At 45.6% G+C, this 105,282-nt stretch overlaps 3 protein-coding genes and 1 long non-coding RNA gene across 5 annotated transcripts; 2 read left to right on the forward strand and 2 right to left on the reverse strand.

Moving 5' to 3' along the window:
- Window positions 1–633: 633 nt before the first annotated feature.
- On the reverse strand, window positions 634–4,167 carry LOC307215158. The gene is made up of 2 exons (XR_013838332.1): window positions 3,108–4,167; window positions 634–2,398 (listed from the first exon to the last, which is right to left on the reverse strand). It is a non-coding gene; the product is annotated as an uncharacterized lncRNA (long non-coding RNA).
- A 166-nt stretch (window positions 4,168–4,333) lies between these two features.
- PCF11 (PCF11 cleavage and polyadenylation factor subunit) lies at window positions 4,334–27,292 on the forward strand. Of its 2 annotated transcripts, none has more exons than XM_079973284.1 (16): window positions 4,334–5,021; window positions 9,417–9,542; window positions 11,225–11,413; window positions 11,719–11,928; window positions 13,373–14,430; window positions 14,968–15,157; window positions 15,245–15,695; window positions 15,937–17,654; window positions 18,656–18,779; window positions 20,005–20,124; window positions 22,071–22,185; window positions 22,909–23,092; window positions 24,771–24,926; window positions 25,536–25,628; window positions 26,317–26,352; window positions 26,776–27,292. In XM_079973284.1, exons 1-16 carry the CDS (start codon window positions 4,782–4,784, stop codon window positions 26,992–26,994), a joined length of 5,229 nt encoding a protein of 1,742 aa, XP_079829410.1. In that variant the 5' UTR covers window positions 4,334–4,781; the 3' UTR covers window positions 26,995–27,292. The 2 variants fall into 2 exon arrangements, with proteins under 2 accessions (XP_079829410.1, XP_079829411.1); XM_079973285.1 differs by having other exon boundaries at window positions 18,656–18,764.
- A 3,379-nt stretch (window positions 27,293–30,671) lies between these two features.
- ANKRD42 (ankyrin repeat domain 42) lies at window positions 30,672–52,844 on the forward strand. Its single transcript, XM_079973842.1, has 12 exons — window positions 30,672–30,815; window positions 32,210–32,376; window positions 33,021–33,128; window positions 34,847–34,966; window positions 36,171–36,306; window positions 38,047–38,247; window positions 42,709–42,834; window positions 43,521–43,626; window positions 44,262–44,431; window positions 44,503–44,629; window positions 47,791–47,938; window positions 49,655–52,844. Exons 1-12 carry the CDS (start codon window positions 30,791–30,793, stop codon window positions 49,802–49,804), a joined length of 1,584 nt encoding a protein of 527 aa, XP_079829968.1. The 5' UTR covers window positions 30,672–30,790; the 3' UTR covers window positions 49,805–52,844.
- On the reverse strand, window positions 51,644–65,440 carry CCDC90B (coiled-coil domain containing 90B). Its single transcript, XM_079974173.1, has 9 exons — window positions 65,288–65,440; window positions 62,727–62,846; window positions 62,166–62,269; window positions 58,987–59,088; window positions 56,066–56,107; window positions 55,897–55,968; window positions 55,736–55,789; window positions 54,350–54,464; window positions 51,644–53,168 (listed from the first exon to the last, which is right to left on the reverse strand). Exons 1-9 carry the CDS (start codon window positions 65,358–65,360, stop codon window positions 53,113–53,115), a joined length of 738 nt encoding a protein of 245 aa, XP_079830299.1. The 5' UTR covers window positions 65,361–65,440; the 3' UTR covers window positions 51,644–53,112.
- Window positions 65,441–105,282: the final 39,842 nt, after the last annotated feature.

Raw genomic sequence — 105,282 nt, forward strand, 5'->3', positions numbered from 1 at the left:
AAAGAAGTGAATGCTCCAGGACTTTTTTTTTGGGGGGGGGGGAGCACGCAGGGAGAGTCCTTGAACAAGTGACCTTAAGTGAGCTTCCCATCAATCTCTGCACCCTGAGAGGCCCACATCATCCTGCACCATTCCCACTCTCCAACTTGCTTTGTCTCTTCCTCTGTGCCCAATCCATTCAGCCCCCCCAAAAGAGAGAACAGTCCCCTTTTTGTTCCTGTTTCTTGGGGAAGGTGAATAGGGGCAAGAGGAGACAGCAGCAGGACAAGGGGGTACCTGGGATTCACAGTGGGCTCCTTGCTGAGGATGCCAAGTGATGCCAACCCATAACGTGGGTCTTGCCCATATCCCGGAAGAGGTGATGCTTACAGGTAGAGGTACTCTTGGGGCCATGAGCCCCGTCTTCATTCTCCTGCAAACGTCCAAGTTCACTGCTCTGCAGTGTCTCAGCAAAGAAAGACTCACCCTCCCACAACATCCTCCTCTTCGCCCCTCCTTTTTTTCCTCCCCCCTCTCCAAATAAAGAAAGTCCCCCCCCCCCCGACTTCCCTCAGCTCCTCTCTCTGGTTTCTCAGCACATGTTATTCTCTGCATATTATAAAATTGTAAAGATCCTTCATTAATCTATCAATAAAAAGTTTGTGTATGTTTATTCAAAACCTGCCAAGGAGTCCAGTTCATTTTGTTGTTTCTTTAAGTACTTTGCAAAAGGTTCCCATTCTTCTTTAAAGTCACAGTTGTCCTTATCACGTAGTTTGTGTGTCAATTCCGCCAATTCCGCATAGTCCATCAGTTTTTCTTGCCACAGTTCTTTGGTTGGGATTTCCTCATTCTTCCATCCTTGTGCTATTAAGATTCTTGCCGCCATTGTCGAATTCCAAACAGCCTGTCTCATGCCCCAAACAAGCCTGATGCCCTCACGCCCAGAGGAGACGATACAGTGGTACCTCAGGTTACAGACGCTTCAGGTTACAGACTCTTCAGGTTACAGACTCCGCTAACCCAGAAATAGTACCTTGGGTTAAGAACTTTGCTTCAGGATGAGAACAGAAATCGCGTGGTGGTGGCGCGACGACAGTGGAAGGCCCCATTAGCTAAAGTGGCACCTCAGGTTAAGAACAGTTTTAGGTTAAGAACAGACCTCTGGAACGAATTAAGTTCTTAACCAGAGGTACCACTGTACTGTCATGTCGCCAATGTTAAATGTCAGATTCAACCGCCAGGCTGGTTGGCCCGTTGCCTGATCTGCGTGGGGTTACACTGTTTCTGAAAGAGTAGGTCCTCAGTCTGAGAGTGCTCCTGGATTAGGCTTTGTCAGCAATATTGATAATTTTCAGCGTATTAGCCACTTGCCACATAGAGAGACTCCAAATGACATGCCATTCTTTTCAGAGCATAGGACAGCTTCCGCAAGTGTGATGATTTGTGGCTTCACACTGCCACTTCCCCTTCTTCTCCTCTCCCTGCGTGCCTCCTAAATCTGTTCGTTTGGGCATTGGTAACTTCCAGATTGGATTGTTGCAATACGTTCTGTGTGGGATTTCTCTTGTAATTCCTCCAGAAGGTGTAGTCAGTGCATCATGATTGCTGACAGGACAGGAGTGAGATGCTGCCAGCATGTTACACCTTTGCTGAATGATCTGCACTGGCTCCTGACTTCCTACCTGGCCAAGTTCAAGGTGTTGCTTTTAGTAGCTTAGGACCAATTTACCTGAGGGATCACCTTGCTCAACTCCTTCAAGATGTGGAACTTGCACTCTTGCATGCATCATATTTCCTGTGTTCTGAAATTCCCAGATTATTGACATTAGTTAATTGTGCTATTTCTGCTACCTGCTAAAATGATTTTTTTTAAGCCTCCCAACAAGTTGTATATACTGTACATGTGTCCCCTCCCCAATTTTTTGAATACGGACCATTGTTTCAAATCGCTTTATGTACACCTCTTAGGAATTACATTTAAGTGGTTTATAAATTCTTCTAAATAAATAAAATGCTGGTAGTGTCTGGTGTAGGTTTTCTGCCCCTTTTGAAAATGGTGGCCAGGGTTATTTACAAAGGGAGTGGGTTAGAGAAGAAACTGCAGCTAGAATAAATACATTGGATATAATAAACAGCCACATTAAGGCCAGTTTGGAGGCAAGGTGGGTGGTGAACCAAGATAGGGTCTTATCAGTGGTGACCCTTTGTGAAATGCCTCCTGACAGAGGTTTGTGCGGTGCTCACTTCATTATATTTTCAGCTCCTGGTGAAGACCTCTTGGTTTGCCCACATTTTTGGATTCAGTTTTAATAAAACGCTTTGCACTTGACTCACATTTTAGTATCTAAGTTTACTGTTCTGCTATTATATTGCTGTCGTATTGCTTGTTTTTGATCTTCCAGTTTTGTGAGTCACTCTGGGAAGAAGAGCAGAAGGAAAATACACAAAATAAAAATCAACAAAATATATATATATATATTTTCTACCTCTCCAGTCACATTGTCATGGTTCTTCTCACTAACCACCCTTGCGCACTGAAAGAACTTCCTCCCATCCACCAGCCAGATATTTGCCCTGCACACATACCAACATGTAAAAATTGGGGTTTGGCTTTCACTCCTCAACTCCCTATGGGACTCCAAGTCCCCTATGTCCATGATCGGTCAGAGAAAATGGATGGAGGCAGGATCCAGTAAAAAGCAAGGTTAGTAATACAACTACAGTAAGGTTAGCACAGTGGTACCTCGGGTTAAGTACTTAATCTGTTCTTAACCTGAAGCTGTTCTTAACCTAAACCACTTTAGGCAAGAACCACTTTAGCTAATGGGGCCTCCCGCTGCCGCCGCACCACCAGAGCACGATTTCTTTTCTCATCCTGAAGCAAAGTTCTTAACCCGAGGTACTATTTCTGGGTTAGCAGAGTCTGTAACCTGAAGCGTCTGTAACCTGAAGTGTATGTAATGTAACCTGAGGTACCACTGTATTTAGATACAAGTGCATTTATGAATATTTATTATATATTTGAGACCTTAGAATTATTATAACACAACATATAAACAAGATATTTTACACATTTGGAGGCAGTTCTGGATATGACCCCCTAAAAACAAACAAACCAAGCACACTTTCAATGCCTGAGGGACTTCAGTTGACGTCCTCCATCAAACACACACATTATAAAAACGGAGGTGGCCTAACTGGAGTGCTGAGGGAGTGGGGAAGAATGATAAAGACGGATTGTAAATATGGATTGTGAAACTGTTTGCCCATTTAAAAAAAGCACAATGTATATTATACATTATAAAATAAATATTATATAAATGGTTAAGGACTGTAAGTGTATGGCATTGAAAAAAGTGGAACACATCCACCTTTAACCACACAATAGAAATGACCCTGTTTTTCCCCACACAACTTCAAGATGGGTCCCGTGTGGGTTTTCATCGTGTCTGGGAAAGGTCATTAGTTTGTTTTGGTTGAATTTTAAATAAAGATTGGTCTGCCTAGCTAGACGTATTCCTGGAGGTTTCATCACATGCCATGCCAGAGAGACGAAACCGCTTGTCCTTAGGGGAAAATGAAATGTATTTGTATATCACATTACCAGGACATATGAATGTCAACGGTAAGATGGCAGTATTAATCTAATTCAGAAATCAATATTCCGTGAAATAATTTGGACTTTATGGAAAGCCTACTTGGGCCTATTTGAAATTACTTTAATTCACTGGTTTTACATTTGTATGTGTAATGAATTTACATTGGCTATCAGCAAAAGGCATCCAAAATATTAAGCAGCATTGACAAAACCTCAGCAAATGCTAGTAACGGTCCCTAGTGTGGTGTTTTCTATACAGTAGTGCGGAATGTAGCCGTGTGACTTTTAGGTAGGCCCCAAAAGGCCTTCATTCCCATAGCAACAGTTGAGCAACCGAACGGACCAATAGGAAACGAGGTCTCCTGCGCGGCCTTTGACCAAACAAGTTTAAGGGACGCCGAGCGGGAGGGGTGAGCGAACCCCTCGACATGCAGACGGAGAAGAACAAACCATTCCCAACGTCACACTACTACGAGGAGGCGGGGGCTGTATTCGGAAGGCCCAACCAGACGTCAAAAGAGATAAAGAGAGGCGGGACCGCCGCGCCCTCAGCGAATCCGCGGCGCGCGTGGAGAGCCGGGCCAATCGCGTCTCCCCTGGACGCCGCTCAATCAAGCGGCGAGCCGAGGGAGGCGGGGCCCAATCAGAAGAGAGAGTCCCTCCTGCTCCAATCAGGATCAGGCTCGGGAGTCAGCGGCGGCCAATGGCGGCTCGGACAGCGAACAAAAGGCGCTTCCCCGGCGCTTTTGCCCGCCCCCGCCCCCCTCCGGCGCAGTTTTTCGCATGACGCAACGGTTGGAGCCGGAGGAAGAAGGCGTTCGCGAGCCGCGGGAGCCGCCGCCATTTTGTGCGTGCGTTTGTGAGGCGAAGCGGGTGGGCTGAGAGAAAAATAGACCGAGGAAAGCGGTTTGGCGGAGGAAAACGGCGGCGGCCTGCGGAGCTTCCTGCTTGACGAGGACGCGGCGGCGCGGAGGATGAGCCAGAAGAGGCCGGCAAGGGAGTAGCAGCGGGCACCGGCGACATCGACAGCCGCAGGGGCGGGAGAGAGAGGCGCTTAGTGTGTGTGTGAGGGGGGGGGAAAAGAAAAAGCAAAGAAAGAGTGAGGGGGTCGGCCTGTGTTCCCCCCTTCCTTTTTCTCTTCTCCGGAGGGGCTCGGCCGTTCCCCCCGCGCGGCCTCTGGCGTGTGGGGGACGAGAGAATAATGTCGGGCGGCGGCGGCTCCAGTAGCAGCAGCTCCAGCAGCAGCTCCAGCGCGGCCTCGGAAGGGCCCGTGGGCGGCGGCGGCGGCAGCGGGGAAGACGCCTGCCGCGACTACCAGTCTTCGCTCGAGGACCTGACCTTCAACAGCAAGCCGCACATCAACATGCTGACCATCCTGGCCGAGGAGAACGTGCAACACGCCAAGGACATCGTCTCGCTGATCGAGGCGCAAGTCGCCAAGGTTTTTATACACTCTACGCCGAATACGCTCTCTCTACCTACCCCCCACCCCCTCTACCTACCTAGCTACTTAACCTACCCGCCCAGGCTCCTGCCATAGCTCTAGGGACAGATCTCAGCAAAAAACCCAAAACCCCCCACCCCGCAAACAAACACACCGCCATATTATTTTTCTAGACCTCGTGTGTGTGTGTGTGTGTCGTGTGTATGAGAGGAAAGAGTTCAGGGATTTCCCCCCCTGGGGTTAGTGGCGAGATTGGGAAAGGGAAAGGCATACTAGGGATCAGGCCTAGCAAGGAAAAGCAGTGGGGGAGGGGGGTTGGGTATGTTGCGGGAGGGGAAGGAAGGCAACGGCCTTTGGCGGTTGAGGGGGGTACAGCCAACCTTAATAGTATTATTTATTATACCTTAGAAAAGGAAAGGTCAGAAGAAGGGTTGTTTTGCTTTTTGCGGGAGGGTGAGTTTATTTACTCACGCGCATTTTAAGAGCATATGACGATCCCGTGGTGTTTACTTTAGCCCAAGTACCTCCTTCGAAAAGAGGCTGCAGTAAATAAATCGGCTCGAAATTTTTTACAAATAAAAAAGCCAGTAGAAAAAGCTGCATGTTAGAAAGTCGGGGCGGAGAGGGGGAAAACCCACGCCAGTGTAGGCTAAAAGCAGGTGAACTTGTCAGGCGTAGGTCTTGGGGGTTGGGTTATGGTGGGGAGAGCTCTTGATCTAGTCGGATCGGGGGAGCTGCAGGGAAGTGCGTGGGGTAACAAGAAGGTGGCTTTGGGATTAGGAACAGTATAGGCATTTTGAAATTGTGGCAAGGGGAATCCCTCCCAGCTTTGGGAATAAAGATGAGGCATGGGTTTTGAGGAAGGCAGCATTAGAGAGGTAGGAAAAGATCTAGGTGGAGCTGGATTGAAACAGAAGGAAATATTAGCTGAACTTAAAGAGGAATATTGATAAATGGGGGCATAGGGATGTGAAAAGACAGTGAAGCATAAGGTATAGCCTCCTTTGGAATATGGGGAAATGAAATAGTCAGGTGTGGGGGGGGGGAGTGCCAGCTGTTTATTGGCAGTAGCAGAGAGTGCAAGGAAATTTGGAAGAGCACAGTGAATTTGAATGTAAGGCCTGATTCCCATCCCTATCCACCTCAAGCAATTCAGGAAATGTTTGTTGGGTTTCACAAGCATGCATAAACGAGGCGTACAACATGGCGGCCTGGCAGTGACTGTGCAGCAATAGCAGTGCTTTGCCATGCAGTTTGTGCCTCCACAAGTAACATGTTTCAATCTTAGTTCAAGTTAGCTGTACCATAATATTTTGTCATTTTTCTTAATCGTTTAGCAGTAATCAGGCTAAAGGCGATAAGGCTTTACTGTCAAGGATTCCTTTATATCACATAAGCCCCCTTTATTTTTTTCTGTGAAATAGAAGATGTTGGGGTGCTCCTGAATTGCTCTGAGTAATAGAGGTGTACCAAATTAGAAGGATGCATGTGCCTGTGTGTATGATCCACTCCTTGTTAGAGCAGCCCATTCATTAAGGCAGGGAAACAAGTGTTCCACCCTGTCTGAAGGAACCGCAGCTGTCTGTACAATCCCAACATGGCGCCGGTGAGGCATATGATACAAAAAGAAAGAGTAGACTCCGAATCCAGTCATTTTCTGATAGAGGTCAGCTGGCTACATGTGGTTTAGGTTTTATAACACCTTTTCCCTGGGGGGGGGCTTTCAAACCTTATTTTAAATAGCGATAGAGTAACATCCCTATTCCAGTTAATAATCAGTTATTGCTCATCTTCCTCTCCCTCCCACCTCCCTTGGCTTCTTCTAGGTTACTGGGCTTTTTAATTGCTAATTTAATCAGGGGTTTAAGATGATTTAAAAGTAAAGTAAAATTTAAAGGTCTAATAGGGAAGGCTGTTTAAAATGTAGGTTGGTTAACTACATCATATTCTCCAGACACTTTCCAGAGTGGGGTGAGGGTGGTTACATACCCCTTAAGTGTATTTAAAGATATCTACAACCTGTGCTTCTAATTAGATTTGCCTAGCTGTCATTAGTGGCCAGGATGAAACAAGAGATTTGAGTTCTCTGAAAACCACTTTTGAAGGAAAGTGTTGTCTGGGGACAGTTTCTATTTAGTGTAAACCAGAGTGGTTTTTATTACATTTCTAAATAAATGACTTTGAAATGTGTGACTGGTATTCCTAAAATGTAAATAAAATGTATGAAATATGTATTTGTCTTTTTATTTACCGGGTGTAGTGCAGAATCTGTTTCCAAGTGTTAAATTATTCTACGGCCTGGGTACAATGGAGTTATGAGGAAGGCTCAACCTTTGGTGAAGTCCATCAAAAATACACAGACCCACACATTATCAACACTCATTTATGACGTTTGAAGGAGTGCAGCAAGCATTCTGTTGCAAACTCTGGGCATGGTTTCACTGCAGATAGGCTTGAGGTTAATTTACCTTCAGTTTCTTAGTGGTTTGTGTTGCCTTCCTGCCTTCTGAAATTGCTGGATAATCTCTAACTTGGGTTTGTCTCTACTTGAGGGGTGGACCTCCAACATCCCACTGCACTTTCTTTTAGAGACTAATGGGGAAGTATGGTAACTGGTATGGAAGTATGGTTCGCAAAAGTGGCATTCAATTCGTTAAAAGGTGGGGGTTGCTTCCTAATTCCTAAAACCAGATCCTGTTACAGGCTTGCTGCCTTATTTCACTATAGCTTCACATGTTGTTTTCACACCACGTGTGAGCATATGATGACATATTATACAGATGCAGCAGTTTTGCTGTTCATATTTAAAGATGGAAAATAGAACATAACTTTTGGGAATAAGAACTTTAAAGTCAGCTGTGTTTCCTTGCCAGCTGTCCTTGGAAGTCTGAGGATAACACATACGGGGTTTAAAAAAGGATACAGGTGTCCCATGTGCTTTCCCAAGCCCTATTGTAGCGTGTAAAATCAGATAGCCCAGTTTTCATTTCCAAGCTGTTGGGGAGTAATCCTTACATGCCCTGTATGCCTTGTCTGGTGGTCTTGTGTTTCATATGAAGGCATACTTCCCTCCATTATTATTTTGTCACTATATGTAATTTGGTAGAGGCCCCACCTGGTTGAAGACTTACTGGTATAATTCTCCCTTGAAGCAAATTTCAGATGAAATGGTTTGCATATCTTTGTGCATAAAAAACTCAAAGCCACACATTTTAAGGGTGCAGATAAATCAAGGGTGGTTCAGGTTTTCTCACAATTTAAAAAATAAGTTGCCAGAGTTTTCTGCAAATTTCTTCACAATTTAGTGGGGAAAATACTAGTTTTAAGGACAGTCAAGGACAATATCATTTGGACAATGGAATTTTTACAGTTATTGCAGACCCTGTGAGTTGCCAGATGTTAAACTGCACAGAAATACTAGCTTTTTTTTCTTAAGAGTTGTTGGGTGGTAAATGGGAATTAGGTTACCCCTGTTGAAACAGAAGACAGTTAATAAGCAATTATCCTTCCCAACAAGTCTTTATAAATACACGTTGATGCTTTCTGGAAGCTTGCTGCCATTTCCTGATATGGATGAGACATTAACATTCATTTTGAACAGAACTTGAGAAGGCTTCCATTTTCTTTGGACATGCAGCCACAACGGCACACAGTTTGCGCTGCACGGACTTGGGGCCCGTCTTATGTATGGCGAAAAAATCCAACTTGGCTCCTTGGGCATTGAAGAGTGTCCAGACTTGAAGACTGTCTTCCGTGCCAGTCTTTGGTTCCAGTTATAATCCCGACTATTCAACACCATAGCTTCATTATGGATTTATACTCTTCTTTTTCTTGCTCGGGTTGGATGGTTTGAATATAGCTTTGAGAGCATCTGAGTCGAATTGCTTCAACTGGTCAGACTTGGTGACATAGCATTTTTTCTGGATTGCAGCAAAGTAATTATTCCAAATATGGCTCACTCAGACATCGGTATTCACCACTGGTCCATGCGCTTGGAATCCCCCCTCTTTATGGGACTTGCAAATCTTTTAAGTTAATCCATGTCCTTCCTTCTAGAGATCCCAGCAGAAGGTAGTGTGTGTTTAAATAGAGTATAGTATGGTTGGTTTGGATACCCCTAACCATAACATGGGCCAGTTCTTTCTGCCATTGCAGAGGTTGAGTATTCCCCTCCTCTTAAAGAAAAACACTCTACCAAATAGAGCTAAACTCTTTTTTTTGGGGGGGGGGGGCGGTGTTGAGCTTGTTAGCTTATGAAAACAACCTTTTACATAATAATTGTTCCAAAAAAAAGATAAGGTGGGTTGGGGAATGGTAACTTCTAAATTAAAAGAGAAATCAACATGTTTTTGTTATAACTAAAAGTCTCAAGTTTTCTTCTTATTACTCCAGGCTCCTTCTAATGAGAAACTTCCTGTTATGTACCTTATGGACTCCATTGTCAAGAATGTTGGGAGAGAATATCTTGCTGCGTTTACTAAAAACCTAGTTGCAACATTTGTTAATGTGTTTGAAAAGGTATATATACATATATATGTGCTTTTATAATCGTTTTCAAATTTGTTGCTGTATAAATAAATAACTTGACACTCAGTCTTGGGTTTTCTTGGGTACTAAGTGCAAAGAATGCAGTAGGACCTTTCATATTTAGACTATTCACACTCCAGTTATATTAAGAAAACAAGGTTTTAAAAAAGTGTAGCAGTACATAGTTGGAAATGTGTAGAGCATATCCAGAGTGAGAAGGCCTGTATTAGAAAACTGTTTGATCTTTAGCTGTGCCATTTATTACAATGCTGAACTTTTCATGCATAAGATATTTTAGCCTTGCAGAGAAATCAGTGACCTTGTGTGTGTTTGCATACACTCTTAACACTTCTCATTTTGATTATACAATAAGTTATGTTTTCATTCATTTATAGTAGTGTATGCAAACATTTGATACTTAAATGGAACCTGCCTGCCAAGAATTCTGAAAGTTTATATTTTGATAATGAGCACCTTTCATTATCTGATTCCCAACTTTTTCACTTCTGCAGTCTTTTTATGTTTCACTTTAATTTCTGAGCAATTGCTTGTGGCTGGGATTTCTCAAACTGGGTTGGCCAGAGGATTGGGGTGATTTAAAAATAAATAAATACAGAATGCATATTTATAATTTTTATGTGAACAGTTTTACATAAATCATTAAAGGAAATAAGAATATGCCACTTGAATTAATTAGCGTTCCCCAGTGCTGTTTAATAAAGGGTTGGAATTGCTCAAAACAATTGGATTAGTGCTTACTTCCCTTTATCAAGTTTTGTTTAATCTTAAATCTCTTAATGATATTAATAAAAATTGAGACAAACCCTTGTGAGCCTGTTTAAGCCATACATACTTTCTGACTGGTAGTATGGAGCTTTAGCTGGAGAAGAAATATATTTTGAGACAAGATTGAGCTATTTAACAGCCTAATCTTAGGCATTTTTGCTCAGTATATCTCAGCTTCAGGATTTGCTTGGGAGTAAGTGCATAAGATTGTAGTATCAATGCAGTAGTCACTGAATTGCCTGTATTGGGTTTATATCTTTACCAGGAATAGTAGATGCAGTATGAAAACATTGGGAAATGAAAATTATCTGCATATTATGATATTGAACTTGTTCTGTGAACTGCCTTGATGGTTGAGTTGGGATAATATAAAATGTAAAAATAAAAAGATACCATGGCTGTGTCTATAACACATGAGGGTTTACTGTTTTCAAATGTATATGGTACTGTGCAAATCACAATATGTTGGACCTGGGGGCAAGTACATCACGGTACTGGCAGAAGCTGACTTCTATGTCGACAAAATACTCCAATGAGGGTCAAGGAACCCTGCTGAATGGGATAGGCTGTGCACAGGGGATTGAAGAAATATGGAGAAGCCCACCTCATTCAGCGTGATTCCCTAACCCATAGCATTTTAGGGAAATCGGCTGCTGCTAGTTCTGTTATGTGTGCTTATCTCTTAATCCATCCCGTTACATGGAGGCCCACAGTCCATCGTTCAGCTGTGTGCACCTGATTTCTACTAATTTCAGTGGCACTTCAGTACACACAAATGAGCAGGAGTACAGCTTTAGGAGTACAGTATCTGGTGTTGAGTTGTAGAAAGAAGCATAACAAATGTTTTATTAACTTAACAAGCCATAGAATTGTTCTGTTCTTCTTAGGTGGATGAAAATACTAGGAAAAGTTTATTTAAATTGCGTTCCACGTGGGATGAAATTTTCCCTTTGAAGAAACTCTATGCCCTTGATGTCCGGGTGAATTCAGTAGACCCTGCTTGGCCAATTAAACCACTACCCCCTAATGTGAATACTTCTAGCATCCATGTGAATCCTAAGTTTTTAAATAAATCGGTAAGTTTCGACAACTAAATGCTGCTTTAAATTATGTTTATATGAGTTTGTGTTCAGGCCTTTGAATTTCGCATGCTTTGAGGTGACAAGAAAGGACTGGTAGTTATGGTAGGGATTGTACTTTCAAAACATAAATGAGGTGAAAGCATTAAACTTATGTTAAAAGTCTGACATTGCTTATGCATTCTAATTTAAATGTACAAAAATGAAGAATTTAAAAAAATGGAACATTTTTAGCTTTGAGTTAACTGCTGGTTGCTTTGCCCCACAAATAAGAATCGTGTTCTTTACCATTTTCTTGGTAGCCTGAGGAACCACCTGCACCTAGCCCTGCAGTCTGTCCTCCTCCTGTGTCCTGTTCTGCTGTGTCCTCTACTCCAGTTGTTCCTGAAATACAAAAGAATTTGACTCAAGAGCAGCTAATAAGACAACAGCTACTAGCAAAACAAAAACAGTTGTTAGAACTTCAACAGAAAAAATTAGAACTGGAACTAGAGCAGACTAAAGCACAGCTGGTGAGTAGGATAGAAATGACTGCTGTAGCATGTCGGCAAGCAAAGCAAAACATGACCAGTGTTTGTCACTAGCCCATTTCAGTTGTCTTTATTTGGTGGAGCCTTTGTTAAGACTATTAAATTTGATTGATCTGTGGGGCAAGCCGCAATACAGATTGTAACCTTTCTTTCATACGCTCAACAAGTTAATAAAAATAGGAATAGGTTTTTCTACCATGTTTTGAGGTTATTAATTTGGACACATGGTTTAGCGCCCTCCACAAAATTCACATCAGTCCCAGCCAGCGTAGCCAATGGCAAGGGAGGCTGAGAGTTGTAGTGTAGCAACACCTTCATGGAATCATAAGGGTTGGAAGGTACCCAAGGGTCATCTAGTCCAACCCCCTGAAATTCAGGAATCTCAGTTAAAGCATCCATGACAGATAGCCATTCAACCTTGAGGGTACAATGTTTACTACCTCTAGTTATCATGGTAAAACCTATATGTTGCACTTGTATAGCAAATTCCACACCCCTGGCTGTTGCTTAGTAGAACCCAGGGCTTGAGATTGGGACCATCACATTGTGAGTTTTCTTCCATGCACGTGAAAGGCATTGACATCAAATACATGACCAAGGGAGAGGTTTGATACCCCACAGGTATTTATTACCGTAGCAAGTGTCACGTATAGTCTAGCTCACAAGTAACCACAAAGGGTTTTCTTCCGGAATCAATTTGTGTGTGGTGTCATATTTTGTGATGTCTTAATCTTTCATGGTTTGCTTGCGGTGTAAACCTGCAGCCCTCCAGATGTTGGACTCCAAGTCTCATCAGCCTCAAGCCAGCATGGCCAATGCTCAGGAATGGTAGGAGTTGTAGTCTCAGTATCTGGAGGGCCACATGTTCCCTGCCATCCGTGTTTTGAAGACAGGATTGCAAAGCATGTTCTAATGTCGTCAAAAGGTTTCTATACTATGTTTTTGTCGGCTACAGAAATACCGTTTATGCCCTTTAAGTATAATTTATCAAAAAAATAAAATGGTTTAAAAATAGTATATTGGAAATACTGCATAATTTTCCATCATCTTATAAGGCAATGAACGTTTATTGACATACCTTGTAATTATTGACCTTCAGTGAAGGAACCTAAAATTCCCTTACAATCTGAGTTGGGAAATGATTAGTATATTCTTTGACACATTCACAGACATCATGAGTATTCCAAGAAAATTCTAAAATAGAGAGGCTTATCCAAAAAGCTAGTAACTTATATGCCTTTTATTGCAAGTTCTCTTTTCTAATATGTAGGTGCATTCTTATATATAATTAGAACTCAAGAATTAGTCCATACTTTCAAACCTATTCTTGGATTTTTATGCTGTACAGTAGGTAAGAGAAACACTTAAGGTTTTTTAAGTGCTAGTGTTGTAAATACCTGCTTCTTTTTATTACCTTTTGTTTCAGGCGGTTTCTCTTAGTGGTCAGCAAAGTGGATCCAGCTTGAGTCAAGCATCTGTGAAGCCACATGTTCCACAACCATCTCACATGCCAGTTAAAGCTCCTCATCAAGTTTGTCTGCCGCCTGAAAAAAGCCGTCTCTCTCCACTCCATGATGTCAAAACGGCCAACAGAGATCCTCGTCTTAATAGAACAAGTCAACATTCTTCCCATTCTAAAGATCAAAGTCATAGGAAAGATTTTACAGTTAGTCCAGTCAATCAGGCTGATCCAAAGGTCAGCAAAACACTACAGGCTGAAAAACAAAGTACATCAAAGCAAGAAAGACAAAAACAGAATGAGAAATCTCAAAAGAAAGAGTTTGATCAATTTGATTCAAAACTGAAGTCTCCATCTCCCTTGCAGAACAAGCTGCTTCATGCTAAAGATACTAGAAACCAAGAAAGTGAGAACACCAGGGTATCTGAAATAAGCAAGAGAGATCCAAGATTGAAAAAACATCTTCTAGAGAAACCAGATGGTAAAGATGATGATCTGAAAGAAAAGAGGAGATGCATGGAGAGAAAAGACAAAGAAGAGCATAGACCAGTCAGTGGTAGAACCAAAATAATTAATGGCATTGTCCAAAAGCAAGATCCCAATACGGAAGAGTCAGAGAAACAGGTTGGAAAGCTAGGAAGGTCGGGTACCAGGAAAAGGTCACGTTCCCCTAGATCTCGGTCACCATCTTCCCATTCTCCAAAACGAAGAGACAGGAGGTCACCCAAAAGACGGCTCAGAAGTCTCTCTCCTGGATCTAAAACTACAAAGTCTCGTGTGTCGGGACCAAAGCAATCCCACGCAGAGGACTTTGGGCAGGGAATACGGGAAGAAAGGAGCTCTAACAAAAGGAAGCAGGAAGTGAGAGATTCAAGGAGGCCGAAGAAAACTCATGAAGACCGACCGCAGGAAGGAATGAACTTGCATTCTTCAAAAGCAAACTCGGAACCTAAGGAGAATGTGGAGAACTGGTCAAGTTCCAAGTCAAATAAAAGGTGGAAATCTGGTTGGCAAGAAAATAAAAAGTAAGTTGACATTTATGAGGCAAATTTAATTTGCTATCGTAGGTATAGATCTGAAGTTACTGCCATAGAATAACCATGTTGGTATGATGGTAAATGGGACGCGGGTGGCGCTGTGGGTAAAACCTCAGTGCCTAGGACTTACTGATTGCATGGTCGGCGGTTTGAATCCCCACGGCGGGGTGAGCTCCCGTCTTTTGGTCCCAACTCCTGCCCACCTAGCAGTTTGAAATCACCCTTAAGTGCAAATAGATAAATAGGTACCGCTTTATAGCAGGAAGGTAACGGCGTTTCCATGTGCTGGCTTGCCAGCTGCAGCTTCGTCACGCTGGCGACGTGACCCGGAAGTGTCTTCGGACGGCACCTGTCACGGCCTCTTGAGCGAGATGAGCATGCAACCCTAGAGTCGGACACGACTGGCCCGTACGGGCAGGGGTACCTTTACCTTTATGATGCTAAAGCAAAAGTGAAATAGTTGTTTTTATCACACTATGTTGGGAGATTGTGTCAAGTTAACATTCTTGCTTCTGTGGATTTCAGCCCCCAGCCAACTGAAGAACACCAAGGACTTTCTAAATCACCTCATCAGAGGCACAGGGACACCTGGGCAACCAGTAGTAAAGGAGTTACATCACCTCGCACACCAAAGCAACATAGATTAAGTGTGGATGCGAATTTGCAGATTCCAAAAGAACTGGACTTGGCAAACAAGAGAGAGTTACTTAAGAAGGTAACATGTATTAACTTTTTATAGATTCACATATTCTTTCCTAACAGCCTTCCAAATTTAACTCTTTAACGTTTTCTCCTGTCACAGGCTAATGAACAACTGTCATCTGGAGAAATAACGCAAGATGAGTTTCTTGTTCTGTGCCATCAGATTCGCCAAATTATCCAGTATCAGGAAGGAAAACACAGGTGCAATGTTTGGGATAGTCCCACAGGTGAAAAGGGAATTTCGAAAAAGAAGCCCCTGTTGTCTGATGCGGATTTAATATATCATGAGCATAAAGCTAAGCTAAAAAGAACGCAAGTTCAGCATTCATTTCCGAGACTCAACATGATGGATCCTGAAGATATTTTACTTGAGAGACACTTGAATGAGACATATCTTACTGGAATGGATTGCGAACAAACAAAAAGCAAATCGGGGAGTCAATTCAGTGAAAGATCAAGGCGGCATTCCCCTGTTGGTAGTAACAGACCATATTCTGAAAATTCACCTCATGACAGCCGGAGAAGACACGATGAGTCCAACTCCTCCAAAGGTACAAGGAGCTTTGGGGAAAATACCTCCATTATCTGTATTATGGTTAGGGAAAATCAAGAAACTGTAAATATTTTCTTGGTTATCAGTAGAAGTGCAGCAAAAATATACTGGAGTTTTCAGGTTTGATAATTTTGGGGAAATACTTCTCACAGTGCTGTAGATTTGCTTTGTATACTACGCTTTCTATACTATACTACTGCCTTCAGGCAGTAACAGTGCTGTTTTGTTTTGTTTTAAAGGTATTCGAGATGAGCGGAGGTCTCCGTTCAATGAACATTATAAGAGAGCAAGATACGAAGAACCAGAGAAGCAATTTACTGAGAATACAGGATCACGATTTGGGGTTTCGGATGGAAAGCAAAGATTTAGTTCACTGATGGAGGAAAGATCTCATTTTGAGGGCTCCCCTAGACATCCTGGAACAAGGGCAGGTGGAGATGGACAAGGAACTCACTTTGAAGGGCTGGCTAATGCAAGTTCTAGAATTGAAGGACCACAACCACAGACTAATTTAAGGTTTGAGGGGTCCCTAGGCCAGCCAGCATCTCAGTTTGACGGGCCCCCAGGACAATCTGGAGGAAAAAGTTCTCTGTTCGATGGACCAGCACAGATGGGTGGTGGTCCCTTGAGGTTTGAAGGGCCCTCAGGGCAAGTTGGTGCAGGGACTGCTATACAGTTTGAGAATCCTATGGGACAGCCAGGGGGAGCATTGAGATTTGAGGGGCCCGCAGGCCAGTCAATGAGTGGTATAAGATTTGAAGGGAACCATGGTCAGCCCCCAGGTGGGATAAGGTTTGAAGGACCTCATGGTCAGCCATCTGCTGGGATTAGGTTTGAGGGACCACATGGTCAGTCATCTGGGATCAGGTTCGAGGGACCACACGATCAGCCTTCAGGTACTATGAGGTTTGATGGCCAGCCTTCTGGTGGAATGAGGTTTGAAGGTCCACATGGCCAACCTTCAAGTGGGATAAGGTTTGAAGGGCCTCATGACCGTCCTGTGGGGCCTCATGGTCCCCCAGGAGGTGGAATGAGGTTTGAAGGCCCCCATGGCCAACCTATGGGGCCTCATGGTCAGCCAGCGGCTGGCATGCGATTTGAAGGACCTCATATGCAGCCAATGGGACCTCTTGGCCAGCCAGGAGGCAATTTGCGCTTTGAAGGTCCACATGGACAGCCTATGGGTCCGCATGGGCAGCCAGCAAGATTTGAAGGTCCTCATGGACAGCCTATGGGGCCACATGGGCAGCCTTTAGGGCCACATGGTCAACCAGGTGTTGGTCCCAGATTTGAGGGGCCTCATGGTCAGTCTGGGATTGGTCCCAGGTTTGAGGGGCCTTCAGGCCAGGCTGGAGGTGGACTTAGGTTTGAAGGACCTATTAACCAAACAGGGCCAAGGTTTGATGGCTGTCATTCAAGATTTGATGGTCAACCTGGTCAGCCATCACTTATGCAAAGACTGGATGGATTACATGTGCAACCTGGTCCAAGGTTTGAAATGGGCCCTGCTCAGCAGACACAACCTCGGTTTGATGGTCCTCCGGGTCAGCAGATACCCCCAAGATTTGATGCACCAATACCTCAACGGTTTGAAGATCCTAAACACCAGCAGGCAACACGATTTGATATTCCTCTTGGTCATCAAGGTCAAAGAATGGAAAATGTAGCTAATCATCCTGCCTCAAGACTCGAAACACCACCTTATGGACAAACTGGCCCTTACAATGAACCTCCCAATCAGCCACCCTATAATGCACCATCACAAGGAATGCAATTCCAGAGAACTGAGCAAATATTTGATAACCCGCAAGGACCAAACTTCAATGGGCCACCTGGTTCTGGAGCACAGAACTTTCCTAACACTATTAACAGGGCGCCTGGACCTTACTATGATGACAAGAATCTTCAGTATGGAAACTTCAGTGGTATGACGGGAAATGTTCAGCAGCCTCAGCAGGTAAGGGGCTTTCTAGACTTAAATTGATGATATACTTGTTCATATATAATCATATGCTTGTTCTTTTCTGCATTCTCAGTAACAGGAGAGTGTCTCGTGTATATGTGTGTGTAGATATAGATATTTGTTCATGGCAGGTAGGGCTAAGTTAGGGTTGCCATATTTTAGAGGGTGAAAATGTGGACTCAAAAGTTGGGGGGGGGGAGTTGAGTTTTTGTTGTTTTTGGCCAAAGTTATTGAGAGAGAGAGTGTGTGTGTGTAAGGGGGGAAATCAAATAATGATAGTCAAATTAGTTATTATTACATGTATATCTTAGGTTTCCTCTAAGGAGCTATGGGTGACATAATCCCCCTTGCCATTTTATCCTCACAAGCAACTCTTGCCTGACACTTAGGCTCAGCTTAACTTAAGTCGCCCAGTGATCTTCATAGCAGACTGGGAATTTGAATCATGGTCTCCCATGCCCTAGTCCAACACGCTTAAGCACCAGCGTGCTTAAGATAGCTCTTGGAATCTGAGGTGCTTCTTGGAAGCACAACGGAAGCCAATATTTTGCTAACGTATTTAACAATATGTATATAATAACATATACAATATATGCATATAATAGAATATACCACTTAATAGAAAAACCTGTTAAATGGTTTACATAAAAGAGTACAAAGTTTTAATTAAAAATACAGATCAAATCAAACTTTAAAAATAAGTAGATGTACTAAAATTTACCAAATAAAGATAAAATGAGCAGTTTTGAAAGAAATACGTAATATTAATATAGATGGAGCACTTTGTCCCAGAAAGTGGGTTGATTTAATCTGGTTTTAGTATTAATGCTTAAAGTTTTATTTTTATACTGTTCACTTCATTGATATTTTACTTCTGTAAAATAGAGTCGTGCTGTGTTGTAACTGAATGCAAAACCAAACACCATTCAGTGATTTGGTATTTAACAGTGCAATAGCTGAATATTCTGACTAAAACAGCATTTGCCTCTTGGCAGGTTCCTGTTATGTCGGTAGCATCTACTCAACCTGTACCTTACAATCCAGGGCAGCCTCTCTTAGCAGCTCATGCACAAAATCCTGGAAGCTTTGTCCAAAATCAACCAGGTCAGTATTTAAAGGGTGAGTTGTTCTTTTTTGTCCTTTTACTAAAACATTTATCAGCTACCAACGAGGCAGCTGTGGAGAACCTTTGACATTCCAGATGTTCCTGAGCTACAGCTCTCATCATTCCTGACCATTGGCCATGCTTGCCGGGGCTAATGAATGCTGTAGTCCACCAATATATGGAGAGCCAAATAAAGGAGATTTTGCATCAATCCTGAACAAACCTCAGATTTGCCAGGGCTACTTCCCTATTTACTATAACCCCAAAGTTACTCAACTGGAGCCATGTCAAAATAATGGTTGGAGTTGAGGGGGGACCAGGTGCAGAACAGTTGCCACTTGGTTAGGGAATGTTATCTACTGTATCTCATGAGCTATATCCTGAAATAATGGATATGTAAGCAAAAATCCTCATCTGCACTCCAACAGCATAATTTAGCAAGAAAAGAACTCTTTTAATTGTTGCTATAAAACAACAATTTGACGCGGGTGGCGCTGTGGTCTAAACCACTGAGCCTAGGACTTGCCGATCAGAAGGTCAGCTGTTCAAATCCCCGTGACGGGGTGAGCTCCTGTTGCTCGTTCCCAGCTCCTGCCCATCTAGCAGTTTGAAAGCACGTCAAAAGTGCAAGTACAGTGGTGCCTCGCAAGACGAAAATAATCGGTTCCGCGAGTCTCTTCGTCTAGCGTTTTTTTCGTCTTGCGAAGCATCCCTATTAGCGGATTAGTGCTATTAGCGGCTTAGCGGCTTAGAAAAAGGGGGGGGGGAGGGAAAAAACTCGCAAGATGTTTTCGTCTTGCGAAGCAAGCCCATCGGGAAATTCGTCTTGCGAAGCGCCTCGAAAAACGGAAAACCCTTTCGTCTAACGAGGCATTCGTCTTGTGGGGCACCACTGTAGATAAATAGGTACTGCTCTGGCGGGAAGGTAAACGGCGTTTCCATGCACTGCCACATGACCCAGAAGCTGTCTGCGGACAAACGCCAGCTCCTCAGCCTCTAGAGCGAGATGAGCACCACAATCCCAGAGTTGTCCATGACTGGACCTAACGGTCAGGGTAGAGAACTGTATAGAGAACTGTGAGCAGGATAGAAGCAACTGAAATTGAAAATGAGCTTTAGAATAAAGGAAGAGTGAAGATAAGGAAAGGGAATGTAAAATGTTTTGGACTGTGAACCATATGATCTTGTTTAAGTCTTAGAGCTATTTGAAAGTAGTGTCATTTTTTGTCCCATTTTTAGGGAACGCTCCGCTTTCCTATCCTGATAATCATCTTGGACAACTTGATGTAAATGAATTATTCTCAAAACTACTTTCTACAGGGATTCTCAAAGTTTTACAGACTGATTCAACTTCAGCTCGTAAGTATAACTTTTACCTTTTTGTTCTGTGAGGAATAGTTAAAATGTTAAAGGCTGTTATGACAGAAGCTGGTATGTATGATACATATGTTTTGTCTAAGCATCTTGCAACAGTTAATGGGTTTAATAGCAGCTGCTGTTCAAAATCAGCAGTATTGACCTCCTCCTTTGCTACTTAGAACTGGCTAGATTGAGAAATAGATCCAGTGTATCCTGTTTTAAAGGCATATACCGTATTTTTCGCTCTATAACACGCACCTGACCATAACACGCACATCGTTTTTAGAGGAGGAAAACAAGGGAAAAAACATTCTGAATGAAACAGTGGGTGTATCATTTTTGTGCTTCATGCTGTGGCCACAGACATGTGATCTGATGGTGAATTTGGGGTGACCCAATGCAAAAATCCTGAGAATCCCTGTGGATCCATGCTTTGTAACCACGTTTTTGCACCATTGCAGCCCCAGGCAACAGTGGGTGCGTGATTTTTGGGGGGCAGACTGTAGCCATGGACATGCTATGTACTCTGATGGTGAATTTGGGCTGACCCAATGCAAAGATCCTGAGGATCCATGTGGATCCATGTTTTGTAACCACGTTTTTGCACCATTGCAGCCCCAGGCAACAGTGGGTGCGTGATTTTGGGGGGGGGGGAGGCAGGCTGTAGCCATGGACATGCTATGTGATCTGATGGTGAATTTGGGCTGACCCAATGCAAAGATCCTGAGGATCCATGTGGATCCATGCTTTTTAACCAAATTTTACGTGGGGAGGGAAGGAAAAACACAGAAGGGACAAAGAGCAGGAGAGGGGTGTGCAGAGAAGCAGCTGGCTAAGAATGCAGGAGAGGGGTATAACGGGAGGGAGGAAAGGAAGGCAAAAGTTTTCCCTCACCTACCCACCCAAGCCAGCCAGCTCTCTCTCTCTCTCTCTCCCTCCTGCATGTTTTCACTCTGCTTTCCCCTCTGCTTGCCTGGAGGGGAGGGGCTTTCCCTGCTCTTTGTTCCGTTTGAGCAAACACAGCAAGGAAACAGAGGTGGGTGGGCAGTAAGACCCTGAGGCAGAATGCAGGAAAGCAGCCGCTTCCTCTTTTCAGGTTTCCCTTCTAGGAGACGCGCGATTTGATTTTTGCCTGCTTTTTTTTGCCTCCCCTCACACCATTTGGCTCCAGGGACCACACATTCGCTCAATAACACGCACAGACATTTCCCCTTCCTTTTTAGGAGAAAAAATCTGCGTGTTATAGAAGGAAAAATACGGTAATTGGGAATAGCTTTTGTGTTTTGCTTTTTAAAGTCAAGATACAAAGTTGGAGGAATTGAAAGAAGTTTGCCACGTGTGTTACTAATAAAAATAATAATTTATTTGTACCCCGCACATCTGACTGGGTTGTGCCAGCCACTCTGGGCAGCTTCCAGCATATATAAATACATAGTAAAACATTAAACCTTGAAAAGCTTTCCTGCCTTCAGATGTTTCCTAGATTTTATATAATTACTCATCTCTTTAACATCTGATGGGAAGGCATTCCACAGGGTGGGCGCCACTACTGAGAAGGCTCTCCCTGATTCCCTGTAGCTTCACTACTTGCAGTGTGGGAACCGCCAGAAGGCCCTCGGAGCTGGACCTCAGTGTCCGGGCTGAATGATGGAGGTGGAGACTCTGAACCTTGCTATAATACAGGGATGGGGAACCTCTGACTTGCGGGTCTGGTTCGGCCTGCCAGACCATTTCATCCCGGCCTCCCTCCTTGGCACCTGACGTCAGCTGATTGCTGTTTTCTGTGGAGCACTTTGCACGTCCCCCTCACCTGTTAACAATACAGTAATCACTAGGGACAGAGGAGTACTGTCGTGTTTTAGACCTGCCTGCTTTAATTTGACAATGATGCAGTTTTGAAAGGACACGCTTTGGCCCAGTACTGACAACGTACCTCATTTGTTTAGAAGTCAGTGAAGTTTCTGCCCAACCAGCTCCAGAGGAGGATGAGGAGGATCAAGACCAGACTGAGGATCAAGATGTCCCAGACCTAACTAACTTCGTTATAGAAGAACTAAAACAGTAAGTACATTTGTTGGGGCGGGTGGGTAACACAGAATGTACCTAGGCATGTCATGTTGACTTAAGTAAGCCATTGAACAGTTTTAGATCAAACTGTTGATCTAACTTGAATTTAACTGTGAAAGTCAAGTAATTGCTGTTTTAAGGACAGTGAGAGTGCTATATTTATGTGTGTGATAAGTATTAAATATCACTTTGGTATGTCAAGCATATTAAAGAATTCAGAATTAACCACTGATAGTATCTTGGGATTTCTAGGTCTCTGATCTAGATAAAAAGGTTTCAAGGTTTATTGTGGGCCTTTTTAAAGTTGTGTGGCAGCGTCTTGATTCCCAATGCAGTTCCACATACTGAAAGTGCTGGCTGGCTTTCTCCTGACACATTTATTTTCTCATTCATGGACGTGCATAACCTGCCTTATTTTCATGAGCTCCCTGCCCCAGCTAAATGAACAAGACCTCTTAATTCTTGAATGGGAAAGGTGTCCCAAGTTTTTTCTTAACTTAGGCGGCAGAGTTATAGTCCTCCTGCTCTAGAGCCTGTTCCTTGGTGTGCAAGTTACTGATTGGTGCTTGTTAAATTACAATTTTTTTCGCAATCTTCCAACTTGAAACGTGTTTTGTCTTGTATTTGCTTAACAGAATTATTTGAAGCTTGCATGACTTTTTCTCCATAAACTAATTGCCATAATCTGCTGCTAACTAGTTTCCGACTTGTTTCCAGGCGATACGATAGCATTATAAACCGGCTCTATACTGGCATTCAGTGTTACTCTTGTGGAATGAGGTTCACAACTTCACAGACAGATGTATATGCAGACCATTTGGATTGGCACTATCGTCAGAACCGCACGGAAAAGGATGTCAGCCGGAAAGTTACTCACAGAAGATGGTACTACAGCTTAACGGTAAGTGGCGGCTCAGTCTGTTTCACCTCAGGGTAGAGAATTAATGTTAAATTTATTGCCTGCCCTGTTCCAAAGGATTCAGGTGCATAACAGTAAAACAAACTACCAAGATAATATGCACTTAAAACAGCATGAGCCTTCAAACGCCATCTTAAATTCCTTCTCTGCTTCTGAAAGCTCAGCTTTCTGGAGGCACCGAGTTCCATTTAGGCAGTGCCTCTGCCTCGAAATGTCACCAGATCCCTCGCAGATTGTAGTTTCGATCCTTTTTATAAACCTTCCCCTCTTAGATCCTTGAGGGCACCTACTTCCTGTTTTATAGTAGTTGGCTGCCTGTGTTCTGCCTCTGTGGCTTCCTGCTTGGCTTCACACTTTTCTCCCTATATTGGCTAGTGTGGGAGCAGCGTCACAAGTTTGCCCTCTGGTGGTCAGATGTCACAGTGTCTGCTTCTTAAAATGTCGTGTTTGCAGATGAGTTTTCAGGAACCTCTTTGCACTCGCAGGGGTTAAATATTAAAACAAAACAAAAAATGAAAATCTGAGATTCCTGTGACTAAGGAAATAGTCATACAGAGATAAATATTCTTCCCTTGCATGCCTGAATTAATTGTGCACAGGTGTTGTACTACTGGTAGACTTTGGCTTAAACAAACATGAGTGGGTGGATTCCGACATCTGTGCTGCACGTGAGATTTATGAAAAGCTTGTCACAGATGTGTTACTAGGTGAATGGTACACACCCTTCAAGCTTAGTGTATTTTTTTTTTTTAATATTTTATTTAGGATTTTCTTGTTTTACAGAAGTGTAATGCCTCGTATTTTTTTTCCCCCCATGTAACATTTTTACAAATCTGTTTCATTTGTTGAGGCATTGGGGGGAGAAGAAAAAAAAAAAGGGAAAAAGAAAGGGGGTGGAGGGAGGGAAGATGGATGGGGGTGGGGTCAGGTGGTGGTGTTTCTATTATGCTTAATGTATGTAGAGTTTGGTGTCAGCGTTGTTTGTGTTGTTCACTTGTGTTCCTTTGGTGGTGAGAGAGTTTGGGGTTGGCCTAGGGTGTGATTGGCTGTGGTGATCTTTGTTTTTGTGTGTGAGTGGGGTGGGTGGGTGTTTTGGATCAGGTTAGCCATATTGATTTGTATGCTGTTGGTGGATTATTGTCATTGTCTTGTTGGGCTGTGTATTTGATAAAGGGGAGCCATATCGGGGTGAAGGTGTCTTCTTCTGTTTGTCCCCGTGTCAGTTTCAGTTTATTAGTTAATTTTTCCAGTAGGGCTGTTTCCCATACTATTTGGTACCATTGGTCCATGCTTACTCCTGACAGGTCTCTCCAGTGTCTGGTTATGGTGTTTCTGGCTGCTGAAAGTAGGTGGGTTATGAGTTCTTTGTGGTGTAAATGGGCGTTGTTGTCTTGGAAGACAAGCTTAGCGTATTGCTCAAGAAGCTCTAACGGATTGAGGATTTTTTAAATGGTGATGGATTAGTGGTTTTTTGTTTTCTTACAAGAGTAAGGATTCGGAAGACTGTGCCCTATATGCTGTGATCCTGATCCTAAGAAACAGAACCAGAGAGGATAATTAAAGATTTGTGCAGAACTGTATTGTGGAAAGTTGCGTGAGCAGAGTAAAAGATAGAACTCGTAGGATCTTAAATTGGCTTTGTCAATATTTTTTTCTTTAGGACTGGATAGAGTTCGAAGAAATAGCTGATTTAGAGGAACGTGCAAAGAGCCAGTTCTTTGAGAAAGTGCATGAAGAAGTTGTGTTGAAAACACAAGAAGCTGCTAAGGAGAAGGAGTTTCAGAGTGTCCCTGCCGGCCCAGCTGGAGCAGATGAGGTAAGCTGTCCTCAGTAAACTTGCTTCTTGAGACTGGCTTGACTCTGTAGAAATTCTTACTTTTGTTCCTAACTATATTTCCAACATTCTTCACTAGATAAAGATATGAAGCGTGCAAGTGTATTTTATTTTTAAAAAATCTACTGCGGAAGATAAATCTTTCTTTGTAGATGCAGGTTTATGGTAAGAAGGATGAGTTGACAGCAAAGCTCTATAAGCGAAATGTGAATTCACCCAAACTTCCTGATTCTCTCTCTCTCTCTCTCTCTCTCTCTCTCTCTCTCTCTCTCTCCCTCCCTCCCTCCCTCCCCCCCTCCCCCCTCCTGTTCTTGAGAATCCCTTTTAAAACACTCCTATTTATTCCTCTTAAGGAATTTGGTTGTAGCAGTAATTTCAAAAGCATGGCCACTATGGGTTGATACCACTTCATACATTTAAAGAGCAGAATTTCGCAGTCTTAATATATTGCTAATAGCAGGACCCAGAATTGTTGCAATTATACTGTACCTACCTTTTATTTGTCATAACTTCTCCGGTGAACTGAGAGTAAAAGGACAAGTGCACTGTTTATGTAAATACTGCTCTTTTAACTGCTTTCCTATATTTCAGAGCTGTGAAATCTGCCAGGAGCAATTTGAGCAATATTGGGATGAGGAAGAGGAGGAGTGGCACCTAAAAAATGCCATTCGAGTAGACGAGAAGGTAATGTTGAATATATATTTGGTGGCAGCACAGAGGAAAAACATTGACTTTGATTACCAGGTTTTGGCTAAATAATCTTTTGTTTTGTGACTTAATGAGTTTATTAAAGCGTAAGCTTTTGTGCATCCGATTAAATGGACTAGTCCACTAAGCTTATGCCACAATAAATTTGTTAGTCTTTCATGTGCCCAAGACACACTCTTGCTTTTGCTGCAACAAACTAACATAGCTGCCCCTCTAGAAATGGTTAAATGACTGCACTTTTAAAGCAAGCTGTGCCAAACACAGTAAAATACAGTGGTACCTCAGGTTACGAACTTAATTCATTCCGGAAATCCGTTCTTAACTCTAGGCGTGCATTCCCTACATAGGCCTCTTGCGGCCCAGAAGCGGATTGCATTTGTATCCTGGGGCAAAGTTCACAACCTGGAACACCTGCTTCCAGGTTTGTGGAGTTCATAACCCGAAACATTTGTAAGCAGGACTGTTCATAACTCGAGGTACCACTGTATTAGCAAATGGAGGCCGAAGACTTCAGTATGTGCAGAAGAACTATAGAGTTTTGTGTACAGTGAATTTAGTGAAATTTGTGATTGTATGAAAAAGAAAGTTGCATTTGCTTTGCAGTGTATTCTTCTATGCCTTTTAAAGTATGTAGATATTAAGATTGATTGTCTTCTCTCTCCAGATATACCATCCGTCATGCTACGAAGATTATCAAAATGTAAGTGCATTATTTTCTGTCGGTTTATGTATCAGATCTGCTAAATGTGTTGGTTAGGTTAGTCTATAGATTGAAAAAAATAGAATGTTGTGTTTTAAATGTGCTGTAAAGCACATTCATTCATGTAAAGAGGAGGATATTCAGACATGCATCATTATTTCCAAAGTGTGGCAAATAATAAACCAGCTCTTCAAAATAATATTACTTAAAAATAACAATAACAATGAATCTGGGTTTGATGGCTTTAGGTTGCTTTTTAAAAACTTTGCCTTCTTGCTTAAGTTAGATGTATCATCGCAAAAAGCATGCCTATTGTGGAAGCAACATTTTACACCTGCCACTTTCAAATCACATTTTAAAAGTTACCATTGAAATGTTTTGGTAGTGCAAATTAACGTATATGGTGTTAATTTTTACTTACAGACCTCGTCATTTGATTCAACGCCATCTCCTAGCAAGACACCTGTAGAGAACCCGCTAAATATTATGTTGAATATTGTTAAGCAAGAAGTACAGGACTCCTGTAACAGTCCCAAGGTAAAAGAAGAGCCTGAGGATACACCTGCTGATGATTGTATGGAGGGGAGCTCACCCACATTGGCCGAAATTAAAACAGAGCCTGAAAAGGTTGAGTCAGTTTAAACTAATTTTTTTCTATTCCAGGGAAGAGCTGCTGTGTTCTAGCTGACTCTAGAAGGCAAATAATTTTTATATGAATAAAGTGTTCACTTGGGGCAGGGCCCCAGCTGCTTATTTGGTTAATAAATACATTTTTGTATTTGAATTTCTTATTGCCTGCACAGTGTCAGGTGTCTATTGTGTGGAAGTTCTGTAGAAGACATACAAAATTTAACAGGAATAGACTGTATATGTAAGGAAAATTGTATGATTTTTTCATTTGTGGAAATGTAAATTATAAATAAAAGATATTTTTGCTATCTATGGAGTGTAATGTTTATGCACACCATCCAATAATAATAAAAGTATTTCGGTTTCGAACGTGTTTTAGATGGAATCGAACTTGGGCTTCATTGTAAGCCTTGTGCTTAATTAAATTGACTTTTCAGTGGAAATTGGAGATGTGTTTTCTTCTTTCTTTTTTCTTGGTGTTGGAAGAAAGTTTGTTAAGGAGAAAACTGCTGTTCCAGAGGATGTTCCTGCAAACGTTGGATTGCTTTTCTTAACCTGCATTCACATCCATATGTTTAAAATGAAAGCTTAGGAAGGATACATAACAAAATAACGTTCTTTACTTCGGACACGTGCCAAGATTTCACAGCAAAACCCAGGGTCAGCTTGGGAGCAAAAAAAAGATTCCAATTTTCCTAATTTTTTTAAGTCATCAAATATACAAGTGCGTAGTACAAACCAAACCAATTTTCTTTGGATTTTACAGAGGGGAAAAAAAATTAATGTACGATTGCTCGGTTGCAACATGGTTAACATTTTTTGTTGGTTTATAACTTGGGTCTAGATAGTAAAGAATTGCCATGAGATGTTAATATTTATTTCGTGTAATAAATTAGAATGAAGCATATACCGTTGTGAATCTCTTTATTTCATGGGTTCCTTTGGGACAGATTGTAAACGTATGTTCACTGAATGTGAACAGGTGTGTGCCAAATTCACTGGATGTATTTTAACCTCCACTGTTTTGAACATAGAAACGCTTCCAAGTTTCAAAGCCTCAAGGCCAACAACATGATGTAAAAGCTCCAGGAAGTCAGGAACTCCTGTCTCTTTTTGGAAGTAGCCTAGGGGAGATGGGGAAGAATTTGATTGGTACATTGTTGCTGAAGGAAAGGGACGTACAGTTTCAGTCACATAACTTGCCTTTTTACTTTGCAAGATTTTCTTAGCTTTGACTTGTCCCAGTGACTGAAGAAATTAAATTCCCACTGCTTTATGCAGATAGTTCAGTTCTGCTGTGTTGTCAGTTTAAAAACCCCAGGAATGGGCAAAGCCAGTCAGTGCTTTGTGAAAGCACCTTTGAATGCAGCTGTTTCAGATAGCCACTAATTCAGGGGTCAGCAACCTTTTTCAGCTGTGGGCCAGTCCATCGTCCCTCAGACCATGTGGTGGGCTGGACTATATTTTTTTTGGAGGAAAATGAAGGAATTCCTATGCCCCACAAATACCCCAGAGATGCATTTTAAATAAAAACACACATTCTACTCATGTAAAAACACCAGGCATACGCCACAAATAACCCAGAGATGCATTTTAAATAAAAGGGCACATTCTACTCATGTAAAAACACGCTGATTCCCGGACCGTCCATGGGCCGGATTGAGAAGGCAATTGGGCCGCATCCGGCCCACAGGCCTTAGGTTGCCTACCCCTGCACTAAATCTTGCAGTGCTCTAGACTGGTTAAATTCAATTCACTAAGGAGATGTACTGGAATAATCTAGGAGTTTAGATCTTTAAACATTTCTGGCACCACTGCATATAAAAATGGCAATGGGCAGCCACCATGCTAAAAAAGGCATGTTCTCCCCACACACAGCTGGACTGTCAACCTTCAGAGGGAAAATTGGGAAGCGAGATAAAACACATCGCACAAGGATCGGAGGAAATCTCAACAGGGACCCACTGAAATCAGATTAAGTCTTCTCCAAGATCCCCACAAGTTCTTGCTGACAGACTTTGCCAAGGATGAATGATAATGGCTTTTGTTTTTTTCTTCTCAAGCCAAGCCACAATTCTGCAATGTAAACAGCCGAATCCTGTTTCCTGAACACGCCTTGCTCAGAAGCTTCCCTCGTAAAAGCCAAAATTGGTTCCTGGTTTTATTTTATTTACATATAAAAGTGTTTTCATGCTGCTATATGGTGAAAACATCAGGGTGGTATATAAAAATAAAAATAAAATTACAGATAATCATGAAGGTGACTAGTTAATCAAAAACAGCTAAACTGCAAAGTCCTGTTGGCATAAAAAAGATCTTTAAGGGGCTCCTGAAAGTCAAAAGCAAAGGATGGCAGCTGGATCTCTGCTGAAAGTGTCCCAACGGCATGAACCAGCGACACTAAATGCCTGACTTCCGGCTGAGGCGAGTAGGGCCTCTGTAAGACTGCTAACAGCGCTCCTCTTAAAGTTTCTTGGACCCAAGTTGTTGAGAATACATGCATGCTACTTTATATTCTTAGCATACATGGGGAAGAAGCAGGCTCAGTAGAGCATGAGATTTTTAATCTTGGGGTGGCGAGTTCGAGTCCTACGCTGGGCAAAAGATTCTTGCATTGTAGGGGATTGGACTGATGACCTTCCAACTCTACAATTCTATGATGCTACAAGTGGGGTTCTGCCATTGGCCTTGGGCAACTGACAACCCCCTCTCAGGTTTAAGTTTTCGCCAAGTCTTGACTCTTGTGTGTTGGAGGTGCCCATCACAGCAATAAGGACTAGGAACCTATTTATTTTAAAAAACTGGACTTGTTTGGGGTCAAATCAGCCATGAACCCTAGGCAGAGCACTCACTCTCACAGGCTTATTTTGAAAATCAAATGGGTGGGGGGAGGAGAGAAAGGTGGGGATGTGAATAAATAAAACGGGGTGTTATTTGCAGTACCAACAGCGTTTTCAATCTCAGAGTTGGGAATGAAGTAATGGAAATAAGCAGAAAAAGACAATATGGGGGGAAAATCATATAAACAACAATTCTGTGGGAGGACAGCAAGCAAAACTACACGTTTTGTTTTGGCCTGGGCTGAAAGGTGTCTTTGAACCGTGATAAAGCCACTTATTCTTCCGGATAGAGGATAGGGGAGGAGTTGTGTGAGTGTGCGTTTATGACGCTGACAACATTTGCAAGAACAATTATCTGACTGAAACAAAGCAAAACTAATCGACTTCAGAGGGCCCCCTGAATTTTGGCACAGGTGCAAAAAAACCGCAACCCACCTGCGCATAGCTGTCAACTTTCAGATTTGAAAATAAGGGATCGGCAGCCTCAAAAATAAGGGATCAGCAGCCTCACTTGTCCCGGGGACAGTCGACGGGATATCTAACAATCTGGAATAGCAGCGGGAAACAGCACTGGAATAAGGGAATTTCCCACAAAAAAAGGGAAGGTTGACAGCTATGCACTAAGGACTGATGGAGAAAGGAAGCGCCGTACAGGTGAACCACCTGTGATCATTTTGGCTTTTCCCTGTAGGGGTTGAGGCTTGACTAGAGAAACCTATGCTTTTGCTTTGCCTGAGGCTTAGCTGGTGCCAACTGATTCCCTTTCTCGCTCCCCACATCTTCACACACACACACCCACACCCCACAGCTCCCCTGAGCCCAGGCAGCAGGCCGAGGGAGCATCGCAGGAAGTGTACACTGTCTCCATGGCAACGCTCCTGCAGCAGCAACCGCATAGGAGCCAGAAAGAGGAGGAAGAAGGAGGCTGAGATAACAGGGCTGGGGGGCTCTGCCCTGAACAAAGCACCATGCCTGATGAGGATACCCCAGCGGGTGAGACCTGCCTTGTCTTCCTATATTTTGGGGTGTGGGTATGGGTGGGCAACAACCCCAAAATATCTCCTCCTCCTCCTCCTCCTGTTTTCCTACTCTGTAGAGGGCTACCCCCTTTTGGTTTCCAAAAGAAATTCCACCTCCTTCTGTCAAGCTCCTCTGAGCATATTCAGAGTGCGTTTCTCCCTCTGTGGATCGATTGGTTCACTATGTCTCCCCCCCCCCTTTAAAACAAACAAACCCTGCTATTAATTACTGCTTTGTTGGTTCCCTTACGGTAGGTTGTATACAATGTTCTTCCTACTCAGAGGAGGCCCATTGAAGTTAGCCGTGTCCATTAATTTCAGTGCTGAGAAGGACAAACCCTGGACCCACGCCTTACTTTTCTTATTGTCTTTGTTAAGTGACCCTAGATGCTGAAGGGCAGTGGAGAAATTCATGAACAAAATAAAAAATAAGTATGTGAGTCAATAATAATGATTTTTTTTTTTAATGGGCTATTGGACAAAGTGTGCCAATGGATCTCCAGAACCTGCGCCTTCCAGCAGGAAACTATGTGTGCCTTGAGCATGTACAGAGTGTATCCCAGTGGGACATACACTTTCCTTTAAATTCTCTAGCATTAGAAAGAAGAAAGAAATCCAGGAAACAACAAAAACACTGTTCTCGTCTTCACTGCAATTCCGCACCACTGATATGGACTCTCCGCTGGTGGAGTCTCCCTCCTTGTAGGTTTTTAAGCAGAGGTTGTATGGTCGTCTGCCATGCATGCTTTAGTTGAGATTCCTGCATTGCGGGGGGTTGGGATAGATAACCCTCAGGGTTCCAACTCTATGATGCTATGATTTTATATCCTTAGTTGTAGGTCCGACTACTGCTACTACTACTTAAAATAATAATAATAATAATAATAATAATAATAATAATAATAATAATAATAATATATTTATACCCAGCCCACCTGGCTGAGTTTCCCCAGCTCCCAATCGAGTGCTAAAAACAATACAGCATTAAATATTAAAAATTTCCCTAAACAGGGCTGCCTTCAGATGTCTTTTAAAAATAAGATAGTTGCTTATTTCCTTGACATCTGCTGGGAGGGCGTTCCACAGGGCGGGCGCCACTACCGAGAAGGCCCTCTGTCTGGTTCCCTGTAACCTCACTTCTCGCAATGAGGGAATAGCCAGAAGGTCCTCGGCGCTGGATCTCAGTGTCTATATCAATATCAGTCACCACCACCACTTCCATGAATTCTGGTGATGGATTGAGTCAAAGGAAAGTTGGGCATTCGTCATGGCTTGACAACGGCCGCCGCTGAATTTTGCCCCATTCTACTGTCTCCCCCCCCCCAACTGTGCTACTTAGTGAGTAGGGGGTCTGTTGCTCTTCTCCAGAAGCTCCGAAGAAGAAGCCCAGGTTCAAGAGCATTCATGATGCAGTCAGAGCTGGGAACGTAGAACAACTTCAGGAGATGGTGAAATGTGGAACGAGCATTAATGAAGTGGATCCGGTCTACAATTTTACACCCTTGCATTGGGCGGCCCATTCTGGGAGCTTGGAGGTAAGAGATTGTCCCAGATTGCTGTGAAGGGAAGAAGGGATATCATTATGCAGTCTCTATTGACCCTACTAAATGTCTGAGAAAACAACAATGAGACCTATGGCTTTGCCAGGGTAAAGACTGAGTCTGTGTACACATTGTGCCTTTAAGGTAAAAGGTCAAGGACCCCTGGATGGTTAAGTCCAGTCAAAGGCGACTATGGGGTTGCGGCGCTCATCTCGTTTTCAGGCCGAGGGAGCCGGCGTTTGTCCACAGACAGCTTTCTGGGTCATGTGGCCAGCATGACTAAACCGCTTCTGGCACAACAGGACACTGTGGCGGAAACCAGAGCGCATAGAAACGCCATTTACCGCAGCGGTACCTATTTATCTTCTTGCACTGGCGTGCTTTCGAACTGCTAGGTTGGCAGGAGCTGGGACAGAGCAATGGGCGCTCACTTCATCACGGGGATTTGAATGGCCGACCTTCTGATTGGCAAGCACAAGAGGCTCAGTGGTTTAGACCACAGCACCACCCGCTTCCCTTTAACGCACATTCAGAGCACATTATTTCCTCAAGGAATTCTGGACACTGTAGTTTAGCCCTTTGCATAGTTACAATGCCCAGCATCCCTTACAAGGGTTGCAAATCTGTTGTCCTTGCAGTGCTTTCAGTGGCTGCTCTGGAATGGAGCTGATAAGACGGCGGTGACAGGCAGAGGCTGGACAGCGGCTCACCTTGCTGCCATCAAAGGTCAGGATGCCTGTATGCAGGTAAGTGTCTTTGTTCACTCATGATTTAGGGTGGATTCAGACAAGGGGGTTTATAAACCCCTTCTCGTTTCACATTTGCCATTGTTGTAAGCTCTGGGGTTTTGGTCTCGGGTGGGTGGATAGAGAGAAACACATCTCCCTTTCTCAAAATATAAGGCTGTGACGATGGATAGCAGAAGATTCGAGGTAGATTAAAGAGAGGATGGCTTCACACAATTCACAAATGGAATTGCCTGCCATAGGATGTGGTGGTGGCCACTAGATTTGATGGCTTTGTAAGTGGATTCGATTGGGAGTGGGGAATCTCAGGACCAAATGTGGCCCCCCAAGTCTGTCTATCTGGCCCTTGGTACTCTCCCTAGCCTATGGTTACCAGACATCCCCGTTTCCTGGGGACAGTCCCCGGATTTACAAATCTGTCCCCGGACAAAATCCGTCCCCGGAATGACCCCACATTTCATTTAATGTCCCCGGATTTATATTTTAAGTGTTGTAGATTTATTAGTTGGGAATGAATGGTGCGTGATTGGTTCAGCAGCACAAGACACTTCATATGGGGACTTCTGGCGAGGCAAAATGGCGGATGCCATGGCAGTGAGCAGCTCCTGAAGCCAGCCAGAGCCAACTGTGCTACCAGGCTGGCTCCAGGCTGCTGAGACTGCTGCTGCCGCTGCCACTGCTGAGGGGGAACCGGGGACGCCTGCCGCATCGACTGGGGGAACCGCTGCCCCCAGTGACCCAAATCGAGCCAGGAGTGGGAGCACCCAGCCACCCAGCCGACTGCCCAGCTGTGCTCCAGAGCTGACACAGGGGGAAGGAGGAGAGGAGGAGAAGGAAGAGAGAGAAAGAGGAAGGAGAAAAAAGAGGAGAGCCCCAACCTTGCCGTGCCACTGAGGACAAGAGGTAGGAGAGCACCGGGAGGGCAAGGACACGTGGCTGAGCCCAGACCCGACCTGAGCCTACTCCACAGCGGCTAGCGCTCCAAGAGAGCAGGTCAGGGCCCAGAGGAAGGCTGTGCGACAGAACAGAATTTGGAAAATTAATTATCAAAAAAAGAAAAGAAAAGAAAAATATATACAGCTACCTATCTTGCTATCTTATGTTGTAAAATGGACAAAGTATAAGAAAATAAGAAGCACTATGCTGGATCAGGCAGGGACGTGGGTGGCGCTGTGGGTTAAACTACAGAGCCTAGGACTCTAGGCTCTAGGTCAGCAGTTCGAATCCCCGTGACGGGGTGAGCTCCTGTTGCTCACTCCCTGCTCCTGCCAACCTAGCAGTTCAAAAGCACATCAAAGTGCAAGTAGATAAATAGGTACCGCTCCGATGGGAAGGTAAACGGCGTTTCCATGCGCTGCTCTGGTTCGCCAGAAGCGGCTTAGTCATGCTGGCCACATGACCCGGAAGCTGGACGCCGGCTCCCTTGGCCAATAAAGTGAGGTGAGCACCGCAACCCCAGAGTTGGCCACAACTGGACCTAATGGTCAGGGGTCCCTTTACCTTTACTTTATGCTGGATCAGGCCAATGGCCCATCTAGTCCAGCAACTCGTTCTCAGAGTGGCTGATTGGATGCTTATGGGAAGCCCACAAGAGGGGTATTCTTTGGTTACTACTGTATAACATCAAAGTGTCTCTACTAAATGCTATAATTTAGGTTAAGGAATTTGTGTTTCAGGATCAAATTTGAGCCTAGGAACTTTGCTTTGTGTATTCACAGTCCCTTCTTCTTCATGGAGTAGATCTTGGAACTCAAGATGACCGAGGCTGCACTCCCGCCCATCTGGCAGCGACCCACGGGCAGTCATACACTTTGCAAACGATTCTGCGGAGCGGAGTAGTAAGAAAAACGCTCGCCTTGCCCTTCCCCCGCTCCTCTCCTGAGGATTGGCATGCTTCTATTTCCATTGACTCATTTATGCCTTTCTAGCATGCCCTTTCTCTAAATGGATCTCAAAGCACCCGAAAAGGTCAATGCTTTCCCCCAAGTTATCTTCAAAACAACCCTGTGAGGTAGATTAGGCTGAGAGATCATGACTGGCCAAAGGCCACTAGTTGGTCTTCATGGGAGAGAGCCAAAGTCAACATGATGCTAAACATGCCATGTCAAATGCCATGGTTGTTTAAAACATTTTAATAGCCACCAAACGGGAGACCTGATTGTCACTCAAGGAGAGGAAAGAGTTAAGTGTTCTGCCTGCTACTGTGGCCCCAATGAAAATAATCTCGTCTTGGGGCTAAAAGGTGCTACTGGAAATTTTTGCTGGGACCTTGGAAGGTGGAGGTGAAGAGGAGGAAAGGGTTAAGCCTGCTTTATCTAACTTGCAGTCCTGGTGAAAATCCTGCCCCTCCTTTGTGATTAATAATAACATACCCTCCAACATCTAAACGGTCAAATTCAGGACACAGTCTTCCAAGAAGCCATCTTCCCATTTTTTTCTTGCAAGAGAACGGCGGCCATTTTGGATGCTGTGATCTCACACAATTTCACGCTGTGGTTTCCCCTTGGAAAAAAGTGCTTTTTCAAGCACAGCATCCAAAAATCTGCATTTTGGGGTGCCACTTAAGATTGCTGCCTTGTAGAAAGCGCTTTTTTGGGTGGGTGTGTGGGGCATCGCAGCATGAAATTGGGACGTCTTGCTTTGGGACTTCCTGAAGGCATTTGGTTGGCCAATATGAGAAGAGGGCTAGTGGCCTGCATAGTAATTTTAGGCACATCTAGCAAGCCTTTTTTTAGGGGGCTTTTTGTCCGATCTAGCAGGACTCTTTTATGGTCTCATGCTCTGACCTCATGGGGGAATGGGCTGTAACTAGCTCCACTCTGCTACAATATTATGGGAAACTCAATGGTTTGGGGTCTGCAGTGGCCTGACCCCCATTTTGGGGGCAGGCCTTCCTCCGGAGGCTTAGATGTCAGGCTGAAATTTCCCATTTCTGGGAATGGTGGCATCTTCCATGCCCAGTTCTTTGAGGTCTACCAGCATCCACTTCCCCAACTTAAAATCTGGAGATTTAACAAATCTGCTTTTCCTCTTTGAAACCAGGACGTCAATGTTTCTGACAGGCACGATTGGAAGCCAATTCACAAGGCTGCTTTTCACGGCCGGCTGGGCTGCGTCCAGCTTCTTCTTAGATGGGGAGCTACTTTAGATGATGTGGACAACAATGGAAATCTTCCAGGTACAGAAAGGGGGGGAGGGAGATGATCATTGTAATGGACTGGGGAATAATGATAAGAGGGGAATCTCTTTGTTACAGAGAGACAGATAGTGAGAATAACCTGGGTCAGTGATGGTGGAAAGTGCAATGTTTCTATGTATACTTTTTGCAAAATTTGGGTCATATCCAATGCTGCCCCTCCACTTGTGCAGCAGAATTCCATTTGGGTAATAATATTTCTCCTTCTCTTCTCAACAACCCACAACAATTCATTTTGTTGTTGTTTGCATCCATCAGTCTCAAGAGACAATGGAGTGCCCTTCTGGGGGTGGTCAAACTGCTGCATTAGCAGTACTGAAGTGATCTCCCCGGGGCAACAAGCCTGGCCAGTGTGTAGGGAGGTCATGGGCTGCCCAGATGACAAGAATCCCATTTCAGCCTTGCTGATGTGGTCCAAAGGAAAGCAGATCCAGATATTTGGCATCAGCTGGGATGCAGGAGTTGCTGGAAGGAGGCATACAAGGTTAAAAATTGGCTGCTGTTTCTTTAATGCCTAAAAAAGCTGGGTCAGCATGAGTCTGCACCGGGTTGTGTATATAGAGTGAGAAATGTTAGTTTGGTTTTGGGGTTGGTTGGTTGTTTAGTGAAAGCTGGTAGTGTTGATGTGTGTGCAGTTGGTCAGTCACTTTTGCAGAAAGACTTTTAAGAATAAAAGCAGAAAGTACTCTGCAAGGATACTTTTCTCGTGGACTCTTTTATGCTGACAAGGGTCCGAGGACCAGGCTGAGGCAACAAAGGGCGGTCAGAACCTTTTTTTGCTTTTTACAAGCACTGACACTAACCAACCGTCTTAGGGACTTGGCTCCGGATTTGTGCAGGGTTTGACCCTTAGCCTTTTCTTTTCCTGAAGATACCCCACCCCACAAGGCAGCAGAGGTTTAGGATCAGTTTTCCTTCTCCTAGATGGACTCCCTTCCCAGGTTGATGAGCATCACCTGCCCCTCATTTCTGCTTGTGCAGAAACTGGCATCATAACCGTAGAACCTACTATTGGTCTTGTAAACTCAACCCACCAGAGCCTATCTTTGCATGCAGGGGAATCCCCTAACTCCCCGAGTGTTTGAGACCCATCGGCTACCCTCACCTGGTTTAGCCGGCCAATCAGAGCCGTTTCCTGGGGTGTGGTTATTGTCGCATGCTGATAGCATCTAGGGGCCACAGGTGAGATCTGAGTGCAGGGTGGGGACCAAAGGTGGACAAACTACCCCAGAAGGGGATGTGTCCCCCCCACCAGGGTACTATCCTTCCTCTAACACCCCATACACCCCATTCAATTTATAGGTGGATGTTATTGCTGCCACTGGGAAAAATCCCATAAATTGTATCCAGGTGCTGGAGAAGAAATTTTCTGTTTGAATATTGTTAGTTTGCTGGTGTGTGGGACAAACTACACATAAAGTTAAATGCATTTTTGCATCTAATCTGCAGAACTCTGCACCAATATGTTCTTCACTCTACTTTCCACTGAGTAACAGTGCTAATTGTAGTTTTAACTGTCACAGTGGTGGGTTGTTTTTTTTTTTGGTTTGTGTTTAAAGAGAACGTTTAACGCTGCTATTTAGTTGACTGCATTTTATTTAAAAAATCTGTGAGTTTTTAACTTGTAAAGCACCTTGAGAAGCCTCGCTGCCTAGAAAAGCAGTACAAAAGAAGTCTTTTTATGTAAAAACATATTAACAGTCAAAACAATCTTCCTAACAGTTCACCTGGCGGCAATGGAGGGTCACTTGCATTGCTTCAAGTTCCTGGTGAGCAAGATGCCCACACTCCTCCATGCCTTGAAAGCCAGAAACGACCACGGGGACACCCCAGGAGACCTGGCAGAGAGGTTCTACAAGGACAGCATGGTCAACTACATTAACGATCTGGAGAAACAGAAAGGCGAATTGCAAAAGGGGGACTGTGAGTACCTGGTTGCGAGGGATGGGCCATAGCTCAGTGGTGGAGCATTTGCCTTGCATGGACAAGGTCCCAGGTTCAATCCCTGGCAGCCAACACACACACACACACTTTAGATAATAATAATAATATAATAATTTATTATTTATACCCCACCCATCTGGCTGGGCCTCCCCAGCCACTCTGGGTGGCTTCCATAAAAACCAAAAATACAGTAAAATATCACACGTTAAAAACTTCCCTGAACAGGGCTGCCTTCAGATGTCTTCTGAATGTCAGGTAGTTGTTTATCGCTTTGACATCTGCTGGAAGGGCGTTCCACAGGGCGGGGGCCACTACCGAGAAGGCCCTCTGCCTGGTTCCCTGTAGCTTTGCTTCTCGCAATGAGGGAACCGCCAGAAGGCCCTCGGCGCTGGACCTCAGCGTCCGGGCAGAATGATGGGGGTGGAGACGCTCCTTCAGGTATACTGGACCGAGGCCGTTTAGGGCTTTAAAGGTCAGCACCAACACATAATAATTATATGTAAGGTCATAAGACAGCACAGCAGAGGTTGTATTTTCTGAGAATCCTCCGGAAAAACAATCTCTCAAAGGACCTGTTGATGGCATTTTACCATTGCACTGTGGAGAGCGTATTCACTTATGGTCTGTGTGTGTGGTTTGGGAGCTGCACGGCCAGGGAAAAAACAATGCTATCCAGGGTTGTAAAGACTGCAGAGAGAATAATTGGGTGCACCCTTCCCACCTTAGATCAAATCTATGCTGCCAGGTGCCATAAGAAAGCGGCAGAGATAGCGCAGGATAGTGCGCACCCCGGAAATGATCTCTTTCAGCTTCTGCCTTCTGGGAGAAGGTATAGGGTTATAAAGGCCAGGACTAGCCGCCTGAGAAATAGTTTCTACGCAAATGCAATTCTGGGTCTAAACGCAGCATAAGGGGTTTCTAAAGTATAAAGGTAAAGGTAAAGGTACCCCTGCCCGTACGGGCCAGTCTTGACAGACTCTGGGGTTGTGCGCCCATCTCACTTAAGAGGCCAGGGGCCAGCGCTGTCCGGAGACACTTCCGGGTCACGTGGCCAGCGTGACATCGCTGCTCTGGCGAGCCAGAGCCGCACACGGAAACGCCGTTTACCTTCCCGCTGGTAAGCGGTCCCTATTTATCTACTTGCACCCGGAGGTGCTTTCGAACTGCTAGGTTGGCAGGCGCTGGGACCGAGCAGTGGGAGCGCACCCCGCCGCAGGGATTCGAACCGCTGACCTTTCGATCGGCAAGTCCTAGGCGCTGAGGCTTTAACCCACAGCGCCACCTGCGTCCACCTGTGTATTTTAAAAAACCTGTGCCACCTGTGTATTTTAAAATGGAGTTTCAGAGTTTTTAGGAGTTTTTGAATGTTTTATGTAGTTTTTATGAAGTGTTATGTAGTTTTATGTAGTCTTGTAGTAGTTTTATGTAGTTTTATGTCGTTTTCCAATTTCATTGTTCTGCATGGGACAATGACAATAAAGATATCGTATATCGTATATCGTATAATAGCGACAGTAAAAACCTGTCACTGAAATTACTAATCACAGAAGGCCTCCCTAGAAGAAAGGTCTTACACCATGATGGAAGATCATCAAGGAAGGGGCAAGGGCCAGAATTCCAGAATCTGGTAATGGACACTGAAAAGTCTCTCTTTCTGGTCCCAGTCCACCAGTCCACCATGAGGTTTTTAAAATTACAGTGGTACCTTGGGTTAAGAACTTAATTCGTTCTGGAGGTCTGTTCTTAACCTGAAACTGTCCTTAACCTGAGGTACCACTTTAGCTAATGGGGCCTCCCGCTGTCGCCGAGCGATTTCTGTTCTTATCCTGAAGCAAAGTTCTTAACCCGAGGTACTATTTCTGGGTTAGTGGAGTCTGTAACCTGAAGCGTCTGTAACCTGAGGTACCACTGTGTTATTTTCAGGCCTATTTTATTGATACAGTCGTACCTTGGATCCCAAACGCCTTGCAACTCGAATGTTTTGGCTCCCGAACACCACAAACCCAGAAGTGGGTGTTCTGGTTTGCAAACGTTCTTTGGAACCCGAACGTACGGCAAGGCTTCCCCGGCTTCCGATTGTGTGCAGGAAGCTTCTGCAGCCAATCAGAAGCCACGCCTTGGTTATTAAACATTTTTGGAAGTCGAACGGACTTCCAGAAGGGATTCCGCTCGACAACCAAGGTACAACTGTACTTATCAATACAATAGCCAATACAAAGTATTTTTAAAAAATACTACACTAAAATAAAACAAATACTTTAAAAATCTAATCTAAAAAGGAGCAGGAACAAAGAGAGGGCGAAAGGAAAAAGGAAAAGAAATGGGGGGAAAGAGAAAGAAAAGAAAAGAAAAAAGGGGAAAGGATAAAAAGGCTTCCGGTTCTCTGTCTGTCAGCTAAAAATAGTATCCACACATTAACTATTCTATTTTCTATAAGCCAATCTTTTTTCAGTCTCACAAGTTCATCTTCTATTTCACGTAAAAGGTCCATTTGAAGTTTCTAATCCTTAATAAATATCAACAATGATTTTTTCTCTTAAACACGTTAACTTGGCCCTCTCCGCTAATAATTTTTATCAACCATTCCTTCCATGCACTTGGAAGAGAAAAGAGGGTTAGCTGAAAGCCCTGAGAAGGGATCCTCGAGACTGTTGGCTCTTGCTATGAATCATCTTCCTCAATTGGTCTTAAGAACCAGAAGTGCCCTGAGTGCAGCCCAGGGCTGGTTCACGACATTTTGCCACCTGAGGCAAATCAGAAAATTGTAGTTTGTTAAGGGTGCTTCAGCAAGAGGTGGCAGGAAAGAAGGGCCCTTTCTACCCATGGAGATGAGGAGGCTCTGTTACGATATGGATGCAATGCAGCTGCAAAGTGCTAGCTTGAAAAGTAAACATGATGGGAATGTTGGGACTGCCCGTGTGAATCAGAGGGACAGTCAATTCACAGTGCGAAGCACCGGAATTAGCTCAGAGTGTAATATGAGCTCTTCCGTTTATTCCTGTCCAGGAAGTGTTTGTCACTGGACTGCTGGAGCTTGAAGAGAGCAGTCATGTTTTTTGTAATGCTGCAAAGACAGAAATAAAGGCATGTAAATACGTTTCTGTCTATCTCTTTCCCCTGCCCAGGGGGGGCAGGAAAGAGGGGTGTGTTCTTCTCACGCTGAGAAGGATTGCCTATTGCGACCTAGCCTGGATCTTGCTGGGGAATGCAGCCAGGGAGGTCAACAGGGAATCATGCCGGGTGCCTGGGAGAGTTGCCAGTTTCTCCTGATATGGGCTTGATTCTCGACAGGCTCTCCCATAAGCTCGGCCATGCTGTGATTCCATGGGACTAAGCTTGAATACTAGGCTCGGAATTTGTCTTGAAAGGAGTTTAAAGGAGAAGGATGTTTCTAGTATTTATGCAAAGATGCACTTGGAAGTGGGTGAGTGATGCTCTTGAAGACACAAGCTGGGTTGCTTATCCATTGAACAGGAGGACAAGCCTTCAATGTCCTTCAGTGACTCCCAGTGATTAGCAAATTGAGAATAAATTGAAGTGAAAACTGTTGATTACGTTCTGCAAAATAAGAGGAAGTATGCAACAAGGTTTCATGCTGGGATGTGGCAATACAGTCTCCTCTGAGACTGCTCTGTGTTTGCATTGAGGGTGATTGAATATTAAGAACATAAGAAAGACCTGATAATGTGGGCCAAAGAAAGCCTTCAAACAGGACCTGAGTTCAACAGGAACTCTCCCTACTTTTTGATTTCTGGCAAGTGGGATCCAGATGCACACTACCTCTGACAATGGAGGTAAAGGTAAAGGTAAAGGGACCCCTCACTATTAGGTCCAGTCGTGGCCGACTCTGGGGTTGCGGCACTCATCTTGCTTTATTGGCTGAGGGAGCCGGCGTACAGCTTCCGGGTCATGTGACCAGCATGACTAAGCTGCTTCTGGCGAACCAGAGCAGCGCACAGAAACGCCATTTACCTTCCCGCTGGAGCAGTACCTATTTATCTACTGGCACTTTGACATGCTTTTGAACTGCTAGGTTGGTAGGAGCAGGGACCGAGCAACGGGAGCTCACCCCGTCACGGGGATTCGAACCGCCGACCTTCTGATCGGCAAGTCCTAGGCTCTGTGGTTTAACCCACAGTGCCACCCGGTCCCAACGATGGAGGTAGAATATAGCAGTTGTGACTAGCAGCCATTGATTCAGATGCTATTCTAAGCCATATTCAACTTGGAGGCATGATTAAATCACACCTTCCCAGTGCAAACTGATCAACTTGCCTAAGTTGCACAGATCAGAAAATCCAGCCTTTCATGGACTGCCCGGGCTCCATCACTCTCGGTTGAAATGTTTGGCTTTCTGGAACTCCTTTTCCCAACCTAGTGGAGCTCTTAAACTGCTATTCGGAGGGCTACTACAGCTCCTTCTGTTGTCTCTCTGCATAGATTTAGCATTTCCAGGCCACGATGCTGCTTTCAGAGGGGACGTGGACACATTAAGAACATTGCTGGAAAACCGTATCATCACTGTTAATGAGAGGGACGATCAGGGATCCACACTCTTGCACAAAGGTTAGTGAGCGTCATGTTTTCATATTGCTGTTCTCTTCCTACCGAAATCATTCACTCCTGTTTTCAAAGTGGCTGCATTTTTGCCCTTCTTGCATTTAATTTCCCTCTATTCCCACTGGCTCGCATCCTTCCATGTGTATTGAATGCTTGCCAGTATAGGAGAATGCTTCATGCATCTGGTGACAGGGGCTTGTGGTCTACAAAAAGCTTAAAGGTAAAGGGGACCCCTGACCATTAGGTCCAGTCATGGCCGACTCTGGGGTTGTGGTGCTCACCTTGCTTTATTGGCTGAGGGAGCCGGCGTACAGCTTCTGGGTCATGTGGCCAGCATGACTAAGTCGCTTCTGGCGAACCAGAGCAGCGCACAGAAACGCTGTTTACCTTCCCACCTATTTATCTACTTGCACTTTGACATGCTTTTGAACTGCTAGGTTGGCAGGAGCAGGGACCGAGCAACGGGAGCTCACCTCGTCGTGGGGATTCGAACCGCCGACCTTCTGATCGGCAAGCCCTAGGCTCTGTGGTTTAGCCCACAGCTCCACCCGCATCCCTAAAAAGCTTACGATGTAGTAAATTCAAAGTGCCACAACATTCTTTGTCGCTTTGCTGCCACGCAGACGAACATGGCTGCACCCAATGGAAATGGCCGCCTTTGACGTTTTATTTCCTTCTCTTTCACCCTGTAGCTGCTGGACAAGGTCATTTGCATGTCCTGGAGTGGCTGATCAACAGGGAAGCGGACTGCAACATCCCCAACGACGCCGGAGAGACACCCAAAGACGTTGCCAAGAGGTGTCCGTTTATAACACTTGGCTGGGGATTCTCTTGGGATTTCTCCTGGCTAATCTGGACTAAATCTCACTGGGCTTCAGTTCGGGCCAAAGCGCCAGGGTTGATTTAACTTTGCCACATTGAAGATCCAGTTTGCAAAGCTCTGCTGGGAGACATATTCTAGGGGAGCTTGTACACCTTTGGTCCCCACCCTCCACTCAGCTCTCAATTGTGGCTCCTAGAAGCTGTCAGCACGCGACATGCCTGGCATCTTGAGCTAAGGCTGGGAAAGTTATGTGAGTCACTGCCAGCCAGTGTAGGCTGTGCTGTGCAGCCAGAAGAACCAAGGGTCTAAACCCTTTATGATCCTCCAATCCTCCAATCAATTAACTGCGCGACTCTGGTGGGAGGATGTTCTCCAAGTGGTGAACTCTCCTTTGTTGGAGGTTTTTGAACAGAGTTTGGGTGGCCACCTGTGATTCCTGCTTTGCAGGGAGCTGGACCACATGACCCCTGGGGTCATCACTGCAATTCTGTGATTCTAAGTGGGAGCTGCCGCTAAACTGGAGGCAGCACAAATTGCCATCGGTGGCGGAAACCCCGGTTGTTGTCTTACGTTCCCCAATGAGCTCCTAACGGGAATCTGAACTGCCTAGGTTTGCCCAGCTGGCCACTGTGGAGTACCTAAGGCAAAAGATGGGGAACGACTCTGATGAGGAGATTGACGTCGACGACCCACGGTTCTTTGAAAGTCATGGCGTGGAAGGGAGCACCGACAGCAAGAGCGACGTGTATAGCAAGAAACAGGACCGAGCAGATAGTCGTGGTGAGTTGTGGGCCCTCCTCTCTCTGTTTAGGGGGAAGAAAGGGCTAAGGACGTTCTGTGATCTCTTGCAGAAAGAGCCTATCAGAAAATGGAAGAGCTGAAGAATCTCCTGGAAATCGCCACCAGCGATTACAAGCAGCTGGGGGGGATCACCCCCGAGGAGAGGCAGATCAAGATTAAAGAGAGGCAGCTTCTCAGGTAAGAGCTTTGCAACACGGCCTGTGGTTTTCGTGAAACTCTGGTTTTCATGAAACTCTCGGGGTTCACAGTGCTGAGGGAAGGAGGTTGTGGCGTTTGCCCTCCTAGGTGTGTGACATCATACTGGGTTCATAGGGAAAGGGTTAACTAGTTATAAAATGATTATCTAATGAGAACCCAAGGGGCAGAGTTAACTGTGTATAAGGTTTAAGCACAGAGGTTTTTTAGGGAGTTAGAGTTGTTGAGAAGACAGTCTGGAGTTAGAAGAGAGAGAGAAGATAAGTCGGTGGGCTGGGGTAGTCTGGTGTGAGAGAATTTGTTAAGAGGAGTCAGTCAAACAGCTGAGATAATCAGTCAGAAGGTATTAGGAAGGTATAGGCCAGTAAAGAAACTAAAGTTAATATACTGACAGGAATATTGTCTGAGAAACCCTAAACTTGTTAATGTTTGTAAAATAAACTTTTTTTTTTTGAAACAAAATAAAAAATTCCTTCCAGTAGCACCTTAAAGACCAACTAAGTTAGTTCTTGGTATGAGCTTTCGTGTGCATGCACACTTCTTCAGATACTTCTTCAGATACTTTTAACAACTGACTGGACTCAGTGTTGTGCCAGAGAGTAACTGGTTGGTGGTAGCGGGGAAGCGAGCACAGTGGTGGCACAGGGATCAATAGACTGTTAAACGTCCAGGGATCCTGTGTGATCGCCACAGTGGTGCTGTAACAACTCCCCCACCCTGTAAAATTTATGCACTTCTTGATTGTTTTAAAAAAGAAGACACCCGAACGCCATTTACACAAATATAAGACAATAAAATCAAGGAGGGGGGGAAATGCAGCTGTATTTTAAAACATGCAAAAGTTAAAATACTAAAGCTGGTTAAAATCAACTCGACTTTCTAAGCACCTGGGTAGCCTTGTCTAAACAAGAATGTTTTCAGTAGGAACTGAGAATAGTATAGCGAAGGCGCCTGCTTGATCTCAATAGGCAGGGAGTTCCAAAGTTAAGGTGCTGCTGCACAAAACGATGAAGGTCTTGCAAAAGCAGAGTGGGTACTGAGCACTCAAGTTGGCACATGTATCAATGGCTCGTGTGGCTTCACCACCATCTATTTATATGGACGCGGGTGGAGCTGTGGGTTAAACCACAGAGCCTAGGGCTTGCTGATCAGTAGGTCGGCGGTTCAAATCCCCATGACGTGGTGAGCTCCCGTTGCTTGGTCCTTGCTCCTGCCAACCTAGCAGTTCGAAAGCACGTCAAAGTGTAAGTAGATAAATAGGTGCTGCTCCGGCGGGAAGGTAAACGGCATTTCTGTGCACTGCTCTGGTTCGCCAGAAGCGGCTTAGTCCTGTTGGCCACATGATCCGGACGCTGTACGCCGGCTCCCTCGGCCAGTAAAGCGAGATGAGCGCCGCAACCCCAGAGTCGGTCGCGACTGGACTTAATGGTCAAGGTCCTTTTCCACAAAATGGTGCCCAAAGTGCCTCTCAACATTCATAAGGAATGACAATATATAACTCAAAAACAAATGAGAAACAATAACCAGTATGTTGGCATTTCTGGGCATGAATGTGTGTGTTGGAGGAACGGGACTTTGGAGAGATGGCAGTGCTGAAAGGCCCGGTTTGGTAGATTGCAGGTATTCGTTTGCCCTGTCCCTTGTCCAAAGAAATTTTAAGATCTTGCTTAAAACTTTGTTGCTTTGCTGCCCTCTGCTGGCTGTTGTGCATAGGAGACCAGCCACACACAACACTCGCTTGATAAGCTGCCAAGGCTTTGTTGGACGACCAAAAGTGGGTTTAATTTGGTTCGTATGGCCAAAGGTCTTTGCCACATAGATTGCTGCGTGTCTTCTGCAGCCAGGACAGTGGCTTATAGGTGTCATTTCGGGTTTTTTGATACCATGCCAGGGGTCACCAACCTTTTTAGTTCCCGGGGAATGTTTGGATTCACGAGTGTGTGCGTAGGTGCCACATAAAGGTAAAGGTAAAGGTACCCCTGCCCGTACGGGCCAGTCTTGACAGACTCTGGGGTTGTGCGCCCATCTCACTTAAGAGGCCAGGGGCCAGCGCTGTCCGGAGACACTTCCGGGTCACGTGGCCAGCGTGACATCGCTGCTCTGGCGAGCCAGAGCCGCACACGGAAACGCCCCGCTGGTAAGCGGTCCCTATTTATCTACTTGCACCCGGAGGTGCTTTCGAACTGCTAGGTTGGCAGGCGCTGGGACCGAGCAGCGGGAGCGCACCCCGCCGCAGGGATTCGAACCGCCGACCTTTCGATCGGCAAGCCCTAAGGCGCTGAGGCTTTAACCCACATACTCTGGTCCTATTTCACTGGCCTGCTTTGGATCAGAATCCTACCCCAAGCGTCAGAAAGAGTGTGTATGTATGCATGCATTGTGCACCAGTGGTGGCTGGTGCCCATTGGAACTGGCAAAGCGGAAGGCGGGGAACCCAAATGGCAGATGGAGTCAGTGCCAATGACAGGCTGAGCCAACCAATCCTGGTTTTGTCCCCATCCTTCTCTTCCTCGCTTTGTTCTACATGGATAGGCAGTGCTACCCTACGGACTGGTTGTAAGCCGTAAAGAGGCAGATGGGGGCTGGGCTGAGGGCAGGCTGGTGGGGCAGTGCCCTGCTTGCCCTAACAGATCAACCTCCAACGATGTGCACAAACAGGATCCAGTGGGATCAATCTGAGCCTTGAAAAGGCCATAGAGCTGAAAGAGGAAGTGGGAAAGAGCGCCAGTCTTCTGACTTCCTCCTCCAGCTCTATGTACTTTTCAAGAAAGAGAAAAGAAAACCACCTGCATCAACTCATGACCAAGGGGAAAATGAGAGAGGTGGAGCTAAGAGACTTCAGAGGACCAGGGAAGACTTCAAGGGCACCATCGGGCACAATCTTGGCAGCCCTTATGCTTCTCAGTGGGTGGAGTAGAAGTAGACTTTATTAGGGTGTTTAAAAATTACATTTATATACCACCTTTTCCTGGTGTACATGGTTTTTCTCTCCCTCCCCATTGCACCCTCACAACAAGCCTGTGATGTAGTTTGGCTAAGAGATGGTGATTGGTTCAAGGTCACCCAGTGAGCTTCCGGGCTGAGTGGGGATTCGAACCCTGCTCTCCAGTGCCCCTTCCAACGCTACAATCCTATGATTCCAGGACCATTGGTGATCTGCAGGAGCAGCTGGAGTACGAGCGGCTACGACGGGAGAAGCTGGAGGCAGAGCTGGATCAGTGCCGGGAAGAGATCGGGAAACTCACAGAGCAGCAGGAGAAACCCCAGATCCCCACACCCGCTATCACAGCAGTGAGTCTCCTTGTGTTGCTCACAATTTCTTCGGATAATGCAAAGCAAGGACAGCGGAAGCAGATGCTGCAGCCCTAAACACTCAAACAGTGGACCGTTGACGGCTGACGCCTGTCCTGCACCAAACGTCCGACGTGGTTTCTGCATGAGTGCAAGAAGCTCCTGCAGCCAATCGGAAGCCGCGCCTTGGTTATCCAATGTTTTTGGAAGTCGAACGGACTTCCGGAATGGATTACGTTTGAGAACCAAGGTACAACTCTACAGTGGTACCTCAGTTTTTAATAATAATAATAATTTATTATTTATACCCTGCCCATCTGGCTGAGTCTCCCCAGCTACTCTGGGCAGCTCCCAATCAAGTGTTAAAAACAGTACATCATTAAATATTAAAAACTTCCCTAAACAGGGGCGCCTTCAGATGTCTTTTAAAGATAGGATAGCTGCTTATTTCCTTCACATCTGAAGGGAGGGTGTTCCACAGAGTGGGCGCCACTACCGAGAAGGCCCTCTGTCTGGTTCCCTGTAACCTCACTTCTTGCAATGAGGGAACCGCCAGAAGGCCCTCAGTGCTGGATCTCAGTGTCCGGGCTGAACGATGGGGGTGGAGACGTTCCTTCAGGTATACAGGACTGAGGCCGTTTAGGGCTTTAAAAGTCAGCACCAACACTTTGAATTGTGCTCGGAAACATACTGGGAGCCACAACACAATCCATTCTGGAAGACCAGTCGACTTCTGAATTGTTTGAAAACTGAAAACTCAATATGGAAAACTCAAACAGGAGGCAGCCTAGGAAGTTAGGCTTCCGAGGCATGTTTAAAAACCGAAGCATTTACTTCTGGGTTTTCAGTGTTCAAAAAGCAAAGAGATGGAGATGTCTGAAAACTGAGGTACCACTGTATTTATCCTGGGTGATAGAAGGGTGAGGAACCTGTGGGTCACATTAATATGCGGTTGGTCTTCACGCCTTATCGACCACAGCCAGCAAGGCCAGGGATGGCAGGAGTTGTGACTCTGTGGGTGTAGCCGGACTAGATTCCCCATCCCTGCCTAGGACTTTCACAGTAGCTGATGGCATACGGCAGTGGTGCTATCTTTCTGTGTGCAGGGAGCCTTTAATCTGTTCCACCATGCCCAGTCCCTTGCAGATCACTTCCCGATCCACAGCCTGAAGCTGCAGAGGTCAAGAAGTGCTTCCACACTTGACAACGCCAGATGTGACAAACCGGCACACCAAAGAAATATTAGAGAAGCAAGTGGCTATTGCTCCCCTGGAAGCTACATACATAAAGGAGGCTTCAATTGCACTATTGTTTACATCCCTAGTTCAATACCAAACGTTGGCCTGCTTCGCCCATGAAAATAAGCCACAGTTAATAAACCATAGAATGGCTTGACTTTTTTGCTGCTCTCGTGGTTCTGGAGCTTTTGGGTGGTGCCTGGTCCTTAACCACAGTTAAGGAGGAAGTCCAAGTTACCAGGTAACGCTAAGCTATAGTTTATGTTAACAAAGGCTTATAAGCCAACCTTGGTCAATGAACTACCTTTACCCATAAGCGGAGCTGCTGGGCCAGGTTCACCCGTAGTGCAAAGCCATGCTTTAGTAAACCATGGTTTAGTATTATGTGCAAACTAGGCAAACCGCTGTGCTTTCCTGATGTTTAAGACCTTCCATTCCCCCCTCTTCGGGGTTAACACTTTCAACGTTGCTTCTGCAGGGGGATGGTGATCTGAGCAAAGTGCACTCCGACTGTGATAAAGCAGCCCCCGACACCAGTAGAGCAGCCCCTGAAGTCGCAAAGGAGAAAAAGAAATTGAAGAAAAAGCCCTTCTGCAGCTCCAGCGGAGTGTTTGTGAGACTGTACTAACAGGAGAGCAAAGGGTCTTCCCGTTCCCGGCCTCTTGCTGGAATGAGAGGGGAAAGGGTTCGGCTGAAAAATTCAGGTGCTGCCAGAATGAAAGCGCCCTGGTTATCAGTGCTCTATCTAGGCTCTCAGCTACCCAAAGCAAATGCACCTCCTTCACTGAACTGAAAATATATTCTCCATCAATTCATCTGGTACAAATGCCAGTTTTCATATAAGCTTAGAGCAGGGATGAAAACCCCCATGCCCATCCACAAGTTTTGGACTCCAATTCCCCATTTGCCCTCCCCAAACATCCCAGTTGGGGTGATGGGAGTTGTAGTCCAACAATATCTGGAGGGGCACAGGTCTCCCCAGCCACTAGCCTAGAGGCATGTGGTAGCAGGCAGGTTGCCATTACAGGAGAAGACCCTACTGAGATGTATTGCTAATTAAGAGACATTAGCACTTCATTAAACCCTCTCTCTCTTTATATGTATGTGTGTGTGTGTATATAATATCCACCTTATTTCTCAGCCAAGATTCCTAAAGTGGCTCACAACCACAGAAAGCGGTTCAGTGTTATGCACAGTAATAACATGCACAATAAAGCCAGCTAAACAGACTGAGATCATTAAGAAATGTACCCATCACATCCTGCAATTGCTGGAATTCCAGAAAACTGTTATTAATGCTAGCCTATTGCTGAATAAAGCAGTCATTGCCAGTGGTAAATGTTTGAATTGCAGTTCAACAAGATAGCCTGCAAAGACTCTATGCCCCCACAAGAGAGCCCCCAAAATGTAGGCAGCTCTTTTGAACCATTGTATCAGAGATGGGGAACCTGGATGTTGATGGACTCCCAGTGTGGTGTAGTGGTTAAGAGCGGTGGACTCGTAATCTGGTGAACTGGGTTCGCGTCTCCGCTCCTCCACATGCAGCTGCTGGGTGACCTTGGGCTAGTCACACTTCTCTGAAGTCTCTCAGCCCCACTCACCTCACAGAGTGTTTGTTGTGGGGGAGGAAGGGAAAGGAGAATGTTAGCTGCTTCGAGACTCCTTCGGGTAGTGATAAAGCGGGATATCAAATCCAAACTCTTCTCTTCATCATCCTCCCAGAACATTGGCCATGCTGGCTGGTGCTGATGGGAGTTGGAGTCCAGCAACAGCCAATGAATGTGACAAGGGTGCTAAGCCTCAGGCTCCCTTCCACACCTTGCACACACTCAAGCCCATGCTTGCACTGTAGACACACACTTACACCATGCCTTACATTGGGATGGGGGACCTGTGGCCCTCCAGATGTTCCTGGACTCCAGTTCCCATCAGCCCCAGCCAGCATGGTCAATAGACGGGGTGGGGTGGGGTGGATGGGGAGTTGCAGTCCAGCAAGAACTGGAGGGCTACATGGATCTCAGCCTCACCTGAAGCTCTTGCACAAAGCTGTGTGTGTGTAGCCCACTTCTGAGTACGCATTGGTGTGGCCTAGGATGATAATTCAACCGCAGTATTAGGAAAGAATAGGATTCCTCCCCCAAAACACAAGAGCTGCAGTTAGAAGCTCCCATATGCCTCACCAAAGCTGCTATTTGCATTGCACCAACTTTTGACTTACAGTTATGCATGCACCAGCCCACACCAGCAGAAAAGGACTTTAAGAAATAACTGCAAAATGCAAGCATTCAAGTGCTGGCAGAATTCTAGCCAGGAAGTGATCCCAGCTGTGGTCTCTTGAGAGCACCACAAACCCAAACTCAATAAATTTGAGGTGTTTAACACCAAAAGCACAACAAGGTTTCAAGCATTCCGTAGGGGGAAATGCAGCCTGAGAGTGTTTTATAGAGCTAAAAAACGCAATAGCCAATTTCTTGCAGTTGAGTATGCATTTAATTTTTCTGTTATTTAGAAGAAAAAGTAAAGCTCTATACAGGCCTGCTCCTCCGACATCCAAAATGAGAAACTGAAAGCTAGGCTTTGGGAAGGAGGTGGGAAGACTCTAGCTGCCTGTCAGAGTCCTTGAGCCAATGGGAAGCCAGCCAGCGGCACGGAAGGCAGTCCCAGCTCTGCTCCGCACAGGTTCAGCGCAGTGCACGGGAGCCGACCGAGAGGGCGGCAGGGGTCCATGGGTCGGTTAAACAACCCCCATGGGCTGCTTGTGGCCCATGGACCTTAGGTTGCCGACCCCTGGCCCAGTGCCTCACTTACTTGGCTTTGGGAAGGCAGTGCAAGGCGTGGAGGGAGCATCAAATGTTGGAAGCTGAAGCGGCACAGGCTTTAGTGAGCAGGAAGAGGCTGTGGCAGAGAGCAGTCCGGGCTCAGAGGCCGAAGCAGAGGTTGGAGAGGACTGGGGCCAGGAGGCAGAGATGAGGCAGGCTGCTGAAGAATCCAGGGGGTTTTCCCCTCCTGCTATGACCAGATCCCCTCTCCCCTGGTCTCCAGAACACACAGAGAAATGAAAAGAGGAGATTTGTTGTGCGCAGATGCCATTTCCAGTTGCTTGGGAAAAAACCCAGGAGCGAAGAGGACATAGGCAGCTGTGGGGACCTTTAGTCCTCAGAAGTGCCTCATTGAGTTGCTACTGGGAAGAGTTGCTAGCATTACTAGGCCTGTGCTGTTTTGGTTTCTTTGAATGAAGAGTTAACTTCACACCACACCAATATTTTTGCTGACCTGCCCCGACTCCAGCTCCTGACAGTAGGTTCCCCATCATATTGGGTTGTAAGATTATTTCTCTACTGCTCAGGGCAAGAGGAACTAGCGGGATCCACCTCATAGGAACACAGAAAGCTATACCTACTGAGTCAGACTGTTTGGGCCCCATAGCCCAATACTGTCCGCACTGACCGGCAGTGGCTGTTCAAAGTTACAGGCAGGGAGCTTTTTCCAGCCCTAACTGGAGATGTTGATGATTGAACCTGGAACCTTCTGCATGCAAGGCGGAATCTCTACCGCTGAGCTATAGTCCTTCCACCTGGGAGGGTGTCAGAAAAACATACAGAATGATGACAATGGGCATAGCAATCTCTCCATCGAATAAGCGTCTTCTTTTTTGGTTTTCTTTTTTTTTTAAAAAATGTTCTACCCATAGATCTTTTGGCTTTGAGTATGTGGGAGCACCAAACCAGCCTTGAGAGATGCAAACTAGGTCAGGTTTTGCTCAGACTGCTGTGCCTGTAGAAAACACTCCCCCCCCACCCTGGTTATGTGTTTAAAAACCAATACCCAACACAAAAGGCTTTGAAAGAGTCTGCTGGAGCAGTGTCAGCCAAGCATGGTGTCGATTCAAATCAGAAAAGCGCTTGTTCTGTCCCTTGTTCCCGGAGGCTGGCTTTTTCATTTCCAGAATCGGTAGAATCCCAGGGCGATGGCAAGACAAGTGAATACAGAGGCTGTAAATAAATACAAAAAGCCACACACAGAGAGAAAGAAAAGAATAAGTTTGTGCCGAGCATCTCGAAAGGGTTTTAAGCTACGCACAAGTTGCTGTTTTTTGCTACTCACCAAAATATTACAGCGGAGCCTCCGTTTTTGAACATACAGTGGTACCTCAGGTTAAGAACTTAATTCGTTCTGGAGGTCTGTTCTTAACCTGAGGTACCACTTTAGCTAATGGGGCCTCCCGCCGCCGCCACTGCGTGATTTCTGTTCTCATCCTGAGGTAAAGTTCTTAACCTGAGGTACTACTTTCAGGTTAGTGGAGTCTGTAACCAGAAGTGTCTGTAACCCAAGGTACCACTGTAATCCATTCCGGAAGACCGTTCGACTTCTGAAATGTTTGAAAACCAAAGCATGCATTTCCGGAAGCATTTACTTATGGAAAACTCAATACGGAAGCTACATGGCACGTTCAACTTCTGAAAAGCATTCGAAAACCGAAGCAGTTACTTCTGGGATTTTGGCGTTAGAAAGCCGAAACGTTCAGCTTCTGAGACGTTCAAAAACTGAGGTTCATCTGTAAATGGTTCATAGTCTGACTCCTCACAACATCTCCTATTAATTAATTGATTAACTGAATGTAAACACCGCTTAAAACTTTAAAAAGGAATCTAGAAACCTCCATAGTGATTTAAGCAGAGGCTCCAAGTGGCTACAGGTAGCTGGCTGGCTTCCTGGAAAGCAGAATAATAGAATCATGGAACTGCAGAGCTGGAAGGGACATGCAAGGGCCATTTAGTTCAACCCCCTGCAATGTAGGACTCACAGTTAAGTGCTTTCACTGCACAAACACCAACAAGAAAAGCAACTCCATTTACAAAAAACAATTAAAAGAACATTTTGTATGTTAAAAGCAATTTCAAACCCAATAGAGACCGCGACGAAGATCTCCACCTAAAAGATCTTCAGTGGGTGCCCAAAAGGCAGCAGAGAAGGTCTGATGTGTAATGGGAGGCAGCTCCAAAGGCAGGGGCCACCACAAGAAAGGCCCGGTTCCTACATCATGCAAGATGGGCCTCCTGAGAAGGTAACTGTGTTGGGCTGGGTGCATAAGGTTGAAACAAGGCTTTAAGCATCCTGGCTTTATACGTTTTACTCTTCTGGAACATGATTTTTCAACAGCCCAGCCACATACCTGCCAAATAACGTATCGTTTCTAGCTTGTTCGATTCCATGAGTGTTTTCAGGGCTGCGATCTCGGCATCGATTTTATTGCTGACTTCCGTAACGGAGCTGTTGGTGCTCGAATCCTAGAAAGGAACAAGGCAAGTGATGCTTTTCATTGGAGATAAGGCCAAAGAGAGAGAGAGAGAGACAGAGCCTTTTCAGTGTTGGCCCCATTTGTACAATTCCTTCCCCTGCGAAACCCGCCTGGTGCCAACATTTGTTATCCTTTTCGGGCCAAGCAAAAAAACCACTTTTATCTTTTAAATATATTAAAAAAACAAAACAAAAATATGGCAGGCCTTTACCCTTCTGGGCTGTTCTCGCCCTGGTGCAAACTGCCCTCCTGCAACTGCTTTCAGAAAATAAAAAGTTGTCTCAGGAGCTCCAAAAATGCAGCTGCACCAGGGCCAGGGCCTTTTCAGTGATGGCTCTGACTTGGTGGAATGCTCTGTCCCATGAGACTAGGGCCCTTCAGGATTTAACCTCCTTCTGTCGGGCCTGTAAGACAGAGCTATTCCACCTGGCCTTTAATTTGAATTCAGCCTGATCTTTTATTTCCCTTCCCCTCCCCTTTTATGAAGATCACCCACTCTGAGACCCCACAGCTAATTCTCCCCAGGCCTCCTCGCTGGCCTAAGTTAGAACCAATTCAGCCAGCTAGCCCTGGGGATTATCTAATGCTTGATTTTTGAATTTTATTGTTATTCATATTTTTATACTGTATTTTATGCTGCTTTTATAATTAAGTGTTTTAAATTTGTTGTTAGCCACCCTGAGCCTGGTTTTTGAACTGGGAAGGGCAGGTTATAAATAAAAAATTATTATTATTATTATTATTATTATTATTATTATTATTATTATTATTATTATTGGTGTAAGGCAGGGAGGTTGGGTCGGAAGTAGGTGGTACCCAACTTCTGTCTCCCCCCACATCCTCCTCTCTGCTGAGTTCTTCAAGGGCGACACTGAGACTTAAGGTGGAGGAAACCGACAGTGAGGACCACCCTCTGGGCTGGATGTGAGTAAGAAAGCAGGAAAGTGGGTCCTGGGTGTGGGCACACTGAGATGGGTGGGGCAGTGGTTTCTTTGTCCTAATGGTCCAGCCTTCACTGGCTCCAAGGTAACACACAGGCTGGTTTTTAGAGGGCTCAGTGAATGGTCTGCAAGCTTTTGATGCTGGAATTATGCTGAGGTGGCTCAGATCAATGTCTGGATGGGAGACCTCTGGAAACCTGAGAGCTTTCAATGGAAGGCACAATTTAAGTGTGTGTACACACACACACACACACACAGAGAGAGAGAGAGAGAGAGAGAGAGAGAGAGAGAGAGAGAGAGAGACCCCTCAAAGACTTGCCTTTTTATGAAACTCTGTTGTGGCTTCCATGAGCTTTTTCTCCTGATCTGTGAACTGGAACGTTTTAAAAAGAAAAAGAGCAATATATGAAATTGTCAATTCTCAGAAAAGCTGGAGCCAAGAAGGAAGGGAGGGGTGCAATAATGAAAATAACTGCCCACCATGTCGGTCACTCTGCTTCGCTCCAAGTTTATGTCCAGCTTGTTTTCAGCTCGGATATGGCTGGTTTCATTCTTAAAAGGAAAGACACCAAAAAGTAGCCTTAAAAAGAAGTTGTCCTCAGAAATGGCATATTATCCTCCCTCCCACTCCGGAAGCTTGCCCACTTACCATTAGCTGCTGTTTAACTTGATCCAATTCAATCTTCATTTTCTGGGTATCAAGAAAGATTGGGGTGGAGGGAGGGAGAAGAAAACATCCCGGGTCAGCAGATGCTTAATTAAGAAAAATGAAAAGTAAAATTCTTATAGCAATGGGGTGTGTGTGAGAAGATCTGGCAACAACTTTCCATGTTGCGTGGAAGACATCAAATTATGAAAGCATAAAGGCAAAACTCATAAGCGATTCATTGGAATTAACTCCCATGACAGTGTATATATAGGATGGCTGGCTTCTTGTGACGGTAAGAATATGGGGTAGCATCCAAAGGGTAAAACTGATTTAGAGAAGGGTTTGATTAAAACACCAGAAAATGACGAACCATGCATCTTATTAAAGGTAAAGGGACCCCTGACCATTAGGTCCAGTCGTGACCGACTCTGGGGTTGTGGTGCTCATCTCGCTTTACTGGCCGAGGGAGCTTCCAGATCATGTGTCCAGCATGACTGAGCCGCTTCTGGCGAACCAGAGCAGCACATGGAAACGCCGTTTACCTTCCCGCTGGAGCGGTACCTATTTATCTACTTGCACTTTGATGTGCTTTCAAACTGCTATGTTGGCAGGAGCTGGGACCAAGAAACGCGAGCTCACCCCGTCACTGGGATTCAAACCGCCGACCTTTTGATCGGCAAGCCCTAGGCTCTGTGGTTTAACCTGGAACACCATAAAAGCATAAGACCAGTCCCTTCACCAAGAAGAGTGTAACTTGCAAAAGGATCTGTAAAACTGTCACTGCAAAAGGTGAGCTTGCATTTTATACCACCTCTTTTGCTATACAGGAACCCCCAATTTAACTTGTGCACATTCAGCTTTATGTGTACGGCAAAAACCCCCAAAACCTTAACCAATTTAAAAGAGTCGGAAAGTAGGTGGAGTTCCTGGAAAAATGACTTTGGCAATCCCACCCGCCATTGAACCTAATGAGTTTCGACCAGTGGATTTCAACCAGTGTGCCGTGGCAACCTAGGGTGCCGCGGGCAACACTGGCCTCTGTCCCTCTTTCCTTCCCTCCCTCCCTCCTCTGATGCCCTCTCATGTCTCTGCCTCCCAAAGGCCTGCATGGCTGTTTGTTGCACCAGCCCTGGTTACAAGCTGTCCAGGCAAATGGTGCCTCTGGGGCTGGCCAGGGGGTGCTGGTTGCCAGTCCGCCAGCCCTTGCTGTTGGGAATGGACAACAAAAGGCCCCTGTGGGGCAGTGTGAAGAGGCACCTCTCTTTGGTGAAGAGGCCTCGGTCCTGTATACCTGAAGGTGCATCTCCACCCCCATCGTTCAGGCCGGACAGTGAGATCCAGCGCCGAGGGCCTTCTGGCGGTTCCCTCATTGCGTGAAGTGAGGTTACAGGGAACCAGACAGAGGGCCTTCTCGGTAGTGGCACCCACCCTGTGAAACGCCCTCCCTTCAGATGTGAAGCAAATAAGCAGCTACCGTATTTTTCGCTCTATAAGACGCACCAGACCATAAGACGCACCTAGTTTTGGGAGAAGGAAAACAAGAAAAAAAATATTCTGAACCTCAGAAGCCAGAACAGCAAGAGGGATCGCTGTGCGGCGAAAGCAGCGATCCCTCTTGCTGTTCTGGCTTCTGGGATAGCTGCGCAGCCTGCATTCACTCTATAAGACGCACACACATTTCCCCTTACTTTTTAGGAGGGAAAAAGTGAGTCTTATAGAGCAAAAAATACGGTATCTTATCTTTAAAAGACATCTGAAGGCAGCCCTCTTTAGGGAAGTTTTTCATATTTAATGCTGTATTGCTTTTAACACTTGACTGGGAGCCGCCCAGAGTGGCTGGGGAAACAGCCAGATGGGCGGGGTATTAATTAATTAATTTATTATTATTATTATTAGGGGAGGGGGGAGGGCAGCTCAGGGAGGGTGTCCGAAAAAGGGTGAGAGGCTGCCAGCTCTGCAGGCAAGGGGGCACCACAGGGGGCACCAAAGAAAGAATGTAGTTGGCCCAGAGATGGAAGAAGACAACAAAAGAAGAACAGCAGACGAAACTGATGGAGTATACAGAGATGGCGAAACTGACGGGGAAGATCCGAAAGCAGGAAGATCAAGTATTTTTTAAAGACTGGAGTAATTTTATTTAGAAGACCATTGTAAACAGTTAAAATCATGGGTAGGGATGTAATGACACTTGTAATGTGGTATTCATGATGGTAACTATGGATAGACAACAGATGGATAATGGTAAAAGATGCAGAAAATATAATCTTAAATATAGAACCCATGGAGGGAGGGAAGGAGGTCCAAAGGTTCAAAAGAAGCTTTTATTTTAATGTTTGAAATGGTTAAAGTTAAGATGTATAAAATTGTGAAAAACCAATAAAAATTTATAAAAGAAAAAAAGAGAATGTAGTTGGTCAAGGGAGCCATGGACTCAGAAAGGTTGAAACCCTCTGGGTTTTGACTATACTCAATTTTGGGTTTAGGCACGACCCCCAGAATGTACCATATTTTTTGCTCTGTAAGACTCACTTTTTCCCTCCTAAAAAGTAAGGCGAAATGTGTGTGCGTGTTATGGAGCAAATGCAGGCTGCGCAGCTATCACAGAAGCCAGAACAGCAAGAGGGATTGCTGCTTTCACTGCGCAGTGATCCCTCTTGTTCTGGCTTCTGAGATTCAGAATTTTTTTTTCTTGTTTTCCTCCTTCAAAAACTAGGTGCATCTTGTGGAATGGTGCGACTTATAGAGCGAAAAATACGGTAAGTTGTGGGCTCCCCATATAATTTGTGATTTCTGAAGAACTAAATGTTGCTACTAAAACACAACAAGGCCAATCGCTGCATTTTCTTTGCAGATGAGCAGCCTTAAGTAAATGAAGAGAAAGGAAGGCTGACAGAATAAATTGGTTTATTGGAGGAAATTACCTCATTCTCTGCTCTCAAGTTGGCAAACTCACTCTTCTCAAGAATGACCATGTCTTTTCGGATGGAGTCGAGATGAGCCATTAACTGCTGCAGAGTTATTTCCTAAATAGGAAAAAAAGACCCACACAGATGCCCCAAGGCTTTTTGAAACACTTCCAATTCTTTTCGTAGAAAATTAAATTTTATTTCAGGGGTAGGGATCTTTGGCCCAGAGTTTTCTCGGCAAAGATCACTCATTAACTCGGTTTATAACTTTGGGGGTGGGCAGCCTGCATTTCCGTTTGAGGCCAGGGCTTTGTTGTGCTACAACTCCCATCACCCTCCATGAGCATTAAAAGCATGATGTGAGTTGTAGTCCAACAACCTCTGGAAGGCATCCCATTGGCTACCCCTGCTGTAAGACAATATGGAGCTTGAGGGACCATTGGTCTGACTTGGGGACATGGCGGCTTCCCACATTCCTATGAAATTACCCCGGAAACTGGGAAACCCTTCAAAAGATGTTGCCAAGGTGACGTTTGGAGCTATGCGCTGAAAGTATGCACTGAAAGCGGGACTTTAAATCTCAGGCCTAGACTAAAAGGGTAAAGGGACCCCTGACCATTAGGTCCAGTCGTGGCCGACATGTTGTTGTGGCACTCATCTCGCTTTATTGGCCGAGGGAGCCAGCGTACAGCTTCCGGGTCATGTGGCCATCATGACGAAGCCACTTCTGGCAAACCAGAGCAGCGCACGGAAACACCATTTACAGTGGTGCCCCGCAAGACGAATGCCTCGCAAGATGGAAAACCCGCTAGGCGAAAGGGTTTTCCGTTTTGGAGGTGCTTCGCAAAACAAATTTCCTATGGGCTTGCTTTGCAAGACGAAAATGTCTTGCGAGTTCCTGCGGGTTTTTTTTCCATTCCCCCCCCCTTTTTCTAAGCCGCTAAGCCGCTTATCAGCTGATCCGCTAAGCCACTTAACAGCTGATCCACTAAGCCGCTTATCAGCTGATCCGCTAAGCCACTTAACAGCTGATCCGCTAAGCCGCTTATCAGCTGATCAGCTAAGCCGCTAAGCCGCTTATCAGTTGATCCGCTAAGCCCCTAAGCCGCTAATAGCGCTAAGCCGCTAATGGGCTTGCTTCACAAGACGAAAAAACCGCAAGATGAAGAGACTCGCGGAACGGATTCTTTTCGTCTTGCGAGGCACCACTGTACCTTCCCGCCGGAGTGGTACCTATTTATCTACTTGCACTTTTGACGTGCTTTCGAACTGCTAGGTTGGCAGGAGCAGGGACCGAGCAACAGGAGCTCACCCTGTCGCGGGGATTTGAACCACCGACCTTCTGATCGGCAAGTCCTAGGCTTTGTGGTTTAACCCACAGCGCCACCCGCCTCCCTCAGGCCTAGACTACTGGGTGTCAAAAGGCAGGTCGCAGAATGATACACAGCACCACTCCACTTGAAGGGAGAAGGAAAGTCTAGGTCAGTCACGCCACACATGTAAAGCACCATGATACTACTTTGAACAGTCATGGCTTCCCCCAGAGAATTCTGGGAGCTGTAGTTTGTTAAGGGTGCTGAGAGTTGCTAGCAGACCCCTATTCCTCTCAGATCTACGATTCCCAGAGCGGTTTAACAATCAATCCCTCTTCACAGGGAGCTCTGGGAACTGTAGCTCTGTGAGGGGGAACAGGGTGTCTCCTAACAACCCTCAGCATCCTTGCAAACTACAACTCCCAGAATTATTTTGGGGAAGCCATGACGGCTTTAATGCATAGTTTGAATGTAGCTTGGTCAATTCAAGCAAGTATTCCTACTTACTTTGTTTGTTTTATATATAAAAAAGAAAAAGCACAGCAAGGCCTCACTGTCAGCTTTCTACCTTCGCTGCTCAAATTCCCCTCAGACCCTTATTCCTCTCAGAGCTACAGTTCTCAGAGCGGTTGAACAATCAATCCATCTTCACAGGAAGCTCTGGGAACTGTAGCTAAGAGGGAACAGGGTGTTTCCTAACAACTCTCAGCATCCTTGCAAACTACAGCTCCCAGAATTATTTCAAAGAAGCCATGACAGCTTAAATGCTATGACCGCTTTAGCTTTATAGTGTGAATGTGGCCTTCTCAATTCTAGCAAATATTCCATTTCCCCCCCCTAAGGAAAAGCACAGAGAAGTCTCACTGTTGGCTTTGGGCCTTTGCTCCTCAAATAACAACAACAATTCCAAAACGAGTACGGCATTCCTTTTTCTGTCATGAATTTTTAAAAATCCTGGTAAAAGCTTGTTAGAACTGCAACCTTGCAGGGCTTCCTAGTTTGGGTTGAGAAATAAATTCATGTTTGTGGAACAACAATGTTTTAGAATTCACGCCTGGTTCAGGGCTCTTGCGAAGTTTCCTCCAAAACTGTTGCTGTGTCAGAACCCAGTAAGGCACGTTCACTTAGGAGTAGTTTGCAAACAAACAGAAAAGCGTTTGCAAACAAAAAGGAAACTTCCAGATCCTTCTACCATGTATGTATTTGGACAGATCCTAGGAAGCTTTTCTTTAAGTGTGCCCAGTGCATCAGCGAAATCTGAACAATAAAGGGGCAACGCTGATCTGTTTCTTTTATAACCCCTATTATTATACTGGGAAGAAGGCAAGATTTCCAGAAACTATATTTTATTCATATCTATATCTATATCCAAGGACGTGGGTGGCGCTGTGGGTTAAACCACAGAGCCTAGGACTTGCCGATCAGAAGGTCGGTGGTTTAAATCCCCGCGACGGGGTGAGCTCCCATTGCTCGGTCCCTGCTCCTGCCAACCTAGCAGTTCGAAAGCACGTCAAAGTGTAAGTAGATCAATAGGTACCGCTCCGGCAGGAAGGTAAACGGTGTTTCCGTGCGCTGCTCTGGTTCACTAGAAGCGGCTTAGTCATGCTGGCCACATGACCCGGAAGCTGTATGCCGGCTCCCTCGGCCCATAAAGCAAGATGAGCGCTGCAACCCCAGAGTCGGCCATGGTCAGGGGTCCTGTTACCTTTACATCTATATATATTGCAAGTGGCTTGGAGAGTGATGATGACAAGGGAGAGGGACTTCTCTGTTGCAGCTCCCTGTTTGCAGAACGCCTTTTCCCTGGCAAGGTCTGCCTGCAGAGTCTTCCTGACATCTTCTCAGTGCCAGGACAGGGAATGGGCAAAGACCTCTTCTCACCTGCTGAGCCTGGGTCACCATATCTTTGTAGACTGTATCCAAGCTGAGAGTGGACAAAGACGTTAACGCCGCCACAATGGTTTCGGCCTGCTCTTTCCCAAACCCTGCAAGGGTAGATAAAAGCACAACATGTAAAAGAAGGACGTTACCTAAAGGAAAGGTTGGGGAATCAGTGGTCCTCTGGGCATTGTACTACATCTCTCATCTGACCATGGGCCATGTGGGCTTGAAGGCTTCCCAGAAGAAAATGTGCCCCCCCCCCAGGCTGCAAAAGGGTCCCCCATCTCAGCTCTAGATCAAATATTCCTGCCTTCAGATAAACCTGGGGTAGAGGCAAAACCTGACTTCCATGCTGGAGCCCTTGGCTCAGTTTCAACTGAGAAGTTTGTACCAATTCAGGCTGCAGAAAAGGAGCAGCTGGTGAAACCAATTGCTGCTTCATGCACAAAAGATCCCTGCACACAGAAAGCTAGACATTCAGGGAAACTGACTTGAGGAATCCTTGTAGGTTTAAGCACCATTGTTCAATTGCACTGTTGTTCGATCACGCCCTTTGCTCACCGTGTGCCTCTAGATCACGCACTAGATTATGGGTGTCAAAAGTGAGTTTTCTTTGCTCCAGTGGTGTTATTTCGACTCTTCTCATGTCGTATGACTTCACTGCAGCAGTGGCAGCAAAACCTGAATAGAACAAGGAGTTTTAAACCTCTGCTTATATTTCCAAACACTTTAAGAGCATTGCACGGTACCCATAAAAAAAGCCCAGTGGTGCAATCTTACACGCATTGCCTTGAAAGCAAGTCCTACTGTGTTCGGTAGGACTTACCGTATTTTTCGCTCTATAAGACGCACCAGACCACAAGACACACCTAGTTTTTGGAGGAGGAAAAGAAGAAGAAAAAATATTCTGAATCTCAGAAGCTAGAACAGCAAGAGGGATCGCTACGCAGTGAAAGCAGCAATCCCTCTTGCTGTTTTGGCTTCTGGGATAGCTGCGCAGCTTGCATTCGCTCCATAAGACGCACACACATTTCCCCTTACTTTTTAGGAGGGAAAAAGTGAGTTTTATACAGTGGTGCCTCGCAAGACGAAAAGAATCCGTTCCGCGATTCTCTTCGTCTAGCGGTTTTTCCGTCTTGCGAAGCAAGCCCATTGACAGCTTAGTGGATTAGCGCTATTAGCGGCTTAGCGGCTTTTAGCGGCTTATCAGCTTAGCAGATAAGCGGATAAGCGGCTTAGAAAAAGGGGGGAAAAGGGGGGGGAAGTCGGAAAAACTCGCAAGACATTTCATCTTGCGAAGCAAGGCCATAGGGAAATTCGTTTTGCGAAGCACCTCCAAAACGGAAAACCTTTTCGTCTAGCGGGTTTTTCGTCTTGCGAGGCATTCGTCTTGCGGGGCACCACTGTAGAGCAAAAAATACGATACTTCCCAAACAGCATCTATAACATAACATGCCAGCTTAAATCTTTTCAGCCCCAGGAATTTTCCAAGCACACACACCAAAGCATCCATTCCAGCATCCTTTTTAAAAAAAGGTCAGTATACTTTATCCCAAACTTCCCCAAATTTCTGAGAGCTGCCTACAAATTGGAGGCCACCTTGCTTTCAGCATTCAAAGCAGCCAAACTTTTAAGGGCAGGAAGTAGTACAATTTTCCAGCAGTTAATTAGCGGGTGAGGCAGCAATACAGGAACCTGCCTTATGCAACGTCAGGCCACTGGCCCATTTAGCTCAGTATTCCTAGAATCAGAATTGGAAAGGAACCCCAAGGTCCTCTAGTCCAACCCTTGCAATGCAGGAATCTTAACATGCATTTCCCCGTCCAATTTGAAACCATACCGGACCCTGCTTAGCTTTGCAAATGTGCTAGCAGTTTTACTGCTGTACCACACTACTGCCTCTCCTCCATATCAGTCCCAACAGCCCCAGCAGGCACTGTAATTCTACAAAGGTGTGCCTCTCCAGAAAGAGGGATGTCAGCTATTGCCTACACCGACTGGTAGGGCTTCAGACGTGTGTCTTTGCCAGACTTAGTTGGAGATGTCGGGGACTGAACCTTCTGCAATCAAACGACGTTGCTCTACCGGTGAGCCTATGTCTCCTTCCCTACAGTATACTTTGTACTGGAGATTATTTGCCCACCTCGCATAGTATGGTCTATGCCACAGGTAGGCAAACTAAGGCCCGGGGGCCAGATCCGGCCCAATCACCTTCTAAATCCGACCTGCAGACGGTCTGGGAATCAGCATGTTTTTACATGAGTAGATGTGTCCTTTTTTAAAAAAAAATGCATCTCTGGGTTATTTGTGGGGCCTGCCTGGTGTTTTTACATGAGTAGAATGTGTGCTTTTATTTAAAATGCATCTCTGGGTTATTTGTGGGGCATAGGAATTTGTTCATTCCCTCCCCCCCAAATATAGTCCGGCCCCCCACAAGGTCTGAGAGACAGTGGACCGGCCCCCTGCTGAAAAAGTTTGCTGACCTCTGGTCTATGCAGTCATGGCTCATGGGGTCAGGGCCAGAGGTAGCGGCCTCTGGATAAATACTGAGCAAGATGGTAGTGATGTGGGGAGTCCTGGGTCGGCGTCAGCTGACCTGCAGCTGCATAGCACTTCAGCCAAGCCCCTGCCCCAAGCAGCTTACAATATAATATTAGACACAGCACAGCAAAATGGAGAAGGAAACAGCGGTGGGGTAGTATTATTATTTTTTAAATTAGTAAAACGCCCATCAACCGCAGATCTCAGGGGTGGTTCACAGCATAAAAATACAAGACAAACCACATATAAAACACGATAAAAGCAAATGTGCAAGGCACACACGTTTCCAAATTAAAGGGAAGGGTCATAGCTCATTTGCTTTGCATGAAGAATACCCCTTTCTGAGATCCTGGGGAGCAGCTGCCAGCCAGTGTAGGCAACACTGAACTACATGGCCTGACTCTGTGCAAGGCAGCTCCCTGTGCTCCTATCGCCTCTTTTCCTTTTTATTTTTTAGGACAGCACTTCAAAAACACAACGACTTGAGGGTGCGCTGTTGAAAAACGGATCGTGGGAACAGGACGCAGGGCAACACTCAGAAACAAGCCCGACTGGATCCCCTGGGTCTTACTCCCAAATACCTCTCTGCGGTGCCGAGGATCCATTGCTCCACCGGACCAGGAGCCTCGCACCTCGCCCTCTAAAGCCCAACATTTTCCTCGCGTCTCCGCGCACGACTCTTGGAAAGAGAAGCCGCACTGGGGATTCCCACTTCCGGCCTGGAGCCCAACGGGTTGCTGGGAAATGTAGTTTTTTCTCCTCAGTTGTTCCTCCTCCTGCTGCCTCAAAGTCTTCTGGGAAATGTATGCAGCGCGGTTAAACCAGGGGCGTGGAAAGCCACTTGCAGAGCAGAGTGAATGAACCAATGAACGAGGGCACTGTCTTTCTTTTCTTTTTAACCGCAGACTTTCTATTGCAGTGCCCGTCAATCGTAGAATCATAACAAATAAGCAAAGTAGAACAACAAGGTCACATTTGGGGACATGGGCATAGCCAGGGTTTTTGTTAGAGGGGGCAGAACCCCAAATTTGTATTGATTTTTACTGATTTAGGGGGGCAGCTGCCTCCTCTGCCCCCCCACCTTGGCTACGCCCATAGCTATACATGGGTGTAGCCAGGATTTATGTTGGGCTGGGGGCAGGACACCCTGTCATCATCCCCTGCCTGGCTCTGTCAAGCAAATTCGGGATGTCTCAACTTTCAAATTACTTTCTTTTGACCCCAAGTGCTCAGAAAATCTCCAGTCCTTTGGAAACTAGGAAGTTAGATTTTAAAAATCAAGATCAGGGTGTGCAAGTATATAGCAAGTATATTTTGCAAAATGACAAAGAAAACGGTTTTTTGCATCTTTTTTTAAAAAAATCTAAACTAAAAGAAGTGTTCTTGGATTTGCTGAAAACCTTTTCAGCACGGCCTTTTCAATCTCCTCCTTTGTTTCCCAATGCAGTTAGATAGAGCGACTCACTTAGGAGGAAAGGTTGCTGCATTTGTTTAGAAAAGGGAAGTAAGAGGTGCCGTAACAGGAGTTATGCATTGGCAAGGAGAACATGGAAAGCGAAAAGGTTTTTCTCCCTATTCTCTAACATTAGGGCTCAGGGATATCTAGCAAAGCAGAATGTTGGAAGATTCAGGACAGACAAAAAGAAACAAATGGCTAAACTGGAATTTGCTCCCACAAGAGGTAGCGAAGTCCACCAACTTGGAGGGCTTTAAAAGAGGATCAAGGCCATAATTTATGCCTGTGGCCATCAGAGGGCAGCAGTCTACCGCAAAAACCTGACAAATGCATGCGACAAATATTAGCCTTTTAGATTTGTCAAGACACTGGGCAGGAGGCAGCACACAACCTAGTATCTAAAGGTTTGTCTCCTCACCCATCTATTTTTACAATTATAGGAATAACGCTCTGTTTCCTTCTCTGCCCTGTATCCACCTAACCTTGGTAGGAGCTGTTATTCAACACAAGGATTGTTGTTGACAGCCTTCCTGAGAGACAATGGAGTGTGCCACTGGGGAGACGACGAGAATCACAGCACCTGCTGTGGCTGCAGAAACTGGTAACTCTTAACTGCTGCCTCCAGCATTGTTTTTGCTGTCTTAGGAGCACCAGAAGTGGCCTCCCTGGGTTGCAGGCCTGGGCAAGTGTGTATGGAGGTTCTGGGATTCCCAGATGGCCTGGCTATTGTAACCCAAAGGAAAGCAGAGCAAAACGTTTGGCACCAGCTTGGCTGCAGGAGTCGCTGGAAAGAAGGGTACAAGGCATCATCCAACCGTCTTAGGGATTTCGCTCCAGATCTTAGCCTTTTCTTCTACCGAAGATATTCTGCAAGGCAGCAGAGGTTTAGGATGGGGTGCCTTCTCAGGTGGACGAGCCCCATTCTGTAGCCACATCCTCTGTGCCATGTATAATTTTTTTAAACTTCTGTGATGTCATCTCTTGCTCACCTTTTCTATTAAGTTGTGGGTGAACATATCAGACGACACAGCGATTCTTCAGACAGTTCTTGTTTATTCACAGGCCAGAACAGAACTGAGCTGAAAGGTTCAGCCAGTCTGCTTATATAGAGCTCCACTACCACGCAACAGTAACAACTTTCTGTAACTATCCAATCACTGAACGTCACTTTCAATTCCTTATTTGCATACGTAGACCTGAGTGAAAACTATCTACAGTATCCCCCTGCTGGCCCAGGGTGAGAACTTCAGTACATAACATTTTCTCTAAACGAGGAAGTCCCAAACGCTGCAAACTTTCTTTGTAGGTAAGTTTGGGGGAACTCTGAGCTTTACAGAAGAATAAGCACCCCCCCCAACCAACCAACCCATAACCATGTTTTTATAGGTGCTGTAAGCCGCCCAGAGTGGCTAGGGAAACCCAGACGGAACAATTACAGACGGAAAACCTTAAGGCAGCTGGGCTGAGCATGCTCAGTGACTATAGAATACTGAGTGAACGCTGAGAGAGGAGAAGGGAGTAATGAGAGAGTAATGAGAAGAGGTGGAGTGAAATGGGGTATCCTGGAAAAGATTACGACTGGCTGGAACTCGGAAGTGGAGCAGGCTATGCTGCAACTTTTTTTTGCAGGATCCAACTTGCCCTGTCAAAATGGCCGCAGCTGTTTGGTTTCTTGCAGATGGGAAGAGTACTGAGTGGCCTAAAAAGTTGCTAGAAAATTTCGAACAGAGAGCCAGAGAAGATTTCCTTCACCTCCCTCTACCTACTGCTTTAACGCAACTGCTAAAACGGCCTTGGAAACCCAGGGACGCCATGAATTTTAATGCAAGCTGCAGCCATCTCTGCGCTTCCCTGCCCCCACCCCCAGCCCCTATGCTATGCACTGCAGAAACAGCTTGCTGGCTGTTACTTTCACAGATTTTTCTTTGCCTGAATAGATTATAACAGGATTAAGAACTCCTCCACCCCTCCCCTCCTGCAAACCGGTCAACTATTTATGAGCTTGAAATGCAGAGAATAGATTTCCTTACAAGTTCACGCAAACGCCTCTCAAAAATTTAATTTGACAAATCTCAGGGGCCTGGGGGGAGAGAGGCGCAATTTGCCATTAAAACTGACAGAGAGGGATGCTCTGGAATGGAGCGAACGGCAAGGGAGGCGCATTCTCGCTTGGAACATTTCCTGGTCATGCCGCTATCTTCTGATGGTCTCTCCTGTTATCCATGTGCTGCATTTGTTATTATTGGTTACACTTTTATCCCAGCTTTTCTTTCAAGGAGCCCAAGGTAGCACACGTGGTTCTCCACATCCCCGTTCTATCCGGACAACAACCCTGGGAGGTAGGCTAGGCTGAGAGACAGTAGGTGGGCCTTAGTTCATTCAGTGAGAATCCAGGTTTTGGTCCAATGCTGTAACCCATGGGTAGGCAAACTAAGGCCCGGGTGCGGCCCAATCGCCTTCTAAATCTGGCCCGCGGACCGTCCGGGAATCAGCTTGTTTTTACATGAGTAGAATGTGTCCTTTTATTTAAAATGCATCTCTGGGTTATTTGTGGGGCCTGCCTGGTGTTTTTACATGAGCAGAATGTGTGCTTTTATTTAAAATGCACCTCTGGATTATTTGTGGAGCATTGGAATTCGTTCTATTTTTTCCCCCTCCAAAATATATTCCGGCCCCCCCACAAGGTCTGAGGGACAGTGGACCAGCCCCCTGCTGAAAAAGTTTGCTGACCCCTGCTCTAACTGAGGCATCTAATCATAAGCCTGCATTTTTATCAAGCTTATATTTTGATCAGGGCCTGTATCTTAAAATGAGCTTAAAGATTTTCAAATGTTCATGCCAGGCAGAAGACCAGCTGCCTAAGAACCTTGGCAAGATGTTTTTCCTCCTAGACAAGGGGGCCCCCTGATTTATAGCAGAAAACAATTCTCAAAGTCGTAAAAAGGGAATTACAGGCTGAGAGCGAGGACACTGACCCTACATATTACAGAAGATAAAAAAGCAGAGATAAACATAATTAAGAGTGGGTAAATAGTAAAATAAAACCATGTGCCTCCCATTAAACTTGAGCCATATTTTCCTAAGGTTCAAAGGACAAGAGCAATGGAAAAGCATCTAGCTGGCAGAAAGGAAGAGAATATTTTGGGAAGTCTTTTTCTAAAGTTGTTTCTTTCTTAAACTGAGATCCTTTTAAGATTTCTTTTCCTTTTAAAAGGTTATTTATGTTATGTATTAAATATATTGGCTTAAATGTAATTATGCAAAGGAATTAGAAGCTAAGAAATGTTAAATCCTTATGCTAGATTCTTATTTCATATAGTTGGAAGAGATCACAGGGGCCATCAGCCACCAGCCCAGCCCGCCTTGCCAAGCAGGAAACATCATTAGAGCAAATATGGTTGTCAGGCCTTTGTTTAAAAGACCTTCAAGAGAAGGAGATCTTTCAATAATGATGTGAACTCAAGATCCTTGACATCTGTTTAAGATAAAAATTTAAGATTAAACCATTTGTTTTGGAGGGCAATAGGGCGAGGTGAGCTGGTAATTAAGGTTCCTTGTTGAGACACATGTAAGATATATTACTACTTATTTGTCATTTATAGATAGAAGAATATATAGCTTTTTGTTTCCCATAAAAGGACAAGAGGAAATGGGTGTATCTTTTGTGATTGGTTCTAGCAAACAGCCAATAGGAATTTCAACCAGGCTGATTGGACAGAGGCAGCCACAGGAGGAGCAAGGGGGCTGGATTAAGGAAATATAAGTGCTGGCCAGAATGGCAGGAGGCCAGGCCAGAGCTTGGTAACCATATACCACTGTGCCTCATATTTATTTGTCTGACAAATAAATTATTATTTTAATTTCTCTATTGCTGCGTTGAATATTTCATTCCAGCTAAGCGTTAACCACAAGCAGGGTGCTACATAACCACTACACCACACCAGCACAGTGCTTTTCAAACTTCCTGTGCAAACCTGCGTTTTACCTACCCTTCTTATTTGCTTCCCAATCGTGGTGAGAGGGTGACTGTCATGAGCTGGCCAGGAGTCAGCTTCACCTGCTGAGCAGCAGCCTGAAGGAGCAGAAGATGAACTGACTCCACCTGCTGCTGATCAGCCTTCTTGCTCTTGATGAGAACCAGCTGGCTCCAGCTTTCTTAAACAGGGTTTCCAGCCTCAGGAAGTTGCTGTAAACAGCATTCATCATTCCTGAGCATACAGTACTGCATCTTGTTTCTGGTGGCACTGGACCCTTGGCTTTCTTGACCCCCGGATTGTCTGACTACGTGAACTGAGATACTCCTGGCCTTAGCACTGGACCGGACTGGAGCATATATATATATGGACTCTGCCTCCAGGTAAGTACCCCCCCCCCCCGAGACCTGGCTGGTTGTCTGGCTTCTCCCTCCACTGAGCTCCGCTGTGGCTGGCAGCACAGGACTGTGGCAATGACTTAAAGCGGAAGCGGCGGAACTGTGGCCTTCAGTGGGCCTTGGCATATTTCTGTTCTGTCGAGAAAAGCCAGGGAAGGAGAGTGTGGAAATGTGAGAGAGGGAAGTTGAAACAGGGCAGAGGTCAGGAATGGGATGAATCCCTCAGCGTAGGATAAGTTCTGAGGTGGGGCGCAGCAGTGGGGAGGGAGGGAGAAAGGGGTGGCAGGATAGAGAATAAGCAGGTGGCAGAAGAGATGGGGTGGCAGGAGAAAGGGAGAAGTGAGTGGCAGAAGAGAGAGAGAGAGAGAGAGAGAGAGAGATAAAAGAGAGAGTGGGGTGGCAGGAAGGAGAGAGACTGGAGGGAAATGTGATGGTCTTGTCCACTTTTGGAGCTGAACCCAGTCCACAGGTCCCCCAAATTATTACTGCTTAGGGAATGCTGTATGCCAGTCAACAACAGTGACTGCGAACCAAAAGTGGGCAGAGAGCTGTGGCGATCAAGTCATGCCTGCAGGCATATTTATTCTTCACTTTGCCCTCATACATAGAAAGAAAGCTATGGGGCTAAACATGCAGGTATTTTCTAAGTTGAAATATACTTGGAGTCGAGTGTGGATTTCATGCTCTTTATTCAGCTCATAGTAGTGAGGAATGCCAGTTTCCCCGAAATGCCTGCTTTGTATATATTATTTACACAATGGCCCCCACGTGATTGGCTAATTCCGGGATTCTCCTGTAGGCCAAACAGGTTGCGGATTCACTTCCACCTGGAGTTGTATTGGGTGGCTCCTGCGGACCAATCAGACTGCTGCATTCTGGATCCTGTTGTTCTGGGACCAGCCAGACTGCTGCATTCTGGATCCTGTTGTTCTAGAGCCAATCAGACTGCTGCATTCTGAATCCTATTGTTCTAGGACCAATCAGACTGCTGCATTCCGGATGCTATTCAACTCAGTACATAACATAAGTGATTTCAATGAGTGTGGTGTGGTCACCGCCTCGTTTATTTTTCCTGGAACTGAGGACTGCAGCAGCAGCATCCGTGTGTATGTGTGTGTGTATGTAAAATCAATACTGTGTGATCTCCACCATCGGGACCAGTCAGAAATAGCTAACTTCCATTGTAAACATAAGGTTTTTGAGGGTAGGTGTGCTATGCACCCCCTGGCAACCATTTTGCATTGTTCCCACCCACAGTGCTATTTCATGAATGGGGCCCTTCTCGCTCTCAAAATTCGACATGGGCCCACTGGCCCGAAAAGATTCGCGGCCCCTGATTTATACGTTGCTGGGATAACTTGTCCCCGACAGCAGAATACTTTTAAAAGTCATTCAGATAAAGTATGTGCCTACTCTTCCTTGGCAAACAGCATCCCATAGGAGTGCTTGGCAAATTAAAACCCAGCTCGACAAGGCAGGCCAGGATTGCATGTTTACACAGCCTATCTCTTGCCTTTGCACATTGCAGCAAAAACGAAGCCCGCCAAAACCTTCTGTTTGCATGTTGTGTGTGCCAATGAAGGGCTTGTAGAACGTGCGCCTGAAATTCTACGGGGATCTTGGTCTGATTCCACTCATCCTTGTCAAAACAGTTGAGCTTCCATCCTGCAGTCTGCGGTGACGTGCCTCCATAACATTTGCAAATGCTACGCCAGACTTTGTTCTGCAACAGCCTTCTGAGCCTATTCCTAACTACGGGTTAAGTACTTCATTTGTTCTGGAGGTCCGTTCTTAACCTAAACTGTTCTTAACCTGAAGCACCACTTTGGATAATGGGGCCTCCCGCTGCCGCTGTGCCGCCAGAGCACGATTTCTGTTCTCATCCTGAAGCAAAGTTCTTAACCCGAGGTAATATTTCTGGGTTAGTGGAGTCTGTAACCTGAAGCGTATGTAACCCGAAGTGTATGTAACCCGAGGTACCACTGTATTTGGGGGCACTTTCTATGATAGGAGCTACTAGTTCAGTGGCCATGGATGCAACAACCCCCCTAAGATATTCTCCTTGAGCTTGTGGAGTCCCAGTCCCACCGCCCTGCTTGGCCAAGAAATGGTGAGAATGGTTACCTTTTTCTCTCTTGAATCTGACGGAGGAAGTTTGAAAAGTGGTTCTCTTCCCCACTTCCCCTTCAGGTCTAAGTGCTTTTCAAGGTTCGGATTAATTCTACTGGATTTGGCATTTACCCAGATCCCTAGGTTTCTGCATAATAATAATAATAAGAATAATAATAAATATTTATACCCCACCCATCTGGCTGGGTTTTCCCAGCCACTCTGGGCTGCTTCCAACAGAATATTAAAATACAATAACCTATTAAACATTAAAAGCTTCCCTAAACAGGGGAACGCAGGTGGCGCTGTGGGTTAAAGCCTCAGCGCCTAGGACTTGCCGATCGAAAGGTCGGCGGTTCGAATCCCTGCGGCGGGGTGCGCTCCCGCTGCTCGGTCCCAGCGCCTGCCAACCTAGCAGTTCGAAAGCACCTCCGGGTGCAAGTAGATAAATAGGGACCGCTTACCAGCGGGAAGGTAAATGGCGTTTGCGTGTGTGGCTCTGGCTCGCCAGAGCAGCGATGTCACGCTGGCCACGTGACCCGGAAGTGTCTCCGGACAGCGCTGGCCCCTGGCCTCTTAAGTGAGATGGGCGCACAACCCCAGAGTCTGTCAAGACTGGCCCGTACGGGCAGGGGTACCTTTACCTTTACCTTTAAACAGGGCTGCCTTCGAATGTCTTCTAAAAGTCTGGTAGTTGTTGTTCTCTTTGACATCTGGTGGGAGGGCGTTCCACAGGGTGGGTGCCACTACCGAGAAGGCCCTCTGCCTGGTTCCCTGTAACCTGGCTTCTCGCAGTGAGGGAACCGCCAGAAGGCCCTCTGCCCTGAGCCTCAGTGCCTGGGTAGAACGATGGTGGTGGAGACACTCCTTCAGGTATACTTGACCGAGGCCTTTTAGGGCTTTAAAGGTCAGCACCAACACTCTGAATTGTGTTCAGAAAGCATAAACAAGGATTCTCCACTCCTCACCTCCAGTGGTTGAGTATTCTGTCATGCAACTCCCCTTGCTCTGCAATCTGAAGTGGTTGCCACCGATGAGCAATTTGTCTACAGGAGGGACTCTCCCACATCTTCCGATCCAAAACTCCTAGAAGGATAACAGCACGGTGGGTCGGCTTCTGGTTGACTGTGCTGCTGCTGCTGCCCAAGAGGCAGTGGGGAAGTTCTGAGGCAGCAGGAAAAGCACTGCGGTCCAGTCGCAGTGGTGGAACCGATCTGGCTTGCACTGTGAACATGTGTAAACTAGAAAGCTATGATCGGTTGAGGCTGCCTGTTAAGCATGCGCAGAGTGCCTCCGTAGCAGGAGACCGGTGTTATACACTGCACTTTTCTTGTCCGAGGGCAGGAAGGCAGCAAACACACAACCCCCTACTACCATTTTCGAAAGAAGCTGCTGTGTTTTGCCCCCCCTTTCACTCTGGTGCTTATTGATTGTGCAAGGTATAAAGAACCTCTCTCCAGAAAGTTTGAACGGAATAATAATCCGGAGGCTTGGCCCCCACCCCCACTGTGCTCCAATTCCCTTTGCTCGTTATGGTACAATGGCTTTGGAGTTAATGGAATTTTCAATCTCCCTTTGTAAAGCGCATCTAATTGTCTATTTGCTCTGGGAATTGCAGGAGCCATCCCAGGCTAATGCGATTCATAGAGGTCCCTCCTGATCTTCCTGATAAGGCCCGTTTGCCATTGATTAGGTCATGAATATCAAAAGGGAGCCATGGCGATTAATTTATAGTAAGGCCACACCAAACCGGGATGAAATAGTCTCTCGAGCAAAGGGCAGGTGGCAGTTGTGGTAGGCGCAGGATGTGACATGCTGAGCAGCAAGCAGGAGTCATTTGTTTCAGGATGTCAGAAGTACGGAAGGCCAGTAGCTTGGTGGGAGAGCATCTGCTTGGCATGCAGAAGGCCCTAGTGGAATCTGCAGCATTGTCAATGACCGTACTGAGGAAGAATGGTGGGAGCCTCCTTCTCCCCCTGCTCCTGATCAGGATCCTGAATCTTCCCAGGATCAGGAGGACAGTATAGATTTGGAACAGTGGTTTGCAGAGGGACATAGTTCAGAAGGCAGAAGCTGGGAAATACTGGATGGGGAACAGCTAGGCGAAGAAGCACTGGAAGAAAGAGGGTTAAGCGCAAGGTCAAGAAGAACAGATAAGGTAGCAGCACAGAAAGCACAGTGGTTATGAGATCAGGTTACAAGACGTAGTGACGTGGGTGACTGGGGAGGAAGTGGGTGGAACCCTTAATTGGGAGCATCTTCATCCCTAAGAAATGGATTCTTTGTTCTCTCGCTCTGATCATTAAAGCTTCTAACTGGTAAGAAGACTCCTTTCCTTTTGTTTTGCTTATCTACTGCCAAAGCGGGGAGAAAGCCTATTCCCTGAAGCCTTTGGCGGTGAGGTTAAGCTGTTGGAAGGTTACAGTGTCTGCTGTGGCTGCAGAGACCGATGTGGGAGAGACCTGTTTAGTTGCAGCTGGGGCAGATGAAGGCGTCCGGTTGTGCTGCTGCAGATGCCCCATGGCGTTTTTTCTCTCTGCGCTCCTTCCAGCGGTCCTCCTTCCTCTGGTCACTGCAGAGGAGATCACTGGATTTGTCTAATCCTCTTTGAAAACCATCTAGGTTGGCGGCCATCACTGCCTTCTGTGGGAGTGAGTCCCACGGTTAAAACATGCAGTGCATGAAGACATACATTCTTTTATCTGTTTTGGTTCTTCCAACATTCAGCTTCTGCTCATTGGGTTGGGAATGTCAGCTGCCTAAAACCCTAGACAGACACTGCCGGTCAGTGTAGATAACACTGAGCAAGATGGACCAATGGCCTGACTCAGGGGGGGGAAGCTTCCTTCCAGTGTGGTGTAGTGGTTAAGAGCAATGGACTCGTAATCTGGTGAACCGGGTTTGCGTCTCCGCTCCTCCACATGCAGCTGCTGGGTGACCTTGGGCCAGTCACACTTCTCTGAAGTCTCTCAGCCTCACTCACCTCACAGAGTGTTTGTTGTGGGGGAGGAAGGGAAAGGAGATTGTTAGCCGCTTTGAGACTTCTTAGGGTAGTGATAAAGTGGGATATCAAATCCAGACTCTTCTTCCTGTGTGCAACAGACGGTTCAAGATAGCAATCAAGGATTACTGGGTTCTGCAGGCAACTAAGTGCCACCCCAGAAATCCAAGAGGGTTAAGACAACTTGACAGGATAGGGGTGCGTGAGGAGAGAAGCTGCAACACAGGAGCCGAAAGCAACCATATCATTCTGCCTGTTGCTTGCTGTGATAAGTTCCCTGTGCATGCAAAAGTTTCCAGGATCCTTGGATTCCCAGACTGTGTCTTAGAGCCAGACATCCTCAGCTGAGTCTCTTATTCTGAAGCTGTTTGTAAGGCTTTTTCTATAACATGGTGGCCTTTCCCCTCTGGTGTACTTCGCCTAGCTTGCTACCAGGGTTGCAAACCCGAGCCTGCTCTTTGCCTTTCTTCCTTCATTGCACTGAAGCTACAAGCCACTTTTGCACGTGAGTCTTCTTGTCCACTTAGGTTACAGTGGGATGATCTTCCTTATGTCCCTCCACCATTGGAAATCCAAGTGGTGGGAAAGGGCCTTCTCTGTGGTGGCCCCCAGACTTTGAGATTCCATTTTGCATCCTCCTCATTGGCATTTCTCTGCTATGCGAGAACAATTTTATTTCCACGAGAAGTTGGGCTCAGCTGAATTGTATCCTTTACATAAAGGTAAAGGTACCCCTGCCCGTACAGGCCAGTCTTGACAGACTCTAGGGTTGTGCGCTCATCTCACTCTATAGGCCGGGAGCCAGCGCTGTCCGCAGACACTTCCGGGTCACGTGGCCAGCGTGACGAAGCTGCTCTGGCGAGCCAGCGCAGCACACGGAAACACCGTTTACCTTCCTGCTAGTAAGCGGTCCCTATTTATCTACTTGAACCCGGGGGTGCTTTCGAACTGCTAGGTTGGCGGGCGCTGGGACCGAGCAACGGGAGCGCACCCCGCCGCGGGGATTCGAACCGCTGACCATGCGATCGGCAAGTCCTAGGCGCTGAGGTTTTACCCACAGCGCCACCCGTATCCCTATCCTTTACATACAGTCACACAAATGTACGTTTTTCATGCTGCTCCCTTTGTTAACTTTTTCCTGCATAATGCTGTTTTGTTTGTTTGCTGTAAGCTGCCTTGGGCATTATTATGCAATGGAAAGGAGAGGGATAGAAGTGCTTTGAATAAATGTGTGCGTGTGTGCGTACTATAATGAAACAAGCAGTTGCTTTCCACGATGTAAATAGAGAGTGGGGAGCAAAGAGATAAAGCAACTTGACGGGTGATATGCGTTTTGAGCTGCTGCCAGACAGCAAGTGTTGAAACCAATTCTAAAACAGAACAGCTTCTCTTCATCTTGTCATTCTGACAAGTTAGTTGGAGCTTAATGCACTGGGATTATGGGTGTCAGATTGTAGCTTCCCTGGCATGTTTTTCTGATAGCTTTGTCAAAAACATGCTTTCTGGCTTAATTTAGCGACATCGGTTTTGTTGATGAGGAAAGGAAGCTGCAACAGAACGCGGAGGGGACATTCAGAAGTGGGATGCCACCGCGTAGCAACTGCTAAGGTACAACAGTGGGAAAGGGCCGTTGCTCCCTGCTTGTGAACTCCCCAAAGGCAACTGATTGGCTGCTGGACTCGATGGACGCAGCAGATGTCTTCTTACGGTAACCTGTGCAAAAGTATAGAGGGGCATGAGAATTGAGAACGCAAGTCAGCCCTGATCGTAAAGCCTTCCTTTATTTGTTGTTGTTGTTTAGTCGTTTAGTCATGTCCGACTCTTTGTGACCCCATGGACCAGAGTACGCCAGGCACTCCTGTCTTCCACTGCCTCCTGCGGTTTGGTCAAACTCATGCTGGTAGCTTCGAGAACACTGTCCAACCATCTCGTCCTCTGTCGTCCCCTTCTCCTTGTGCCCTACATCTTTCCCAACATCAGGGTCTTTTCCAGGGAGTCTTCTCTTCTCAGGAGGTGGCCAAAGTATTGGAGCCTCAGCTTCAGGATCTGTCCTTCCAGTGAGCACTCAGGGCTGATTTCCTTCAGAATGGATCGGTTTGATCTTCTTGCAGTCCTTGGGACTCTCAAGAGTCTCCTCCAGCACCAGAATTCAAAATCCTTTATAATTATACATAAATCTAGCAGAAATAAAATGCCAAATGACTTAGGCATTATAAATGCAGAGCAATTTTTTTTCACTGCAGAGAACATAAATGAGATTCTGTATGACTGAGCGTGAGGCTGATGAAAATTCCATTCACTTTGCGGAGGTGGGGGGGGGGGGAGACCCTTCTTGCCCAATCGATAAAGGATGATTCCTTTGTTCCCTTAAGTCATTAAAAAGAAAAACCCTAGCTAAGAGGAAGGTCTCATCAGATTGCTATGGGATGTGTGCTCTATCTGTCTAGGAGTAGTCCCAATTTAGATCTTTTATGGATGATTGTTATATGGATCTGCCTCTTAGTAGGACTTTGATTTTGTCTGTCCCAGGTCCTGGCTCTACTGTCAATCAGTCACATGGCTGGATTTTCCTCTGTTTCCTCATGTTTTTAAACTGCTTTGAGCAACTAAATATCTTCATATATGCATAAAAATGTAAGGCTGTCATCACACTGCAGTTCATGTGTCCCCCAATAGGTGGCAGGTTGCCAGGTGGCCCAGATGAGCTGTTTAATGGATGGTGGGGGAAGGTGGCAAACTGCTCTGCAAAGCACATCCCCTGCCAATTCTTTCTATATTGCACTTGGGACTTTCCCCAGGCCATTGCTACCCCACCAGCTACAGCCACAGCCTGCCCTGCTTCTTGCCCTTCTTGAGTGTTTTTGCCTTGCGTAGGAATGTAAATTTGAACTACAATTATGCTGCTTGCTTCGTTAGATGGAGGATAGAAAACAGGAGGTCTCTCTGGGTAAAAATGATCCTACTGGGCAAACACAACATGTACATTCCTTGCTCCACCCACTTTTGTCTCTGGCTCCACCCATCACTGACACGTGACTCAAAAGTTGCCCAGAAGGGAATGTGGCCATTGGGCTGAACAGGGATCCTCACCAGCGGTAGAGAAAGCTGCTCGGGCACCTGGGGCGGGGCAATCCACCCATACGGGTGGGGTGCACGACAGGGCTTCCAGAGTCTGCCTGTCTTCTCCCACTCAGCCACCCTACAGCTGGGGGGGAGGCAGCGGGCGGACAGTTTGGGCAGCGGGGAGCCTGTGTGTGCCCAAGCCACCGCGTCTCTCCCAGGCCCCGTGGTGAGGGCCACCCAGCATTTTGTCACCGCCCCTCAGTAGTTACACCTGGGACACACACTGTTATGTACTGAGTTGAATAGGATCCAAAATGCAGCAGTCTGGTTGGTCCTAGAACAACAGGATTCAGAATGCAGCAGTCTGATTGGTCCACAGGAGCCACCCAATCCAGCTCCAGGTAGAAGTGAATCCGCAACCAGGAGAATCCCAGAATTAGCCAATCACGTGGGGCCCATTGTGTAAATAATGTATATAAAGCAGACATTCTGGGGGAACTTCCATTCCTCCTCACCACTATGACCTGAATAAAGAGCATGAAATCCACTCTCGACTCTGAGTATATTTCACACACCGTCATGTGATAGACAAAAATACCATGACTGCAATCGCGGAGCAGGAATTCTAACAGTCGGCACTCACCGCACCCCCCTTCCTCCACCCCTGATCCTCACCCCTGCATTACAACAATCCCTTCCCCTCCCTATTGGTGGTGATGGGAAATGGAGAGGGTTGAAGAAACCAGGGGCAGAAGCAACCCTTGACTCTTTGGGGCTACCCAAGTACGCAGCATGGTTTGCCTTTGTGAACATAGCTTGTAAAAATGTGCTCTTCCTGTGTCACTAGGTTTTGGGTGGGAGTCAGGAAAAGACCAAACTGGCCTTGTTGAATTTACCAAAGTACGCACAGCACTGCGGCCTTAGTTAAAAGAAAAGGAGATGGGGGGAAAATACTACTTTCATAAATGTTTTGTCCTTAATGATGAAATGTCTGGAACTTCTTCAGCGGTGCATTGTGAAATTAGAAATTATGACCGTGAAATCGCTTTTTGTTTTTGATGTGGAAAATCCAGCTTTGACAAAAGAGCTCAGACCTTTGGGAAGTGCCGCTGTGGTCACAGGACAGCAAGTGTGCTCATCCTTATCTGCCATGGGATTTGAGCTGGTGGTCTCATTTAAAAAATGGGCTGCCTTTTGTCAGTCCAGGTCCCATGTGTTCAGCATGCATTACGGGCTTGACAATGACTTTAAATTCCCTTTGTGATTTGGGGCATTGGGTTTAGTTGGGGGGGGTGTTCCCCCCTCTTCCTTAGAAGGCAAGGGAAAAAGCAACAACCCTTCCTTCTTCCATATGGGCCATGGAGGAGGGGCTAGACCACCCCCTTTGTTTCTTTGATGACCATGCAAGTAAAAGACTCCCTCTATGGAATGAGCATGCAGACTTGCCTGCACAGAATTCCTGGCTATCTCTGCGGGCCAGGAAAAGTTGCAGGAACTTCCTGGAATTACAATTTTGAATGGAACTTTTGTTTTGTCCCCCCCCCCCCAATTTTTATTATTTTTTTCAAGAAATAGAAATTTAACAAAGAAAAACAAAGAACAATATATAACACTGTAAACACACTTATATACAAATTTTCCAAAATGAAAACTAATAAAAAAGAAAAGGAATAATAAAAGATATAAAGAAAAAAGACAAAAGACAAAAGAAAAAAAAACTTTTCATAACCTGGAATATTACCAAATTATTGCTTCAAATATGGCACTATATAAATCTTAGTTAAAATATTTTAAAATAATTAGTTAAAGTAATCCACCGCATTCACCACCAGTCTTAGTTATCTTGCTCGCATTTACATTTGTAATTCAATCATTTCCCTTCCTTAGATTCTTTCATAATCAATCAAATCTTTATGTTCTCTATATTCTTCACAAGGTTAGTCTAGACACAACCAAACTTTCGTATTTGAGCCCTGCTTGTATAAATAATCATTTAAACATTTCCATTGTTTCTGAATTAAATTTTTTGACTTATGCCTTATTAAGTCAAATCCATCAATTTTTGCTAACTCCAGGTACTCACAAAGTTTACTTAACTATTCCCCCTTTGTTGGAATATAATTTCCTTTACAATGACTGGCTACCAACATTCTCGCTGCCGTTGTTGTATACAGAAATATGTTGATTTTGTCTTTGGGAACATCCTTATTCAACATTCCTAATAAATATGCTTTTTGAAGCTGCAGATAAACTCCATGGAAAAAAACACCAACAAAAGCACAGTGATTCCCTGTTCTGATTTCTTGAGAAGGACCCTGGGCTCCGAGATCTACGGAGACTGGCAACTCCATAACCTAAATTTTAAGAGCAGTCCTTGAATAATTGAAGGCTGGAGAAAGCCGGAGAGTCTCATGTTTCCTTGTTTTGGTCAGGTAAATCAAAGAGCGCACCAGACCCAAGTACCGTAGAAGTCGCTGCACCTCCATTAACCTCAATAATTCAAAGACCGTGACTGTTCCTTCTGAAATAACACTTTTACATCCCAATGTTTTCCCCCTGGAATGGCAGCCAGTTGTCAAAAGTATCAAGAGGAGAGCAAATCACAAGTTCTGGAGATATGGCATAGTGCAGAATGAGGAATATATTTCAGCCTAAGGACTGCATTTCCTTTTGGATAACCTTCTGTGGGCCGCAATCCCACTGAAGGCTAAATAGTGTGCAGGGCAATGGGTGGGACTCATATTTCCACAGTAGTCTACATTCCTCTGAACCAAAGTCAGAGGTCCATGCAGATAAGCAAGAGGTATTATCATAATTCAAGGCGCTTGAGGTGGGCAGGGTTCCAGGTGAGCGAAGGGTGTGGCCTAGAGATTGGGAAATTTTCCTTTGGGGGTTCAAGTATGGAGGCTCACACCAAATTCTTTTTTTTTTTTTTGGTATAATTTTAAGTTTTTCTATTTGACGTTTTAGAATATTAATTTAAGCAACCTTAAAATATCAATGACTTCCCTTCTTTCCATGGTTCAGTTTGCATGCCATGTTGTTGTTGTTTAGTTGTTTTGTCGTGTCCGGCTCTTTGTGACCCCATGGACCAGAGCACACCAGGCACTCCTGTCTTCCACTGCCTCCCGCAGTTTGGTCAGACTCATGCTGGTAGCTTCAAGAACACTGTCCAACCATCTCATCCTCTGTCGTCCCCTTCTCCTTGTGCCCTCCATCTTTCCCAACATCAGGGTCTTTTCCAAGGAGTCTTCTCTTCTCACGAGGTGGCCAAAGTATTGGAGTTATTTCCCAATACTTTTACCCTTTTACAAGTCCACCACATATGGTAGAACATACCCTCGGCCTCATTGCCACACCAAATTCTCAATTGGTTAGAGTTTATTAAGTAATGCATTATTGGACAGAGTCCAAAGTCTGCAAGCGCATGTCTGTTGGGACACACACTATATAGCCAAATATACATCATGGCTGTTCATCCTCTCCCCAGCCCCCTTCTGCCACCTCAGTACTTCATCTCTCATCCCACCACAGCTGATGCAATACAACTTACTCAATCCATTTTTACTGTACAGTGGTACCTCGGGTTAAGTACTTAATTCGTTCCGGAGGTCTGTTCTTAACCTGAAACTGTTCTTAACCTGAAGCACCACTTTAGCTAATGGGGCCTGCTGCTGCCACCGCACTGCCGGAGCACTCCCTCTATTGTGTAGGCAGGTAATCCCTCCCCTACCTGGCCTGGTATCCTTGGCAACGCTTCCCCCAGGTGGGATTGGACAACTGACTGAGGTAGGCGGAGACCTCCAGGTATCCCCCCTGAGGGAAGGCAAAGCCAAGCCTATGCTGGTGGGGCCGCTCCAGATCCAGGGCTGCGCGCGTCCACGCAAAGGTTGCCCCCCGTTTTAAGCGGGGAGCGGTCATTCCTCCCTGCTGCTGATTTATGGCCAATTGTCCTTATCTCAAACACATTAATTGTGGATAATGGAGGTTAGAGAGGACTTTGCTCCATATTTTCAAACTGTAGTGCCCCCCCTCCATCTCAGTTCCTTTCTCTCTCTCACACAGTTCTAGTTTTGTTAAATTCCATATTTATATTCCAATTTCTTCCATCCTGACTTGTACAGATTTTTTTTTAAAAAAATACTTGCATTCTGGGGAGTGTTGCCATACCATAAATGTAGAGAAAAACTTGATATAAGCAAACCGTGGGCTTCCCTCCCCTCATTGTCTCCTTCACCAAATGAAATCCCCTCTCAAACCAAACCTTTTAAATCCTTGTAGCTGCTGCTATAAATAATAATAATGATAATAATAATAATAATAATAATAATAATAATAATAAAAGGTAAAGGTAATTAATAATATTTTTTGTACCCCGCCCATCTGGCTGGGTTTCCCCAGCCACTCTGGGCAGCTTCCAACAGAGATTAAAAATACATTAAAACATCAATCATTAAGAACTTCCTTAAACAGGGCTGCCTTCAGATGTCTTTTAAACATCAGGTAGTTGTTTATCTCTTTGACATCTGATGGGAAGGCAGGTGTCACTACCGAGAAGGCCCTCTGCCTGGTTCCCTGTAGCTTGGCTTCTCGCAGTGAGGGAACCGCCAGAAGGCCCTTGGAGCTGGACCTCAGTGTCCGGGCTGAATGATGGGGGTGGAGATGCACCTTTAGGTCTACTGGGCCGAGGCTGTCTAGGGCTTTAAAGGTCAGCACCAATTTTGCTCAGAAACATACTGGTAGTCAATGTAGGTCTTTCAAGACTGGTATTATGTCCTTTTTGCGGCCGCTCCCAGTCACCAGTCTGGTTGGGTTGTTTTTGCAGTTTCTTATCTCATCATCTCTAGCACATGACTGTAGTTTACTCCAATTAAAAAACCTGATTACCAGGATAGCTTGTGCTTCCAGGAACAGGATTTTTTTGGGGGGTGTGTGTGTCGCTGTATCTGGAGTGCTCCATGCACCAAGTACGTTGCCTGCCCTCTTAATCCATGGGAAAGTGAGTGCCAGGCAAACCGCAGGTGAGAGCAAGGTCCCTCTTCCAACCAAAGAGGAATGCAGAAAATGCAATTCCCCCATCATTTTCTGATTATTTCCACGGTGTGGGAGAGGCATCCATCCCCTGGCGCACAGAAAACAGGAAGCCAGGAAGTTCTGTGTCACCAAGCTTCAATAATTCTTCAAGAGTGGCAATGAACATGTTGGTAATCAGATATATGCACATTTGTCGAATCCCCATTTCAATCCACCTGGGCTGGTGGCCGTTGGCACATTTTGTGGCAGTGAAAGCTGACAAATCAATTATGCAATGTGTGAAGAAATGCTTTATGTCCACCCTTGATTTCTTGACTACATCTGAGCACACCTCAAGTGATACCAATGAACACTAAGCTGAGATCTACTGCAAACTTTTGCACTCTCAACTTCCATCTCAAGTTACATGAATATGGGGAGTGAGTTCTTTTATAGATGTCAGTTCCCAGTGATGGGTCCGCGGCTCTTAAAATACGCCTGCAGCTGAAAGCTGCCTTGGTTTGTCTGTCTAGTCTCAGCCGTTGATGTTTTAAACATGGACTTCAGCCTAAAGGTCTCATCCACTCTTCTTCGACAGAGATTCCTCCCAGTCATGAACTGTGCTTCGTTGTCTGATCAATGAACTCCCTATCCATTAAATGTGGCCTCTACCCATTGACCCCTTAGCTAACATGTCAACATTCTCCTGACAGTTATCTTCAGCAAATATTTTGCAATGACTTAAAGAAATCTTGTTTTCAGTTCTCTCTGCAGCTGTAGTTCCCCCAAGATCTATTCTCCCACTGTTTCAGTTTTGCTCATGGTGCCTAGATCTTGCAGTTATTGTGGTCGTAGTAGGATATGAAGAATCGGCTGAAGCTAAGCATTTCAAGAATCCTGTTGATTTTAAGGGGAGGGTTAAGCACTTGCTTAAGACTGCAGTCTTAAGGTCTTTGTGACGCGGGTGGCGCTGTGGGTTAAACCACAGAGCCTAGGACTTGCCGATCAGAAGGTCGGCGGTTCGAATCCCCGCAATGGGGTGAGCTCCAGTTGCTCGGTCCCTGCTCCTGCCAACCTAGCAGTTCGAAAGCACGTCAAAGTGCGAGTAGATAAATAGGTAACGCTCCGGCAGGAAGGTAAGTGGTGTTTCTGTGCGCTGCTCTGTTCGCCAGAAGAGGCTTAGTCATGCTGGCCACATGACCTGGAAGCTCCCTCGGCCAATAAAGCGAGATGAGCGCCGCAACCCCAGAGTCGGTCATGACTGGACCTAATGGTCAGGGGTCCCTTTACCTTTACCTTAAGACTTCAGTCAGTATTAATTGTGTGTGTTGTTCAGTTTTTGTATACAGTCATACCTCGGGTTGAAGTAGCTTCGGGTTGAGCATTTTCGAGTTGCGCTCTGTGGCGATCCGGAAGTAATGAAGCACGTTACTTCTGGGTTTCGCCACTCGCGCATGCACAGACGCTCAAAATGATGTCATGCTCATGCGCGGAAGTGGCGAATCGTGACCCGTGCACACACAGACGCGGGTTATGTTCGCTTCAGGATGTCAACGGGGCTCCGGAATGGATCCCGTTCGCATTCAGAGGTACCATTGCATAGCCAAAGGCTAGCATAAGAAACACGAAGGTTTCCTCTAAAATCACACATTGCAAATGCTGGGGAAGGCAGTGATGGAAAGTCTATTCCCTGGCCTTGCAGAAGTACCAGCTACTGATGCAGGTCTTATCGGAGGCTGCTTTCCTGACTATGTCTTGTTTTGTGTTTGGTAACTTCTGTAAATCTTTGGATACATATTTTTTTTCTTAAAAAACTTTAAAAACTCAGCCACATAGCCATCTGTCTATCTTGTGGAATGCAGAGGTGGGGTGGTCACAATCAATACCTGATGCCCCCAAGTGTTTCATCCCGCAAATAACTTTTTTTCTTACTAAAACATGGTTGTTCTGGTTCCAGTTGATGCTTCTTTAATTCGTTGGGTGTGTGTGTGTGTGTTTTTGTGTGTGAGCTCCACCCAGAGAAAGAAATCTACTTTAATTTCATTAGGAAAGAGGAACATATTAACGAGCAGATCACCACAGGACTAAGCAGCTTATTTTGTTAACATCTGAAAAATAATGAGGCTGGAACAGCTTTCCGCACGGTTGATGAATATATTCCACAGGGCTTGATTAATCTATGTAAACCCTGCAGTACTTTTCTTTCAGTCCCGACTTTTACCATTCTGAGCTGCAGTTTTTGGAGCTTGTTAAGCTCCCCCCCCCCCGCCCCAATGATACAGTAATGGCTCTATATAAGAGATAATTATCTCTATATGAGAGATAATTTCCCCCCGGGGAGTGAGGATTGTGTTTGCCTTCACCTAATTATGATAAATTATCACATGCTAATCATGTTTCATATAACCAGGCGGTGCCTCGCAGCAACCAAGCCCGCTTCTTTTTTGGGTTTCTGGAGAGCATGTTCCGGAATTTTCCAGAAGGCCCTTGATACAGTTACGCACGAGACCTTTTCAGACATTGTGATCGTTGGGTGATCAGGGTTCAGGACTGAAGTGATTCTCTCCCTTGCCTACATGTTTCAATCTTCCAGAATCAGAACATGTGGAAAGGACTTTATCTCATACCTTTCCAAGGATGTATGCAAAAGAACAAACTGCGATGGAGGTGGCCTTCTGGAAAATTCTGGAATATTCACCCAAAAGCCGTTCTGGGTGCAAAGAAGCTTGACCGATTTCTTTTTTATTGTTGTTGTTTTTTATAATTTTATTGAGAAAAATAATACGTACAAATAACACAAATACGCCTCAAAACAAACAACACAAATACTGTATACATATAATACATATAGTCCTTACAAACTCAAACAAGACACCTTACCCACCCCGGTGACTTCCCTCCACCACAGCTCGACTTCCTTAAATTTTAATTTGATTATTTCATTGCATTTCTAAGAATCTTCATCTCTTACAACCATTACTGACAAAATAAAAAAATTCCTTCCAGTAGCACCTTAGAGACCGACTAAGTTTGCTATTGGTATGAGCTTTCATGTGCACTTAGTTGATCTCTAAGGTGCTACTGGAAGGAATTTTTTTTATTTTGTTTCGACTACAGCAGACCAACTCGGCTACCTACCTGTAACTAGAACCATTCCTGATTTCATTTTCATCTTTGCTTTACCTACTTACTTACTGAATCTATACTTACCAGGCATATATTCATATTCTCACATCTAATTTACATATTTAATCTGCATATTAACATATATTTTTAGAACAGTATTTTTCGAAGCTTGACCAATTTCATAACAGTCTTGGGTACATTTATGAAGAAGAACGGATGATGGTTCTTCCTGCTTCTTCCCTTTTGGTTTTTGTACCATGTTGACCAGATTATTTTCTTTGCCACTAACGGTGAGAGACCTGGATTGATAACAGATTATTTTTTTAAAAAAGGTTAATGGAACACATCTGTGACATCAATTTTCAGAACCTGGGAAGACAATGTCTTTGGGAAACCTACCAGTTCTGGGCAGGTTCATATGGGGAAAAGTGGTCCTTAGGTGGCCTCGACCCATAAAATGCTTAAACTTTCCAAACCAGCTCTGTGAAGTGGCTCAGTGGAAAAGCACCTGCCTTGCATGCGGAAAGTTCCAGGTTCAATTCATGGGCATCTCCAATTAGGGTTGGGAATGTTCCTTTTCTGAAACCCTGGACAGCTGCTGCCAGTCAGTGTACCAGGGGTGCCCAAACTTTTTTCAAAGAGGGCCAGATTTGATGAAGTGAACACGCATGAGCTTTTTTTAGGATTGAAGCTGTTGAGCGTTTTAGGATTTTACCCTAGGACATATACTGCCACAGGGGCTGGATCACATTGACCAGCGGGCTGGATTAGGACCCAGAAACAGATTTTGGACATGCCTGGTGTAGTCAATACAGTGGTACCTCGGGTTACATATGCTTCAGGTTACAGACTCCGCTAACCCAGAAATAGTGCTTCAGGTTAAGAACTTTGCTTCAGGATGAGAACAGAAATCGTGCTCTGGCGGCGCGGCAGCAGCAGGAGGCCCCATTAGCTAAAGTGGTGCTTCAGGTTAAGAACAGTTTCAGGTTAAGTACAGACCTCAGGAACGAATTAAGTACTTAACCTGAGGTACCACTCAATGTCAGGAGTGCCAACTTGGCTGTGCAACAGTGGGTGCCCGGGGCTGTGGGTGCTATGCAGTGTGCATGGCCCTGCCATTGAAATTTGTAGGTGCCTGGCCTCCTCATGGGGAATTTTGTGGGTGCCCCAGGGAGTTAGTATCTATGCTCAATGTGTGGCAATTTCGTACGTTGTTTGGGCATAGAAACAAACTGGTAACCAGCACAGCTTGGCCAGAACTGGTTCCACAAGACTTCTTGTCCCCATGCGCATCTGCCTTAAGTAATAAATGAATTAAATACACCCCCAAATCTTGTATCGGGCCCAACCGTTAATAAGGTAAAAGGTAAAGGGACCCCTGACCATTAGGGCCAGTCGTGGCTGACTCTGGGGTTGCGGCGCTCATCTCGTTTTATTGGCCGAGGGAGCCGGTGTACAGCTTCCGGGTCATGTGGCCAGCATGACTAAGCTGCTTCTGGCGAACCAGAGCAGCACACGGAAACGCCGTTTACCTTCCCGCCGGAGTGGTACCTATTTATCTACTTGCACTTTGAGGTGCTTTCGAACTGCTAGGTTGGCAGGAGCGGGGACTGAGCAACGGGAGCTCACCCCATTGCGGGGATTCGAACCGCCAGCCTTCTGATCGGCAAGCCCTAGGCTCTGTGGTTTAACCCACAGTGCTACCCGTGTCCCATTAATAAACCCAGCAGCAAAACAGCCAGCCTCTGCAGTGTTCTGTGGAAAGTTTTTTTCGACCCAGTTACTTTGGTTACTTGAGGTAAAGTGAGGTTGACGAAGGACTGCAGAATGGAGGGGGGAAACAGCTTTCAGTGACCACTAGAGGCTTTGTGGGTCAAGAAACGAAGTGTAAAAAGGAAAGAAAACCAGGCCACAGCTCCTGGGGGGAAACAACAGGCCCGGAAAATCAGATTGTGTGCTGAAATCAAAGCAGCTCCACTCGGTTCTTGTAGGAAAGAACTTTTGTACGGATACGCCTCGCCACCTTTGCCCATAAAACATCTGTGATCGGTGTTTCGTTGTCAGCTGGGAGACAATATTACTTCAGTCAGGGACAAATAGCACAAGCATATTTTTAAAATGTTATTTCAGGAGACGATCATAATCACCATCAAAACATCTTACTTCCCCCTCGTGGTAGATAATCTAATCTGAACCTACCCCAAATCTTTACAAGTCTCATTTTAAAAAATAAATAAATTATGGATGACAAAGCTAAATTATAGAGAGTCTGTATGCTTTAATACTCTCTAATACTCTCAAATAGACTGTTACTCTCTAATGCTCCCTCATAGACTGTAAGAAACTGCTTCTGTAGTCAGGAACAAATAGCAGAAGTGTATTTTTAAAATGTCATTTCAAGAGATAATTAATTTGACTCCTATTTTTCTTTTCTTTTTTAACTTACTTTTTCAATCATGGTAGGAAATCTAAATTGAATCTGCCTCAAACCATTAAATGTCTCACTTTTTTCTTTAATTTCTGAATGAAATACAGAAGAAGATTATACACAGTCTCTGCTCTTTGTTACTCTCTAATAGAGTTTTTTCTTTGAGGAAGATTGTACGTTTTGCAGAAAGAGATTTACGAGGTCCAGTTGAAGGAAGGCAAAACATCGGACACTGTAGCTGTTGGAGAGGAGGTGGCCACTTCAAATTCTAATGCTACGTAACCCACTTTTCAATTTAAAAGTTTTTAAAATGAAATGAGACCATTTTTTTTTAAAAAAGGCTTATTTTTAATACTTTCATTCTGGGCTGAACAAGATCCAGCTGCTTTGGTCCATAGTCTTGCCTGTGAGGACATTGGGGACATCTGTTGCCTAGCAACTGCCAACTGGCTGTCAAGGAAGTCTTGCCTCCATCTTGGGCTGAGTTAGCCGTGGCTGCTGAGCCCCATTCCTTTCCACAGATACCAGTAACTCCTGATACAGAGACACATGGCCCTTTTTAGGGGGAGGCACCATAGCTACATGATAAGTTAATACAGAAATCTTCTCCTTTTGTGGGATGATTCAGGACACCCTCCCCATGGCCAATAAAAGAGGATGTTCCGCTCAAAAACAAAACTCAAACTCAGCTACTTTCCCCCCATATGAGTGTGGGAAAAGGTGGAGGGATGGGAGCAAGGACTTCCTCGTTCATTTAAATGGATGGAACAGATTAGGTGTGCATTCTTTTGCACAGGCAGTAATAATAATAATAATTTATACCCCACCCATCTGCCTGGGTTTCCCCAGCCACTCTGGGTGCTTCCAACAAAATATTAAAAATACAATAAAACATCAAACATTAAAAACTTTCCGAAATAGGGCTGCCTTCAGATGCCTTCCAAAAGTCAGATAGTTGTTTATTTCTTTGATATCTGACGGGAGGGTGTTCCACAGGGCGGGCGCCACCACCGAGAAGGTCCTCTGCTTGGTTCCCTGTAACCTCACTTCTTGCAGTGAGGGAACTGCCAGAAGGCCCTCAGAGATGGACCTCAGTGTCCAGGCTGAACGATGAGTGTGGAGATGCTCCTTCATGTATACTGGGCCAAGGCCATTTAGGGCAGGGGTCAGCAAGGTTTACCTCGCCTGGGCCAGTTTACTCCCATGGAGATCACTCCGTGGGCCAGATTTTCGGCATCGCGGAAGCGAGTCCGCACTGTGGGACTCACCTAGCGGGCAGCTTGGTTCGGGTGTGGCCCATGGGCCATTTAAACGACCCCTGTGGGCTGCTTGTGGCCCATGGGCCACAGGTTGCCGACCCCTGGATTAGGGCTTTAAAGGTCAGCACCAATACTTTGAATTGTGCTCAGAAACTTACTGGGAGGCAGTACGTGAGGCAGTTGTGCTTCAAGTGGTCATGTTGGAGGAGAGCTACCAGGCAGCACCTGCTTGGAGGTGGTTCCATATTCCTTGTTACCAGTGCATCTTTGACAATAACAGTGAAATATTCTGTTTGTGGGGACTGCGCTGCTGTTCCTTTGCCAGCATGGTGCATTTGAGGTTAATAGAATATAACTTTTGTCTGGAGAGGCTACAGTTTCCTGTCTGATGCTGTAATACTCCATGCATAAAAAACATTTCCCTGTAGAGCATGAAAAGTGGATGAGGAGAGGGAAGTGTTTTACTCTATAGACTTTTCGGTTTTATACTACACATAGCCAAAGAGGAGTCAGTCTCCTATGTGAGCTATCCTACATATTGACAAAAAGTTCCCCACACAATTACATATTTGCTACGTGGTTAGAGGAAGCAAAACACACACACACACACACACACACACACACACACACACAGAGCTCTTCTATAAGTTGACCATCTAGAAAGCACCCTTTTCAAATATTTGTATTTAATTGCATTTTAGTTACAACAGTGTATAGGAGTGAACCCTCAGCACAAATCAGCTGGGCATGGGTAGGAAATAAAACCAACCGTAGTTCACTTCCAATTTTATTTCAAAATCTAATACATACAAAATAAAAGGTAAAGGTAAAGGTACCCCTGCCCGTACGGGCCAGTCTTGACAGACTCTGGGGTTGTGCGCCCATCTCACTTAAGAGGCCAGGGGCCAGCGCTGTCCGGAGACACTTCCGGGTCACGTGGCCAGCGTGACATCGCTGCTCTGGCCAGAGCCAGAGCCGCACACGGAAACGCCGTTTACCTTCCCGCTGGTAAGCGGTCCCTATTTATCTACTTGCACCCGGAGGTGCTTTCGAACTGCTAGGTTGGCAGGCGCTGGGACCGAGCAGCGGGAGCGCACCCCGCCGCAGGGATTCGAACCGCCGACCTTTCGATCGGCAAGCCCTAGGCGCTGAGGCTTTAACCCACAGCGCCACCTGCGTCCCCACATACAAAATAGAGCTGAGCTTAAATGACTTAGTGGTTTTTCATGCTGAAAGGTTTCTGCCCTTTGCAGCAATTGTTCAGCCAAAAGGGCATGGTGAAATTTATTATAATCCATCAACAAACCAACCAACTAATTAATCGCCTTCAATATAAATTTCAAGGTGATTTATAATGATACAACAAATCGCCTATGTTTTAAAATAAAATAATAAAAATAAAATAACTCATAGTATTAGTAGTAGTAATAATAGTAATAATAAATTGCCAAGATCTAATTCCTGCTGCCCACCCCACAGCTGGGAAAGCTTGTCATAGCAAGAATATCTTTGTAACCACCAGGCAACTGTCATATCTCAACAGGGATGATTCCCTACAAAATGGTGGCAGCCCCACTGAAAGCCCTGCTCTGAGTTACAGTGCACTGGGGTCCTGATATTGTTTACTTCTTCATTCAGTTTGCCCTCAGTTGTCCTCTCATACACTTGCCCCCAAGAAACCATCTCTAGCTGACTCTGCAATACTGTGATATCATTTCATCTACCATGTGATCCCTAATAGTCTAGATACCTTCCAGTTGATTCAGGAAGGAAGAAGCAGCTGTCATTATCAGGGGAAGTTTAGTGGCAAAGCAGCACCAGCAGATAGACAGAGTTTGGCAGGGATGATGGGAGTTGTAGTCCAATTACATCTGGAGAGCCATGGGTTCCCCAGACCTGTCTACACAGAACTAGGGGTTTCCTACAGCCCCATATGTGATTGACACCCGCCAAGTGCTGGGGAGATGGAGATACATTATGCTACTCGCCCACCTTTATCAGTTATGTTCGTGGATCACAACATGAGGACATTTTGGGACTTCTAAGTCCATCAAAGCTATAGGGCCATCACTAAAAAGAAGCATTATACTTTCCTCGTGCCCTACCTCAAAATAGCCTGCCTAATCAGGTACACTTTCTTAGAGTATTGCCACAAACAGAAGACACAAACATCTGTAATGCATAGCAATTTTAAAGGGGATGGGGAAAAAGAAGCTGGATGTTGCTTTTACTATTATTATTATTATTTATTGTTATAAATAGTTGCTGAGAATTCAAACTAGCACCTGAGAAGTGTGCAGCATGGCAGCCTAGCAATTTCCTTTTTATGTTTAACATAAATTAATGGGAGAAGATCTGGAAACAGACAGGTCACAGCACCGGGGCAGAGATGTGCACAAGGAAAGGGACGGATTTCTTTCCCTGCAATTGCCTTGCCAGTCACATCAGTTTCTCATTGAAAAGGCTTCCTGGGCCAAGTTGCCATGGCAACGGAACGTTAATCTGCCAACTCTTCCTCTCTGCTGAGGGTGGGGTGTGTACCACTGGAAGGGTATCCTTTTCTGTGCCTTACCAGATCTCCAATATCGGTCTAAGACACATCACTTGTGGGAAATCAGGACAGTTACACCAAGTCCAAACTTAGGGGCGCAATATCATTATCGATCAATTTTACTTCCTTGCTTTAGAACAGGGGTTCCTAAACTGTGGTTCATGGGCCACCAGTGTTCCGCAAGCCTCATTCAGGTGACCCATGGCATGTTCTCATCCAGTTGTGTTTTTAATTGCATCTTTTATCTCTTACATTGCATTTTGTTGTATTACAATTTGAATTCCACGGAAATGCAATTCAATGGAATGCAATGTAAGAAATAAAAAGAACAATACAATTACACCGAGCACAGCATATTGCGATTGGTTACAACAGGCAGAAAAATCGTTAAGTTGTCTGCCAGCACCAATACCAATTCTCAAGTGATCCATGGTGGAAAAACCTTGAGAACCACTGTGCTTTCTGGAATTGAAAAAATTCTGAGTAAGGGGTGATTTGAATCCCCAGGACAGTGAGGAAAAACAAGTCTTATGAAGAAAAGTTGAAAAGGTTGATGCATTTAGTCAGGAGAAGAGAAGATTAAGGGGGAGATATGATAGCACTCTTTAAATATCTGAAGGGCAGAACTAGGACCAATGGGTAGGAGTTGCAGGGAAGCAGATTTCAGCTAAATATTTGGAGCTACTTCCTAAAGGCAAAAGCTGTTCAACAGTGGAACAGATTGCATCAAGAGGCATTTCAATGGAGATGTGATGTTAATCTCTTAGGGAGACTGCAGTTGCATCCTGTATTGCAGATCCGTATAGTTAAAGCTATGGTTTTCCCAGTAGTGATGTATGGAAGTGAGAGCTGGACCATAAAGAAGGCTGATCACTGAAGAATTGATGCTTTTGAATTCTGGTGCTGGAGGAGACTCTTGGGAGTCCCATGGACTGCAAGAAGATCAAACCTCTCCATTCTGAAGGAAATCAGCCCTGAGTGCTCACTGGAAGGACAGATCCTGAAGCTGAGGCTCCAATACTTTGGCCACCTCATGAGAAGAGAAGACTCCCTGGAAAAGACCCTGATGTTGGGAAAGATGGAGGGCACAAGGAGAAGGGGACGACAGAGGATGAGATGGTTGGACAGTGTTCTCGAAGCTACCAGCATGAGTTTGGCCAAACTGCAGGAGGCAGTGGAAGACAGAAGTGCCTGGCGTTCTCTGGTCCATGGGGTCACGAAGAGTCAGACACGACTAAATGACTAAACAACAACAACAACATTGAATAGAGCATGGGTAGGCAAACTAAGGCCCGGGGGCCGGATCCGGCCCAATCGCCTTCTAAATCCGGCTCACAGACAGTCTGGGAATCAGCATGTTTTTACATGAGTAGAATGTGTCCTTTTATTTAAAATGCATCTGTGGGTTATTTGTGGGGCCTGCCTGGTGTTTTTACATGAGTAGAATGTGTGCTTTTATTTAAAATGCATCTCTGGGTTATTTGTGGGGCATATGAATTCATTCATATTTTTTCTTTAAAATATAGTCTGGCCCCCCACAAGGTCTGAGGGACAGTGGACCGGTTCCCTGCTGAAAAAGTTTGCTGACCTCTGGAATAGAGAATTGGATAGGATTAACCACAGTGCCCCTTCTGATGCTATTATTCTATGAATCTATGAAACTTGACCTGTAATGACTGGACAAAGTATCCAGATGGATATGCAAGAGAATTGCTGGAATGGAAGAATTGTGTTCAAGGCCCTCTTCCGTGCATTGGTCAGATAACTCCACATGTTCCCTCCAACAGTTACCAGTAATCATCTTCATTGTCAAGAGCTACTGCCTGCCTCTAGATTGAATATGAAACTTTTTGCTACCCAGGCTTCATAACACAGTTCCCTGCTATTTAAAGAGATTCACTGGGAAAAAAGCTATTCAGGTAGAATGGCTTCAGTTGCTATGAGCGCCACAATCTTGATGATAACCTTTAAGGCAGCTTCAAATCTGCAAATGCCACAGAACAGGCACCCTTTAAAGCACTTAAGGTTGCGAGCTATTGATACAGATTGTGAACAAATGTGCACTGCTTCTAGTGAGAGGAGAAACCAGTAATTTTATTTTAAGGATGAAAGACAGAAAAGTGACCTTCATGTGGAATTCAGAGTGTTGCTTGAAGGTCTTTGAACTTTGTGATAAAGCACCAAATCAACAATGCATTGTGCTTACTCTAATGGCTTTCTAATGGTGCCCATTGTAGCTTAAAGTGCTACCTCGAGCATCTGCACAGATCTGGGGACGTTGTTTAAATGTCTCTTTCATGTGTGCCAATCTGAGCACCTCATTTCATGTTGCATTCGTGGTGATGGAGCTCTTGCAGCGCAGCTGTGTAGGTAACACCAGAAGCCCTAGACTGCACGGGTCAGTTGCCAGGGGATGCTAATATCAGGGAGGTCTCTTGTTCCTGGCTGAAGCCCGCAGGGTGTTCAGGTGCCGGTGATCAGGACCACAGACAGCTCACTGAGGGCCTGGTCATTGCAAGATAAAAGCTAGAGCTAAGACAAAGGACTGGCCCACATTGGAGCATTATTTAGCTGTTAATCCTCATTTACCACATTAAAATTATGCTAGAGTGGTCCCCTAGGAATAGCCCCATTGATTCTGAGTGACCAGTTTCAATCTGGCTGGCAGACACTCTTCAGAAACTGGGCCTTGCTCCCCAAACCCTCATAACTATGGGCCTGGGCCAAGCTAGATCCTGTTGGTTTCTGCTTTCTTCACTGTGCAGCGAAGTGCTTGTCACGATACAAGTGTTTACATTCCACAGTCAGCGTGCTGTTGGAGTTTCTCACGGGAATGGGAGACTGGATGTGACGTACACTGGTTTCCTGTTTTTCACAGTTCTCTCGGTGTTTTCCGAGGAGAGAGGTGTTGCTTCTCTGCTCTCGCAGAAGCAAGATGCTTGTTTGTAATCTCTCAGCATTAAAGTGTAAATAAAGTAAAGTATGTGGCACGTACTTCTCATCATTCCACTGCGTAAAAGACTCTGCAACAGTTAGCTTAAGTACTTGTGAAGCTGAACTGAATGCACTGTCTTATTCACTTAAAGATTGTGAATGGTTGTTACAATTGTGCAAAGACATGAGAATTCCTGTCAAATGTCCAATCCAGGTTTACCAGGACAACAAAGCATGTTTGGCTTTGCTGAATTCTGAAGGTTGTAAGCAAAGCACAAAGCACTTGCAATTGAAGTTGCAACATGCTAGGGAACGTATTCAGAAGGGACTCGTAACGGTGTCCTATATGCCAGGTAATGAAATTCCTGCTGATGTATTGTCCAAGGTTGTATCAAGGGATCAACACTGTACCTATGTGCAGAAGTTGGGTTTGTACTGATATTGTACGAACACGCTGCCCAGTGATGTTCACAGAAAGGGGGAGGATGTTGGTTTCTGCTTTCTTCACTGTGCAGCGAAGTGCTTGTCACGAGACAAGTGTTTACATTCCACAGTCAGCGTGCTGTTGGAGTTTCTCACGGGAATGGGAGACTGGCTGGCAGACACTCTTCAGAAACTGGGCCTTGCTCCCCAAACCCTCATAACTATGGGCCTGGGCCAAGCTAGATCCATGGTTAGGCAAATAATCATGGCCATAGAGAGAAAACAGGACTGTACAAGGGTCCTTGATTATAAAATCATAGAAAACAGGAGATACGTAGCCACTCCAGCAGCATATCTCTATTTCCTCACATCCAGAAATGCAAGAAGGGCTTTTTCTCTTTCTAGAAGCTCAGGGAACCAGGGAACCAGGCAGAGGGCCTTCTTGGTGGTGGCACCTGCCCTGTGGAACATCCTCCCATCAGATGTCAAAGAGAACAACAACTACCAGACTTTTAGAAGATATCTGAAGGCAGCCATGTTTGAAGGTGAAGGACCCCTGACAGTTAAGTCCAGTTGCGAATGACTCTGGGGTTGCAGCGCTCATCTCGCTTTACTGGCCGAGGGAGCTGACGTTTGTCTACAGACAGTTTTTCTGGGTCATATGGCCAGCATGACTAAACTGCTTCTGGCGAAACCAGAGCAGCGCATGGAAATGGCTTTTACCTTCCTGCTGGAGCGGTACCTATTTATCTACTTGCACTTTTTGCGTGTTTTTGAACTGCTAGGTTGGCAGGAGCTGGAACCAAACAATGGGCGCACACCCCGTCACGGGGATTTGAACTGCCAACCTTCTGATTGGCAAGCCCAAGGCTCAGTGGTTTAACCCACAGCGCCACCGACGTCCCTCATGCAGCCCTGTTTAGGGAAGCTTTTAATGTTTGATGTATTACGCTATTTTAATATTTTGTTGGAAGCCGCTCAGAGGGGCTGGGGAAGCCCAGCCAGATGGGCGGGGTATAAATAATAAAGTATTATTATTATTTGAACAGGAGGTCCTGAAAACCTCCTCTGTTGTCACCAGACCTAGCCTGTGTGTTTGAGTTCTCTTCCCAGCTGCAGGCCATTCACAATATGAGTCCAAAGAGATATGGGCAGATTTACCTCCTTAGCCATGGAAAATGAGGGCCATCACTGTTACCTGGCCCCTCCTTTTTTTCCTTGGATACCTCTGGCGTTTATGTTAAAGCTCCTCCCTTTTTACTCCATGCAGGAAAAGCCTATGGTATGATAGGAAACAAACACACACACACACACACACACACATACATCGGAAAGCAAAGTAGCAAGTGCTGGGCATCTTTGGCAATGAAACGGCCTCAATTCTTCTGCTTCTTTTCACAAAAAACTGAACTCAAGTAAGATGGTGATGGGGGCGGGGAGCACACACTTGGAATGACGCCCTCCACCTTACAGGGGTTAACCGGTATGAAAGAAATCACAGTGACTACACGGTGTTCTTTCTACCTGTCTTGCTTGGGTTGAAAATATCTCGGACCCCAGCAAATATAGCAGAAAGTCCCTGAAGGCAAATAGCAAAATGAAAATGTCAAGTAGCATTTCACTTGGCCTTTAACATCAAACAACATTTTTCTCCTTGTTTGTGCAGGGGTTTTTGTGTAGTAGTTTTTTAAATAAAAAAAGAAACCACCAATATTCAAAATGGTTTAGAAGTAGAGCTAGAAATTGTAGTGCTGCTATTATTATTATTATTATTATTATTATTATTATTATTATTATTAGCTGTTAGTAGCAATAGTAATATTTATGTCGACCTTGATTGAATGATTTTGGGCTTTATTTTGTGTTTCAGTTATTTATTTATTGTAAACTAGCCAGAGGACTTTATGGGGTGGGGATACAAATGTTGTAAACAAAGAAATGAATCAGTTCAACAAAATGAATTCCGATAGAAACAAATGTAAGGTTGTACACTTGTTGTTGTTTAGTCGTGTCTGACTCTCCGTGACCCCATGGACCAGAGCACGCCAGGCACTCCTGTCTTCCACTGCCTCCCGCAGTTTGGTCAAACTCATGCTGGTAGCTTCGAGAACACTGTCCACCATCTCATCCTCTGTCGTCCCCTTCTCCTTGTGCCCTCAATCTTTCCCAACATCAGGGTCTTTTCCAGGGAGTATTCTCTTCTCATGAGGTGGCCAAGGTATTAGAGCCTCAACTTCAGGATCGGTCCTTCCAGTGAGCACTCAGATGTCTTCTAAAAGTTGTGTAGTTCTTTATCTCCTTGACCTCTGATGAGAGGGTGTTCCACAGGGAGGGTGCCACTGCCAAGAAGGCTCTCTGCCTGGTTCCCTGTAACTTCACTTCTTGCAGTGAGGGAACTGCTAGAATACCCTTGGAGGAGGACCTCAGTGTTTAGGTTGGATGATGGGGGTAGAAGCACTCCTTCAGAGGGCCAAGGCCATTTAGGGCTTTAAAGGTCAGCACCAACACTTTGAATTGTGCTTGGAAATGTACTGGGAGCCAGTGCAGATCTTTTAGGACCGCTGTTATATGGTCTCAGCGGCTGCCCCCAGTCACCAGCCTAGCTGCCACATTCTGGATTAGTTGTAGTTTGAGTCACCTTCAAAGGTAGCGCATTGCAGTAGTCCAAGTGGGAGATAACTAGAGCATGCACCACTCTGGTGAGACAGTCTGGGGGCAGGTAGGGTCTCAGCCAGCATACCAAATGGAGCTGGTAGACAGCTGTCCTGGACACAGAATTGACCTGGTGCCTGACCATGCCAGTCCCCAACATTGGGACTGCATAACATACTCTCACCCAACCAGATATTTCTCTAGAAACCATTGTTGCTCCAAGTGTTTGGTTAAGTTCAAAAAAAAAGATGGATAATCTCCAAATTGCAGAATTTATCCATTATCAATTGCTTGCCACCAACGGAGCTGAGATGGGTTATCTCACTTGGGGAGGTGGTGGTTTATGTAGCCTTCCAACGTCTCTTCTGAACCTCTGGCTGCAGTCAAATTGCCTGGTTGCATTGCAACAGTTTGCAAATGTTTGCCAATCCCATCGACGCCAAATGCAGAAATAACAGCTTGCCTTCTGTTCTGCCTTCTGTGCCGGGAGCAGATGTCTGCTGTTAATCTGGGTTTCATTTCTAGTTGTGAAGGAGAGAAACCTTCCTGGATTGGTTTTGGTCTACGAAGAACAACTATGCTAGAGGTTCCTCAAATTTTGTTCTAGTGAGCACTGATTTACATGATGCTGTGGACAAGTGGAGGAGGACAGGAGGGTAGGATTAGTTTGCAGGAATTTCCTTTGATAATGCTACTAAGGAATCGGAGGTGGAGAGTTATCTTGCTTCCAGGCCAACCCTGTTCTCTGGAACTGTCCTTATTCACTCACCTTTTTGGAGTGTGCAGAGACCTCATCACAATTCAGTTGCAATCCAGTAGTCCTCCCTATTTTGCCAGATATATGATTTATGGATTTATGTCTGGTGTGGCAAGGCACTACAGTGGTACCTTGGGTTACAGATGCTTCAGGTTACAGACTCTGTTAACCCAGAAATAGTACCTCGGGTTAAGAACTTTGCTTCAGGATGAGACAAGAAATTGCGTGGTGGCGGTGTGGCAGCAGCGGGAGGCTCCATTAGCTAAAGTGGTACCTCAGGTTAAGAACAGTTTCAGGTTAAAAACGGACCTCCAGAATGAATTAAGTTCTTAACCCGAGGTACCATTGTAAAGGTAAAGGGGGTAAAGGGACTTTTGACCGGTAGGTCCAGTCGTGGACAACTCTGGGGTTGCGGCGTTCATCTTGCTTTAAAGGCTGAGGGAGCCGGCATTTGTCTGCTTCCGCAGACAGTTTTTCTGGGTCATGTGACCAGCATGACTAAGCCGCTTTTGGCGAACCAGAGCAGCGCACGGAAACACCGTTTACCTTCCCGCCAGAGCAGTACCTATTTATCTACTTGCACTTGATGTGCTTTCGAACTGCTAGGTTGGCAGGAGCTGGGACTGAACAATGGGAGCTCACCCCGTCGTGGGGATTCGAACCACCATCCTTCTGATCGGCAAGCCCTAGGCTCAGTGGTTTAGACCACAGTGCCACCCACGCAAGGCACCACTGAGGCTTTTAAGGGCTCATTTGCCTTTAGAAAACACTTCCTCTTTGCAAGTACAGCCCATTTTATTGCTTCATATATTGTCCAAACATCTGCACTGTTCCTTGGAGTTTTGCCCCCTTGGTATTTAGCACTTGGGGGGTACTGAACCTCAGTGCCAACATGTGCACTGGCCTTGCTCCTGGCTGACTTTTGGAAGAACCCCAATGAGCATAGAAACATCCCCTTTGGGCTTTAAATATATGGTGTCCCATGGCCCTTGCCTAACCACCAACTGCTGACCACAACTGAGGTAGGTAATTTGCCCTTCTCACTGTAGGCTAATTGCCCATAATGGTGGCTGCTCTATGCTTCACCTCTTTGCTGAGCACTCCATCTTATAACTCAACTATGAAGCACCAGGAAATGTATCCTGTTTCCTTATCGTGTGGGGCATCCCTGCACCATTTCTGCAAGCTGCTGGAGGCAGGCTGGTGCTATCGCAGAGAAGGATGGAGCTGGTGTGTGGAACTGTGGCGACGAAGCAACTCATCACTTAATCCATGTGGCCTCCAGGTTGTGGAATGCTCTCATCTCTGAGGTGCGAAGGGCTGGAGCTCAGCGGTAGAGTATCTGCTTTGAATGAAGAAGGTCCCAGGTACTATCGCCAGCATCTCCAAGCAAGACTGGGAGAGATTCTCTGCCTGAGACCCTGGAGAAGCACAGCCAGTATAGGAAATGCTGAACTAGATGAACTTAGCATAAGGCAGTTTGCTATGTTCCAGTATTGGGATACAGCTTTTGGGATGTTTCCCCTCATGCTGCATTCCCTGTTTTGCTGCTCTTGTTTTTGGTATTGGGTTTATTTGTTTTGTTCTTTTGACACTGGCAAGACCAGCAGTTTCACAACTGGAGGAAATAGCAGCATGGGAGGACGAACACCCCAACTTTGCCAGTGTGTTAAAAACGGCATGTGTTGAAAGATCCCAGGTGACATCTAGAGTGACATGACTTCTATTTTTATATTGTGTGTGTGTGTATATATAATAGAATTGTGATGCTGCAATGGCTGTGCCTTCTCAGACTTATAATTCCACTCCTACAGAATCTGAGGCCCAAAGGTAGTGATTTCACCAAACTGTACATGCATTGTAACTCACTCTACGCGGGGTTGCCCTTGAAGCTGACCCAGAAACTCCAACAAGTGCAGAATGCGAGGCTCCTTATGGGGTCCTTGCCGTAGAATCACATTCATCCAGTGCTTTACCAACTGCACTGACTCCCGGTGGAGTACAGGGTCAGGTTCAAGGTGCTGGTTTTGACCTTTAAAGCCCTATGCAGCCTAGGACCCACACCTACAGGACCGCCTCTCCTGGTATGCCCCACGGAGGACCTTAAGGTCCACAAATGACAACATTTTGGAGGTCCCAGTTCACAAGGTGGTTAGACTGGTCTCAACTAGGGCCAGGGCCTTTTCAGTACTGGCCCCGACTTGGTGGAACGCTCTGTCACAAGAGACTAGGGCCCTGCGGGACTTGACATCTTTTCACAGGGCCTGCAAGACAGAGCTGTTCCGCCTGGCCTTTGGTTTGGACTCAGTCTGACCCTTATGTTGCCCTCCCCTTATGGTCTCGATCTATCGGGTCTTTTAAAAACGAGGCTTCATTTTAAATTGCATTTTAACCTGTATTTTAAATTGGTCCCCCCCATTATGTTTTTACTGTGATTTTATTGGTGTTAGCTGCCCTGAGCCTGGCCAGGGAGGGCGGGGTATAAATAAAATGTATTATTATCTGTCAGAGCTGCCTCCAGGTCCCAGCTCACAGAGGACCAACGCTAGGCTGTAGTTATGTACAAAAGTCTTTATTGAGATTCAGTTTCCATTTTAAAGCCGCAGCGTGCAGCTCTACGTCCCGACCTTAGACCGGCGAAGTCCCGTCTGAGTCTCCGCCCCCTCTACACTAGTTTAAGACTCTCGCTTTGCTCCACCTCTTCCTAAGTTCCTTTCTCCTCTGGGCCCTTCTGCCCGCTAGGGTTTCATCCTTTCTGGACTCCTCTGACGCTGACCCTGATGATTCTTCCCCCTCCTTCCGGCGGGCTTTAGGACCTGGTTCCCTATCCGGGCTACCTTCTGTGCCGCTCGCCTGTACCTTTGAACTTGGGGCGCGCGCCCAGCCTGCAACTTTCCTCTTGACCGTTAACTCGCTCTCCGATGGAGGCGTGGTCAACCCTGACTCATCTTCTCTCACTGGTGGTGCATATGTGGGCTCTGATACCTGGAACTCCTCCCCCCCACTGCGCTCTGGTGGGGAAGCTGGTCCTGATTTCCAACTGCTGCTCTGGGAGTCCCCGCTGGCCCCTTGCTTCTGGGGTGTCCCCCTTGGCTCGCCCCTTGCCCTGCCCATCGGCGCCCCCTTCTGTGAATCTTCCGATTCGCTGGAGAGGCTCATGGAATCTCTCGGGCTGCTGTCATATTCTCCTACGCTGCCCTCGGATTGCTCCCCCTCGCTCTCCATCTCTTCTCCTCCCTGCGCTCCCGCTGAGTCCCTGACATTATCAGAGAGATAAGTGTCAAATGAGTGCATCAAGTTGTTGGCTTCTTGTTTCACAACAGATGTGAAGAACGGTGTGTGATAAACTTACTACCACTGGAGTTTGTTAGGGCCGGGAGGGTGCCAGGACCCTTCCCATACCTAACGCCCCCCATCCCCACTATTGGAGGCTGTATATCTTAGAATACCAGTTGTTGGGGCACCCAGATGGTTAGGGAGAGGGCTGTGGTTCTCAGGTCCTGCTTGTGGGATCCACATGGACATCTGGTTGAGAACAGGATGCTGGACTAGATTTGGTCTGATCCAGCAGCCTCCTCTTGTGTTTCTTGTAAGAAATAAAAATTCTCTGACTATTAAGTTGATGTGACCCAAGCTTCTGTCCACTTCCCAGTTACGATGGACTTGCTTATCCCTATTTGAGATCCTTGAAACTGGAGATGCCAGATACTGAATTTAAGACCTTCTGCCTTCAGAAGTTGTGCTCTGCCAGGGAGGTACAATCCCTACCTTTAAACATGACATCTTATGTCTTATTTTTTTAAAAACTATTTTTTTTAAAAAAATCTGGTATATTTTAAAAAATATCTGGATGGAAGCGAGAGCTGGACCATAAAGAAGGCTGATCGCCGAAGAATTAATGCTTTTGAATTCTGGTGCTGGAGGAGACTCTTGAGAGTCCCATGGACTGCAAGAAGATCAAACCAATCCATTCTGAGGGAAATCAGCCCTGAGTGCTCACTGGAAGGACAGATCCTGAAGCTGAGGCTCCAATACTTTGGCTACCTCATGAGAAGAGAAGACTCCCTGGAAAAGTCCCTGATGTTGGGAAAGTTTGAGGGCACAAGAAGAAGGGGATGACAGAGGACGAGATGGTTGGACAGTGTTCTCGAAGCTACAAACATGAGTCTGACCAAACTGCGGGAGGCAGTGGAAGACAGGAGTGCCTGGTGTGCTCTGGTCCATGGGGTCACAAAGAGTCGGACACGACTAAACGACTAAACAACTAAACAACAACAACATCTGGTAACAATCACTGAATCAAATGAGCCTGAGGCTGAATAAATAAGCAAGGACACCGCTGGTATGAAACATACATCTTAACTTTTTTTTCTGTCTTCATTCTGTGTGCTTTATTTTTTTTTCCATATTTTTTTTTTACACAAATGGAATGGATGCATTGAGTATTTACACTTAACAGGAGTGAATGCTGTCTAGTGTATTTGTAAACTCCAGTTGCAGTTCAGAGTAACGCCGCCACCCCACCCCCGCCACCCCACAAAATTACATCTGAGTTGAGAAACAATCCTGTCAGAGAGAAGGGTGTAAAAAGAAAAAGAAAAGAGAAGTGTGAAGAACAAAGCATACAGCCCATTTGCACTCCGGCATTCAGACAGTCAAGTTCAGCATACAAAGTCACATACAAAGCTGTTGTTACTTTTCCGGGATCCTGCAATGCCATTTGTTTCCAAAGTGATGTTCTGCAGGCAATATACCCTTTTGCCCTTCCTGTACAACACAGGAACATCGGAAGCTGTCTTATACCAGGCTGGGCTGTTAGTCCATCTAGTACAGCAACTATCTACCTGAGCTATGATCCCTGCAGAAATAAGGCGTGATCCTGATTTCCCCCTTGCGTTTCCTTACGGCTTAGGACAAACATTACATTTTGCAACCAGGGGATGATTCCTTGAATAAGTCTTGTGGATATAAATATGTAGGTAAATCACTGAGCTGAAATGAGGCATCCTTCTGACTTGTGAGAAAAAAAGACTGGGCCTTAGGTTTTTTTTAACCATGTTGTAGCTTTTAAACTGTTTGTGATTCCTCCAGAAATTTTCCAAGGTGGTCTCAAAAGATTTGTAGCCAGGAGAGTGTGACATTGCAGAACACAAGCACAGGTAGTCTAATGTATTTACAGTTGTTGCGTTGTATTACTTTTAAGGATGTCTTAGGGAGTTAGCCTTGCCCAGCGTAGACCCACTGAAATTGACAATGACCAATTTAGGCCCATCAATTTCAGTGGGTCTTCTCAGCATGGTCCCTATAAAGTTGTCCCAGGAGTCAAAAGAGAGAACAGGCACCCTTCTATGCCCGTTCAAAAAGAGGGTTCTACCCCGGAACTGGTGGACTTATTTCCCTCCCATTGGGATGAATGGGGAATAACCAAGAAA

The sequence above is a fragment of the Podarcis cretensis genome (assembly GCF_951804945.1).
Source record: "Podarcis cretensis genome assembly, chromosome: 4".
In the NCBI taxonomy this organism is placed as follows: Eukaryota; Metazoa; Chordata; class Lepidosauria; order Squamata; family Lacertidae; genus Podarcis; species Podarcis cretensis.

Bases quoted from the DNA above. Each gene is read 5' to 3' on its own strand.
- PCF11 (XM_079973284.1), top strand. From the start codon at position 4,782: ATGTCGGGCGGCGGCGGCTCCAGTAGCAGCAGCTCCAGCAGCAGCTCC. The intron at 15,696-15,936 runs GTACAAGGAGCT...TTTGTTTTAAAG, and splicing joins TGAGTCCAACTCCTCCAAAG to GTATTCGAGATGAGCGGAGG. The intron at 23,093-24,770 runs GTAAGTGGCGGC...TTTTTTCTTTAG, and splicing joins GATGGTACTACAGCTTAACG to GACTGGATAGAGTTCGAAGA.
- ANKRD42 (XM_079973842.1), top strand. From the start codon at position 30,791: ATGCCTGATGAGGATACCCCAGCGG. The intron at 33,129-34,846 runs GTAAGTGTCTTT...GTGTATTCACAG, and splicing joins GTCAGGATGCCTGTATGCAG to TCCCTTCTTCTTCATGGAGT. The intron at 44,432-44,502 runs GTGAGTTGTGGG...GATCTCTTGCAG, and splicing joins GGACCGAGCAGATAGTCGTG to AAAGAGCCTATCAGAAAATG.
- CCDC90B (XM_079974173.1), bottom strand. From the start codon at position 65,360: ATGTTGGGCTTTAGAGGGCGAGGTGCGAGGCTCCTGGTCCGGTGGAGC. The intron at 54,465-55,735 runs GCAAGTCTTTGA...GTTCCTTTCTAG, and splicing joins CAACAGAGTTTCATAAAAAG to GATTCGAGCACCAACAGCTC. The intron at 53,169-54,349 runs GTATGTGGCTGG...ATTTATTTACAG, and splicing joins AACGATACGTTATTTGGCAG to CCTCTGTATTCACTTGTCTT.